Here is a 144,179-nt window from a genome sequence, read left to right as displayed (position 1 = left end):
CTCCTGAATCAGCTCCCTCAGTACCCTCGGGTGGATCCCATCTGGCCCCAAAGACTTGTGAATGTCCAGGTGGTGCAGCAGGTCGTTAACTTCTTCCTCTTGGATTATGGGGGGTTTATCCTGCTCGTCGTCCCTGTCTTCCAGCTCAGGGGGCTGAGTACACTGAGCATAACTGCTCTGACTACTAAAGACTGAGGCAAAGAAGGCGTTAAGTACCTCAGCCTTATCCTCGTCTTTGGTGGCAACGTTCCCCCCCGCATCCAATAGAGGATGGAGATTCTCCTTGGCTCTTCTTTTGTCATTAATATACTTGAAAGAGTTAAGACATCTTTTGATTCTTTTTAAAAGTTACATTTTCTATGGATTAAAAAAGGTTAAGAACCACTGCTCTAGAAAATCCCCACCAGACTCATGGGTACAATAGAAGGTAATTAATGGCTATATTCGTTAGATAGTTAGTATGCAAAGGAGAAAGCCTAAATCAGGAAGCCAGTTAATTTGCAAGAAAAAAAAACTCTGAGAGTGCAGAATTTCCAGAGGCAAAACAAAGAAACCATGGCACCAGCAGGGACATATAAAATGGGCCTACACAGGAAGTTTCAGCACAGAAGACAGGAAGAGATGGGAACTCAGTCATTCCTGGTGGGAGCCAGGAGGGAGCTTGAGCTCATTGAGGAACCAGCCAAATTCAAGACAAGCTGTCCTGGTTCAGAGAGAAAAGCCTCTGTGATTCTGGAGAAAACTCATGTAGGGAAAGAATCCTGATCTCCAAAAAGCCTCCAAGAAAACACTAGCATAAACCTGAAGAATGATGCAGACAATTAAACTGTTGGCCTATAGCAGGGAAATGAGGATAGGGATTGCATTTTTTGCTTTAATTTGGGGGGGGGGTTTTACTAAATCAATACAATTTTACCCTTTATTTTTCAATTAAAAACAACAATGTTTAAAAAACAGAACTCAGCTCTGTATGGGTAAGTCTACACTTACAAATTATGCAGTGCCGGGAAATGTTCCCAAGGGCTGGCAACTGATCACTTACACTGTGTGTAACACACTTAACTGTATGTTAAATTGTCAAAATCGTCCCAGTACATTTCTAGCCTAGGCCAACAAGCCCCATCCCAGACAATTCCTGGGCATGGTGCAGGAGCAAGCACTGGCCAAGGATCACTCCAGTAGGCATTTGGGATGGGGCCATCCTGTTTGGAAGGTAGGAGAGTTGAACACTGTGAATACCGATCATTTCATTCCAGTTTGCCTCAGTGCCAGAGAACCACAGGATTAATTTGCTAGCATAGATATAGACTCTGTATGTGCATGTGCTGCATTTATCATGGAGTCCTAAAAAGGCAAATTATAAACTGGCAGTATCAGGCCATTCAGTAGGACTATGGAAACAATATAAGAATGGCAAGAGGTATGGTATTTTGTTTCAGGGCTAAAACATCAGTATCACAAGGAGGAAGAGATCCCATCCTTGACTGTTGGGATTCTCACTTAAATCAGTTTTACAGAATCAGAGTAGTTGAGGCTGGAAGGCACCTTTGGAGATTTTCTAGTCCAACGCCCATGCTCAAAGCAGAATCAAGTAAAGCAGGCTGCCCAGGACTGTGTCCAGTCAGTTTTGAATAACTCCAAGGATGGAGACTCCACAACTTCTTTGGGCAACCTGTTCCACTGCTCAGCCATCCTTATAGAAAAAAACTTTTTCTTACGTTCAAATTGATTTTCCTTTATTCCGGTTTGTGCCCATTGCTTCTCATCCTTTGACTGGACACCACTGAGAAGCGTCTGGCTCCAGGCTGATCAATTCCAGCTCCCTCAGCCTTTCTTCATATATCAGATGCTCCAATCCCTTCATCCTGTTCATGGCCCTTTACTGCACTGACTCCAGTATGTCCATACCTCCTTTGTACAGGGGAGCCCAGCAATGGACCCGACACTCCAGAACCCTCCAAATCTGGAGGATTCATTCACATACATAAGCACTGTAAAAACACAGATTATTTCCTGCCCCATAAGTTTACAGTTAGCAGTGAATAACTGATGTGAATTACTTAACATTCAAAATCACAGTTAGAACATCAAAAGAGGAAAAAATTTTTTCAGAAGAATTATCTAGTGATTTCTAGATCCTTCCACAGAATTATATCAAAGTGAAAAAATTCATTAACTCAGTTCACAATATGCTTCTAAATCAACTTTATGGCCCCTTGTGATTTTTTTTTAGTGGGAGTATTTCTGGTTTTGCACCTAAGATGCCTCCTTAGATATCCTACATTCTCATAATAAGAAAATAAAAAAATACTGAGAAAATTATACATAACAAGGAATACCTTTGCAGTATTGATTAAATTATGCTTAGTAAAGTTGGAGGATGGAAACTGATTAATATTAAGAGTAGTTCCAAGGGAGAACTCAAGTCGCTTGAAACCACAGTCCCACTTTTCTGTAGCAATAGTCTATACAATCACGGAAACCAATTACTAATGTTTACAACACTGTCTGTAATTGTCTGGAGCTATGTTAAGCTTGATTAGGGCTTCCATATTTAAAACTTGGTTGAATCAAGTGGTATATAGGCACATTTTTGGTTCATCTTTTCAGTTACTGTTGTCAAAGGCACTGCAGGATGTTCAGTATTTTTAAAGTATAAATATTTTTAATCAAGTACATAGATTGACTGTAGCAAAGTTCAGAATCATTTAGAAATAATCTGAAGGCTGAAAATTTGGTTCACGGACAACATCCGCTTCCTCTCAACTTTTAATTCTATTAATAATGTCAGGCTAATAGGTTATCACTGGCACAGGGTAACGGGAGGGTAATTATCTCTGGATGCCATGCTTGTAAGGCTCTGTCTTTACTATAGGGATCCCACAGTGTGCCCTGCAGCCCTCATATCCTGATAGGCCAGATCATAAAATCTGCTTAGAGGTTAATATGACTCCTTTCCATCAGATTTCATCTTTCCTAGAGCCCCAAGTGTGGATAGCAGGGGAATATGGTGTGCACAGAGGTCTTGCTTGGTAGGAAATCACAATGCAGAGGGAACATGACTCCAGCCCTGGCAGCTGGGAACTACTCTTGGCAAACACAATATAAATATAATTCTACATGTGTGACATACAAGAAATATCAGGTCGTTGAACCCTTGTGCCTCTTTGTGTAATATTCTTCTTTGGCAGTGCTGGAATATCCAAGGTTTCACTGGCAGAGATACAACTCCTTCCTGAACCTACCATCAGTACTTTTCCATCACAAGCAGATTTCCTGAAGAGGGGACAGGGACGAAAATAAGATGTCTAGGACTGCAAACACCACAGAGTGTGTCTCATGCTCCCACCCACATGGCGTAGGAGTGCACTCGGAGCAGGGCAATGCCTCAAACACTTTGCTATATCTCCAGCAGTAAGGGAAACAGGGCCAAAGACATCATGCATCATTTTAAAGTGCTGGCACATCCCTGGAATGATTTTCATCTGTGCCTAGCTGGCACCCCCATTAGGCAATCCCCAGCCATGGTTTAGTGCCAGGGATCATTGTCAGGAGGCAGTCCAACCACGGCTACAGAGTTCAGCAACACAAACACCAGCCCTGGTCCTGCTTTGTGCCCCAGTATAGACACAGAAAGTATAGCAACATCCAACCTTGTTCCACAATACCAGACATTTACATAAAGGAAAGCTCACATAAAATGGCTCATCCCAGAAGCTACTCTTTGATAAGATAGAAAATGGTGGGGAAGGATTGTAAGACACTTTCTATTAACCTATTTTTTTCTAAAAGTGCCCTGTTTTTTCTGTGTTTTTGTGCAGCATCTAGCACAACTGGAGCATGGTCCTAATTTGGGGATACTGGAGGCTACAGTAAAAATAATGCACATAGTTCAAGCCAAACTCTTTACTTGGTCCTCTATTTTAATCGCACTGTATTTCACATGGCTAAGAGTTTGCAACATTGACAGTTTTTTCATTGTGTAAACCAAACTGACATATGGGTGACTATAGGCACCATACTATATTATTGTTATTGATTTTTCCCAAGCAACCTTCCCTACTTTTCTTGCAAATTAAGACAAAAATGAAGGTTGTTATTTATTTTGTGTTACTTTTTTATTAACTGACATCTCCTAGGGTAAAATAAGAAACCTTTACAGTTTCCACCTCTAAAGTCCTGCAGAACGTAACAGCTATACTCTTTAGTAATTCTGTTTTAAGTCATACTGATAGATTTGTCTCTTTCAAATGAGCATTTGTTCGCAGGACTGTTCTACAAAACAGCTGAAATCATTTCAGGTAATATCTTTCTTTCTCTCATTTCCCCATTAACTTTTTTATATTGCTCAAAAGTCTTCATGTCATATGTCCTCAGGCACAACTTCATTACATGGCAATTGCAACTCTATATTAGCAGTCATTTTTGTACAAAGAAAAACATAGTTCATTTGCACAGGAAGATCATGGAATTTTGCTTAAAGATTAGCAGAGAACATGACATGGAAATTGCAAGCCCAACCATTTAGTAACTGGTCAGCCTGAACAGGCCTGACACCTAGTAGTTATCTGGCTATAACCTGTGAATAGTCTATGATGTATCACACAATGCTTCTGCTGCCTTTGGTAATCATTGCTGTATTGTGATCAAGAAACTTCAACAGAAACTGGACACGGTTGTTCTAGGCCCCCTGCAAACATCCAGGCTCCTAAACAGCTAAATAGACGCAGAAGAGAGAAGAAAAAAATTAGAGCAGCAAAACTATCCATTCCAAAGGGATGTATTCCAAAGTGTGATCATTTATCAAGCTGAGGAGAGGTCTCCCGATTGCCTTTTTCTACAGCAGTGCTACATCCTGTGTAGAGCCTTCCTTCTGAATGCCATTTGAAAACGCTTTAAACAGATTTCAATGACATGAGGATGGCTCTAGCTCATTGTATTATCACTTCATTATATTATTGCATTTTAATAGTATCTGGAGGATTCATTCACATACATAAGCACTGTAAAAACACAGATTATTTCCTGCTCCACAAGTTTACAGTTAGCAGTGAATAACTGATATGAATTACTTAACATTCAAAATCATAGTTAGAAGAAGTGGAACTTCCTATTTTGGAAAAAAAGAAAACCACCACATGTTCAGGGCTGTTTCAAAAAGAATGGGCTAGTTTCCAGCCAAGCGTGATTAAAAGTCCTAAAATGTTATGTCCATTTTATAAAGTCAGGTTTGTTCAGTCACATAAAAATTTTGGTGATAAAAGTAACTTCTGTTTCAGACTAACAAAAAATTGAATCTGCAAAAGAATTCTCAGTATAAGAAGGACAATTGACCTGTCACTCTTTTCTCATGAAAACATCTGTAATAGAGGTCAGATGATAAACAAAGTGTAGTCTGATGGAGAGCAACACTTTATTCTCTTACTGAAAATAACACATATTTTCAACTGAAGCACTAAAGCATTATCTTCCACATGATGTGCATTCATTGGAATCAGTTTATACAGACTCATCTATTAAAAGCACATGTAAACCCAGGTCACACCCAGTATGCCGTTGCATACAACCCGCCAACAGACTAAACATCTGCTTTTGCAACCTGCATTTTGGTTAAGTTGTATGCATATGTGTCATCAGTGAATCCACAATATCAGCTTCTTGATCTGTGTACTGCTAAACACTCCAGGAGAAGTTTTGGGTTGAAAATTACAATTGCAAAAACTATAATTTCCAGAAGCCCGTAGGCAAAAACTCTGTTCCTCTAAGGCTTTACAGACTGAACATTTCCTGTTACATTCAAGAAACATCGAGTCCAATAGGGTGTGGTACACAATTAGGCACACTGTTTTGTTAAAATAATTGTCTAATATACATCAAATAAAGAAGAAAACGTAAATCATTCCCCAAGACCTGCTGGAAGCAGTGGCTCTTAGGCTCTTATAGTAATAAATATATTTACCAAAAAAACCTCAGAAACTGACTTTGTGGGGGTTTTCTTTTGTTGTTGTTGTTGTTGTTGTTTTGGGTTTTTTGGCAGTTGTTCCTTTTCCATTCTCTTGTAGAGAATGGAAGCATCGATTACTACATAATAGTATCTGCTAACAATCTCAGTTCTCAAAAAACATAAGCAATCTCTAAATCCTTAAGGACTGTCTCAGGGCTTTCTTCAAGGCTTTCCTGCTCTTATTTCATTTAACTGAGGCTTGGAACAGAACTTCTTTGGAGTGGGGAACAAATTAATTCATGTAAGCCTATGTAGGACCTTCTATTTTTCTATGCTGACTACTAGCAGCGAGTAAAATCCATATGTATTACTTTTTCCTCCTGTAAGTAGAGTTATCATAGCCCTGCAGCCACAGTACAGCAACTCAAATTCCTACACTGGCACCATGAGAAACTTGAGTTGCACCACTCAGGGCACCAGTATAACCCCACACACACTTTTCCCATGATGCAAAGTTACAAGTAATTGAGACTGTAAATTTTGAAGTCACAGGGATTAAAGAAAGGCAGGATATCAAAGGCATCTGAACAACAAAAAGTTAGCATAACGGTCTTTAGTCTTGTCTCTAAAAAGGTCAGTAAGACACCAGTTCACACTTTCCCTGAGCTATCAAAGTTGTGTCTGGTACACTGCTTTTCATTATGCAGGTAGTTACTACAGTATAAATAGACACCGAAAGACCATCAAAAACATCATGTTGCCACTGACATGGGAAGATCTAGGATCTACCCATGTAAACAGTCTTCCAGGTTAACTGGTAGGTGAAAGAGCACTGCAAGGCACCCCACTTGTATGACACCATTTTAGCTGTGTTGGGAAGTATTCCTATATGAACACCTGACTTTCTCTTATAGCCAATTAAAAGCTATAATTTCCCTTGAAAGCCACTAAACAGTGGGCACATGGGTGGTTAAGATCTATTTCTCCTCTTATTGACTAAGGAGGATACTTGGGCACTTACTAAGGAAACACTGCCAATGTTTTAGGTATGCAGATTGGTCCAACCTTGAGATAGTTTCCTCCTTATCGCCATTTCATTCACCACTGCATTTTCAGCATTAACTTTAACGACATTTCATTACAGTTCACAGGAGCCTTAATATATTTTCCCTAAGTTTTCACTGTAATCTTCTGCAATAATAATATTTTTGTAATGATATTAAAAGAAAGAGAGCCAAGATGTAACACTGGTGCAAAACAAGAAACTATATTCTACTACACCCTCAAAGGAACTGATAGCTCCTTGTTGATCTAAGGCATGCTTTCAGTGGAATAGGAAGATGGAAAATGGAAGATAAATGGGTTGTCCTGGTTTCAGCTGGGATAGAGTTAAATTTCTTCCTAGTGCTGTGTTTTGGATTTAGTATGAGAAGTATGTTGATAACATACTGATGTTTTCAATTGCTGCTAAGTACCCTGCTAGTCAAAAACATTCAGCTTAAGGGGAAAAAAAAAAAAACACCAAAAAAACCAAAACAACAAGCATTGGGAGGGAGCACAGCCAGGACAGCTGGCCAATGGGGTATTCCATACCATGTGACATCATGCTCAGTATATGAATGGTCGCTACTTGGTTATCGGTCAGCGCAGGTGGTGAGCAATTGCATTGTGCATCACTCATTTTGTATATTCTATCATTATCATTATTATTTTCCCTTTTCTGTTCTATTAAACTGTCTTTATCTCAACCCATGAGTTTTTCTCACTCTTACCCTTCCGATTCTCTCCCTGTCCCACTGGGGAGGAGAGGGGGGAGTGAGCAAGCGGTTGCATGGTATTTGTCTGCCTGCCAGGTTAAACCACGACAGGATAAAGGTAGATTATTGCAGGAATAGAAAATAATGAAAAGAGCTAAAAAGAGAAAAACAAAAGTCACCCTCCTTACAAAGGTGATACAGAAGGATAAAGAATTATAAAATGGATGAAATTTTTTATACAGACAAATTTTTAGTTTTCTGTGTACATCTATGTAAGTGTCTACAGGATGTAGCATAGGTCTAAATACTCTTGTCCCCTTCAGTGAATATGCACTACTCCAAGGAAAGCCATGAAGCTTTTGGAACCCTTTAAAACAAAGTTCGTCATATCCCTATACTTTTACTAACCTTTTCTCCCTCAGCATCTTCATGTGAGGAACTTTAAAAACTATTCTCTGGAGAGATGATGTCCCTGCAAGGCATCTCTGGACCTCTCTGTGCAGTGAAGATGTGATTCTTCACCACCCTCTCAGCAGTCTCCATCTTCCAAATGTGCCTGGAACAGAGGAGGGAGAAAGAGTACTTGATTGAACACTACTGGAAGAGAGAAGGCTAAAGGTCAAAGCAGAAAGACAGAAGTCTTTTTCTTAGGGACACATCCATTTTTTCCTTGAGGAAATCATTCCCATATTAGTATGATTTGCAATGCTAATGGTGCTGCTACAGATCCTATTAAGACAAATCATTATGAAAGGTGTCCAGCCCTAATTTCTTATTTTTTAACATTGGATGTGACAGTCACTGTATGACTAGCTTTTTATTCCAGGTGCACTTCTGTCTGTATCAAGAAAGCTGCAATTCAGCTTGTAATAAATATAACCCATTATAATCAGTGGATTCTGAAATTTTCACTTCAGATGTGATTGATAAAGATTAGATGCTATACATCATGGTTCATAGAAACAATACAGAAAAGGCAATTATTAGAGCTAATTAAAAATTCACACATCTGGGACTATGGAAAAAACACTTCAAGATAACTATTTATCTACCCAAATTGATATCAGACACAGTGAGACTGCAAGAAAGACAGATGGATGCTATGTTTCTGGGAACATATACTCTGCTAGCCGGTAAAATGGTAGATGTGTTTTGCTCATATCTCCATTTCTAGTTGAGAAAAAACAGCCCTCAGGTTCCAATATAGAATGACACAAAATGCAACTTGTGCAAATGTAACATGTTGGTGCAATTGAGAAGACCTCACATATGTTGAATTGAGTACAACATGGCATCAGCCACTCGGGGCATTTAGTTAATGCATTTAATTTAGCACAGTAATTGCTGTATCAGACCAAACAAATTGCCAAGCTATTTCTTATTCTGTGTTTAAGACTAGTTATTTTCCTTTCTTTTACCGTGTACTATTTACTATTTTTATTTCCTTCTTTGCTCTCTATCTCTTCTTTATTTTAAGGAAGTTTTCTGTGACTAGTAAAATATGCTTAAGTAGAACCTGTGCCACATTCAAATATAGAAAAGTGCTCATTTCTAACTGTAGGGTTTCTTAGGCTGATGAGATTGACTGGATTGTGGTTTCAGTAATCCTATGGCTTTCCCACCTAATTTGCTTCTTGACTTAACTTACTTATTTGTTAGAATCAAATCAGCAGATACATTTCCCTAACACATTTGTCAAGCTAAAAGAAACACTCCAAAGTAACAACAATTTGGTTTATTAATATTTATCCCATGAAAACATGTGTCTGACATATTTATGAACAGCTGAAAGTACTGAGTAGTTCTTCAAGTGTTTCCTAGGAAGGATGAATATGTCAAGTCAGCTATATGAGCTCTCTGGTTGTTTGTGAAAACTATGAAAGTAACCCATGGTATATTACAGGTTGAGCAAAGATGGAAAAATAGAAGGTTCCTACTCTAGAGTTGACAATCCAAGGAAAAAATAATACTAATACCTGAATCTAAATACCAAAAAATAATGGGATAAAATGAATTAGCATAGGAAGCTAATCCTATGTATACTTACTGGGTTTCATATATCTATGATGTCTGCACAGGAATTGTCTGCTTGCTTCTCTTTATCATCAATGTAGGAAGATGCATGTGAACTTCAGGATGAGATAAATCCATGACTCCTGTCTGACTTGACTACTGAGGGAATCAGGACTAGCTCAGATGTAGCTTCTACGTGAGAAGCACTAACATTTAAGCAGGTGTATCCCACTCAAGCTGCCAAACTATTCCTATATTTCTTGTAGTTTTCTCAGCAGAGGAAAGTTTTACAGAGAAGTTTTGGAGGAGGATATGAAAATAGTACCGTGGATGATTATGGTTTTTTCGTCCATGTACTGAGAAGTCCTTCGGAGAAGACATGAAAAAATTCAAACAAGGACATGACAGAAATTGACATCAAGTGCTAACTAAGGCCAGAAATCAACATCTCACTAGCAAATAAGAATGGAGTGAGGAGAGGCTGTGAAGGGCTTTGAAGATCAAGACAGTAATTGATTGAAAAGAAAAAGGGAAACCTGAATTGATATATAATTTACTTGACATAGTCAAAGCAAGAATCTATGGAAATTATCTTTACAGCAGAAGAGAGAGGGCAAATAAAAGGGCAAAACTGTATCTCTGAAGTGATGTTAATATTAATTGAGATTAAAGATGTTGGAATTAATTGGGAATTAAGATGTAACAAAACTTGTCTGGACAAAAGTTTTCACAGTGTGGAACAATGAGAAAGAACACACCTTACATACCTTAAAGATGTTCCAGGAAAGTATCCACAAAACCTAGCCATACCGTGGATGGCAGAACATGGAGAGCGGCCCAAGTGAAAAACAACACTGAATTATATCAGTGACAAGCAGGATGATATCATGGTGGTAAAGAAAAAAAGTGAATAGTTAAAGAGTTAGAACTTGGTTTTACTCGGGCTGACCTTTAAAAAGACTTGTAAGCATCCACAAAGACATAGTGTAATAGCTGAGATTTTTCTGTTGGTAGAAGAGGAGAGAAATCTGAAGGAGAGCTCTGTCCATGAGTCATCTCCAAAGAAACAGTAGGTGGTTTTGCATGTGTTACTCAGAGATAAAATATAGAAGGAAAGGAGAATGAGAAAAAAAGAGTGAGTCTTATTAAGGGATAATCAATGAGAAGAAACTATCAAAGGAAAGACTCAAGGAATTATCAGAAATGTCAGAGGGAAAACCAACAGACGTTGACACCTCACAAGCCAGGGAATGATGGGATTTTAAGAAAAGCATAGTTGATTATGTCAAAGACATCTGACAAGATTGAGAGTACAGGGTACTGAGTATGATATTTGGCTAAGAAGAGGGCATATGAAATTTAACAAGAGTGATTTCAACTGAATGAAATTAGTCCATGCTGGGTTTGGAGAAGAAAAATGGAGTGACAGGACATAGCACACACAGAAATAAAATGCAAAGTGGGGCAGTAACTGAGAAAGGAAATGGGGACAAGGGTGAATTGTTTTGAATAAGAGATATTCAGACAAGGGTCACAAGAAGAATAAGAGAGGATCCATCACTACCTTTGTTTCTTCAAGAGAAGACGGAAGGTTCTGTCCCTCTACTCCCACTTGGCCCCTTGCTGCCAAATTTCTTATTATTATAATCCCCATTTTGTTAGTCATGTTACTTTATCTCACTAATAACATAGCAAAGAGATATCCCAGTATTCCACATTCCAGATTTCCAGACCCTTCCTCCCAGAGATCTAGGCAGGATAGTGGGGTACCTTTGCAAAAAGATTGCCAGCTAGCACTCACTGATAGATATGTCTCTCTTTTGGGGGTTATATGAATATAACCTGTCCCCGTCCTCCTTCAAGCCAGCAGTGTCTATCCCGGTCAGCAAGCTTCTGGCTCTCTAGCCACAGATGGTCTCTCTGGTAGCATGGCTACTGACTCTGATTTTTATTGATCAGCAGCAGACAAACCTCGCTGTGCACACAAGCTCAACAGCTGCTATTTCTTGAGCAGTTCATAATTCATGCTTTCTAACTTACTTCACCTATAGCACACTAACAGATCTGCACTTAGCTTTTGTTGAAAGCGGAAGAGAGGGCAACAATACTGATGGCACTGGAAACCATGAAAGGCAGACTTGCATTATGTGAGTGGAAAGGTGGAGGAGTCATGTTGAGTTAAGACCAGGAGATGGTCAAAGACGACGAATTCTGAAAAAGCTTCTTGCATGTAATCAGAGGCCAAAAAGAAACAACACTTGAAGACCGAGTCATGTGAATGGCCCTTTGGCAAGCTGGAGAGTTGTACCGAAGCTGAGGATTGAATGAAGAGCCAAATCAAGCAACACACAGCTAAGGCTGGGTCATGAGTATGAAAGTTAATGTCAATGATAGTGCAAAATAAAAGATTATGAAGGAAGGAAGAACAAGCTGTCAGAGTTAAGCTGAGATGTAGATAGGTAGAATGAGGTAGAGAGCAAAAGACATCAACATGCTACAGGAGTAGAAACAAGAGTCAAACACAGAGAAGGGTATAAGAGAGAGAACTTGGTGGTATGAATCTATTAATAATGTACATCCTTCAGCACTGTGTTTGAGATTTGGGGTTTGTATCCTAACAGGACTAAAGCATAGTACTTTATATGATGGCACTCTATGCTATTTACATGATGTCAGTTGTCCTTCCAGGATATCAAGAATTAACATAGCTTATTGTTTTCTGCCCTTCCACCATACACCAGCAGTGGAACTATAAACCCACTCCCTCTTTTTGTTAGGCTCTTTGTTTGTCAAACTTTTCTCTTTTTTTGCATGAAGGTAATAGGTTTATTAAGTTTATCTGTCCCTGTATTTGTTTCCATGTTACATCTTTGATCATTCTCTGCCCAGGCTTTACCTTCACTACCCTTAGTAGTGTCTGTTCTGACAAATAAAGTCTGAATCTGTCACAATTCAAGAGTGACTGAAAATTATTACCATGCTGGTGGCTGCTCAGTGCCCTCTTTGAAATGATTTGTGGTCCCAGTCCAACTCCTGGTGGATGGTCCACATCTCCCAAACACTGTTACAGCTGGCACTAATTGGCACCCTCATTCTCAGTCTTAGCAGGCAGGTTAAGCACCAGATTGTGCAATGAATTATTTTCCTACTCCTAGGTGTGATCTACCTAGGTCAAAGTTGAAGCAGAATACAGAGGCAGGGAAGGAAAGCCTGAGTAATTGCTGCTTTTGCTGTACCTTCTCTGTGACTCAGGTCGCCAGGGCTTTTCAGATTTCATGATCTCTGAGGTAAATGTAAAACAAAGTCACTTACGAGATGTCCTTGGAAAACTATTTCTAGACCGTTTTTAAAATTCTGCCATGACTGATAGCGATCCGAACACTGACACAATAACAGGTTGGCAGAAATATTTTATTACCTTAATTGTGGATGAGAAGTAATTCTGCAAAAAGAAAGAGGGAACTTGTCATCCCACGCTTCAGTGGGATTCTCAGACATATTCGGATAGAAGCCGAGTGCTATGAATGTCAGATGGTGGGTCCCCCAGGCTCCCTGGCAACCTGCATGCGACTAAGAAAGAGGCAACAGCTTGCTTCAAGTATCCTTCGTAGAGATGACATAGTTAGATAAACCCAACAGGGAGTATAGCACGTGGAGGGAGCAGTCTGGTAAGAGGAAACCATTCCCTGTGGGACTGGCTCCATATTGCCACATGAAATGTTCAAAACACTGCTAGCCAGGAAAGTTGAATTTATTGCTTAATGAGCAGAGGACCCGGAAAAGATCATTGACAACTGCAGTGTAAACACAGCCACTTAATAGGGTGTTACTGAATGCCAAGAGGAAATTTAAAAAATCTGTCCTACAAGCAGCACTTTCTACCATATAGAATATGATTGGAATAAATACAGAACACAGAAAGCAGCTGTAGACAACAGATGAGATATTAGATATGGTGGAAAGAAGAGAAGAACTTAAATCTAGAGGGCATTTTTCTTAAGACTGCCTTGAGTATAAGAGTCATGAAAAAGAAATGATGAAGGAAGACAAGTTAGCATAACAGCAGCAGAGTGACAGAGGTAACGCAAAATGACACTGTGACATTATTAAGAAGCTCAGCAACACACTCAACCTCCATCACAATGTCATCAGGACAGATGGCAACAATTGGCAAAGACAAGGCACAGCATGTCTGGAAAGCAATAAGAGCCTATAGAAGAAAAAAATAATATGAGCAGCTATGGAAAACACAAGAGAGTACTACAGATTTTTCTAGAGGTAAAACAACAATTTACCCTCCACCCTATGCATATTTGTCACAACTGCCTGATGGATATGACATCGTTTCCCACTTTGTCAAAGCTTTGCAAAGAGTAAGGACTTTCATGGAATTCATTACTATCATTTATTACTCTTGTTAGTACCTGTGAGACCTATTGTGAAGGACTGCATCGTGCTAGGCACTTACCTAAATCAGAATTAAAAAATGGTCCCTGCAAAGTGAGCTTACAATCAAAACATAACATGAAACAAAACACTTGGGTGCAGATAAAAGGGGGTGTAATGAAAGAGGTTTACCTTCTAGGAGTGTCAGCAAAGGTCAGAGAGAAATGACAAAAAGAGGAAAGTAAAGCTATGGAGAGTATGGAAGTATGGTTATTTGTTCATAAAGATCTCACTTTTAAATTGAATGGACAAAAAGACAGGACAGCCACAGCATGGGTGAATGACATGAATGTAAGAAATAATGAACCTCAGATAGGAAGTAGAAACTCTAGGAAAAATTTGTCAAATGTACAATTATACCTGTGGCAACAGAAAAGAGAAACATCTGAGGCAGGGAAAGCACTGAGTAAACAAATTGGTGAGTAACAGACGAAACACTAGTTCAGCCGAGCAGGACACGTGAATCGTGTTCTTCCTGCACCAGCAGTGTCTGCCATGAAGTCCACTCAGTATCACTGAGCTATACCACCAAAAATCGAGTCTCCACATGTTGAGCTCCCACTGGAGGAGAAAGTTAATCTCCTCTGGCTAACTGAGCTCCTGGAAAAATCTTAATAAAAATCTTCAGCCAGTAGGGCAGTGAGTGCAATAGGGTTGAAGAAGGAAATCTTTCACTAGCCAATAATCAGAATTACATGGACTACAAGCCACCTTGTGGTTGGGAAGGGCTATCCACTTTTTTTTTTTCTTAGTACAAATTCATATTGTTTATTTCAGCCTCCGAGTTTTTGTACAAAGACACATTTTAAACATGAGTTAAGGGAAATTTACAGAAAGGTAGAGAGCAGCAATACATTAAGGAATGTGAGAAGCCATATGTGGCACCAGGCCCTGCTGTTCAATTCCATGTGTATTGGGTATTTGCTTGACCCTTCCCAGCTGTTGTGTACTTCCTGATCCCCCAGATGATACGAGCCCCTTGCCTGATCTGCTTCCAGATGCTATACTGTTCCCAATTCCTCTTGATCATAAGTCTCAACGCCAACTCAGTTCCAGCTGCCATAACTCTCATCCTTCCTCACCGAAGAGCTCGCTACCCAACAGTTCCCCAAATGTCATAACCTGCCTGACCCTCCCCAGCTGTTGCAATCCTCCTGATCCCACACTGTAAAACCTCTTTGATTTGTCCCCTTCCCAGCAGCTGCTCTGCCCATTACCACTGAAGGCTGTGGTCCAGATCCTATCTCCTTGAAGTGTCCTACAAGTGCAAAAATGTACAATTGCAGCTCACAGATTCCTTGGTGAAACAGTTTTCTTTACAGGATAGAACTTTTTAGCCAGATTCCAGACAAACCTTCCTGCTGCAGTAGCTTTACAGTGGTAAAAATCTGACTTGATGTAGATTTATCAGCATCTGGAACATTATATAATTCTATGATGTAATACGTACTGTATTGTATAACACAATATCATATTACAATAATTGTATATTATATAATGAATATATAATGTTAGTATTAGAAGATGATATAGAATAAACACATAAATAAATGAAATATAATAATATTATGCACAATATAACTCACTCAATATCTTTAGGATTTTCTTTTATATATGGCAAATGAAAGGACACTCTGCACAGAAAACTGAGGCTCCTTTTACTTTACTTACAAGTTGACCCCAAAACATAGGCTTAATTTAATTACCTTCAGGCCTCTTCATCCCATTCTAACAGCATATTCCAAATCCTTCTTAACTAGTGTCCACTTCATTTTGTAAAACCTATGCAAAGAAGCACTGGCATAAAAAGAATCCAGAGGTCCACAGACTTTAACTTTGGGGTTCAGAATTTTTTTGCTTACAGATTATTACAAGTCAAGAAAAAAAATCACTGATTTTTCAAGCAAAATTACTAAATATATTAGGGGAACAAATCATTATTTACATGATTTAGGTATCTGCTGAATATACATAAAAATGTTCACAAATCACAGTTTGATACTATTTTGCATGAATCGTTTTCTCCAGAACTGCTAAAGAGCTTGTTATACATCATTTTTTATAGTCTTCTTTTAAAATGCTCAGTTATTTATTTAGAGGGAGAGGGAAAAAAACAAAACAAGACAAAACGTATGACTCAGATCACCACTCCTCTAACTGAAATAATCTATATTGAGTATATGGAGAAAACTTCTCCTCTTCAATCTTAGACTAAGTTGGCTGTACCCAAAGCAAATGAGCAGTCAACATAATAAGGTCTTCAGTTTTTCAGTACTGGGGCTACTACTGGGGCTCTTCGGTGAGGAAGGATGAGAGTTATGGCAGCTGGAACTGAATTGGCGTTGAAACTTATGATCAGGAGGAATTGGGAACAGTATAGCATCTGGAAGCGGATCAGGCAAGGGGCTCATGTCATCTGGGGGATCAGGAAGTACACAACAGCTGGGAAGGGTCAAACCACAATTTCCCTATTGTCCTGCATACACTGTTAAAGGTGCTTTGATAGTTTTATTAGCTGTCCTACCACGTTTCCTCTTATTCCACATCCATCTTTTGACCATTAACCATATGCATTGTCTAAGTAAGCACTAGTACCAGCTATGGCTGGTCCCCAGCTGGGTATGTGACGATTCACTGCAATTCACTGCTACGACCCTCAGTAGCAGCTATAGAGGATAGATAAAGGAATAGTGAATCAGTCTACAGTCTTACAAGCACATCTATGCCATCATCTAGACTTTATATAGATCAGAGATTTAGCTACATGGAGTTAACTGAGAAAATTATGCCTGAAATCATCATCGATAATTTTAACAAGAACTTTAGACAGCTCTAGAAATGAGGAACTTTTAAATTGGAAAAACTGATTTTCTAAGATACGGGGGAAATACAGCGACATATATTTCACTCTTTTGAGGGGATTTTTGTTTGTTTTGTTTTTGAAAAGCACAGATTTGCTAATGACATTGGACATCAGTGTCTATAAGTGGTAAAAGACTATTTATGTCTTCTTTTAAAGAAGACAATGTCATCCAGAAACAATGTAGCTCTTTCTGCCTTCGTGCCCCTCTGTGCATCCTGGGAACAAATAAGAATAAGCTTACCTCAGAAGGCTCCCCTTTTATTTCAAAAATCTCTCCTAATTTCACAAATCTGCAAAACTGGGCTGTTAATCTCATGAAAGACATTTCTGAAGTTCTTCCATTTCTGTTCAGTCATCAGCATGACACAGGTAAGAAAACAAAACAGGAAACTGGGCAATAAAAATGACAGCAAAACATTTTAAGAAGTCAGATACACTTAGGTTTTCTTCAAAATTGACAAATTACTTTGTTGCCCTATACTTCTGAATTTGTAGCAAACTATAAAATAACTTGATCAAGGTTTTTTGTGTTTGGGGCTTTTTTCACTAACATGCTAGGCTAAAACAAATTATATTCATGATATAACAAAGTGAAAGAGCTAATGAAGGCAGCAATGCCTCAGTGTCTATTTAGAGAGGCAAATATGGGGGAATGTGAAAAACAGCTAATATTTCTCTTTCAGTGAAAGAGACTTTCAGACACTTTTCATGTATGTCCAAATTTTAATACAGTGTTTTCTACCTTATTCTCTAATAAGGAAAAGGGCTAGCCATTAAATGGTTTCATTTAATTTGTAGGCAGGATAGCCTTTAACACCTTCATTGTACAAAGATAAAATTTCCAGCAGAAGTTCCTCTCAGAAGAAAAAGGCTGACAAGGACAGTGAAGAGCAGGCAAAAAGATGAGGGTAGAGATACAAAGACATGCTACAGGTATTCCTCATAGCTGGTAGGTTAAATGACTGCCACAGGCCCTATTAGCAGCCTCTATTAGCAGCAGTCCTGTGGATGGCATTTTACAGATACGGGAATCTGAGGAGAAGCACAGTTCAAAAATTTTGAGCACATGTAGGAAAATGAACTTTTGCATAGGAGTCAAAAGTTAAGAAACCTCCCATTCTCCTTTAGAGTTTCTGTGTGTATCTGTGTGTGTGTAGGAGAGAAAAAGAGAGATCTCAAGTAAAACATATCTCTGTGCCTTAGTTTCCCATTCATAACAGAGAAACAATCGGGTAATTTGTCTTCCTTTCACAAGATGTATGATTCATGATGCACAAATATTTGTCATCACCTTTCTTAGTGCATTTGTTCTGCATAAAACTGAAAAGGAATGTTCATTTCATTAATAGAATGTGTTTCTGTGGTATCAAGCACTCCATCAATTTTAATCTCAGTTCCTATATTCAAGTAACTGCTGAATACTTCTTTTCTGGCAAAGTGCAATGCCTTTCATTTCTGTCTTTTCCCATCCCCTATGTGTAGACAAGTTACATTGAGTCCCTTGGGGTCAGAAGAGACAGAAAGCCAGGCTGATTTGTTAGGCCCCAAGGCTTGGCCTCAGGCACAAGTATGTACAGTCTGAGAGCTTCATTCTCATCCTCAGCGCATATGTAATCTCTGTTATTGTTAATGGAAGTGATGCACATACACTGAAAGACCAGATATTTTCTTTTGTTGTTCCTCCATTAAAGAATACCATAAATACAGAGCAAAATTATCCAACCAGACTAGAAAATCTCTGTTCAGTGCATGTTTTGCAGAGGAGCAACCTGGGATCTAACTTTTGAAATGAGAACTATGATGTGTTCTTAAACTGAAATATGCTTGATATACACCAGTAATGAAACCTCCTTCCTAAGCCCTGAGCAGTGACAGTGGACTATTCAATGATAACCACAGGAGCCAGGTCATGGCATGGTAGGTGTAGTTGACGTTGATACAGTGAAGTTTTTCAGCACAAGAGAGAGAAGGAAGTACAGTCGTTTACATCTCAAGAGGAATCACTCCGAACTGGATTCAGCTCCCTTATACAGCTCCCTTATGGGCAAGAATACATTGCCTGCAAAGTAGTCTCCAATTCTGTACGTCCAGATGAGGCTACCTTAAGACAGCTAGTTTGCCACCAAAAGGGGGAATTAAAACAAATTACTACAGGCTACCCAAAGTCCTATTCAAAACCCAATTCACAGTCCTTTAAAATCACTGGGTTCCTTTTAAATCAAATACCTGATGTCTCATGGTACAAATACCCATATTCCGTTTCTGTAAACTTTAAGAAGAGGCCTAAGTTTATGTTTGGAAAATATTCACAACAGGGATATCAGGAGTGTTACTGCCTCAGTTCAAATCATCCTCAACAGTTTGTTCTGCTTCACACTCTCTTCTCCCCATTTTAAGGCATCCAGTTCCATACTCCCTCGTTCAGTTGTGCGGACCAAGACGAGGAAGAGGAAGACGGGCAGACCGGCAGCGCTGAGCGCTGACTCCCCAGTGCACATACTTGGGTGAAGAGAGACTGGGCTGGGCTGGAGGGTGCTCTTCCACAGCGTAACTTAGTTTGTAGTAGTTCATCCTGGACTAAAATGGCCGTTTCCAATTCGCGAGCCTGCCAGGCAGCTGTATCTGTCTGGGCTGCTATATCATAAGATGACTGGGACAGCGCCTGGCTCTGCTGGTCAGTCCCTAAAGATGGGACAAATGAGAGCTGATCAGGATAGCAGCTCCACTGAAGCGAGGACTGCGGGCTTGGATCAACAGCTATCAGCCAGCTGCCGTAGCGCACGCATTTACGGCTAGTGATGAAAGGGAGGGAGGGGGAAGGAAGCCTGTGGTTTGACTGAAAGATGAGATCTTCTAAAGGGTATAATTCCATTAGAAATTGGATTCAGTAGTTTTATAAGTTCTTGGGTATCAAAAAAAATTGTTGTCTCATTATTTCACTGACAGGATTTAAATAATTTAAGAGCACATGCAGAGACAATGAGGCAGACAGAAGTGCTATATTTGTATACAAGAGACCCTAAACTTTGTGGCTCCATGAGAGTTTCATCAGTCTCTAACAAAGTATTGCAGAAGAAAAGTCCAGCATTTTCTGGCAACTAGTCCCTAGAGATAAGCTACACAAGTTATTTCTTTGCCCCTTCAGGGTTCAGGAAGAAAGATGTTTACCAAGGGAGAGGGCAGTTGCATATGGTTTTAGAAAGATTACTATTATTGTTGTTGTTGTTACCACTGTTATTGTTATCTAGATTTTGCCCCCAAAATAAACCCCCTATCACATTTGGATGACTAGGCCATGTTTGGCCTACACTCCACCGGTTAGAAAAGCCTTCCTCCTTTGTATATTCAGAACAAGTTTCATGAGAAGTATCTCAGAAACATCTGCCTTCATTATAATTATATTTCTATTTCAGCTGCACCAAGCTATTTACAGATGAGCCTGTTCATAAAGAGCTTTATAATTAAGCAAACAGAAATATCTTTTTATAGGATGCAGATCTAGGGGTGATAATCACACACAAAATACACAGCAACAGTTGCAAATAGAGTGTTTAATGCTAGTTATATAGTTAGTGATGTGCTCAATAAAGCCTGACATGTCTTTGTTCCTAAATGTAAGAAAATACGGTCTTTGCTACACAACTGTGTAAACTGCCTTTTTCGTATACAAAAGGCCATATATTTCAGGGGGTATTGCTTGAAAGCCATCATGAAAACAAGCCCTCATCTCTCCAGTGCAACATGATTACCACGCTCTTGGGTGGAAAAAGGAGCTGACAGCATATATACGAATTTCAGAAGTGTGACATCTTCCTTATGTATGAGGTGTGACCTGACACTTCTGCTGATGAACACCAAAAGATAGAGAAGTGAAATGAGCAAGTATTAGCAGAAGGAAAAAAAAAAGACAATCTATTATTTAGCGAAATTACTAAGGTCTTTTCACAGTGTGTGTGCTCCAGAAATCCAATCTTATCTCTTCTGAAGAACATCTTTGTCACTTACTTCTCTCAAGATTGCAAACTTGCTCTTTTGCAGCATTTTCTTAGAATTTTTATAACCAATTGTAGCCCAACAAGTAGGTTTGTAAACTGAACTGCTGTGATACACCATATGAAACCCAAGTATGAGCAACATGCCAAAGAAAACCACACAAAGATTAAATTAAACTATACATGACACCTCATTTTTCAAAAACAAGGTTTTGTTTGTAGGACTTTCTATGGTGTTTTTTTTTTTCCCCTGCTTCACATTTAAATCAGCCAAAATACATGTCTGAAAGAAGACAGCAGAGATCAGCCACTATATACAACCCCAAAAAAAGCTACGAACAGAAGTGATGTGAGTAGAATAACATCTTTGCTAAAATCTTTGCTAAAATCATGTGGAATCACTTTAATATATTCCAGGTAAACTAAATAGTCTAATTTGGTTTAGAAGTTGCTATTAATTTATGTTATTTTTATACCTTTGAACAGATTATAAATATTCTGGTGTGATATTCCTAGAAGGATTTGAAAGGGGAGTATGTGGAAGATTTCAGTATTTGTCAACACCCTTTAATATGAATTCTTACAAGGGTTATTCATGCTTTCTACTTCAGGTTGGTTTTACACATTCAACATGGGTGCTTTGGCTCCCTGGAGGACCTTTCCTTTGTCCATTGACTATACAGAGTGCCTATGGAGGCAGAGCTACAAGTGGGCAATGTAAATACTCTCTTTCATTCCACTGTACCACCTCTAAAGCAGTGTTCTTCATTGCTACACCATGGGTTTCAGAAAGTGTTAAGTAGTTCTTATAATCATGTTAGACAAACAGTCTTAAACTTAATAATGGGATTACAAAAGTGTTCTGATGCCTGATTTGTACTGCTGTTTAACTTGAAGGGGTCTCCCAGTAAACATCCAAAAATTACTTCATTACATTCCTTGAAACCAAAGACTCGACGGCAGTTAAGCACTGGGTAAACTGTGATATTCCCTTCTTTTCCCCATCATGCCAATCAGTATTTTATTCTCATTTCTCTGGGCTTCTCCATCTGTACCCACCCATTGCCTCTTGCCTTGTATTTCAATTGCAAGCTCTTGGAGAAAGAGATCTTCCTATTCTCTCTGTGCAGTGAAGCATAATGGAGTCAAGAACTGGCACTCTTAGGTGCCACAACAATACAAATAACAAACAGGGCAATATTTCTTCATCCACAGAACTGCACAGAGCAAGGGACTCAAATAGAGAAATGTCTTATGTAAAACAAGAATATTGTTTCCCTATTATGTTTTCATGCACTAAAAGCAAGCATGTCCTTTCAGTATCAAACGGTTTCTGGTTTAAATTACAGGGGAAAAAGAAATATGTCTCAGTGAGGCTACAAGATGTATGTTGCCTACAATGTGGACAGTAAAATCTTAGAGAAAATAATGCCTTAAGGGATCGGTGCTATTAAAAACGTGATAGAGACCATATCTCAGATAAGGCTGGGCAAGAACTCACACAGTCTCCTGATGACCAACACGATCAGTCCCTGAAGCCTGGCTGACTGTGTGACACTTAGTTAAGATGTGGGAATGCGTGAAATTTGGCAGCCCTGAAATCTCAAGTCTCACACACAGAAAACAAAAAGCATCATTTCTCTCTGTTCCAGGTTCATTCCAGTTGTAGCTTCCTAGCACCATTGTCCCTGCCAGACAGACCCCAAATGAACTGATATTTCTAAAATTAGAGCTGCATTTCATTAACTTTTTAGTCTGCAGCTTGTGAGGCTAAGAACATGGTCCTAGGTTTTGTGTGAAATTCCCAACTGGATAAAGTGTGGAAAAAGAAAAGTTAAAGAAGAAATTAAAATTGAACTTATTGATGGTTTCCATCATCTCCCTCCCTCCCACAGTATGAAGTTGGAAGCAATGTAAATGCAGAACATCTGATTCTCGAAGTCTTTACTCCCAGAGGTGCTGGTTCTGGGTTAAGCACTCACTTTCTGGCTCACTCCCAGCTTGCTATCAACTGACATACTGCACTGTTCCAGACCAAAATCCAACTCCACAGAAGAATGCTAAATACTAGAAATGGGGGAATTGTAATGGAGCAGCTTTCTATCAGTTCCCTTTGATTATGGCTGACAGCTGAATTTACATAACTGAGCATCAATACTGGTGACTACTGGATACCCTTTCCAGCTGAACAAGTAATATAGATAACTGTGTGCACATCAGGTAGGCTAAAGATTTCATCATAACCACAAAGCTGCAAATGAAGACCTGTCACTATTAAGCCTGAAATGCTGGTAGAGTGTGTGGGAGACGCAAGTGTCGATACTGTAAGTTAGCGCTGTCCCAGGGCCAGCAACATGGCAGGAGGTTTTAGGTGTTGTCATATTCTCGCGTGTCATATCATCTGCTCCATGTTGTCCTTATGATGTGGTCAGAGCCTTATTATAGAACTCTCTGATGCAATTCAGTGCGGGCTGGATGAAAGAATAACTTGTAGTAGACAAATATAAAGCCTCTTAACTAGGGTTGTGATGTGTTCTGTGTGGGATATGTTTCATCCGCATATTCATAGCATGCGCCTCTGACAGATCCGAGTTTGATTCTCAAGGTGTGAAAGTGTCAAGCTATCATCAAGTCCCATTTTCCCATGTATCAAGTTTCTCATGTTTATCAGGAGAGGAGAGCCATAAAGCTCCTCAGAACGGGTATCTCCAACTGTGACTGCAAAAAGAAAAAGGATGAGAGTTGTAGTTGCCTCTATCGGCCTTCTCCTCAGCCAAACAAGAGGTTTTCACTTCCTTCTTCATACAAGAACCTGGCAATGCAGCATTGCTCCTGATTTCTTGTTGTCAGTATCAGAAGGAAAGGGATTCAGTCTTCCCATCTCTCTTGAAATGACAGGAAATCCTTATGACAGAAAAAAAGGCATGGAAGGAATTAGCTTGGACAATGCACGTTGTTAACAGTCTATCATCCACATTATTAATGTGCCGCGTGTGGTCTCCAATATCTGAACTGTGGGAATAACAGCAGTATTGCAAAAATAATAATTTTTATCGTATCTAATTCATGGAATGTTGTGAAGACAGTTTTTAAACTATCCTCACCAGAGAAAAATGAGCTAATTAAGGCTTCAGCAGCAGACTTGGAGAAGGTGAGAAGTAGGGAGAGTCAGAATCTGAGAATGAAAGATAGCCAAGTCAAAATAACTCTTAAAACCAAATTTGGCTTATGAGCTGTCAAAACTATGTTGCCATTGGCTAAGAAAAAATGTGAGTTATCAAAATATGTTGCGCTCTATCTAAGGAAACTTAATTTAAAAAGCAAGAAAGAGGGAGGAAGAAAAGGGTAGAAAGACTGTCATCTTGAAAGGGAAGGATGAACTCAGAAGGGAAGCCCTTCAGGCTTCTGTACTGCCTTTAAACCTAAATGCTGAAAAGGTCTGGACGTTTCAGACCATGAGGTGAACAGTGGTCTGTTGAGACATGACTTAAGATGAGGGGGACTAAACAAATAAGAACAGATCGTATTATGCATGTATTCTATGATTGAACTGCTGTTTTATTTACTTTTTGTAAATGTCTTTCCAACTTTTTACTTAAGAGCTTAACCCATAGAATAAACTTGTACTGCTTTCATTCTTAAGTGTGTTTGGTTTAATAGGCAAGTCCATGTAAAACTGAAAAATAGGGTACATAATAATAAATGATCACTGCAGGCAATATTCAGTTAAGCTGAGATGGCCACAGAACAGGTGAGTACAGTAGGAGGCAAGGAGTGATGCCTTGTTGGCTAAAATGTCACTTCCCTTCTGACATTTGGAGCTCCAGGTTTTTGGGAGCGACTATGCAGGGAGGCAACACATCTGCTCCTACACAACTCAGCTCCCTCACACCACTGCCCCAGCTCTCTATTCTGTCAGCACCATAGCATGACAACAGTCAGTCCCCCACAACACTTGCTCTATACCATGGTCAGAAATCTGGAGAGGCGGTTTGTTTTCCCCCATGGCCAGACAGACTCAGCCCCTAGTGAACCGTACACATGAGGAACTCATGAGTCAGGGGCAGCCAGCACCCCAGTGACATCAAGACAGAGCAATCTGTAAGCTTAGAGGACAAGGAAGAAGTTGTGGCAAGCTGGACAAAATAGCTTTCCTGGACTGCATTAGCCAGTATCCTTTGTGAAAGAATTGATTAATAACAGCTGCATCTGTACTGTAGAAAATAAAATCCTATTTTATCTATATATATATTTGTTTTAAAAGAGCAGAAGGCTATTCAAAGCCGAGTCAATAGTGGCATTACTGGAACTCATTTGGAATGGACAATGTTTGGCCTATTGTGTTAAATTCCTGAGGGTTTGCCTATTTTTGTATCAGATTACAGCTTTATTAGGTACAACTGTTTTTACATTGCATTTTTGTGATTAATGATGCTAAAAGGATTTTGGCATTTCAAATGTTGTACACAAACCTAATGGGCAAAATCTTCTGTAAACTTCTTCTAAGCTCTTGGCAAACTTTCCTCGGGAGCAAATATTAACTCCAGATAGTGTTTATTAGCTTTTATAAAATAATCACTGTAATAGTGGCGTGTAATTGCTGGAGGTAAGAGAACATCCAGGCCAAGAATTAATCAAGTTTGAGCTCCTTAACAGAAACAGGTCAGGAACAATTTATTTCTTGCCCAGTTTGTATTTAAAATAATATAATTTTCCTCTGATTTTGTGTCATATTCCAAGAGTGATTTCATACACAACGTTCCCTGAATAAACTGTGTTCTTAACTAGAGATGGGTCTGAACAGCAAAGTTCAGGACCCACTTTATACTCTGACAAAGTATGGAGGCATTTGGACTTTAAGCTTTAATTTGCACATTACAAGGGGTAGAACAAGCAAAACATTCAGATCTGAATCCAACTCCACTGCCTTTTCAACCCACTACGCAAAATTTGAATGTTTCTGTACATAGGGTTTTATTTGTGGATGTCCTGTCACCATCAAACAAGTAGGAACTAAATATTATTCTTCAAAGACATCAGAGTCAGTATGCTAGACTAATTAAGCTTTTACTTGTAATCAGTTATAGGTTACAGTTGATAAGAAAAAAAAAAAAATCACAGCAGGAGGAATACAACCCTGACTTCTTGTATATGGGATCTTTCCTGCAATAGGCATCAAAGTCTCTTGCAATTGCCCTCTAGAAAGCCAGTGAAGCCTTTCTACTGAACCACTGTGTGCCAGGTAATTCCTTGGGCAGAAACAGTGCAGTAACAGTCTTTTGACAAGAGACATGAGGAACAGTTAAAGCATGCCTATGTCATGAGTATAGACATACCTAAGACAACAGAAGGTGAAAAAAATTCAAGAACTGGAAGTGCCACTAAAAAAAGACTTAACCTAAGTTCAGTCCAGTATAAATACCACTATATAGCCATACTATATAGGCATACTAAGTAAGGTAGAGTTATCACTTAGGGTTGATGTTACCTCAGACACCTCTGAATCCCATTCTGTGTGCAGTGAAGCTGTTGATTATGCATTCTGTTTGAAGTTAAAGCCGTAGTGTAGGATGCATATCAGGAGATGTGATCTCTTGGGCATATCAAGCTGCATCAAGGCATCCAAGCACAGTTTCAACACAGGAGGTGAGTTCTACTCATTAGCTCAGCTGACATCTCTGCAAAATCAAACATGCCCAGGACGATGCTGAGGACAACAAACTTGGAATGGTCTGTGTCCATATTCAGCTCTCTTATCCTCCAAAGCAAGGTGGTTGCATCTAAAATGCTCTCTGGGTAAAGACAACTCCCCATTTCTGTCTGGAAATTGTCTGGGAGAGTGCCAGTTAGCTCAGGCAAATACCATGCCTGTGACCAGCCTAACAATTTGACAGCATGGATAACTGAGTTCTGGTACCTGGTTTTGTACTCTGAAGCTGTTTGATTTGCTAGGAAACAGAGACAAAGAGGCTTCATGTATACTAGCTTTATAATATAGGGGATTTTTTGGTCAGTTTGTTCTGGGAAACAAAGACGTCCTTAGTCACAGGCCAGTCCTGGAATCCGCCATTTTTCTGTTTGTAAGAAAAGTGAGAGACGTGCCATGGAAGTTTTAAGGCACCAACAGCACGAAGTGCTCTGCCTGGATAAGCAGGAATCAAAAGCACAATACCCACACTGCGGAAATCCATTCATTCTCTAGTGCTAGAATTCATATTTCTATTCAAAAGAGCTCACAGAAGCTAGTCCACTCTCCTTTTATAATCTGTTGAACATCAGCCATCAATCATATTTAATGTATATAAACACCTCTTAGGGGATTCTAATTAAAATCTTGGGGGATTCTAATTCAAATAAAACCATTAACTATAAGCTTTGAAACTCCTTTTTTTTTTAATCATAAGATTTGCCTTTAGATTTGTCCTGATCAAATCAAAGTTATTTCAATGTTATTATTTTCCTAACCCTAACCTTCTAGCATTACTGTGAAATCACAATACTGTACAGAGGAACACTGTAAATGGATAATGACTCGCAGTTGTTACGCATTACATCACAGAAAGCAGCGTTTCCCACTTCTCGGTACTGGAGCTTCACTTAGAAAACCTGCCATTTCAGTGCCTCACGGGGCTCCCCAGCTCCATGGGTGTCAGAGCCTTGTATTGATCTAAATCACTTCTGCTATCAGCTGTGGAAAGGGTAGTATTAAAACTAAATATGTAAGCCTGTCCAGACCTGGACCTCATCCAGCTCCATGCAGACCCATGCAGGTGTCTCTGAACGCTGATCTCCAGGGCTCCAAGGGAGTATGGAGCAGAAAATCCCACGCTGACCCTGTCCAAAGCCAGCACAGGCTGCAGATTATTTGATTTGCATGGGCTGTATATCTAACAATTGCCCTGCAAGATACACCTCACTGGATAAAATATAGTGATAATTTTAATAATCTTTTATATTGGATGATCATTTTGAAGGACTAAACGTTGGACACCTAAGTGCTATTCAAAAACATATTCAAGAACCTACCACTTACATAGGAAAAGGAAAAGAGTGGAATAATTCCCAGGAGCTATTCTTCAGTCTGATTCATGAAAATATACATCTCTGTCTTTTTACCTTGATTCAAAATCCTAACATAAAACTCAGTGCAGTTTCCACGGGTTGATTCAGAATCTGTTTGTTCACATTTACAACTCAGTTTCCCCCCAGCCAGAAGAACTCTGGAGTTTACAAAACCAAGCTGACTTCTGTGCTGGAAATGAAATCCCAACTGAGATGAGATGAACCTAGTTTTGGTTGGGAGTTCTAGTGCAAGCAATTTTTTATAGAGGCCCTATAGCTAGAATGAGGAAAGACAACAAAACTCTCAAAGCTGTTAAGTGGCATTTACAAAAGTCCACAAGAACTCAATTGTTTTCAGTATTCTGCAGAAAAATCTTTAATAGGCCTGTGAAGAAATAAAAAGAGTTTTCTTAATCCTCTTCACAAATTGGCTAACCACAATTGCAGCTTAAGTAAAGAATTTACCTTCAGGTAAGAATCTCCGCAGGAGAAATGAAAAATGCAAGAGAGAAAAGGGCCCTTCCCTCTGCAGCTGGCCAGCAGAGCGAGCCGACCATTTGGGGCATCAGGGCCACAGCAAATGGCAGCATGTGTCAGAGATCCCGAGTTCTCGCTTTGCCATATATATCAACATTCAAAGTAAAAAGTTCATATTCATACCAAATTATGGCCCTAGTGATAACGACTGTCATAGATTTTTATTGCTATGCAATTTTATATTACGTATATGAAAATACAGTGCTTACTTGAGTAAGGCTAAAATTCCTCCCTAGAAAATCCATGTAATCTTGTGTTTGACAGGACATGACAAATATCATTCATGAATAAAAAAGAGGGGAGAAATGCAGAGAAAGGGCAAAGGAGACAATGGTAACGTGAGGTATTATCTTGAACAGACATTCATCAAAAATTACAGGTTTCATCCATTTCTGGTCACTTATTGTAGGCTTGTGGAAAAAATAGCTTTTAAAATGAAAATACATGTCTCAGAAGTAAACATGGCTTTCTGGGTGGAACAGGCTGCACAGAAGAAGGCACAGAGATGTAACAGAAATACAAGTAGGACAAGACAAAGTTTGTTTCACGTGTAAAGACATGATCCATGGGGAATGAGGAGGCCTCCTTTCAATCTGGGACCATCCCTGAGACCATTTTTGGAGGATCCTAGAAAAGAGCAGTGCCTGCTGGCATAGGTACTTCTGCATTTTCACCACTGGCAGTAAATTATGGGAAGAAAAAAAAACTTAACTTGATTTCCAGGCCCTGAGGAATCTGATCTGGACTTGCTGAGGCACAGTAAGAGTTTCGAGAATGATGTTCAGAGTATCACGATGAGCAGGCTTGCACACTGAGGTGCGCACACACACACACATACACATATCAAAGCCACACTTCTGGGATTGTGACGGTTCACTTTCACCAATCGGGCAGCACTTTCATGTATCACCTTTGCAGCAATGGTGTCCGATATGTATGTTTCAGACATACAGTGAAGCATAGGATGAAAATCTAGCTATAATCTTATAATCACTCATCTGGAAGCATATTGTTATGCCAGTGTGACACTTCCTCCAGCAAGCAAATACTGTTTACAAAATCTTTTTCTAAATGTCTATTATCTACATGGCAATGGCACTGAACATTTTACTGATGATTAAGAATCAAAATCCTTGCCACAAAATGTTCATAATCTAAATGAAAAACACAGACTCGAGATAGACTATGTGATGTAAGAAGTAAGACAGTAGGCAAAAGAATATAGCACACAGCTCTTCGGATTCGGCACTTTTTAGAGAATGATAAAAATCAAGATTTCCTAAAAAAAAGGAAAGAAAAATCCTACCTATTAAAATCACAATAGGAAAGCATTTGGGAATCTTTTATGTTTCTCAGTTATGTTCTTTTTAGGTCTATTTTCGTCCACTTTTTGCAGAGCTTTCAGCCTGTGACTGAACTGAAACCAGGCAATCTCTCTTTCTGGTTCATGTATATTAGCTCAGTGCTGTTAGGTTTGTTTCTCCAAAACAGCAGGGTGCTGGGATTTTTTAAAGGTTTCCACAGAAATTAAGAGGAGAGGGATATAATACCTTCAACTCAAATTTATTTCTTTTAATTCATTTTATATGCACTTGGGGCCTAAATAACTCAAGAGTAATTACTGAAAAGTAGCCTATTGTGTGACTTGCACCCCTTTGTGAGCAACTATTGCCTTAACTCCAGATGCAGAGTATTTTGTAACACGACTACACTCCATATTCCCTTTGTGGAGCATACAGACAAGCAGTGGATCCATTTTTCACTTGCATGCCAGAATAGCTAGCCATATGTGTACAGTTACCCATGTATATAAAGGCCAGCAATCAATTACTACTACTAGAAGTTAGTACAAATCAGGACACAGACGTAACACCTCACAACTGTCTCTCTAAATAGTAGTGCCCCCTAAGCCTACCCCTATAATAGATTAAAGTTACTCCTGACAACACATTGTAGTCCTTAATATTTTGACTAATAAGCGCCAACCTCTGGAAATGTGGTCTCAAATAACAATAGCAATGACAAGCAAGAAATTTTAAGCATTCATTCAAGTTTCTGGTCTCTGTTCAAATTGTTACCACTCGTAGTGTGGCTTGAAAACTTTATTACACACATTCATTTGAACAGAGTTTACTTTGTGCAGGGCAAACAAGACATCTCACACAAAAAAACTCCATCAGCTGCACAATATACAGTCATATCATTATTACAGGTCTCCGGGGCCTGTGTGAAATACAAATGAATGTGCAAGTGTTATCAGAATGAAAGGGCAGAAATGAGGAAAATCTGGAACCAGCTGGCCACATTTCACTGAGCTAGATAACTACATCTTTCCTCTCCTCATTTTTCCTCTCCATTACAAGCATCTGGAAAAAAAATGAATAAGGTGTGTGGGGAGAGGAGTCATGTCTGAAACTTTTTTCTTTGCTTCAATAAGCTGGAAATCTCAGGATCTCTAACAGCTGAGGTTTTTTCCTCCTCAGTCCAAAGAAAGGGGGCTGGGCTTTTTCCTCATTAGCATGAAGATTTTTATTTTTTCATACAGAGACTGACACTTCTTTCACTTAGAAATTTTCTTTAAACAGAAAACATTTGTCATGAAATTAGATTTTAGACAAAAGCCTTAAACCAGTACTATTCCTGGGATGTTTTATGTTTAGATTTTCTGTGTACTCATTAAGAAAATGTAATTCTGAATCTATATTGCATTGTGTAATGTAGATGGACACACATCTGGCTGAACACACACATACACTGTAATAGATTTGGAATTATATTTTCTTAATGAATACGTTCAAATATATACAAAAGAGGTCAATATTACTCAAGAATCAAGAATTACTCAATATCACTCAGAAAACAGCAAACCACAGAATTAGCATTGTCCATGAAACCTTAATTCATCTCCCTTTGAGAATATACATTGTGAGGCAATACAAGATGGTATAGCTGTACCACCTCCTATTTTTGCACAGGACCTTGACTCATTCTTCTCATTCTCCTTCCCTTCTTCACTCGATATGTGATGGCATGAAGTCATGTTCTGAGCATAGGATTATTAATTTCCTTCTGAGCGTTATGTCCAGCCTGTTGCCACAGTAACTTAATTATTCCCAAACATGAGTGAATATATTTGCCTGACATGTCTAGGGCACTAGCTGCTATTATTATTATTAATACTACTAATAATTTACAAAATAGGAACAAATGAGAGATTAAAGCTAAAATTTTCTATTTAAAAGAGTTTCCCAACTGAAGATCCTAGTTTGAGACATCTAGAACCAGATATTTCTGAATAATGGATGTTTTAGAGATCTCCATGTATTCAAACACAGCAACAATTAGTGTAAGTTGTCTCTGTTAGCAGTTGGCATTCCTGTAAATCTGTAACAGCATCCTATGTTAAGCTCCCTATAAATAAGGAAGGCACAGTTAGTGGCCAAGAGTAAAACTGTAGGTTTAAATAATGTTTGCTTAGTCACAAAAGAACTCTGTGGAGAGCTGTAATCACAGAGTAAAATTACATGGCATTGCACCTCTTGAGCCAGAAAGCTGTTCCTCCTTCCTGCAACTCCCTAGCTCTTTGTCCATGCACATTTATAAGACAAGGTCCTTCAGATAATGTTCTTTACCAAACACCTTTCAAGCAAGTGCATACCTTGTCTAATGCACTAAGTAAAACAGTGATTCCGAAGCAAAAATGAAAAAAAAATTTACATACTTGTTTAAATAAAGAGCAGGGGTGACTGTGTTTTTAAAATAACAGATACAAATTCTGTAATTAAACACGGTCCATCATATCATATCAATTTTGGAAAAAAAATCTACTGGTATGGAGTCATGTTTCAATTGTAAACATATTTCCTACAATTGGTGTATTTTTGAACACCAGAACCAAAATTTCTCTTTGAAAATTTGCAGCTTTGTAAGAGACGGGCATTTTGGTTTCTAGTCAGCTCTGTTACACACTTTCTTAATTAATGTATGGAAAGAGATTGAATTAAAGTTAGGTAGATAAGCTTCAGAATGATATTTTCTTCCTTTTCAGTCCTATTTATGATGCTAAAATTCTTCCTCTCTCTCCCATGTCCCACAGATAAAATTACAACCAATAATACTATCATATGGAACTGAATTGGTTACCAATGTGGTCTTTGGCAAATCCACAGTACCAATTTTATCCAAACAGGAAACAGGTGATCAAGCAATAACAGTAAATAATTATTTTGTATGTAAATGTTATACAGATTTTACAAGGCCATTTCAGAGCAAAGGAATATGTAGTTTCAGCAAGACTGAGCTAGGATCAAACTTTTGGAGGAAAATGTCCTGTCTCTCTTGTTCTGTCCACACACTCAATCCTGGGTCGTTCTTGCAATCTTCTTCTACCCACGGTTCCTGCAACAGGGCAAGCCAATGCCTGAACTGGAACCAGGGCTCCGGTTCTCTCCACAGCTACTCTTCTGGGGAAAAGAAAGGTAGCTGCACAGGCCTGCCATTTCCTATGTGCTGAATTTGATATCCATTTAGAGAAAAGACATATATCCCGTGCTGATGTGCATAGTCCAGGTTCACTTGGAGTGAGTATGTCTACATTACATCATTCAGTTTAAGAAGAAAGGCCATCAGTGTCTCACTGTGATACTGATGTTTCCCTTTTCTAAGTACTAGTGTTTTAGAGCTTTATAGGTCAGCTTCCTAGTGAATAAGAACTAAAAAGTCAGGGACAGTTTGGGAATATTCTAGCTTACATATTTATTTCCATATATGCATGAACACTGAAAAAGTAAAGCCTGAATTTAATATAGGTACTGTACATCTCTTCTTTCAGAGTTGTCTGTTCAACACCAAAGCCTGGTTGGCAGCAAGCCAACAAGTTGTCTTAAAACTTTAGGGCATCAGAGCAGCGTAAAGCCAATGCCTCTTTTGCTCCTATAAGTCCCTCTAATAAAGTATCATGCTCTATGTATTTCTTCTCAAGACTGAACGTTTGCTCAAACACAGGAAAATAACTTGGCAGACGATGTATAATAGCACCACCTAGTGATTTCCTGCACGACACGTGCTATTCCAGCATTGGTATTATAACTTTAAAATTATGTGAGACAGAAGCACTTTAAAATACTTAAACAGTGATGCTAATCTATATAATCTATTATGCATCTTAAATTATTTGTAAATAGTTTCAAAAAGAATTCTTCTTAGAATAATGTGTTCTTTCAGTGATTCACTGAAGCAAGCTCACAGGAGATGCAGAAATTTTTGGAACAGAATTGAAAGTACTAGAAAGAAGGTTTTTGCATTACTAAGAAATTCACCAATGCTTTACCTTTTAAAGGGAAGGTGATATTTTTTAATCTCTTACTTGAAAATATACCATTATTGTTTAAATTAATCCCTTGCAGCAAAAGACTCTGATTTCATTGAAAAAACATATATGGTTTAAGAGAAATTTGGTCTGCTTCTGATCAAAGAAGTATTTGCAATGACGTGTATTCCATGAATGTAAAAAACTGGTAGGATTGTACACAACACAAAGTTCCCAGGTTGGCAAATATTGGCAGAAATAAACTTCCCTAAAAAAAAATCCCACACATTTTTTGAATATGTCACAACCCCAAGTATTGAAATATCTTAGCTATTCCTTGAGCACTTTTTTTTTGTCTGTACAGGAGCTTTTACTCAATACATGCCTAAATTTGAATGTGACCTTATGGACATAAATAATTCAGATGCGCCAAAACTTGGGCATATATAGAACACACAGATTTTAAGTTTCAAAAGAAAGGTTAGCATCAATGAACACAAAGATTAGATAGGCTCGAAGTCCTTAACCTCCCCTGCTGAAGCCAATGGAAAACCTTCATTAACCAAACTAAGTTCAATAAATGCACATATATATATGTGTATGTGTGTGTATACATATCTTTACATATGCGTATATATATTTATTTCCATGTGTACTCATATATAAGTGTAGATTGACCTTAGAGAAAATCAGGCCCTCTAAAAATGCTATGATGATGATTGTGCAACGGGCTTTGCTTCTCCAAAGTTACGCTTATTTCACAATGTGCTAAAAAGCAAAAAAATAATTAAGATTACCCTTTTAAAAAATGGAAATTCCTAAGCCCTGCTTACCCTTGACAGCAGTACTAACCCTCATCAGAGATAAATCAATCTGCAGCAGTGGCAGGCAGCTATTTAAGGCCAGCGGATGGGGCCAGAGCCATGGTAAGTGCAGGGCTGTAGCTGTCGCATCCCCAGTCACTGCATTCCCCGGCTCAGGACTGAGTCACCCACTCCTTTTCTTGTGAGCCAGGCTGCCATCAGTTTGACTTTTTGTCTCTTTATCTCTGTTTGGCATCTTCCTATACACAGATCTCAATTATTCCCCCTGTATTTGTGTATTATTTTAAATGCTTGGGTTTTGTTTTGTTTTAACTTAAAGTTTTGAATCCAAAGGTTCACTGGAAATGCCTAAAGGTAACTGGTAAGAGCCAGAATCTAAGCTGGATAAATGGCAATCTAAAGTGCATATGATGGTTTTTCTTCCCTGACTGGATGACCTCTCTTTAGTAAGACCTAAGACATAGTTATATCATGCCATCACGCCAGGACAAAGTTGCCTGAACTAATATTGCTCTAAGCTGAAATTTCCTTCAGTGCAGCACAGCACTGTGAAGGGATCCGTGCTTCATCTGAAAGAAGCAAAACAGAATCAGTACCACACTAATTGGCAGACCTGCTAATCCCAGACCAACACAGCACTGACTTTGCTGCACTACATGCAGTTGTGAATCTTTCCTGGACCCCACCACTTCAACCCTATCTGCACCACGGTCCGGTTGGGAGTGTGAGCTTATAGTACTATACAGTGAAATCTTCTTCACTCAGATATCACCCAGTTGTTTTCTTTTCTTTGAGAAAAGAAAAATCATCACTATTGCAATTTCCATCTCTTTCTGTGACATCTACAGGAGCAGAATCAGCCTGGCTGCTGGCCAGTGGTGGCTGTATGACGCCAGTGTTGCTTTTCATCCTACAGCTGAGCACCACAAGGACAGGATGTGGTCCCAGGACAGTGACTGCTCATGCCGCAGTACCCATAGGGGGCTATAAGAGATATGTGAGCAGTAAAAGAAATAAGAGATCTACAAGACATTCATTTTCCTTTGTGACCATGGGACTCAGCACTTGGACACTGGAGACAAAGTGTGAGCTGTATGGAAAGCTATGGGAGACATGTGGGCTCCTGCCCTGGGTGGACACACAGCTTTTTGATTGTTCTCCTTCGGGTAACTCACCTCCCCTTACTTCCTTTGGGAACATTAATATACCTTAATCTATGGTATAGACTGTACCAACTGCGTTTTAGTACTCTAGAGTATACAGAAATCTTAAATGTGGATCTGCATTTTTCTACTATTTTTCTGTGGCGTCTCTCTCACTCACATTCTGTTGTCATCTACGTTTTCTACGCTCTGTTTTCACAACTCATTTTCACCTTCCCACATGAAGGATATCTCTGGCAGGGGACATTTATATTGTAAGTAACCTAAACATTTCAGTTTGTGCTTACTACACTGAAACTGGCAGTAGTCTTATAGCGACGGGGAAATGCATGCCCCTGCGTGGCCTTGAAAACACAATGTATTGTACACAGGACCTACAGTCCCTTAAACTTCCCACCTACACACTCCTGCCATTCTCTACATTTCCGTTTGCCCATAAAACTTAAACTTCTATTTTGTTCCTCAGAACAAACATGAAATGCAAATGAAGAGCTAGAAGGGGGTTGAGGTCTGTCTGCACATGATTGAATGGTGGCTTCAAGGAAGAGAACTGCCCTATTTTAAGATAGGAGAGAACAAAAAAGTCGCTGAGTCTTGCCACCTGTTTTGATCAGGGAACCAGCTTTAATACTATTGTGGCACTACTTTGCATGTTTCCCTTTGAATTAAAAAAAAAAAAAAAGGCAAGTAGGGAAAGACCTAAAAGAGACTTGGGTTTGGCAGTTAAGAAGCGCGGCTGGGGAAATCCAACAACTTACAGTGCATGCTTAATAAAAAGGTTTCTTCTTAAGAAAAGGAGAAGTTGCTGTACTCTGGTTGGGCACTTCCCCTGAGGACCTTGAAAGAAACCCTGGCAGATGAAGTGCGAACTCAGGTGGGAGACTCAGTAGATGGCACTCCTCCCCCTGAGTCAACACAAGGGCTCGGCTTTGGGTTAGAAGCCGTTCTCCCAGGGGGGATGGGGCAAAACCTCTTCTATAAGATGTAGGATTTTATATATATATATACACACACACACACACAAAAACATATATATTCAAGTTGTAAATATGTATAAAACTTAAACAGCCTAGGACCCAGCTTCCTTGGAGACTACTTTTCTCCATATGTCCCAGTGTGACCCGTTTCCTCCTAACTCCAGCCGTGGCAGTTGGAGTGACAGATGCTGTGGGTCCTGGCATGGACCAGAGGCGCACACAACAGGCTATTGCAATATGAAATTGCCTTGGAGTATGAGGAGAGTCTGTTAAATCTTCCTGTTGTTCTTTAGTTGCCTTGCTTGCATAACTTCTTCTGTTTGAAAATATGAAATCATCATCTTGTTCTACCCAGGAGATGATTGCAATGTTTGGATAGATGATTCCTGTATTTGTACAGAATTTGTAAATTCTTTTATGATCTTTAGAAACAAAAGTCCACTATAGGTGGTTACTATTAAGGTATACAGAGAAAATAATACAATCTAGCTAAGCCAGTTCTCATGTCAATAATATTAATTTGCATTGCAGTTCCTTCATTGTGGATTTTCCATATATTTTACTCTGCTGAGCAACATTTTCTTAATATTTGCTGAAGCACTTACCAATCCAAAAATATAGTTCCCATACCTCTGTGATATCTTCCAAATCAGAGTTGGGAAGAAAATTGTAAAGTGAAAGGACAAATAATCTGAAGAGGGAAAAGTAAGAAGATCTAGAAAATAAAGAAGTGTTGGAACAGATATTAGAATTTTCCATTGCAAATTATCACCACTAACCGGCTGTCTGGGAAACACTCCAACCTGATGTTGGGTTCTCTTTGATAACGTGGTGTTTCTAAGCAACATTTCTAGTCAGCCCATGTGTACGAGTGGTCAGCCACCACTCCGCAACTTCAAAACAAGAATTTCTTTTGTTAGATGCAGATCCAATTTGCTGTTTAGTTTTCATATGAAAAATACAGCAGGCTTTTTAAGATATAGTTTTAAAAAAAAAAGGAAGCGGTGCTAAATATTGTAACACATTTCAACACATATAGCAGCATGGCTAATTTATTCAATACTACATTAATGAACCCCTTTTTTGTTCTTAAGCTAAGCAGATGGGTATTCAGGTAGCATGTGTTAAAGTTGTCAAGAATTTATGTTCTAATTCCATTCACATAAGCAGCCGAAGGCACTTCTTACATAAGAATGACAGTGATAACAATTAGCTGGTCTCTTCACTCAATATGTTTCCACTATAATCCCAGACGAAATATTTTTCAGAACTTGGACCTGCTGAACTAGAATTTCTGAAGTTCATTCCTTCCAAACCTTGTATGTGAAAAAGATGTGAATTCCAATCCCTCAGAGTCCATGGACTGCCCATCCAGCTTGGATCTATGCTTCGCATGTGTTCAAGTGCAACGCGTATATAATGATTAGGTAATTCATAATTTAATTTGGAAACCGTTCCTATCTCACCCAAAAATAATTTTAGTTTGCTATGTAGGGATTCATATCACTGATAAATAAAGAACAAGCATGTTCCTGTGAAGTGAGAGATAATCAGTTCTGCAACAGACAGGATCTCTCACACTGACAGTAGAAGGGAACTGGGCCTGTTCTTGGCTAATGGACGTTGAGCTACACAGGGTCCTGCAGACTGCTGGCGGGGATGGGGATATGGTGGAGCCACGGGAGATCCCTGTGTTCAGTGAAGTTAGGCACCATTTTCTGCGGCCGTGCTTGCATCTCAAAAAGACTGACTTCAGATTGCTGGCAAGAACAGTTGCATTCCACACTCAGGCAGAAAATATTTTAGATTTCTATAAAATCATCCTATCAAAATGAATATATTTTATCAACTCAGATCTGGAATATATGCATCCTACCAGTGCTAATTATAACGAGACATATGGTTAAACAGCATTTCAGATTGAGGCAGTTTGGGGAATTTCTCTACCTATGATTTCTTCTTGACACTGGAATCTTACGGACATCTGTCAGGATGCAAGTTCCAACAGGAATGTGGCATACTCAGCTCCTTCTTCTGATCCTTTGCTTCCATATTGACATAAAACCCACAGTAGGTGACAGAAAAGTTGCTTGCACCTGGCTCATGGCTAAAAATAGTGAGCCATTAAACTTTGATGATCCTCCATTTAAATGGAGCACACTTGGATAAAAGATGGCAACTATCCAGAGCAAACGGTTATTTCAAGTCTGATTCCCAAGAAAGATAGTAATTGAACTACAGATTAGTTACCGAGAAACAGATCATCTGATACACCTTATCTAAAGATCACCTGAGGTATAGGAAAGGGACTTATAGAAGTTGTTTCCTCTGAGATCACTTCAGAGGAAAGAAAGAGGGAGAAGACAGGACTGAGAAAAACTCAGTGGTTCAGACCTGAAACTGGAGAAATGTCATGGACAACCCAGAAAACTCTGACCCAAGGACAGAAACCATCCAAGGTAAAGAGGAAACTGAAGCGGGAAGCTGAATGTGGAAATGTTTTGTCCACAGATGTGTACTTCTAACGCTAGCTGAAGTAAGACGTGATGGTTTTTGCTACCCTTCCGTCCACCTCAGCTATCCCATATCTTTGAAAGGAGAAACTGCAAGTTTATGTTGACCATAATGTGGAGTTCTGGGAGAAGATATGCGTGGAGAAGTAGGGGAGGAGGCGATGGGCTGTAGGAGTCTTGCTTTTCTGAAACAATAGTAGATAAAAACCATATCAAAGAAGTCTGACAGAAAGAGAGACTAAATCTTACTGAGACATAAGAAAGCTTAAAACATTTAGATATCTTGTAATATTACCCAAACACAGCAGCTTGGAGTGTACAAAGAGAATGGAGTTTTATCAAGGCTGTGACACACGGAGTCCTAGAAAAATTAATTCATCTAGCCTGCAGCTATGTGTTCCTTTCTTAGCACACTGGCTCCCTTGTTATAGTCACGAGAGTAATTCTGTCATGCGCTCTCCCTTTTACAACAGGCAGTCCTCACACAGGCCTGAATTTTAGCTGCTTATGTGGATCATGCCAAGGTACAATACATGCAGGGCCCTTTTTGACCTTCTCTAAAGCATCCACCAGGGACCCAAGCAGTCTGTGGGCTCCCTGAGTGCAGAGGGCAAACCATCAAGTGCATCTGGTGGTATTTCATGGCCACATGGAAATATGACCAGACAGATCAGGGGTGCAGACACCATCCCTCCCTCAGTCTGGCTGCATGCGCTGGGGAAACCTCTCACCATAGCACCAGTGGAACAGCATTTTATGGCTTTCTCCACCAGTGCTGGCTGAGGCATTTTTCCTCAATATCCCTGGGGTTCCCTGTGTCTTCGTGGAGACTTATTGAAACCACTGAAGATCTGCATCATGCAGTCAACATGTCTATCTCTCAGCTGCAGCATGAGCAGAACTTAGGTGACATAGATATAACACAGAAACCTCATTTAAATTCCTGAAATAAAAAAAATGGATGTCGGTTTAATTATATCCAGTGGGAAAGACTACAAACACAGCCCCTGGAAAATACAGGTGGAACTTGAGCAATAAAACTCATGAAAGAAATTCATCTGTAGAAAATTCATCACAAAGACACAGAAAGAATTCACAGTTAAACGTAGAGCTCAAGGAAGTATTCCCAGAAAACAATTAATCTATGTAAATTAATCTTTAATTTTTTTTAAGCTGGTGCTGAGTTGTGGGGATTGCCCACAAATATGTTTGTCACCAAATGCTGTGAAGAGATCTGTGTGACAGGGAGTTCCCGTGACTGACCTTGAGAACAACAGTGCAAAGCTCAAACCAAAGGTCGATCTAGCACAGTGTCTTTAAATATTGGTGAAAAGTAGATGGTTAAAGAAAGTGTAAGTGCTAGGAAAACAATATGATATTTTGTCTACTATATCATTCCAGCTTCTAGTGCTGTGTAGATAAGTGACTTCATAAGCCAGATGTTGTAACTTCATGGTTAGTCTGCTTGATTGATTTTCTGCTCGTGATTTTAACTGGTTACTACATCTGTGGTTCAGACCATGGGTTCATTTCATTTCCTTCTCTCATGAGCATTTCCATGCTTTCTACCATGCAGGCCACTACACTTGAAGTAACTTTTACCTATTACTTCATTTGATTCTCCCCATCTTAAAACTCAGCATTGCTCCAGAAAACCTATGGGAAAGTAGTAATGAAAAGATTAATGAAGGTATCTTTCAAATTCTGTGTGTGCTCTAAAGCTTGATTCAAAATCCCATTGCTGACTAAGCAAAAGCCAACATTAATTTGAGTCATATAGACTACTATTAATTTGAGTCATACAGACTACTTCCAATGTGATTTTGTTGTGAGAGATACCAGAAAGTCTCAGGGCACTTGAAAACTCAAAAGTCATATAAATTGGGATTGAACATTAGATACTATATTACTGGGGTTTGTTCCTTGATTTAATTAAAATAATAGTGTTTTCATTGCAAATGCACACAGTTGTGAATTTGACAATAACTTTTGGAATGATTATTACACAATGTCCATCAAAATATTTTTGCCAGTTAACATGCTTGGTGAATATTCACAAAAATCAGAGTTTAGTATTACAGTACCAATAAACATTACAGTCCCTTTTGACAACATTCATCATCCTCACCAGTCCATGATTATGCCACTGAATACTGTGTAAAGAGTAGCAGAATCATCAAAGGTCCAAGAAATCATTCAAACCTCTTTGGGTGTTTGATAAACTTGTTTCGTGTCATTGAGTCTGCAAATATGAAATCAAGAGATCACCTTCCAAATCATGAATGACACCCAAACTTGAAATTCACCAGATGGATCAGAGTCTTAAAAGACTCTCTCTTCCATCTTAGAAAATGGGGTGGAAAGGATAAATAATCCATATTACCACTGATCAGTCTGGCAGGACTGCCATTTGTCATTCCCCTTTTTTATTGTCTCCAAAATTTCTTTATCAGGCACCATAGGATGAAGCCATCCTTACTGGAAGCCTTTTCATTTTCTCTACCAGACAGCTATTGAGGTCTCAACACAAAGCCATTTTCTATGTCTAGGTCTTTTGCGCATATATGCCCCAGCATGTATTTCAACACAGTATCCCAAGTACCAGCTCTTTCTGTTGGTTCCCATATTCCTTTTAAGCTTTCTTATTTTAAGATGGACTGCATACCTTGATTATCTTTCCCTGCTCACCTCAGTCTCCATCATGACATTTTCCCTCCTCTCTCCAGGACCAGTTAAGATGTAAGCCCTTCAGTGGGTCTTCATAGCCTGCTATGGGGAGCTTCTTGAGGAGACCACACCAGCTAGTCTACCTTCTGCTTTTCCATTCTTCCAGCGAGAAGCCTGCAGGCAAACCCTCCTTTTACTCTCCTGCCCCAAGCCTTTTCCTGCACTTAACTGTCTTGTTCTGATGTTCTCCCTAGTTCAGGTTGCAAAGGTTCATTCCTCCTCCCCTCTCTCCTACCCTGCTCTCCCAGCTCTTAGCTTTTGCCAGAATATCTTCTGATGTCCCCATAGGGTCCGCTCACCAGTTAACTGACTTCTCCAGAGAACCTCTGCAAGCCTGTGACCCCTCCTGCCCCTCTTCTTCCAGTTATTAGATTCAAACCTTCCTAATCAGTTCCAGTTGAGGTGCAAATGCTTAACCACAGGAAATTACACTTTGGTTTATTTGGCATCCCTCTGACAAACACTCCCCTACTTCACAGGATTGTACGGGGTGAGTCCTTCCAGGATCAGAACACTTTCCAAAGTCTTGGTTTGATTACTCAAAATATTTCAGGGTGCAGAATCAAATTTTATTCCTAAAATGTTCCTATTCTTTTAGAAGTCAGGACATACTTTATTTGAACCTTCCACCTCAGTGATCAAGAGATGTGTCCTAAACACCTCGTGAGAGATACTTGGAGCTCCTTACTTGCATGGAGTCAATTAGAGCATGAGCAAGTAGGGCTCGGCACCTTGGGGCTCTCTTTGCAGGGATAAGCTGGTACGTGCCCTGACAGTACCTTTGCAAACTGCATTGCTTTTCCTGCATGGCATTTTTTTAAAAAATAATTCCATTGCAGGCTTGGTCCTTCAATGTGCTCAGCGTTAAGCACATAAATAGTTTAACTGATGTGAAAGAAATTGCCTACATGCCTGCACATGTGATTAAATGCTTTGGTGGATCAGGCCAGAATGCCGAACACATTGTTGAACCAAGAAATGAGTGTGTATATAAACAAAATCTTTACAAACTGACACAAACATAACACTTGTGTTTCTTTAAGAATCTCGTAACTGAGTTCAGCCCTGGCCTAAATGCATTGGCTTTAGTAGGAAAAGGCTGGCAATTAATTTAGGCTTACTTCTTTTTTGATGTAAAGACAAACTGTTTAGGCAAAAGTCTGTGGTTCTAATTTTATTAGTTACAGACATATTTTCACCAGTTGCTATACAATCTTATGTGATGATTTACAGTATTGATAATACGCAAAAACTTCAAAAATGTTTGGATTTCTATTTTTACCAAGCCCCGATTGCTTTTCTGAAGGATGGTGTTTGTGTTATTGGCCACTGGAGCCCAGCTAAGAACATCAGAACATTATCCTGCCCTGCCCCGGCAAGTAATGAACTCTTTTCCAGTCTGTAAAATGTCGGAGTTTTGTGGTTTCCTGGAAGGGAGATAGCAACTAGCTGTGCCTGCTCCCACAGAACGTGATGTCAGGGTTGTCAGTTTGTATCAGAGATTGCAGTGCTAGCCCCCCTGCAGGCATCAGCACAGAATTAGGGGAGCAACCATTACTTACTTTATTTTATTTTACCATCATGACTGCACCACTGTAAGTAATCTCCAACTGGTATAGCTCCACTAACAGTCGGCCTGCTAGCCACCACTCCCATGCACCAGGACAAGTAGCCGTGATGCTTTTATAACATCAAAAGTAAACAGGGATTTACACATACTATTTTTATCTTGATCCTGTTCCAGTTTTTTTAGCGGTTTAATTATTTTTAATAGTTGCCATGAATTCTCTTAAAACCTTATAGCACTTCTTTCTTTGCTCCTACTTCTATATTGAAATGTGTCACAAACCATGTTAAATGGGGTTAAACTAGTCCTCCCAAAAAACCTCCCAGTAGAATTGCGAAAGGTTTAATTTTCTACTTTAATCAGTCATTTATGCTGCACTTTGAGAAGACAGAGCTTCCATTGATTGCAATAAATTCATATAACTGGGATTATTTGTGTAGGCTAAGAAAACTGATAAAAAGTAGAAGTGACTATTTTTGTAGATGGCTTCAGAAATATTCCAACTTCTGTAGTGCTCACCTCCTATCAACAAGTGGAGGATCTGTGCACCTCAAACCTGCCAGTGTTAATGAGAACGATCTCTGCAGACGTGCTGCGTGTAGCTGGGAAAGGAAGAGCCTCCAATGCTCTTGCTTGTTAACGTTCTCCTTTGTTTCTGCCCTCTCCAACTCAAACGCTTTCTAGCTGTTTTGCTGGCAGCTTTAGCAGCATTAATGCATTCCAAACTAGAAAAGTTTCTACTTTAATATCTTACAACTAGCTCAATATGTACTGACCTCAAACCCAGGATAGTAGTAATTTGATATTGCAGCTCATTATTGTTACTCCCAGCAAGTTTCCCCTTGAAAGTGCCTGATGCTTCCCCCTCCCTCTCACACGCACCCTCCCACCCTCCATTCAGAATTTGTTTTTAATTGTTCAGGAGAGAAAATTCAGACTGTGAGCCAACAATATATTTCCAGGGGGTACAAGGTATTAATAGAGCTACATCGTGGCCCCATATATTGTAATAAACTGTGCTGTAATTTGTTTACCCACCGTAGACAGTAACTAACATTCAGATAAATGGAGTTGGCGCCTGTAAGATTTATGATATACTTCTGTGCTTAGCAATGTTTAATCAGGGAGTTAAAATATTACAGTGTAAAATCCTTTACAAGCATGCACAAACAGAGAACTACCATTAGAGGCTTGGCAGACAAACTCGGTGTCAAATAGTACCTCCAGACACTCTCAAAACACAAAGAGGAATATTCAAAGCAGCTACTAACTGACTAGCATTATTTGAGAACCACGTCAGAGCTCATTTTTTTAGGGGGACTTGCTTTTGAAGTGACAGAGTGATAGGCAGGGACAAGTGGGCTTGTCTGCAGAGCCCATCAAGCTGAAAGAAGTTGGGGTGGGTGGAAAGCGTGGAGGTGGGGGGGAAGGGAGGTGAATTTTGGTCAAAAAGGTGGTAGATGCCTGTCACAGAGCTTAGTGTGTTTGGATAAGACAGGCTAGCATGTGGGGGGATCAGCATGAAGCATCACACCTGGAGGAAAAGACAACTAGCTCCAGCCTCAGTGCCATAAGCCTGGCTCCACAAAGTCTAGCCAACATCTGGAATGGATATCAAGAGACACAGTGCAGCCCTGACTGGCGCTCTACTCTACCTTTGTACTTTTCACTGCAAATTGAAAAGCAAAACAGACATCAAGGATATATTTATATAACTGTCTTCAAGCTGCATTTTCTACTCCCATCTGCTGCACATGATAAGTTTCAAGTGTTTTCTAATAAAAAAAGGATTTTTTTTTTTTTTTACTCCTTGTTCGGTATACAGACTGACCTTTTTTTTATTCACAGTTTTAAAGGAACAGTAAATATTTTACAGCCAGAGGAAGTGTCAGCACCGTAAGACTTTCTGCTATTGACATTATTTAACCATGCTGGCTATCAAGCCAAATGCGACAGGGCGTGAGTTTGTGCGCGTGCAGAGCCTGCATTTGCCTGAGTGTGTAAATGAGCTTGCTTGTGTGCATTTGTATGTGCACATGTGCTTTGGAGAGGAACATTCCTGGGAGTTTTTCGCTTTATTTTCACATAATGTTGTTGTTATGTCGCTCAAAGGGGGAGGGCAGCCCTGTATGTACAAACAGGAGACCCTGTGGTAAACCACTCTCCGGGAGGGATATGCCGAAGGAATGCAGCCACAATATCAGAAAGACTCTGTTTTCTCTCTCTCTGCTTTCTAGCTACATAGCTGATGAGACCACATCAGCCTTCTAGTCAGGTTGATTAATTATGAGCAAAATAACCAGAATGAGAAATGGTTACATTTGACTGTGAAACTTCACCCTCTGACTATAAGGCACCAAAATGGGCCTGGCCATACGTGGGTTTCAGCAGAGACATAGGGAGCATGGCCTGATGCGCTCCTCAGCAAAAGCCAGCTAGACTCAGATATTTCAAAATATGTTCTAGACCACATGGGCAATGACATGTATGAGTAGCCATGAGAAAGTACAGTTATCTGAGGGAGTAGTCAACTTCAACCCATGAGAGACAATAGGAACCAGAGGCACTCATCCCGCCCTAAGAAATATCTCCTCTTCAGTATAGAGCAGTGAGCCTGATCCCTGTCTACCTCATTTATTGGTATAAATTAGGATAGCTGCATTTGTTGGAGTTATACTGGTATAAAATGTTCAGAAAAATGCTCTTTGAGTCCACCAATACCAATAACAGGAATAACAATTCTGTAGAAACTGGCTGGAATATCAAAATTGTTATTTACTATTACTTGTTGCTCTCATGAAAAAGGAGAATCGTACTGGAAAAAGCTCCAGTTTCTCTCCTTCATATTGTAAAGTACTATTTTCAGCTGGTTTAGTACTGTGAACAGGAGATGGGAATGTAAAACCTACAGTTCTGTTATGACTGCACCAATTCACCTTATAAACCTAAAGAATTAGTAACATCTCTGTCTACTCCTTTGTAAAATGCATATAATTCACCCATTACAAGGAAAACGCAAGGCTTAAATAGTGGTCCTAATTAAGATAATCCAGAATTTTGTGTTGGAAATTTATTGCTATGTTATAGCCATTCAGTGAAGCAGAAATATTTTTCTCCATGGGAAACAGTACCTTTTTTCCATGACAGCCTTCAAGGAAAAAGATGTTGTCTTTTAAAAAAGTTTTATTTTTGTAATAAAAATATTTTTGAAAGTGAAAAACATTGTTTTCACCATCATTTCTTATATGAAAAAACCCATCATTCCTAATTTGCTCTACTTGTAATATGCTTCAGCTGTTTCAATGAAAAAGCCCAGTGTAAGAGCAAATACTATATTTATAGCGTAGGAAGACGTTATACACCCTACATTGTGAGACCCATGAATTTCAAAAGAGCTAAGAGATGTTCTTAGCTGGACTTTTCTGAAGTAATACCAAAATGAGTGCAATCTGAAAAGTGGATCGTTTCATAACATCTATTGAAAATCATTCGGTGTTAGCTAACAAAACATATTTGCTCTCTTCCATAATATGCTGGCAAATGCAAATATCTGTTTTTCATTTGCTGCTGTGTTATTTTGTTAGGTACTTTGGCATTTTTTGTGGGTTGTTTTTTTTTTTTTCAATTAAAAACCTGTAACTTCATTGAACCTCCCAAGTTTTATTTGGAAAAAAGGGTGACACAGGATCTGTGAAGTGAAACTCACAGTGTCGGTAAAGCTGGTGAGAAATCACAAAAAGGAGAAGCCTTTTCTTTGGCTGAAACCAGTCACTCTGCATGAATCAGGCAAATTTCACAGGCAAAAAAAAAAATTGCTTGCTCTCCTAATTCTGAAAATATGGTTTTCCTTTGAAAGCTCATTGGCAAACTTCAGGCATCTTCCCAATGTAATTTTAGATTTCACTACTTCTGAAGCTATGGTCCCAACTGAGGTTATCACAGCAAAAGTAGCATATGACAAAAGATGTGCACATGCTTTTAATACGGAAACTTATGGAAAGAAACTCTAGGCCAGTGTTTGGACATAAAGAAGGAGGTGCTTTCTCCTTTCAATATCTAGACCATTTCACAGTAGTTCTTGAGATGTGTTTTGCCATGCATATCCATTCAAAATAAAACCTCCATGAGTTTGCTTTCTGGAGAGTAAGACATTTCTGGTTGCCTTTTAACAGAAGGGATCAGAGATCAAAGGAAAAGCAGCCAGGTGGGTCAGAGGGAAACACCAGCATTTCCTGACCTCCCTTACTTGTTTACAGATAAACACAAGATAGCTGTGAAAGTGACAATCTAATGTGTTTGCAAGAGTGAGAAGGAAATAGAATTGAACGAATCTGAAGAAATAAGAGTAAATTTCTAAATTTTACAATTCTTGAGTTTATTTAACAATAAATGTTTCTATAGTGACTTAGAACATGTTCAATATTATGTATCAATCATGTACGTGTATTTGTATTTGTATTGACTCGTTTGTTAAATTCAGATGGAAGGAGTTGTTCTCTATGGAAGGTCTAAAGAAACCTATGTTCTCTATGGAAGTTGTTCTCTATGGAAGGTCTAAAGAAACCATCTGTACGTAGTTTGTAGTGAGAGTGACAGTTTGCAGCAGACCATGCTACCAGGTCATCTCGTACTATGTAGAAAGTAATGAAATTAGCACTTTATAGAGTTAGACATCCCATGTTGAAAGGCACTGTCTGCAAATTCACTGTCAAGATTACATTAAACCCCTAAAATATGCTGAATGAGGTTCAGTTTCTGAGCTTGTTCCTCCCTCACATTTCATGTGGTATATTTCTCAAACAGGGAACCTGCTCATTCTCTCTGTTTACCAGTATCTGCCTGATAAAGTAGAACTGAAAACATTGTGTTGTACTGGAACGTGAAGAAGTTCGGAGTTCAAAACAATTGCTTGCTGCAAAAATAAAGGAAGGCCTTTCCTATGAAGTCTATGAACTCGAAACAGGGATACAGAACTAGTCGTTGCCAATAACTTTAACTTCATTTATCTATATTTGGCAAAAATTGTGCTGCAGCTGGAGATGAAATGCTGAGCTAAATAACTGCAGCGACGTGAGCTCCAAAACAGCAATTACTAAGCTGTGCTGTCTTGTGTAAGATTTTACTTTTATTTATTGTATTTAAAGCAACTCTCTAGCTATGTACAGTACAACAAGAATTGCCTGATCAAATAATGCCTGATTGCAAGGCATCTCAGCTCCACTGTCAATATAGTTAAGTGTTTAGAAAGGCAAACATGCCTTTCATGAAGCCAGATTAAAGTGGTGTGCATGGTAGTTTTACCATTCTACAAACCTTTTTATTGTCTCTAATTGCAAGGAATGATTCATTTTAAACCTAAACTTGGCTTATCACAAACACTGAATGTATTAAATTTATTTTTTCTTATTATTAGAAAAGTTATTGATAGTTTTAAAAGGCTGAAGGAAAGGGGCGCACAATCCCTATTCACTGCCATAGTGAAAACCTCCATCTCTAAGGGCTTGGTTGTTTAATCTTTCTTCATATTTACAACAACAAAAAAAAGCATATTAATAAAACTGTTGGAGGAACTGCTTACCAACATGATTTCTATCATCTACCCTTTTAAAAAAGAGGACAAGAAAGTTGGGGTTTTTTCTGCAGTGTCATCTCTTCCTTCCTGGTGGATGTCTCTGTTCTCAAGTGTGAAGCCCAGGTAGCTGTAACTGTGGGTGTTCCCTAATACTAACTCCACACGTGTGTCTACTATTACAGTGGAGCCTCACAAGCACAAAGAAGAGATACAAGAATATTGAACAAGTTTCATCATGCATAAACAACTTCATCTAGGGAAATGTTGACATTTCTGAGAAAGAAAAGGAGAAAACGAAGTGACATATGAATATTCTGCTAGTTGTTCTAGAAAATCGATGCTGACACCATAAATCTAGCTCATTCCCAAAAAGTAATGTGACTGAAATAATATCACAGTGCCAGAAAAGCTGACTAATTGCCTGGATTCCAACGGTGACATAATTTTTCCAAGATGACTTAGTATTATTAGTAGAATTCAGTCCCTCAAACAGTGGATTTTGTCCTCATTTGCCATATTTCTAACTCTTTCGCTTTACTTCCACAATGAGAAATCCTGATACAGAGCCTTCCCTTCTTCCAATTTCTTGGTCACTTCATCACCTTTTCTAGATGCGGACAGCAGCACTTCTTTGGGACATTCTTTTCAGCAGGTGGTTCCCAAAAATTTAGGGCCAATGGATCATTACTGTCATTCAAATTAATCAAAATTACTCTGCATTCTTATAATCTAACTTCTACTTGAAGGTAATACTGAAAAGAATTCTTAATATAGTTCCAGGTTTCATCTGTAGACCACCTCCCATGACTTCATTGATTGACTACTAGTCATTGGTGAATACAAAACTACTGATCTATTGTACACAGAACTGGTAACATTTGTTCTTCATCATCTACATCCTGGAAACAGCTATGTCAGAGGAAGCAGCCACCTAGATAATAGTAGGTCATACTGTTTAATTTCTTACCAACTTCATCGAAGGAGAAGCAATGTTAGATTTTTCTGTGCTTGGGGAGCACCAAGCTGTCCTGGGATGCTTCTCCATTTATTTCAAGACATTGAAACCTCCTGGGAGAGGTAGGAGTGTGAGGCTTGTGTCTTGTCACCTTCTCTCAACTTCTGAGCCTGCCTGGTTTAATGGAATAAATTTTAGCCCAGCACTATGCATACAGATACATCTTTTGCTCAGATTTTGTGATTCTGGTCTAGAGCCTGTGATTCCATCCTCTGCTAAATTGCTTGATTTCTTGGTGGAAAGGAAAGCAAAGCAAGGCGAGGCAAGCCAAGGAAAAGAATACAAGTCCTGTATGAATCTTCAGAATTCTTGATGGAACTTACCCACCTTTCGTTACTGGATATAGCCTGTCAAAGCTTGGCTTCTCTCTTTATTTATTTATCTATACTATGGGTCACTCTTGCAGTTCCATAGCAAAATGTAGAAATATTTCAACATGTTAACCTACAACTGCGTCACCAGCAAAATCATCTACAAGCTATAGTTGTTCTCATAGTACTTGTTAGTATAGGAGACCTTTAAGAATGGAAATTAGGAATTGCTAAGCACATGCATCTAGCAGCCATTTACATTCCTAGACCAGCTCTATTGTACTGACTGAGAAGTTAATGCCAAAGTCCCTCTAATCTTCTGATATTCCAGTCTGAGTAGATTGGTGATCAGCTGCTCTTCACAGCCAGGTCCTTGCACCTTGGAGGACATGAAAACCATATCAGGTTTACTCTTCCTTTGCAGAGTCACTAAGAGATGGCAGAGCTAAACATTTCAACAGCCATCACTTAAACTCAGTAAACCAAATGAGCTGAAGCATTCCAGCATCATTGCTACTGCTTTTAAAGTACAGTCCCTATTTTCTGTTTTAACATCAGAAAGCTCATACTTACATTGACTTCCTGCTACAAGAGAGAGACTGCACACATACTTCCAGGGTAATCTAACTTGTACCAAAGGCTGCTAGAGATTAACTGACTGGGTGTTACTGATGTTGACTCTCTGATATACGGCTCTCCACTTCTACTTTAATATCTTACAGCCATCGCACATGTTGAATGTTGTTTGGGCTGTGGTGCTTCAACATAACATGAAGCAGGAACTACAGCAAGATATAATTTACAATGGAGAGTCTATGTCTTACTTTCACATATAGAACACATATAGAATTATTCCTTTTAAAGTAAAGCTATCATCTTGCCCATTCATCACACACCACTAATCACCACCACTTAGGCATCTTAAAGAAAATGATGTACCATGTATCAGAAAAACTGACAGGGCAAACAACTGAAATTGAACACATCTGTACAAATTGTGAAGAAACTGCAGGACTGTTATGCAAACACTAATAATGGCAGCCACATTTCTTTTCTAAAAATGGAATCATTCCCCTGCCATTTACAACAGTTTAGTATTTACTCACCTCCACAAGTCTTCAAACCACTCTTCCTGAGTGATTCTGAGGCCTAGATTGTGGTTCTGTTGTTTTGGAAAAATCAACAGATAGTCAAGCACATAACAAAATAACTGACTAACTGACTAACAGCCTGACTAACTCCTCGTATTCAGCAGAATAATAGCACTGAGGAATCTTCTCCTTGCTAACAAGGTTATATTCTGTTTGAGGAAGTCTACATGCACACGGATCTCTGATTGCATTTACTTTTGCATTGAGATCTGTTCTCCATTATCCAATTCACTACCCTTTATATCTTATATTCTATTCTTAGCTATTAAATAGGGAAGACTATGGTGTTGAAACTTGTGTTAATGTATATGATTACCATGGTAATGGAAGCATTTGGTATCTTCTTCTTCAAATTCCTGATATGTATTGGCTGCTCTTTCTCTGCTGTACTGTTTTCCTCCTCTTGGCTACGGTGTCACCTCTTCTGTTCCCAGTTCCTCTGCAGTAGACTGGACATAGAAGTCTATGTCATCTCCACAACCGGTCAGATGAAGACACAAGAAAATACTAAGCCTGCTAAATAAGGGGCTTCTTCTGGAGCGGAAAGCATTTCAGCTGAAAGCTGAGGGATAAGATAAAGGCAGCCCATAGTTTGTCCCTATCCTGCCTCAAGTAGGCACCCTGTTTTGCCCTCTTAGAGACATGCAGCTTCCCATGGAGCTCTGACACCCTATTTTCCTAGGGTACCTGCAGTGCAGGTAAATTACTGTCACAGCAGAGAGGTAGTTCCCACTTCCACACTCTTCTAATCTGTCTCTGCCTCGTGTTCACTTCGGCTCTTTATGCTGATTTCAAGACAGTAATTCTTTCCTTTTTATGCCAGCTGAGGGCCAGGCTCCACCAGCCTCTGAGCTTATGGTTTATCATCTCTGTGAAGCCCATGTTCTTGTTTGTTTATACCACAGAATTCACTTTCACCCGTTAAAAGAATGACTTAGCTCCATACACAAGAACATTCTGCATATTTCCACCAAGCACAGTGTATTGCTGCCATTCTAGAATGACTCTATTGTAAATGACTGGTCAGACACAAGACAGTGACGTGCAAAACAGGAAGCTAAAGTGGGTCTGTGCCTTTTACAAGGATGTGCATTATTGATAGCTTGTAACCTGCAATCATTTAAAAGGCTTGGCGAAATCATATTGGACATCATGAATTGTGGTTTCAGACAAGGAAATAACTGAGTAGCTCATATTCTTTGATGGCAAACATTTTCTGAAGGGAAACTATTGTCCTAACCTTTCTAAATAAGAAAAAAACATGAAGAACAATTTATGAGGCTTATACTAGACTCAAGGCCCTCAATTTTTATTTGTTTGGTTGGCCTGTTGGGATTTTTTGTTTGTTATGAAGATATTTTCTTTATAGAGAGTGCAATATTGTTAAAAACAAAGGATATACTGTTGTTAGTAGATCTGGCCTGAATATCATTCAACTAACGTTACTTATTAGGTCAGAAATAAAACTTACCCTGTTATTAAATCCATATTCTACCACAAGTACTTTGCTAGTAAGAGAGCACATTTCTTCATATGGCAGACAGGAGCTGAGGAGAGGCAATGGTGAGGGATAATAACAGTGGAATCTCATTTACCCTAAAACATTGCCTAAAACTTAGGTTGTAATTTTCCTCTATGTTATTGAACTGTTTTCCTTTAAATTCCCAAGAGCAGCCAGGTGAATCAGGAAAGCATGAGAATGAAGATTAAACAGATTTCCTTTCCTACACTTCCACTCAGGTGAGGGGGGAGGATTCTAAAAAAAGAGTTATTTTAACCACATTTGTTGGAGTGAAAGAAGAAAAATTTGGAGATGGTGCCTTTTCATTTACAGATTATTAGCAACTTTTACTGTAGAGAATAATGCAATTATGGGTCTGCCAAAATGGCTGAGATTATTTGATAAAGATTCATTAGAGAAGGAGAAAAATAGAAAGTAAAGGAATGAAGATCTTGAATAATCCAGCATATTCCACTGAAGCCAACAGAGCCAAGGATGCAATTTAGGGTGCATAGTTTTGAATTTTTTGTTTCCTGTATTTTCACACATTGCCTACTAAAGCAGCCATTACTAGCAACTTGATAAGTGCTGTGGGCTGATTACATGACAAACCAAGATCAGGTGAAATAATATACTGCATTTGCCAGAAAGTATAATTTCAGTAATCCCAGCATTATTTCTGGATTTGCACTGTACAAGTGGAATAAGGGTTTGAGAGCTACATGCTGATAATGCTACTATCTGTCACTCTGGTTTCATACTCTCTTCTAATTTTTACTGCTCTGCCCAGACATGTGAGACGGGTTCAGTTCTGTCCTTCACTAAACACAATTTGAACCCAAACCACTTTTCTCCAAAAAGAATGCCCCAGATGTTGAACTAGGCATTCAGAGTATTCAGCCTCTCTTTACTGTTATTTTAACATTCCTTGAGTTGACAAGAAAATAGCCCAGTAGCCTAATGGCTACTAAGCCTGTAGACTACCTTGGCTTCAGGCACTGTTCTGAACCAGTCATAAAATGACCTGAATGTGATTCTTGCATTTTTGAAGCAAACAACTAACAGCTTGTCAATCAACTAAGCACTAGCTTCCTCAACCTGTTTCTGGTGGTGTTTCTCAATAATTAGTTATTTGTCAATCCAGTGAGTAAATCATGGTTTAGCCCAGTGGTTAGGGCATTGCTCTAAGAAACACGACAAGTGGCTTCTCATCCTCCTCCACTGATTAAGTCACTTATGCAATTGAAACAGCAATGACTTAAGAGCATTTTTACCAGGATATCTTAGCCAGATGGCTCACATTTTCTACGAGTAAGACACTGGGATTCAGTCTTCATTAGGAGAAAAGGGGGACTGTCTCCCACACTGAATAAATGTTCAATGCTCAAGACAGGCAAAGCGTGGAAGGAGGAACAGAAGTAAAAAGGAGGAAATGATGGAAAGTGACCCTGTCTCAGGTCAAATAGACAATAGTGTTAAAAGTGAGATTAAAATTCAACCTCCTGGCAGCCAGAACACAGCCTCAGTTACTAAACGGCCTTGCCTGCCCTCACTTCATTTGCTGCTGTTTTTCCTAACTTGTCAGGACACATTCATCAAGCCACTCCATGTCACCTGGCTTTAGAGACCAAATGTGGGTTGACGAAATGTCCCTGAGCTCCATTTCTGGGCAGTGGAAACCTCTCTTCCTCTCATCCTGGAACAGGTTCTGAGATGGTTGATGTGAAATATCCCCCTAGATTGCATAATATTTGACTACAAGAGGGGCCTAAGGTGATAAAACTAGATCCAGATGACTACATTTCAGATGCCTGAACGAGACAAGAGCTGCCCAGTCCAGGCACTACACCTATTTGCCTTACAGAGACACCATGATAGTTACTGCACATTCTAAAATCCTCAGAAAAAGGTATTAAGTACACACTATTTTCACCAGCTTTGCAGACACATTCAAATTCACTTATCAGCTGCTATTACTCTTCAGCTATTCACAAACCCATCGTATACTTTTACCAAAGTTTGAGTGAACAATGGAGCTAAGCTCCCACAGCACAGTAACCATCCCTAACAGCTGGCTTTTTTAATGGCATCCAAGACAAAGAATAGGAAATGTTTCAGTGATGCTGACCAAAAAGATGTGCCATCTCTTCATGAATAAGAGAAAGGGAAAAGCACTCCACAACTGAGCATACTCACCAGCTGGGAGAGAAGGAGAGACAGCAGGCAGGTGCAAAACAGCCATTTTGGGGCTCTAGCTGGTTTTCTCTGTGTTCCAAAGGACCGACACCAGAACAGCTTTCTGTGAAAAAGAGACAAATCTAGACTTAGTCCAGAAGTGACTAGTCAATGAAAAGGGACAGTATCCAAACTCCCGCATTTTTAAGGATTAGGCCCCTCACACACACACACTGTTTTTCAATATTGTTCTCTGCAATAAAAACTGAGATTGTTTTCTGAACAGGACGCCAGCTGCTTCCTGTTCATGCGAGTAATACATAACACTGCCATTGTATCAAATCAAGGGATCCTCACTCTGATCATCAGCCAGCAGAACAAATGCACTATATTAAGTAAATCCTCATAAAAGGCTACAGCTTCGATTGGTGTAATTCAGCCCAGTCACACTGACTTCAGCAACATTTTACTCCTGCTTAGGACCTAATCTGCATTGAAATTTATCTTTCACATGATTAACTAACATGTTGTATACTTATACGTAGAAAACACAGTTCTATAGGTCATGCACATAGTATGGGCCCCGTAGTCACACTTACTAATTATGACCTTTCAGGCACACTTGCAATGAAAACATACACAAACAGCACAAAGCTCCCTGTAGCATGAGCTGAGTTTTGCTCTCCTTTGCCAGAAAGAAACATTCTCCGACCTTCTGCAACTCTTGCTGTGAGCATCTCCTTCCCTCCCAAGAGGCGATTTTCCCGAAGAAGCCACTGCCTCATTCCACGCAACTCAAATCTGCTGTTACCATGGTTAATATTTCTGACTTGATTGGCACCACTAGTAATTGAACTGCAGTCTCTTGAGTGCAGCAAGCTCTATTCATTAGCCCCTATTGTGTTAGGACACTGCATCAACCCACATTATTTTTCTGTGTTAAGAGGAAAAAAAATCAGCCATGAATACAAAGTTATGTTGCCATACAAGATCATGCAGTTTTGCTCTTGGATTAATTTTATGACATTAAATAAAATATTGCACATAAATTTTATTTATATCAAGAGCAGTGCAATATGGGATGAGGCACCTTCATTTTGACTGCATAATGTTATGTATATCTAAAACCTGAAATAGCTTAGTACCAGCTTTATAAAAAGAGTTTCATTTTCATCACCATATTAGCAAAATATTTGCAGTCTTCTTTCTCCTTTTTTCCACTTTATACAGTTATACTTTATACAAAGTTGCTGATTTGAGTCTATATGTGACAGAATGCAATATAGGTAATGAAAAGAATCATATACCAGGAGATTTCCTGTATAAGGAACAGGACAGATAAGCTTCCAACTGCCCATTTAGATCAAAATTTTATCTATATTATATATCTTTTAGTAGATATTATAGATGACTCTATGGTATATGTAAGTGAATTCGAAATTACTTCATAAATCTTGGTAATTTTGAGCTGACAGGTTTATTAGAAGTAGCCAAAATATAAGAAATATTTGGTATCCTGATCCCACAAAGTCTTCCACAAATGAGTAACCTCTGACATCAAGGAGGTGGCCATACCAGCAAGGTGTTCCAGACTGATCCTTTTGTTCATCCTACCGCATTTGTAGTGTAACAAATACCCTCCTGGTTTCATCTTTGCAAAAGTTTTCATGCTTTGTCCGTTTTATTCCTTTTTCCTTTCCCCTTTAGACAGGCCCATTAGAAAGGTCTGAGAAATATTTGCCACAAAGATTCTTTCCCATGGGGAAAAGAAAAAAAAAAAAAAGAAGAAAGGAAAATAAGAGAAACACAGGTGCCAAAGGATGAAGTTCTGCTTTACTCCATCAGCCTGCCTTGGCATTGTGAGATGGATCTTGGAAGACGAGGAGTTTGCAGGGCTTCAGGAATGCGAGTTTGAGAAAGGTGGATGGGAGGGAGAGCAAGAGACACTGTGAGACACTGACCGCGGACAAATTGTTTCTCATTGTAGCTTGCTACTAAGTGCAGTAAGCTGTTCTTCACACTCTCAGTGCCAAGATTCTTACCTTTCCACAATTTCCACTCTGTGTTGAAAATGCAGTAATATATTCCCTATTCCTTCAGTTTCCAGCCTCAGCTGAGTCTACTGCATTATGTAGAGTCAAATGGGTTTACAAAGAGTGAGGCGAGTCACACAAAACATCACATGCTCTAGCAGAGACACACTCATACAACACAGCAGTGCAAAAGAGCAGTACTGTGAGACGTGCGTCCCTGAGTCCACGGGATGGATAGTCCTGCCAGTGGTTCTGACTTGTCTTAGCTCTGCCCAAGAACTGCCAGTGCTTGGCACATCAGAAAAACCTAGTTGTGTCCCATTTTATACAAATGACTATTGAAGCACCCAAAATTGGTGGCACTGTGTGTTTAGATCTTCTTCCATAGCATGCAGATAACAACACTTATCTTTTCCTTCATCATTGTAAGGCTTACTTTGTATTTGCAAGGTACTCAGTTGATAGAGTAGCAGTTCCCAGAAGAAAGTCCATGGCACTATGAAAATTCCTTATCTGGTGTATGCCTGCTGCTGGGATAGCATATAAGGAACACTATGAGTGACAAACCCAAACAGACTGTGAAATGCAGAATTAACTGAACCTGCTTCACTCTGAGCGAGCCCATGTTGATTCTCTGATGTCTAATATGCTGGTTGAGCCGACTTAGGTTCTGAGGACACAGACTACTCCCCCTTCCCTGCGTCAAGTTTAGATTAGATTGTCCAATAGATTTAAAGTCATTAGAGAGAGGACTGGTCAGCAGAAAATAACAAAAGGCTTATTTCTTAAGAAAACAAGGTTAAAACCAATTATTGATCATCTGTCTCATCCAGCAATCTCTGTCCATGCCATTCAATAAACGAGGTAGGCACCCTGTGGAAAACCATTATATGTGATCATGTAATAGTTCTCACAGTGCATGTGCCAATGGGTATGCCTGTAGGCATCAGATTAAGGCATGTGGCTGTCGTGATAGTGATGCATTCACACTTCTGATTGATTACCTCATTTCACAACTGTAATTTGTTTTAAGTTTAATCTTCCCTTAATTTGTCTTTGGGTATGGATGATCCAAACAGCTACGTGTCATCTTATACTCATTCTGCATTTTTAGATTAAACTGGTAACTTGGTGCACCAGCCCACACTCAGTGCCAACAGTCACATATTCCCAGAGCATGGACACACACGCTCCTGTAGCTTCTTGAGTTCCTTCTGCCCTTTCACAGCCTCACCACCATGTGGGACTTGTAGCATTAAGTAGCCCCACAAATGGTCATCTCTGGTGTGCGTTAACTATGCACCCTTTGTTTCACAATTTACACAGTCCTCTTCAAGCTCCTGCTGGGACCACTGCAAGCAAGACTCATGTACAAGCAGACTGGTTATTTTCATGCCCGTCAGCTTTCATTCTTTTTGTTGGCCAACATGCCTGCTACATAAATAATCATGGTTTAAGAATAGAGCTAAATTCTATTCCTCTGTTTGACATACTGAACTAACTGCAAATATTCTCAGCTCGGCTTTTTAGAGAAGTTTGTAAACAGCACAAAAACCAGATGTGACTCAGAAAGGACATTCTCATGTAAATGTAAAAAGACATAATTCAAAGTACAATGTTAAGTCTCAGTAATTCACACCCATTTGAACTTTACGCTTTGATGGCAACAACCCTGACATGACAAATACTACTGTGTAAATTTGTATAAAATTGAGTACATTACAAGATCTTAAAATCATAGTCACATTACAATAATAGCAGTGGACTTTTCCCTTGAGCCCAGTACATACACACAGATTTTCTAAAGCGCCTAAGGAATGTAGGTGCATAAGCAGTACTGAAGGTCAGTGGGATTTCCATGGCTAAATCCCTAAGGCATGTTAGAATCAGTCCCTCACAATTACTTATTTGGGTACAAAATACAGTTATTTACATCTATATTTTAACGTTCATCTTGGATAGAACAACAGGCTGCATTTGGACTGATCCTGAGTCACACCTGCCTGCATACCTTTCCAGTGAGGCAACGCGTGTTGGTTAAGTCATCTCTAATGGGAGAGAGCGCATCTGAGTCTGCCTGTGGCTGTTTACTTTTATTATCTTTGGTTCTATTCTCTTGCTTTCTTCTCTTTATGTTCAGCATCTCCCATTCTCAAGCTAATTTTCTTCGTGTGTGTTTTGATATACACAGTGGTTTTCGTCTTGGCCACACACTCTTTTCTCTCTGCATCACCAGGCTGAATTCAAAACGGATTAGTGACTTAGCTGCCTCCCTCTCCAAGCTGTATTTATGATGGTGACAGCACTTGGGTTAACTCCTTCTTGTTTTCTTATAGAACAGAAGCAGAATTAAATGTATTTGTATATTTGTTAGCCAGACAGCTACACGAGGAGAGTTTTTGGAGTTAGAGGTATGTCTATGGTAGCAGACCACTGTCAGGGGCAAAAGAGACATAGCCACACAAGCCTACACCCCCTATAACCCTCCCCCATACCCACCCAGACTTACTCTCCCTCCCATTCTCAAACACAGAAGTGGGGTACTACCCTGGATGGTCTTGCTGAACCCACCGATCAGCAGGGTCCATTACATTTGAACAGCTCTATACATTACAGCACAATATCCATCAGTGAAGGAGCAAATCGTTCATATGTCACACGAGGCAATATTGTGCCTGCATTACCACAAGGGAATGCTCCTGGGGCAAACATCAAGTGCTGGGGGAGAAACCCCAGCAGGAAACTGCACATGAGGTCTTCTCCATGTGAGCCCCCGAGAGACGGCAGACATGGGTACAGCACAGTGCTGCAGATGGGCTCCACAAAGAGGTGTTCACCAGTCAGCAGCTGCTTGGACACACTGCTTGGTGTTAAGCTTCAGATTCCAGAGGAAGAAAATTGTCACTGTTTCACTTCACAAATGTGAGGAACAAATGTAGCGGAGTCCAGGTGTACGAGTGTTGTTCACTGCACTGACACTGAACAGGCTTTGAAATTATTTTGTTTGAGTATTCAAACAAAAAATAAAAATCAGAAGCCATTTTGGTAAAATATGATCTTAATATTTGGGCCCAGACCGCCAAAGATATTAGCCATGTGAGGATCGAAACCTCAGTGTGTGTTCAAGCTCCTTCACCACTGGAAGGCAGTGAGATTTAATTATTTTATGGCTGGAAGATACGTACCAGTCCCTATAGGAAACTGCAAGTAGTATTGCAAAAGATTAGCCTTATTTGGTTTTGTTTTCTTTTACACAGAGTAACATAGCTGCTGAATCATTATTAATAATTGTTTATGTTACAGCAATGCCTTAAGCAACCCTCCAGGACAAATACTAAAAAGGATAAACCCTGAGCAATAGCTCTAGCAGAGCAATGGGGATTTTGTTTTCCCTGGACCCTGAGCCTCTTGCACCTGCAGTTGGGCTGCTCCCCAAGTTATACAACCACACCCGTTTTGCAGGTCCTGAACGGTGTGTGCTGTGGGGTGCTGCTAAGCAAGTGGTGCTACCATCCTCTAGCCTGCTCCTGAAACCCAGTCACCCTTCAGCTCCATAACTCTCCAAGAGATCTGACAAGGAAAATAAAACAAGCCTGGCATGCACTCAGCTATGTTAGTCAATCTGAATAATTCCCTAGCTTTGGTATCAGGCACCATGCAGCTCCCACTCACCTCAGCAGGAGGGAACTGGCCCTGTGCATTGCCCAATTTATCAACATGATACATGAAGTCTGTCTAGAAGATAAACAAGGGGACATATTGCAGTGACATACGAACTCTTTTCAAGTTGTGCATCCTAGGAGATAGATTACATGATGAACATGTGCAGTATGCCTTTTCCAGCTCGTGCTTCTGAGCTGAACTGTGATGTCCTTCCTGAGGACAAGCTGCATTTTATCCCACGGATAAAGCTGGCTTCCCTTTCTGAGGCGCCTCTCAGAATTCAGTTGCTCAGGGCACTTGACAAGTGCCTAATGAGAAGAAATTTATAACCCTTTGCCTTATGAGTTTTTATGTTGTCTTTCTGTTTGGGGAGAGGTGAAGAAGTACAATTCTATTCAGAGAAATGCAAAGGAAAAGGAGCAAGCCCTATGGTGTAAAACTGTCCCTGTCCCTGCCCGCTTCCTACGAATGCTGATTGCAATGGCTGTTTGAATCCACCTCCTTCCATGCTTCCCCTCTAATTCACCATCACTTGAGAGGGAAGCAAGAGCAGCTAACACACAGTAATTTTTAAAAGGCATTAGGAGTAATATTGTGACAAACAAGTCAGCAGCAATTCAACACCTCCAAACACAATGGCAGAAGTGTGCCCGTCAAAGCACAACTACAGAACGATTCCTGGACCTGCCATCCCAAATGTAAAGTGTGAAGGTGGGAAATCTCCAGGAGCCTAAAAGACGCATAAAGACAGCCTCTCCTCTCCCAGTTGAATTGATCTGGGGACCTTTGGACTTCCGCCTTTGAAAAAAATGTAGCTGATGTTGGAGTTGTTATTACATCTGCATATACCTGGACTGCAATATTGCTGAAAACAGTTTATCTGAAGATAGTAATCTTTTAATAATGTGTTCTCAAATGATCTGTTCTCATGTTGTGACTGATATGTTGTCATATGTTCAAAATTCATTACAAACATTGATGTTAAGCTTGAGTCACCTGGCTGGAAAAAACAGGTCGGCATGGGAGTTTTTAAGAGATACATTCACAAAAAATGGCCCTTTTAATAAATAAATTAATATATGGGGAATATATATATAAACCAGATAGCTGTACTAACAAAGAGGCTGGCACTGGCTATACACTTTGACTATGTTGAAGTATGAATCAAGTAGAATTAAAATGCGAGGTGCCGTAATCCAGCCACTTTCCTTCACATCACTTACTCCAAGGCTACACTGAGCTTGTACCTGGCCTGATCAGTCCCAGGGACTGGCAGAAGCCCATGCCCTGAGACCCTCAACTCAGCCTACAGCTCCCCACTCTGGTGCTCCCCGAGGCTGGGGCCTCTCTAGGAAGGACGTTTGGGCTGGTGGCTCAGAATCGCTCAGGCAGTGGATCAGCTGGATGCTACCACCAGGCAGAGAGCATCCAGGCCTGTCCATGTGGAATATTCTTGTGTCCTAAAGCCTTGTTCAGCTCCTTGACAGTTTAACTCCTCAACAGTAGCCACTGGGTTACCCCAGGGCTACCAGGTTCGCACCTGAGTTTGGCTCTACAGGGCTTCAAGGAAAAAGTAAGATGGATTGGTGGTGACTTATCTCTGCTCCGGCCTCATGGCTATGCAACTGTATCTATACTACGCTACAACTACACAAACATGAGCAGACTACAGCTCTTTTTTAGACTAGAGAGCTTCTTTAGGCTCTGAAGCCAAGCAGGCCCAGCCTGCATTCATAACACTCAAGACCCCCCAAAACAGGATGGCCATATCCCAACTGCTTTTGGGGATAGTTCTTGTTATATGTTCTGTTCCCATCCATCCCTAGCTGAGATAAGGTGCTGGTTAAATCCATTACAGGGACCTTGCTAGCAGTTTAAGTGTGAACAATCATATATCAATGCTTGAGCATAAACTCCCAACCCAGGTTAGCTTACCAGCATGGACGTAGCTCCTGTGTCCACACCTCCCCAGGGAGAGACAAACTTGAGATACCCAAGATATCAAGATATGTGTTGTCCTGGGCTGCCAATACAAGGTCTCACCAGGGCCTGCTCCACCCAACATCCCAGGAGCAAGAACTCGGATCCACTTTATGGCCCTAAACACACCCCCACATGGTGGTTGGGAAAGCCTGGCTGGCATGTAGCAGTGCGACTGGTAGGCTAGATTTGGAAAGTGGTTTTGACTAGGACTGACTGAGTTGTCATACTTCAAAGTCTGTATCAAAATGCTCCGAAAGCAGCAAAAGTAATGGGTTCTCCACAAAATGGCAATAGACATCAGAGCAGCCTAAAGGATTAATGAAACAGAAGGCACAGTTTTGTTACTTTGATGCTCGACTTCCCATGCAGACTTTTAAATTAGCCTCCTCAAAATCTGAACACACTCCCTTTTGCACAGAACCACAATACACACAAAAAGGAATATGCGATGCAATTTGGAGAGACAATATTTGGTTGGAGAATTTTGGACTATTTCTCTTACAGACACAATCAATGCCAGTTTTGTGTATCTTTCTACCTGCACGAACAAAATAATTACCAGACTACAGCATTCTGCAGTAATGATCATTAACTGCAGTAGCAATATTGCAGGCTCTAGGGCCTTATTGTAATCTTCCTCATTTCAGTGTTAAACTACTCTAACTTCATTAGCTTCACTGGAGATACTCCGCTTTACACCTACATAATTGAGAGCAGAATCAAGCCTCCACTGCTGTGGAAAATACTGTGTAGTGCAGCACTTTTCAAATAAAATGTAATTAACATGAAATTCTAGATCCATATTGCAATTTGCAGAATGATCACTGTGGGTGCAACATGACTTCCAACTCCCTCTCTCATCTTAATTTAGTTAGAGATAGGACTGTCTGTGTAATATTTTCTCCATAGCAGCAAACAGAGGCATATTTCTTTTTCTTTTCCTATTGTTATTTTTTTCTCTTTATAAATCTTTGTCAACAAAGGATTACTGGCTCACCTGAGAGAGGCAGTTAAAGTCAGATACTTGCCCGTAATTAGGGAAACTTGGAATCCTTGACAGTGAACACCTGGCTTCTCATTACTACCTGAATTTTATACTTCCAAGTGTTAATCTCTCCTTAGGGTTTGCCTTGGAGTTTCATTCTGGTATTCAATGAAACCATCAGGTTTTCCAGGCACTGACACCTTTGAAATGTTTTCCACATGGGAACCAATATGAAACATGTGTGATTATTACCGATTTCTCTGTGTTGATTTCTATTATGGTAGCGCCCTGGAAAAATAGTACAGACAGCAGTAATAAAATCTTTCATTGAATGACTTTATACAGCAGGAAGAGTTGTGTTTAAAGGGGCTGGTTTGGCGGGGGGGCTGCTATGATGAATGATGTTATCATGATTATAGCTTGGTTTAAAGGATTCGAAGAACTTCTTGCACATTTTTTAGCCTTGAGAGCAAGTCCTACCAGCACTTCTTTCCTTTTAAAAGCTAGCACTGCTGCCATTGCTCATAGCTCTAGATGAAATACGTGGGCTAGCTGGAAGTGGGGAGCAGACTAAGCATGAACTACAGGGCTACAGTGCAGGCAGATTACTAGAATTTCCTTTACTTTACTGAGTGCAGAGTTTTCTTGACTTCCCAACCTTTACCAGCATTATGGGCAGGAAAGTTTTCTCATTCTTACGAGATCAAATGTGTTGAGAACTTTGTACTTTTACTCCAGACACCAGAAAACCCAGGCAAAAGGATATCCTTGGGGTTTCATCTTCTGTTAACCAGAAGGATTTACTATCCTGTGCCTGAATAAGAGTTGTTTAAAGCACTCTAGGCCCAAAGCTCTTACTGGCTACTGCAAGGCAAGAGGGGTAATAAGAAATCAAAATAATCTGAAAGAACAGCAAAGCTAAGAGTTCCCATGGACTGAAACTCACTCAGAAACATGAAAACAAGTGGCTTTTAAACAATAGTTTATTTGGTTTCTGAAAGCACCAGGTGCCATTGAGAAGGAAAACAACTAGGTTATCTTACCTCTGTCAAGTCCAAGCCCTGATGCACTCGACAATCTTTAAAGTTTTCAGTGAATTCAGGAAGAGCAGACTATGAAATTTACTTAAGGAGTAAGTAGCACACTCAGTAAAAGAAAATATTTAAGGCTTGTTGGGGATCTGAAGGGGGAAAAAAGGAAGCAAAACAGTGGGAGATCTTGTGACTGATCTAAGCCTGAGTATCTGAATTAGCCGTATTTTGCTGATAAAAGAGCAGTTGTGATTGAATCCCAGAAGAAAAATACAGAAGACGACAACTAAGAAACTTGACCTATGGTGAGCTTTATATGTGAAAAGATTAAATGAATGAAGAATGCAAAATTTAATTAAAATATCAGAAAATCAAAGGTGTTGATCAAAGTGGTCTTTGTCTTGCAGTTCAGTGATAAAAAGTGGAAAACTCATTTGCCTACTGCATTTCCCTTACATGGTTCAACTCAGACTCTGATGTCTAATGCGTCATAGATGCTAAAAAACTGAGCATCAATAGGTTCCAGCAGAATAAGAGAGTTTGTTCTTCCTAGATGGATACAGGAAGTTTCATGTCCCTATTTGCCAGAACTCAGTTTCATTTAAAACCAACCGTAGTCCAGTTCTCACCACTGCCAGAGGACACCTGACAAGTTTTCCCTGGAGAATAAGATTTTCTTTCTTTGGTTGCACAATTATGATTTGAGTTCTGGGCACAGCCCTGGGAGAGACTGATGCATATACTTTGAAGGAGGCTACATAATCTTGCTATCAGAACTGGAATGCAAGCACATTTCTCCAGACCTTTAGTGAGGTCCTAGATGCATGGCATTTCCCAAATTCCTTGGGGATATCCAATAATCCTTACCAGTCTCCTGGTCACTTGGGGAGCAGCTGCAGAGCACTGCCTCCTACTCAGCAGAGCTCGGGGAAAAAAATACTGTATCTTCATAAATATACACTTCAGATTATTCATAAAATTAAAAATTAAAAAAAAAACCCCACCATGTGCCATAGCGATGGTGCACATTATGTACATATATATGTAAGTAATGCAAGGGAAAGTTTGACCTAGATGCTTCTTCCCTCAGCAGATTTTCAGTCTCCATTAACTGTTTCAATTCCTGCATTAACCCCCTTCCCCTCAATTCCCAAGAGTCTGTTTTCTCTCTCCGTTGTAATACCCTTCCTGTCTCTGCCTCTGATTTTATGCAAATGTGGGTTATCTGGGGTGAAGATTATAGAACTGAAAATAGAGTAATACAATAGTCCAGCTCTAGAGCATTAGACTCAAAGCACAGTGGATCACTACCTACTCTGCTGGGAGCATTTCTGGGTGCTTAGCTGCACATTCTGCAATTCTTGTCTTCCTTCCTTCAGATCCTACTATTTCTCTTCCATTTATGTGTGTCAGGAATGAATTGCCTCACAAGGCTATAGGGCAGACTCCTGCAACAGTCCAGCTCTCTGGAACTGGTGACTCACATCACAGATGTGTGCCCTGTCACAGGAATGACATGATGCCATCTTCCCAGCACTCAATCTTCATATATTTAGTTGTATCTGCATCTAGTTAGTTGTACCTGTCATTTGACAATTCTGCAAGTCCCCATTTCTTCTGACATCAGCTTCTTTCATTATAAGTACTGTAGTTCTCAGTTTTCTGTTATCCGCAGAGGAGATGATGAACAATGTTGCAGTGGTGCCTCCTGAGATGAGTTGGTGAATCTGACCCAGTACAACTGACAAATCCTGGTCACCGATGAAGTTACAAGGAAAATTGTTGGGCTGTGAAATGTTTCTATGAATTCACCTGAGCTGTTCTCACAAGATGAGGAACCCTGAGGAACTGCTAATCTTAACAACTATGATTTGACCAACTTTGGCTCAAGTGATTGACTGATGAACCAGTTTTAACTGCCTTGTCTGCCAAGAGGAATGAGGAATAGAAAAATCCCAAGAAGGATTTTAGAGACACACAAAAAAGCAGTGAGGGAGAAGGGTCGCAAAACTCACAGGACAAAGAAACATGTACGTTCATGTGATGGGGAGGACCTGACTTAGCTAATGGATCAGCTCAAGATGTGGAAACACTGCCTTACTCAGAAAACAGCAAGAGAAATATCTGAAAGGATGCCAGAGGACCTGCTTCCAGCCTAAATGATGTACCAGAGGAATAAGGAAAAGGCAAAGAAATGTATATAGGATTTATCATGTTTATCTTGTGCTAGTAAGTAAGGAGCAAAAGAGTTCAGAAAACCTGAACAGAGCCCTCTGAGAAGGTATTAATAAATATATCCATGGCCTCCTCAATTCTTACAATGTAAAACAGTGTGCTCACACACTTGCCAATAGTGATTTCTAGGAAAACATGTTTAAATTTGGGAAGTGTAAAGAGTTGGTGTTTTGTTTAGTGGAAAGAACAAAAACAAATGTTGTTTTGGATGAGCACAAATGTTTCATTTTGTGGGTTTTTTTCAATTCAGTCAACAACAAAAAATACTTCATTGCTAGCATCACTTGCAAGTCAGGCGTATACACAGGAAAACAAAAAACTTAGATTTATGTTGTCCTCTGTTGCACTGGAGAAACCCAAGGGGAAACTATGTTTGACAGGCAAAAAAAGAAAACAGAGAGGAAAGAATTCTTATTTAAAATCTCTACCAGGATTAAAGTGACAGGGAACAAATGACTACAAACCTCAGAAGCTGAGGACTTCTATCTTTAGGTGTGCTGGCGCTTCTATTATGAGCCCCCACTTCAAATATAACTACAGAGAAGAAATTGATTTTCTGTTTTTATGACTTTTTAAAGGCACATTAATGTTCTACATAACTGAGTATTTGCACAGTACTTTATTATGTGAAATACCATTAATTTCAATGGGAGTTTGTGTAGTATGGTAACGATGTCATTAAGCAGGGCTGTTAAACTCATGGGCTATATACCATCCTGAATTACACCTGTATGCCCCCCTCCCCCCGATCAGCATGCCCTCTCCCACACCTCTGTACCTGAGCCATACAGCGTGCCCCTGCTTCCCCTGGCTAGCAGGGGCCAAAGACCAAAGCCCTGCAGCTGCAGCTAATGACTAACAGGTAGGAAGTTTTGAGACATAGCCCATGTTATATCCATCTGCACAAGAACAAGATTTGTCCAGAAGACACTTACAGACCTTTACTGTACTGTGTGGCTGTGCCATGGGTTGGAATGGCTTCATTTATCACTTTATCCTAAAATGTCACAGGTTTATTCTCACAACATCTTTGTGAAGAAGAAAAGGAGCAACTTAATTCCCTGGAGTGGAACTGAGGCACAGACAGCAGATATGATCTGCACACAGCAAATTCCTCCAGTGGCCTGAGCCCTGAGCAGCATCCTGGCTAGAGGTTGCTTTCCAGACCCATTACTGCTGCAACCAGTATATGACATGTTTTATAGGTGACTATTTCCATTTTAGTCCATGGATAATAACTTGCATGCTCAAGGATTTGCAAGACTTTGTCCCTTTAATGTTTAGGGATTAAATTGCATCTTCAGGAAAAGCTTGAAATAATGGGTGGTGAGTAAGCTGCACCATCTTTGAAGTAGCTCCAGCAAGTATTGTGCTCAGCATCGCTCCTCTGAAGTATTGTCAAGCCTCTTTCCTGTGTGTGCTGAGCCGAGGGAAGAAGGCACGTTTTCCTTCCTACCCTATCCATGCTGGTTGCCTTGAAAAGAAGAGAGAAATTGATGTACATATAGATTGGGGAAAAGAGGCTGGGGTGCAGCCCTGCAGAAGGGGATCTGGGGGTTTGGGTGATGATAAACTCAATCTGAGTCAACAACGTGCAGCCAAAAGGGCCAACTGTATACTTGGGGTGCATTAAGCTAACTGGTTGAAAGAAGTGATTGTCCCACTATACTCAGCATTGGTGTAGCCTCACCTCGAGTACTTTGTGTAGTTCTGGGCTCTACAATATAAGAAGGATATAAAAATTTTAGAATGTGCTCAAAGGAGGGCAACAAAGATGGTGAAAGGACAATAGACCATGACTTACAAGGAGCGGCTGAGGATACTAAGTTTGTTCAGCTTAGAGAAGAGGAGACTGATGGGTGACCTAAATGCTGTCTACAACCTCCTCAAGAGGGGGAGCGGAGAGGGAGGCACTGATGTCTTCTGCCTGGTGTCCGGTGTAGGACACGAGGGAGTGGCTTAAAGCGGCATCAAGGGAAGTTCAGACTGGATATTAGGAAAAAGTTCTTCCCTGAGAGGGTGGTCAAGCACTGGAACAAGCTCCTCAGGGATGTGCTCATTGCCCCAAGCCTGTTGGATGTTCAAGCAGCATTTGGACAACGCTCTTAGATGCCTGATTTAACCTTTAGGTTGCCCTGTGTGGAGTCAAAAGTTGGACTCAATGATCCTTGTGGGTCCCTTCCAACTCAGGATATTTTATAATTCTGTGAAAATACAGCCCCATCCTCAGCTTTCCACTTGACCTAGAGACAGCGGGGCAGAATGCAACAGGAACCAGCAAGGGCCTGGTATGAAGGAAGCTCTCACTTTCCATCTTCACATCATGGCTTGCAGCCCAAATCATCTCTTTGACTTTAACCTCTGTCCTTGCTCTCTTTCCCAATAATGGGCTTTTCTTTAGGATGGTTTCTTCCTGTCCCATTGAAGTCAATGAGAGTTTTGTTAATAACTTCAGCAGAAGCAAGATCAAGCTCTTTATTTTTCTTCTTTTTTTTTTTTTTGTTGGTATCTAATTTGGATTGCAGTTGTACTGATTGACAACTCCACTACAACTGCATTGAATTGCTGCCCAAATCAGTAATCTACTTTGGTGTCTTAATTAACTAGAGTCAAATTTGAATTGAATTGCTTTTCTTGGAGATCTTTTAAGGTGGCTGTCAATCCAAAGGTAAAGACTTTTATAAAATTGCTGCTGCTTTTTATTTCGTAAAATTGCTTTAGATAAAGATATTTTTCTTCATCTCTTACCTCTCAGTTCTTACATTTTCTTATTTCATATTCCCTTCTATTTCCTTTTTTCATTTTTAATATATTCTTTTCTCCCTCTTATTTTTTAATTAGCCTTCTATTTGGATTTAATTATTTTCTTCTCGTTCAGCTAACTCCTGTCTTACACAGCACACTATCTCACCACCCCCTTCAATAAAGCTCTGTCTCTCAGCTTCACCTGCCTCTTTTAAGACTCGAACCTCTAATTTATTTTTTGCATTTCTAATCCCCCCCAATAATTCTTTTTTAACTCATGAGTTTCCTTTCCAGCCACAGGGCCTAGGTTTCTCCCCTTTTGCTTCCTTTACATCAATGCAATGCTGTAGGTCCCAAATGAGCAGCACCAGGTCTGTACCCTTCCAGTGTAGAGAAGAATCAAGGCCACAAAGCAAACCCAGTAAAGAAAACTGGCATGTTTTCCTCAGCAAAACTGGGATGTTTCCTTTTGAACAGACTGGGAAACAACTGTTCAAAGTATGACAAATAATGGGAAAATTTTTCACATTCCTGATCCCAGGAAGGTGGAAGAGCATTGCAATAAGCAGTTAATAAATATTCCTGGTCTTTATCCATTCTCTTTCCACTCCCCTTCTTCCTACAAAATTCACATATGCTGTCTCTCTTGGGCACAGATTCTGATCTTGTTTTTACTGCTTTTACACTGGCTTCACTGCGCTAATTTCTGTTTCATTTCTCTTGAGTTATCCAAGCTTAAGCAAGAGCAGACTCAGGCTCTCTGTTGGGCTGGGATTTTCTTTTTTTTTTCCTTTTACTTTTTAAATTACATGTCCCAGCTGATCTTAAACAGCTGGCTTTTTTCATTTCAGGAGTAGCTTAAGTCTGCACTCTCCAACAGCATACAGCAGTTATCAGTTAATGAGATGACTTGTACCCTTGTCCACACTTGCATCACCACGGCTGCTTAAATGAGCTGATGTGCTGCAACTGAGGATTAAACAGTCTCTTTCAATCCTGCATGCACTGCAGCACAAGCTACTCACTCTAGCAACCACAGAAGCGATTGCAGTCCTGGGAAAGTCAAGATGAGCAGAAACCCTTGTGTGTTAAAGGTAAAGCAAATTCAGCAGTGGAAAAATGAAGGGAGGAACACATCTTGCTGCCTGCTGTTCAGATGCTGCTGAAATCCCCTACCTGTTTTTTCCAAATGTACCTTGTTTTGTGTGTTTTCACATCCTTTTTTAATCCACCCACCCACGCTTCAGTTTTGAAAGGTGCGCTGTGAACATGCCAGGATCAAAAAGGACACCCCAACATTCACGTCTGTAGACTTCACCACTCTAAAGCCATGTACATATGGTATAGGAAACATATTCTAGAAAAATAAGAAAATTCCTAGTGTTAGAATATGATCTTTGGGGCTTCATACTTCCAGGGTGAGGTAACAACTGGTTACCTGGTTCGATACCCTGAAGCTTGAGGAAGAGCTATTTTTATAATAATGCTACATTTGCTGACTCCACAAGGAAATCACAAACGTTGCGATATGGTTCCAGAAGATTTAATCCAAGTGTTGGTCCCATGCTGAAGGATATTCAGCTATAAATGACTACCTGGTCATTTAAACTGGGGAGTTGAAGACAATTACATATATCTTTTAGTTGCTACTGATTACAGAAACACCACAACCTAACTATTTCAGCGCTAGGGCTAACGAGGTTCAGATGTACCCTCTTCTTTCGACGCAGACCGCATAAACGAAGATGCCTTAAGGAAGGATTGGAAATTGGGATCCATTTATCAGTGCAAACGTATACTTTGTTCAGAGAACCTGAATTAGTTGTTCCATTTCCATGTTACAGAGACAAAATTAATAACATTTCTTCATATGTGGACTTCTTCATTTGCACTGAGGTGATTATACTTGCCAAAACAAGCAAAAGCCTCAGTTGCTCAATATTTTTGCTGTTATCTGCTATTACTCCCTTCTCTGCAAAAATTCCATTTTAGGCTTCTTTGACTGAGAAGAGAGCTAAGACACCACTCTTATGAGTAGCCTTATGTAGTACCAAGACTCTGCAAGATCCCAACACAGCTCTAGGCACTGTGCAGACACCTACCAATAGACAAATCCATATATCCACTCAACCCTGAAAGATATTTATACCAATGCAAAATGAATGTATTATATTACCACTCTGGTTTGATTGCAACTGAGGTCCATCAATTAATCAATTGTGTGCAGCACCAAAATAGTACTGAAGGGACACAACAGTCCCTGCCCTGGCAACCTCATGAACTACTTTCCCATCCCTTCCATGTTACACTTGTGTGAGCTCTACACATAGGCAGCAAGTCTTCAGGCTTAGAAAGGATTCAAAATAAAACCCACACCAAAACAAAAACCCCATTGTGTACTTTCTGATTAATTTTTGAGTGCACCTGAAGCAATTACAAGAGTAGTAATGATATTCTTCATAGAGCCTGTCCCTTAATGTGCACCATAATTAGAGGAAACTTGGATCCCAACAGACATGGTCTCTAAAGACTCGAGGGGGTGGAGGGGTGTAGTGTGAAAGGGAAGGGGGTAAGGCCGTTAAACATAGCCAAGACACCTCTGCTTATCCCTCTCAGCACAGACCAATGCAAATATGTGGTCTGAAAATTAACACAGCTAGGAAGGAAACATCCCACAGGGAGAATCAATACACAACAAAGGATAATGGGAACCCTGTGCAAGCAGCTGTGATCTGCCCTCTGAACATCAGCACCTGTCGACGACAGCAATCAATGCTGGTCAATGGGCAGCTCTCCTTACAGCTCAATTCACACAATGATCGTTAGCTGGAACCAACACCGTGGCACCCCATGCTGCCAAATGGTATCCCTTTCTTCCTAAATGCGGACAAACAATGACTTCCCCAAATAACTGGCACTGCTCTTTTTAATCTTTCCTCCCTCCCTTCTGCTTTAGCCTTTTTGCAGTATACAAGGAGGATCCATAGAACCCACAGCTAGAAATTAAGTTATTCAGGTTAATTTCAGAATGTGTTCTGCCACGGAGTCAAGGCGTGACAGGCACTTCAATTCAGCCATAGCAAGGAATTTGGGCTTAACCATTTCTGTTGATACCATGTTTGTCTTGTACTTTATGACTACTATTAAAGAACCTCATTTATTACCCTTTCAAGGACAATGGAAGAGCAAAAGTGGAGATGCTCAAAGCAGGTTGAAATTTGAATTATTCTCCACAGGACAGAGAAATTTTGCAGGCAGTGACCTTTATGCCTGTCTATAGCTGTCTAAGTTGCATCACTGAAGACCATTCTTGTCACAGCCTTTTTGCGTGTCTCCATACAGTCATACTGTAATATGGTAAAAAGAGAAAAAACGGATATAAGCAAAGAGTCATGATGCTTTCAGGGAGTCTACTGGGCAGAATGAGGAATTAGTCTGATGTAGTCAGCAGCAGGTCCTGAGAACGTTTCTTTCACTCAGAAGGACCTTCTTGTTTCTGGTGCAAGTAATAGCAAACAATACCAAAGTCTGCAGATTTGTTTTAGAAATTTGAAGCATGCCATTTTGACCCATGACTATATGTCGTCTCCAAACTCTGTTGTGCTTCAGTATCCCAAGATACTGTGAAATACATGCAGGAAGCTGAACTCTAAAGAGATCAAAGCCTCATTCCTCTAAATGCCATGTGACTACTCACATGCTCAAAATTAAAAGTGTGCTTCATTAGACTGGGGTCTGTGAATCTGCTTTACATACAAAAAGCCAGAAGAATGTCTCTGGAAGTTTGCAGCAAATCATAGTAGCCACCAAAAATTACTCCGGATCTTGCGGTTCCCCGTCCCGTGCTCTCAACATAATAATATCTAGTTTCCCACTAGAGAACCCGGTAGCATTAGCAAACACAGAAATGCAGATTGAGCTCACTGAGATATCAGCTAGGGCTCTGAAAGGTAGACAGCTGAGCAGCGTACTGGAAAATGACCAGATATATTTAAACTGGCACGATCCAGTTCACTACGTTCTGAACTGATGCCAAAAGTTCAGGGGCATTGCAAGCACATCTTACGTAAGGGACACACGTTTCTGCCATCTACTGCTGGTACACACAGCTGAGTGGAGAGCAGAGAGCAGAGGGCAGAGGATATCCTAGAGTATTCTTTCAAACTTGACACAGATTTCCATTTTGTCACGTTCTTAGCATGTGTGTTTATTTTCCTTGAATATTCAAGCAATTGGAGCTTTACAGTTGCCAGAGCTTATGAAAAGTGCATATTTAGCTCAAAGAGTTCCCAGATGTGAATTTCAAAATGACACTGTGTTGATTAGCTATAGAAGGCAGCCAGTCAAAAAGCAGAAACAACAACATGTGATTTGGCATTCCCCAGCCAGCCAGAAAATAGTCACCCATTGAATTTTTCATGAATTTTCCAAAATCTGGGAATACAGCAAAAGTTAAAGGCATGAACAAATGTTTCTGTTTTCTAGTCCGCACCTAATGTCTTACCCTATCATCACTGCTGTTTCACCTCCTCCTTTTGGGAAAGGTTTTGAGAAGACCTGTGGGGTCATTGGAAAGCAGTGGCCAGGACTTCAAGGTTCCTCCATCAAGTTATCCTGCCATGGAGACACCTGGGGCTCTGCCCCACCTCTGGAGGAAAAAAATGAAATTAGAGTGAAATGTGTTTATTTTCTCTTAATGTTATGCATTGTTTGCAGCTGATCATTCATCATCACAGCTCACCTCTATGAATGATTCATGAGGGGACAGCTGTTCCCAGGGCCTCAGCTCCTGAGCTGCACATACCACAGGAGGCATCCCCAGGCTGGTTATGCAAGAAGTTGAGCACCTGAGAAGTACTGAGGCCTCTTCAGCTCAAACAGCTTTATTTTTTCAAATGAAGGCAAGGCTACAGTGCGCCCTAACAGTGCAAAAGGGAAAGGAGTGGGTAAGTAGGTTACACACAGGAATAAAAGGTGCTTCAAGGTGTACAATAAGAGAGGCTTTAAGGAGAGGTAGTATTAATCTGATCAGCTGGAAACACTGGGATGCAATATCCTGCACGGGATTCTTCTAGCTTCCGCAAAATGCGTGCATAAAACACACAAAACTTCATTCAAATGCTGACAAGTTTTGCAGATATTATTTGGTTTGTGTCCTATTTTTCAAGAAAAGGTCTATACTTAAACTGCAGGCACTACAAAGGACACAGTAAAGCCAGTTTTCATATCCATTTCTGATTTGCTTCTGAGTCTTGTCTTTGTATAATAAGCTGTATGTCTCACACTTTCGTGCACAGCATGTATTGTACTTTCTACTGCAGACAGAACTAAACTTCTCCTCATGAGGCTTCCCAGTTTTAAATTAACGGTAATATAAAAATAATATCCTCCTTCTTTCTTTACTATTGCCTCAAGTGAAGGAGAAAGACATAAGAGAGAATTTCAAAATCTACTCAAAAAGCACAGTTGGTAATATTACAGTAATTATTATTACTGTATCAGCTATTTTTTCAAATACAGTGACAATTTTGCCTTAAGAAAATAGGAAACTGGCAGTAGAACTGAAGTGGCAAACAACTTCTGCCCTGTGTGTGGATGTTGCACAAACCAGGAACATATCTTATGCCTTTTTCCTCTCTCTTGTGTCCTTGCCCCTTTAAAAAAAAGATAAATTACTTCCAGGATGATATTCTATTAGCAATTTTAGGAAATCCCGGGATCCGAATTGTGCTGAAGAAAGAGTGGTGCTACTATTTCAAGCTCCACACACAAAATAAGATTGAATTGCCAAAATCTGATGCCCTTCCTAATAAACAGCACAGATGTTTAGAATACAAGAGAAAATGCTACTTAGAATTTGGGTTTCAAACTCTTTAAAAACACTTTGATTGAAAAAAACATCACAGACTGACATTTCAAAAAATAGTTCCTAACTGGAAAGCCTCTAAATCTACAGCCCAGGTTTGGAATTCATATATCACTCCCTTCTTTAAGGAAGAGTAGTTTACACCAATGCAGAATTAGATTTTTTTTTTTTTAACCATACAGCTTTTGTGTTAGATGTTCTTTATCCTATTTGGATAGTGCTTTCTCTCAGCCTCGTTCTGACCTTTCACTCATCCCACCACAGACTCAGTCTACAAAGTATTCAAGGTTATTTATACCACAATCATTGTTTATACAGAAGTGGACAAGGGAAACTCAGTTGTTTGTAAATGCAGAAGGGCAATTTAAAATAGAATGAATTTCAGCTGCAGTGCTGGAATTCTTTACTGTGTCTCCATAAGAGATGTACAAACCACTTACTCTGCAGAGAACAAGGTTACAAGTTGCACATCATACATACACTGGAATTACATGGTTTGTGGTAGACCTCTCTGGTGCCAGAGCCAAACTCTGTTCTCAATCTCCGGAGACAATGGGCTTGTGTTGATATAAGGTTGCAGAATTTGACTTTAAATCAGTAAGCAGGCACACCAGACAAAAAACAACAGGCCTCTGCAGACATATGTCCTTGATCAGATATTACTTGCACATGGAAATCATTTTTAGTTACAGAAGAAAGTCTTTCGTTGTCTCCAGAAAGACCAATACTATGTCTAGGCAGCCAAACTTTAAGTAGCTCCCTGGAAGCAGCAGTGGTCACCTTTGCTGTAACGGAAAAGAACCATGGGCAGATTTCCCAGAGGGAGAGGCAACATGTCTAGCCACCATTTTTCCCATTAACAACAGTTAGTGCAGTTCAACGTCCTCATCACATAGGCATGTGGCACCAATGCCATGATACCTGCATGCAGCCCAGAGAATTAATTAAGCAGATCTCTGCTTCAGGGAGTTGTACTTGATGATCCTTGTGGGTCCCTTCCAACTTGAGATATTCTATGATTCTATGATTCTATACATTTCAGCTTGCTTCAGATAACATTTTCCAATGAGAAAAGTCCAAAAGAACGAACCACCAAAGCATTATTCATTTAATAAACAAGCTGCTATAGGATTCTTTCCTTCAATATAAAAACCTCTATTAATTGTCTCAGACTCATATTTCTTTAATGAAGATTACTTTCAATGTTACAGTGAGAGAAGACCAAATTTCTACAGAATAGTAGGATCCTTGAAAGTAGGATGCCTTGAAAGGGCAATTCCTTCAAGTACAGTGTGGCTATAATATAATGCCTCTCGTCTTCTCAGTACCCTTCAGATTCCAACTGTGTGCAGAACATGATACTATTATCTGTAGGAAGAAAAACAAAGAGAGAAAGAGTGGTTGGTTGTCTGGAACAAATTACAACTGTTAAAGGTGAGGCATAACAGAGCTCAGAAACCATTAACATTACATATGTTGTGTATGTCCATGCTGGTCACTCTCCGGGAAACTTATATTCTTCTCCAGTAGTTGTTTAAGTCCTGTATCCTGTATCGTCAGTACTGAAGATCTGTTTCAAGCTGAACACTACCAGATTTAAACATACTAAATGTTAAGTGCTTTGACTCATAATTAAAACCTTGCATTACTTATTATTTAATGTTGCAAGGATTTTTAATGATGAAGATAAAATTTCACTCTTGGATAACATTTATCTGCAGATTTGCATGCACTCTATCCAAAAGAGATAGAACTGAGCATCAAAAAAATGAAGACCATAGATGAGCTCCTCAGCAGAGTTGAGGTTAAATCCCTCAATTTACTACCTTGTCCCTGGATCACTCTGCCAGTAGAAGTCAAAATTATAGAATTCATAGAATCGTAGAATCATAGAATCATTTAGGTTGGAAAAGACCCTTAAGATCATCAAGTCCAACTGTTAACCTAACACTGCCAAGTCCACCACTAAACCACATTCCTCAGTACCACGTCTACACAGGTTGTGAACATTTCCCCTTGGATTATGGGGGCTTCATTCTGCTCCCCATCCCTGTCTTTTAAATACCTCCAGAGATGGTAACTCAACCACTTCCCTGGGCAGCCTGTTCCAATGATTGACAACCCTTTTGGTGAAGAAATTTTTCATAATATCCAATCTAAACCTCTCCTGGCACAACTTGAGGCCATTTCCTCTTCTCCTATCACTTGTTACTTGGGAGAAGAGACCAACCCCCACCTCGCTACAACCTTCTTTCAAGTAGTTGTAGAGAGCGATAAGGTCTCCTCGAGCCCCTTTTTCTCCAGGCTAAACAACCCCAGTTCCCTCAGCCGCTCCTCATAAGACACATGCTCTAGACCCTTCACCAGCTTCATTGCTCTTCTTTGGACACGCTCCAGCAGCTCAATGTCCTTCTTATAGTGATGGGCCCAAAACTGAACACAGGATTTGAGGTGCAGCCTCATCAGTGCCCAGTACAGGGACACAATCCCTTCCCTAGTCCTGCTGGCTACACTAGTTCTGATACAAACCAGGATGCTAGTGGCCTTCTTGGCCACCTGGACACACTGCCGGCTCATATTTAGCTGGCTGTCAACCCCCAGGTCCTTTTCCACCAGGCAGCCACTCTTCCCCAAGCGTGTAGCGTTGCATGGGGTTATTGTGACCCAAGTGCAAGACCCAGCACTTGGCCTTCTTGAACCTCATACAATTGGCCTCAGCCCATCAATCCAGTCTGTCCAGGTCTCTCTGCAGAGCCTTCCTACCCTCCAGCAGATCAACACTCCCAGTCAACTTGGTGTCATCTGCAAACTTACTGAGGGTGCACTCGATCCCCTTGTCCAGATCATTAATAAACATATTGAACAACATCAGCCCCAATACTGAGCCCTGGGGAACACCGCTTGTGACCAGCCACCAGCTGGATTTAACTCCATTCACCACAACTCTTTGGGCACAGCCATCCAGCCAGTTTTTTACCCAGCGAAAGTCATGAGCAGCCAGTTTCTCCAGGAGAATGCTGTGGGAAATGGTGTCAAAGGCTTTGCTAAAGTCCAGGTAGACAACATCCACAACCTTTCCCTCATCCATTAGGTGGGTCACCTGGTCATAGAAGGAGATCAGGTTGGTCAAGCAGGACCTGCCTCTCATAAACCCATGCTGACTGGGCCTGGACCCGGTTGTCCTGTACATGCAGTGTGATGGCACTCAGGATGATCTGCTCCATAACCTCCCCAGCACCGAGGTCAGGCTGACAGGCCTGTAGTTCCCTGGATCCTCCTTCCGGCCCTTCCTGTAGATGGGCGTCACATTTGCCAACCTCCAGTCAACTGGGACCTCCCCGGTTAGCCAGGACTGCTGATAAATGATTGATAGTGGCTCGGTGAGCACTTCCACCAGCTCCCTCAATACCTTTGGGTGGATCCCATCCAGCTCCATATACTTGTGTGTGTCTAAGTGGTGTAGCAGGTCGCTAACATTTCCCCTTGGGTTATGGGGGCTTCATTCTGCTCCCCATCCCTGTCTTCCAGCTCAGGGGGCTGGGTACCCAGAGAACAACTGGTCTTACTATTAAAGGCTGAGGCAAAGGCGGCATTAAGTACCTCAGCCTTTTCCTCATCCTTCATCACTGTGTTTCCCCCCGCACCCAATAAAGGATGGAGATTGTCCTTAGCCCTCCTTTTGTTACTAACATATTTATAGAAACATTTTTAATTGTCTTTTAGGGCAGTAGCCAGATTAAGTTCTAGCTGGGCTTTGGCCTTTCTAATTTTCTCCCTGCATAACCTCATGACGTCCTTGTAGTCCTCCTGAGTTGCCTGCCCCTTCTTCCAAAGGTCATAAACTCTCCTTTTTCCAGCCAAAGCTCTCTGTTCAGCCAGGCCAGTTGTCTTCTCTGCCAGCTCATCTTTCGGCACATGGGGACGGCCTGCTCCTGCACCTTTAAGATTTCCTTCTTGAAGAATGTCCAACCTTCCTGGACCCCTTTGCCCTTCAGGACTGCCTCCCAAGGGACTCTGTCAACCAGGCTCCTAAAGAGGCCAGAGTCTGCCCTCTGGAAGTCCAAGGTAGCCGTTCTGCTGATACCCCTCCTTACTTCTCCAAGAATCAAAAACTCTATCATTTTGTGGTCGCTATGCCCAAGACGGCCTCCAACTGTCACATCACCCACAAGTCCTTCTCTGTTCACAAACAACAGGTCCAGCAGAGTGCCTTCCCTATTTGCTCCCTCACCAACTGTGTCAGGAAATTAAAGCAACCAGCCTGGTTGTAGTCCTCTGTGCCCAGGATTGACCTGTTTTCCAGTGTTCTTGGCTGATCTAAGAGGGATCCTACAGGTGTTGCCTCAATTGAAAACTGATGAAGAAGAAGAAAGAAAAAAAATGTTGTGCATGTAATAGACATGAATGGAAATTCTGTGAACCTATTAACACAGCGATGTGTTCATACTGATATATGAAATATCTGTGGGCTTAAAGCATTTTTTCTGCGATGCTTAATAAACCTTATAACTATGACAAACTAAAAAATTGAAAGGTCAGGCTTTTTTACAGCAACATTCACTACAATTTTTCTTTGCAATGCTTACATTTCTGTTCCCACAGTGAAGGGTACTTTCTCACCCTTATTGAACACGGTAAATATTTGAGACAGAACTGAAATAATTCATTCAGACAGATGCATATCTCGAAAGAAAATCCAGATGCATGAAGGCAGGTTAGAAAGGGAATGATTTTGTAGGCGCTGTTGTTCACTTCCTAAAAGACCACTTATCTTTGTGAAGAACTTGTCCCAGAATAATTCCGAACTCTTTTTCCATATTACTGGTAGGCTTCTGTGCATATGTTTATATCCAGACTGTCCTCTGGATGTTCAGTCATTTGCAGAGATGTGTGTGCTGTGGCTCTTTTAAAGACCACTAATTCCTGCAGGATAACTAACCCACTGCCCACTAACTTACTGCCAAGCATCACTATGGGAGACAAAACCTCACCACTGCAGACAGATGCTGAAACTACTTCAGATCCACTCTGCCGTTGCGAATGTGTTTTCCATATAGTAAGTGGCAAAGAAAACTGCAAAGCAGAGGTTGGGCTAAATGACTTCCTAAGGTCACTTCTAACCTGAATTTTCCTATGATCCTATGACAGGTGGCAATGTGGTACATGAGACAGGAACTGCCCCTACTGCATAAACCTGAGGATTTACTGTCTATTATTACCAAGCTGTTGTTACAGTTCTGCCATCTGATGTGAGGTGCTGCATGAACTAACATCCTGATCATGTGAATTGCCTTCCCCTAATATGCTTTTCCACATAAAATACTAATATATTTTTCATTTATATACTTCTAAATTATACTTATATACTTATAAATTATAAATAATATAATACATTATATAGTCCCGCATGACAAAATCTAGTGAAGACAGTGTGAGCTAAAATAAAACCCAAGCAACTCTTTGACAATTTAGCAACGTCTGCGCACTGTGCTACATCCTTTAAGCAGAAGCCCACACATGCAGATAGAGTGTGAAGTGCCTTTCCTGGGGCTTTACGGCAACCAGGGCTGTACTGCCAGGAACAGCACAGCTCCCAGCCATGTTCAACAGTTGTGCAACACTGATTTGGAGCAATATCAGAATGGGACCCCCCTCTATGACAAAAATAGGGCTGACAAAGTTGTGCAAGGAGCCAACGCTTAACAACAGATACAGCGCGTGGCGAAAGGGAATGCTGCTTGCAGCGTAACGTAAGATAAGATTACACTCATACAGCATTGCTGTTTGCAGGAAGAGAGATGTTACCCCTCCAACACAGGCACACTCACACATTGTAATGAATCGCAGATTAACCATTATGTTACCCCTGCAGATTCAAAGGGCTGTTACAGAGTAGAAGGCTGTGGGGGTGGTTGTCCTACTGCTAACAGCGCCAAAGAGTTGCCTCATTTCGCTTGAGAGGGGGAATTCCAACATCACACTAACAGAAGCACTTGAAAAACCCCTTTTTCCACCTATGCTGTGCTTGCCATCATGAATGCAGTCCTCAGATATTTCAAATTATTTCAATAAACAGTCCACTACCTGGTATCAGTGGCCGGGCACTCAAAATCCACAGTGATTCAAAGCACGCACACTTCAATGGAAAGACATGCTCTGACTCCCATCCTGACTCACATGGGCTAAGGGTCTGGCTCTTAAAGTCCACACATGACTGGTAATTTTTAAATGATTACAATGAAAGGAAAGACTGCCTTTTTAATGCCCAAGCACAACAGCTGCAATGTCATTGGGGTTGTGTTCCGAGATGCTCCTAGACTGCAGCCCAAATAAGCGTCTTAATGATACTTTGAAAATATGTAAAGCACTTCTTTTATATGCAATGACAATTCTGTCTGGACGCATCGTCTGTTGGTCCAGCCAGAACAGAATTAGAATTAATGAACCAGATTCTACTCCGATTTGCACAACGTGCAGCTACATTAAATGCAATGAAGCTACACTATGTGTAAATAAGGAGAGACTTGGACTAAGTTACTTTATTTATGACAGTGAGCTTACAATTACATAGCACCTTTCAACTCCAGGGGATCTCCAGGTTCACTGAAAAGCGATGCACTACACAAGGCTCTGCTTTATTTACAAGCATCTACTGTTTAACAGTTCTTAACCAACAGCTTCAGAAAGCTCATACAACAATAAAAGTTGTTATTAAAGCTACAGAAAGAGTTTGGGGAAGAAGACTACAATTATTTGCACAGGAATTTGGACAGTATGCAGGCACTTCACCTCAACGCCTGTAAGAAATGCCTTTGGAGCCTTTAATGATCATACTTGATGATGGCCTTGTCTTGTTACCATATAGACAAAACAGCTTCTCTGGCATAGTGTCCCAAAGGTGACAGTTTGAGTCACTCAGAAGTGACACCAAGTGATGGTCCAAAGGTATATTACTGATTCAAAGAACTATCATCTCTTAGTTGCAGTAATTGTTATGTATGGTAATTATGTTACTAATTATGTTATATACGGTAATTGTTATATATGGTAATTTATATGGTATAAAAAATATATCTGGTGCTAAACAAGTAACAAAATATAGACTACGTTCTTGTCTTAAAAAAAAGGAGCGTGAAATGAGTTCATTAAGCACACAGCATAGTCTACAGAAGGGAACGGCTGAGGTCCTGCAACTTACTACTATTGACATCTCAAAGGAAGCAAGTGATGACCTAAGTGCAACATGAATGAAAATAGTGATGGTTGACAAAAAAGTAATAGCTGACTGTATCGGTGGGAGGTGAATTAGAAACAGACAAATGAACCAATATTAATTCCAGCAATTCTCTCATATTCCTACTGTCCTTGTATTAGACCAGTGTAAGGACAGCAGCATCCCAGACAATATCTGATGTATCTTGAGATTATAATTGCTGTCCCTGGTAGACATTTGGCTTTTGTAAGTTCTTCTAAAGTGAGTGAGGTGTTATGCAGAAAGATACAAGCCTGTCCAAAGCTCTTCCAGTCTGAAAGACATCCACCACTAATTTATAGACCCATGAGGGGAAAAAAGGAACTGCTTTACTCCAAAACTCTTTGCTTTTTTAGGCAATGTCTTGCTATATAAAGCAAGACAACCTAATGAACGATACCTGCTTGTCAGCACTCTGCGTGCTGAGAGGCAGGCATTTCCACATACTAATAGGCTCATTAAAATCTGGAGGCCAGAGAATTTTGTAGCTCTTCCCCATTCTGGCCTTTCACTTGGTCTTAACTAGAAAAGGCAATTGTCCATTTTCTTCTTTCTTTCAGTGACAGTTCCTGTAATTAAAATAAGATTTGGGGAACAGGGTGCAGGATAGAAGGGAAGGAGGTTAATGTAAAAGTCCTGAGAAATTTTAAGAGGCCTTAGCTGCTCATTAGGCAACATCTACACAGCCACCAGAATGCAGGTGAATAAGGGAGCTATACCTTAGGGACAAACAACAAATCAGGTGTGACACTCCAGCTTATCGGTTGGAGAAGAGACCCCTGGGAACTGGCAGCATAGTCCTTGATAGTAAAGTGACTTCAGTGAAAACGTATGGAAGCCAGCATATGGTTATGCCATCTGACTCCTTATTATACTTTAAAGGACAGAGGTCTGGTAATAGCATGGGGTTATAACGCTACAGCAGCCCATAACATATGTGCTTGTCTCCCAGTAAAAACTTCTGTCTCCTTCATACACCTATCAGGCTGTGTCTGTCTGATTGACTACAGCAAGTGACTTTGACAGGGCAACATAGAGCCCTGAGGAGGAAGGGCTATAACATATTAATATAAGAATGTAGTTGATCACAATATAAGCCACTGAAAGTGAGCTGACTATAGCACAAGACTGGAAGAATGCGGCTGTCTACAGGGTCCCGCCGGGAGAATGCATCTATCTATACCTACAAGCGTGCGGCTGACTGCAGGCAGCTGTCATGCAATTGGAGTGGTCTGGTGGGGTTGTCACCTATCAAACCATTGCACCCGCAGTTATTGGGGGTTTAAATACACCTCCCGTCTGCCTCCCGGCAGCTAACTAGTGTTTGTCTCCAGCGAGGGAGAAGGAGGAAGGGGTCTCACTAGATTTGATTACAAGTTTCTGAATCTCCACTTTGACAGAAAGTTTTGTCTTTCAACTAGCAAATGCCATTCGGCTCTTGTACTCAAGGGAATGATTCCATTATTAAGAATCTGATTTATTTTTAATAACCCTTCTGCTGTATATATAGGAACACCCTGGATATTATAATCTAAAAAAATCCCTAAGGGTAATTTGTTTTGGAACAAATATACTGTCTGGGATTTTTTAAATAGTGGACAGTAATCAAATGAGATGCATTTTCTATATCTGATGTGTTGTAAGAACCAAAGTGTATGGTGTTTTTTGTTTTCTTCTTCCGATATACACAAGCAACATTTCAATAATAAAGCATTACAAAAAATAGATCTAAATAAATTCTTAATAAAGGACAACCAATCCTGCAATCAGACCCGTCAGGCCTATCCCGCCTGAAAGCCAAAGAGTCCACCTGCTCTGAGCTGACTGCTATATTTATATACGTATCAGACTGGGATTTGCCAGTTACTCTCTGCCCTTAGCTAATGGAGCTCAGCCCTGTACGGTCTCAGAGAGGATGCTTAGGATAACTCTGCATGGGGCTGCAGCCATCCTCTCCAGCTGGTGCAGCATGCCTTCCCGTGCCCAGCTCCCCTTCGGAGCAATGAGCCCTTCCAGGCACCTGTCTTCTCCTTGTCAGCGGAGCAGCCCACTGCCTTTCAACTCTCACCTTCCCTTTACAGATCTCCTGCCCCGGAGGCTTCACATGCAAGCGTTAGCTGGCCTCACCTCCCTTTCTTCAGTACCAGTACATGGGAGTCCATTTCAACACCCCAGGTTGGAGCTTTTGATATCACTCTCCATTTAGATGGATCAGGCTGAGCTTTTCCTCTTCAGTATGAGCTGTTAGTATGTGAATGTTTTGTCCCTTTCTTCCCCTAAAAAAGAAAGCTTAAAATGTTATTTGCTTTGGATTCTGAGAAGTACAAACTCTACCACATGGCAGACACATGTGAATCCATATGCTAGCATGTCTGTAAAGCGGAGAGAGATTAAAGCCTGAAGCTTCTATTAAATGCTCTCCTTTTTTTCTTGCATGCAACATTTTTGATCGAGCTCTAAATGTTCATCGACTCATGAATATTTTTGAGCCAGCTCTGTTCACTGTAATAAATCATGCTGCTTGTGTGTTGGTTTAGTGACAGATAGTTACCTGAAAACTTCTAATGTAAAATGGTTTATGACCATCTGAGAGGAAAAAAAATCTGTGATCTTTGCCTGACTGCTGGAACAGTATGACAAGAGGAGACATACTGTATTCAAGGCCCACAGCATGCCAACTTTCTTTCTTTCTTCTAGAAATGGACAGAACTGAAAGGAAAATGACTGCTGGCATATTGTGAAAGTACTTCCAAGTTTGTACAAGCTCCAGTGATAGATGCAAACACAGACAAAACGCTTCATAGGAAGCTAAAAGTTTTGCAAAGAATGCTGAAAAATATCCTATGAAAGAAACAGAACTATCATGGTTAGTCCTTCCAACAAAAAGAAACAGACGCTCTCTAGGCTTATGTTCCAGAGTCAGATTTATTGTAGTTGCTAAACCAAATATAGATATTAAAGAATGTTATTCACACTGTAAAAAGCACATATCATATTTAAAGCAATGAAAAGAAACCTTTTCTTCTTTTAAAGATCTCAAATACAAGGATTGCCTTGTCTCCTTGAAAGTTAGCTACCTTGAATCACCTCACATTACCATGATGCATGAGCGTATAAACAGGCAGTTGGCTGACAAGTTACCCTGCGTGAACTGCTCTGTGATAGCAGCTTGTATGTACACTTCCACACAGCTGTAAATGCAGGACAGTCTGATTTAGCGGATCCCTGATGGCCATCAAATTCAACCCTTGGATTAAACATCCCTCTGGGATTGGGAAAAAGTTGTCTTCCATTCAGGTGAAGAATGAGAAGGAAACTACCCATAGACAGTTAGCAGAGAGCCACTGTCCCTCCCCGTGACGTTGCCTGAGCAGTAGCAACCTTTACCGGAGTCAGATCACGCACCACACCAGTCCTGTGCTAATGAAAACAGAGAGATAGGGCTTTTAGTTCTTCCCCTGCCAATTCTTTCCTCTTAAATCAGCCCTAAAAACTGACGAGTTCTGCATAGAATAGGGGTTCTCCCAGTTCTAGAGAAATATGAAATTTCATCCCTTTGGAATAGAATGATAAGAGGTAATAGAAAAAATTTCCTCCCACTGCTGGGTAGAAGTGCATTAGCATAATACAGGATTCTGTAGTTAGGTTAATAAACTGTGTTTCGTTTCTTGATTAGAAGTAAATCACATCATAGTTATACTATCATCATTAATACTACATCACCACTCTGTGAATATGTCAGCTCTGGGCTCTGAGTAAGACCTGATAAAGATTTCTTGCAGGGTGGAAACAAATTCCACTGTCTATTTTAATGATCAAAGTCAGCAAATCTAGACTCTTTTTTTTCCAAAGGAATCCAAGGGAATAAACCACCAAGATCCTACTGATTTTCAGTAAGATCTGGACATTGACTCCCTATAGATGCTTTTGAAAATATTAGCCTGAAGAGCTCAGCCAAGAGTGAAATTCTTCTCAGTAAATCCGGAGAACACCACTAACGTCAGTTGCACTGATTGGGAAGGATGAAGGGTAATTACAGTCCCAGCTGCCAAATTCACCTCAGTTGCAAGTAATCATGATTTGCACTGGAATTAGGAGGTGGGGGAGACACAGACACTCTGAAAATCAAGCCACTTTTATTAAATGGTAAAACATGGACGTAAGTACTTCATCTGTGTTTGAAAATCTTCACCTCGATGATGACGGAAGGTCAGAGAGTAAATCTGTGCAGAGATGTGAATGAGACCAAGACCATCCTGTTCCCCAACAAGGAGACCATGCCTCCTCTTTTATTAGAAATATCATAGAGTACCTTGGTCTCTACCCAGATTAGTACTTTTGCATCTTTTATAATTAGATGATGCTAACAATGAACTCCCCATAACTACCATCATTTTACTGATACAGACTGATTACATAGTTACCTGTATTTGTAGTAGAAGTACTGTTGTTTATTAAACTAATATTACACTATTATACCATTGTTCTTCATTAAACTATCCCACTGCTATTCTTTTACACATATCTGATAAACTAATGTATTAAAACAGCCCCTCCATTAGAAAGTGGTTACGTACAGAGTAAGAGCAGAGTAGCACAGTAATCCACCATCACCTGAAGCTCTCAGGGAACGTCTGCAAGGATAAAAGAAGGCACAGGCCTCTGCAGCTGCAGCACTTCACTCCTGACTTCCAGCCCTCTGTAGTTCCCAGCCCTTTCCATGGAGGCACCCTCCAGAGGCACTCCTGCTTGGTACTCCAAGCAAGTTCTCAGGCCAGCCCCACAGCAGTCACTGCACACACTTGCTGTTCTAATTTGGAGGAAACCCCATCCTGGAGTGTTCAATATAGGAAATAAGGAGACAAGATACTTAAGGCAAAAAATAGAGCTCTGTTAAGTCACCTACCATTCTTAGCATCAGAAGCTTGTTGGGGCCATTTTCATAGTACTAAACACGACAATCAAAACAGAAATGGCAGGTGGAATCAAAGAGATTTCCTAGGGAGAAAAAAACAATCAGATTTAATGTTTTGCAAAGCTTTTGGCTCAGTGGCCCATTGACAACACTCAACATTTCTCCCAGACTATTCTGCATATTTATAAAAAAATTTTCAATAGAAAACACTCTATTGCTTGCAGAGGCCTGGGGCCAGCTATGAAGCAGGCATGTTGGCTTTATAGAGCAACAGCTGTCTTACAGACAATCACTCAGAAAACTTCAGTCCAGAGCATCTTATTGTTCTCATAACTGTGGTATCTGACCACCTCTAAGAGTAGATTATTTGGAAGAAGTAGGTAAACATTAATAAATTAAGGAATTAAGTAAACACACCTGGATTTTCTCTGCAGCAAACACTCTGGTGATCAGTGATCTGGATCTAATCTCTCTCCTTCAGTGAAGCATAAATTCAGCAGTGATTTGGATCTCAATGCAGATTTGAAAGTTAGATATTTAATAGGCCAAACTAAGTCCATGATCTGCAGACTTTTGGAATTCAAGCAAGAATATGACTCGGAACAACGCTATCTCTTCTTTAAATTAGCCTCCTCTTTCCAATTTTCTCAGCTTGCCAGCTTCAGCCTGCCTCAAAACCAGTCACCATAGAGAACACTTACCTGTTACTGACAATCTTTGCGTTGTATTCTTGCTATTCTCTCTTACTAGTCCAGAGTTAACACATCCATTTAAAAAAAAAAAAAGGGAAGGGAAGGGAAGGGAACCTAAATTGCTTTTCCCTGAATCATCTAATTAAGTTACCTCTCTACAGTAGCTGAGCTAATTGCTCTTACCCTACAATTCTACATTCCCATTTCACCTTTGCTGGCTATTTTCTGATCACCTTTCCTATCAGTTTTCCAGAAGAAACACTGCACCACTTAGAGTAATGTTCTCTTTCCCTGAAGGAGAGGCAAAGTACCTTGGAGCTCCTGCAGAGTGAGTTTTAAGGACCTGAAATGCAAAGTTCAATAGCACTTGCTAAGTTCAATAGCACTATTCCTTATTCTCATGTCTCCATACAGCCGATGGACCCCAATGGAAACCATCCTACTCTTGTCCCACCCCAGTGGTCACATGAATAATTCTGAAGAGTAGCTAGAAAACTCCGATTTCGGACTGACTGGGAGAGATCTTCTCATTATGGCCACCTCTCAGGTTTCTCCAGTCACAGGCATTTATCTAATATACCAACTCAGCCACAACTCATAGATTTTAAGCAGGAACTAATTCAGGTAAATTCAGGAGGAAGAGTCAGGAAAGGAGGGAAAATGTGCCAAATGTCAAATTGGATTATCATGCTGGCCCACTGTAGGCTTAAAATACGTAAATACAGATCTGTTCTCCCGCAGTAGTCTTTACACAGTGCTGTCACACATTGCCTAGCCACAGAAACTACCAAGTGCCCCGAAATGATGGTTACCACATGAAAAATATTTGAGAAAAAAAGCCTTTTTCCTTAGCCAATCTCCAAAATTTTCCTCAACACCCTGCAATATCAAGCGTGCTGTGATAGGAAACATCCTTCAGACAGGTTTCCACAATTCCACATGCAGTCTCAGTGAAATCAACACATGTGACATAGGGATAAGTGTGGACCTCACAGAATATCAGCCTTACTGCTCTCCTTTCGGGTACATATTTGAGGTTGGGATTGAAAGCAATCGGCACATCAGTATGAAGAGATCTATACTTCCACTGCAGATTTTCCTTGCTTTTTGTATACAAAGAAAATATACATGTAGTTTATGTGTAAAGTTTTCAGATGGTTATTTTCAGATTAAATCTTGTTGTCCAGATTACGTACAAAAAGGAGGAGACAAACCATTTTCTTTCAATGTTCTGACTCAATATAATTGAGTCAGATGCTGACTGTTTTTTTCTGGCAACTAAATGCTTTTTTTCTTTGCAGATTTATATAGCACCATATTGATTTTAGGATCATAGCGATTTGTCAAGGACCACTTTTATTACCAGAATTTAAACACCAGGCCCGGCAACTGGATCTCACAAGCAATCTTGGGCACACAGATAAGTTTAACAATGAATAGACTAATAGATACATAAATCTAAGGTTAAGAAGATGGAAATTACATTCAATCATTTCAGAAAAAAAAAAAAAGAAATATTTGTCATGCTTATTTGGAAACAAACATCTAGTAAAATCTCCTAAAATCTTCAATTAAATGAAAGGATATATTTTTCAGCTTGCATCTCCCCCTATTACGAATATCCCAGGAAACTATCAAAAAGAGCACGAACGTAAAATTCCCGTTTTGCAGCTGTGGTAAATTTTGAGTGCCATTTTGCAGGACAAGAAAAGTGGGGAGGGTGTTTCCATAAAGTTACTGCAATTGTGTAAGCCTTCAGTCACCTGCATGGGTGAAATCAGTCAATTTAAATCAGATATGTCTGGCTAATAATTATTCAGAATAGTTTTCTTTCTACCAATGGAGTGTGCAGGTGTGTGACATCCTGTTCTGATGTGACTCGCCGAGCACAAATGCCTCCTATAGAATTCATGCATGGCTGTAGCCACTGTAAATCTGACTAGCCAAAAATGGCAGTCGCACTTCTGAAACTCAAGCAAACAATGCCAGTGGAATGCTTCATAAAATATTCCCCCCCTTCATCAGGACAAAGTCTTTCATGAAATACAAAGAACAGGTGTGCATGTGAGCTAAGTTGTCTCTATTGTTTTATAACAAGCTCTCTCACTTTTTGTGCTTCAGCCCTGTGTCCATTAAATGCAATTTAGCGGGATCATCAGAGCTTGAAAGGGCAGATCAAACAGCACTGAGAATCCCAGCTGTGCAGGCCCCAATTCAGAGTGAACATTAACCTCGGCATTCAGCAATAATTTATTCTACTTGAGACAGGAAGATGCTCTATTTCTATCTTGCATGTTGGTCCCATTGGTTTTTTCCCCCTGAAACAAAGTCACGCATGTATATATATGCGATAAACTACAGCAATTTATATCTGTGTGTGTATACACATATATATGTGGCACAGAGAATTATATATCTGTTTCACAATTAATTTTAGATGTGCTCAGGGCTGAACTAATATCTCAGAAGCCCTTCCAGAGGAGCAGACTATTTCTATTATTATTATTATTTTACAGTGCCTGAGCTGAAAGAAGAGAAACCTCGGTAAACACAATGACTACAAGCTCATATTCACATCTTTGTGGTACTGCGGCTGAAACTTGATGGCTGAGGCTAAGGATTGTGCTGAAGGCACTTATTTTAGGCAGAAGATGGTGATCAGTGATTGTACTTTAAAGGTAAACAGCAAAACAGTGTTGTGTTGGGGGTTTTCTTTCCTTTTTAGTCCACTGTTAGCTAAAAGCTCTCAAGCAGTGCTTTTCCTAGCACCTAAAGATGAGAGGTGTGCACAGAATGATTTGCGTCCCAGTCACATAGGCTGCACCTCAGCTGATATAGCAGTATGCATGACATATCTCTCCATTTCACAGCATATTTCTTCCTGACATTTTTCTACCTATATGAGATGTATAGTGGTACAAACCTCGAAAGCTGGTCAAGAACAAAATCCTGCAACTGTCCTTATGGTAAAAGAAGGCAACAGTAAAGGGTTAGTGTCCATGATGCTCATTATGTAAATTGTTAAATTATGTACTAGAGAGGTAATTGTTATTTTAACTACTAGTGACATGGCTAGTATTTAAACAGCAGCATTTCTATTGCTACACCCAGCACTGGAGACATCCGGGGAAAGGTCAACTCCAAAAGACGAGTCATAGAGAATTGCAATTAATGGCCAAAGTACAGAAATAACCTGTTGGGTTTTTTTTTCTTTCTCTTTCTATCTTCCTGTTCTTTGCCTCTGTACCAGATTGTGCTACATAAAACATTTTGCTTGTTTTGATTTTTCCTAAGCACTGAAGTTTATTTTGGATCAGTGAGGTGAGAAACCTTTGAAAGGCTCATGAGACTCCCTAAGCCCAAGAGTCCAGCATTTGCACCTGTCAGGATCACGGTTTCCTTCAACAGATTGCTAACTTGGAAATTTAGCAGACACATTTCTGCATTTATTTCCTTCTCTGCCTTAACAGGAAAAAAAGCAGTATTGTGTAGGTAATGTAATCAAATGTTTCACTTGTCAGATTAAGTGGATTGTGATTTTTTCAGAAGTGAAAAAAAGCTGCAGCAAACTTGGTCTGCATTGCACAATCCCCCAGGTACACAGACAGAAGTTAGCTTGTCTTGGAGAACATTAGAAGGCTTAAAACACTATATTAAAAATAAATAAATACATGGGGTTACTCTGATTAAGGAAAGCAATGGTTGCTTGTGTGTTTGTTTAAATCTTCACAGTCATATTAAGGGCTTAATTACTTTTTATTTAAGGGTTCAGGTTCTACTGAGGAAGACAACTATAAAGAGACAAAACTAATTAATACAAAATATTCAGAGTCAGGAAGCACAAAAAATTCTTGTAATATCCATTTCCCTTAGATTCATTTAAGTTAGTGAAAGGTACATCCAATACTATCAGACAGATTTCTTCTGCCGAAGTATTGAAACATTGCTTCTTTCCTCCATTCCTTCTTCCCTTTAGAAATAGATCCAGTATTTAAATTCCTTCTACATATAACTATTCACAAAACAGAAAGTGAACAGATCCTGGGATCTGGACATTTGCAGAGAGCACAGATCACACCTGCAGAAAGATACGAACAGACTTCCGTCTGAAGGTCAACAGTTTCAGAAGCTCCTCGTTAGCAGTCTAAGTCCCACAGATAAGCCCCACTTTGAAAAGCAAGAAAAAAGGGAGAATTAGGCTCCTATGTCACTTCCAGAGATCAGGTATAGTTGAATAAATTGCTTAAACTTTGCCATTTTTCAGAAATGTATGCCTGCAGTCACAAACCCTATTTGAAAGTAATATTGGGTGCTTATACAAGCCTTCAGATACCTACGTGCTTTTTAGAATACAGACTTATGGCCTCAAAGTATCTGACCTGCTTGGCTGGCTATATCTGAGTCCCATTGAACTTGGTGCTGCTTTGTGAAAGGGCCATTTGCTTTCCATTATATCAGAAATACTCAAAAGCTGCTCCAGTTAATGCTTAACTGTAACACACTGTGAGCCAAAATCACAACCAACAGTCAACGCGCATGAGTGTGATTGAGACACTACATTGCCTCCCCATTCATTGCCTTCTCCCTTCGGCCATGCACCCTTTTGATGTTATCCCAACACTAAGAAAGAGAAATGTAGGTGCCCCACAGCAGCTCATCATCTCAGAATTACATTTATGCTGAGCCAGATCCTCCAGCTTTCGCATTAGTTTATGCTGACAGTGCAGAGAAAAGCAGCTGCACAGTAATGGAGACTCCTGCCCTACATTTCTATTTCTATCTAGCCCAAAGGAATCATAAGAGGATGACCACATCAATCATAAACAATCCAAATGTATTTTGATGCATACTATGAAGTTGGATGAATGTTGCATTAAAGAAGGTTGAGCCTATTTGTTAAAATGGAAATCATGAATGAAATTACTTTGTGCTTTGTGAATATTCAGTAGTTAGGTTGTGCTGTTAAAATGTTCAAAGAAAGCACATGTGCATTAAAACATTTACAAGAGCATTTGTGCTAATGTTGATGGAGGTAACATTCTCACTGCCATCTTGACATGTCTTCATCAAAATTTCATTTACCCAAATCAGGGGACAGAGACATAGTATGTGCCCTACTTAATCACTCTAATACAACACGTAACACCTGAGGTAAAAAGATTACGAAAGCTAAAGAGATTCCATAGACTGTTAAACAAAGGAAAGTAATAAGGGAATTACCAAATATCCAATACAATACATAGGAAATTCATAGGTGAAACATGAAGAAATATTCCCTGGAGCTAGTTGATACTTCCCCAACTCATCACAGTGGTATGGACGACACAACAGCCTCGGCAAATTATCTTTACTTTTTATATTTACACTGGATACCAAAAGCAGTAACACACAGTGAGGGACAGTCTCAATCTCAAGGAGCCTTTTGTCCAAAATGGGCAAATGAGGTGAATAACAGGATGGAGCCAATGTGGATACAGCCTGTAGATGCTCACACTAAATCATGTCTCAGAGGCATGTCCCCAACACTGTGGACATGCATTGTAGAGGACGGCTCTCCCCAGCTCTGCTTGGCATGGTAAATGGTCCCAGGCTGGGATATGGGCCAGGAAGCAGAAATGAGCCCGCACATGGCACAGTGTGCCATGGGTAATTGGCAATCAGGGGCAAACAGAGAGAGGATAGAAAGCTCCTCCAACCTCTCTTCCCCTGCTGAATCCATGCCTAGGTAAGTCACAAAGAAGTGAAACTATTTGTTATGGTAGTCCAGGTACAAAATTAGGAAACTCCAGGCTTCCCAGCTCTCAACACAATGTGCTTTCCATTAAAGAATATTTCTTCCAAGTGCTCTTTTAAGTTAACGTCACACTTAAAACCTAGCTCACAGCTTGTCATCTATTAACAGGCCACCCAGTTCTAGTACCATCTTTCCATCCCATCCGTTTTTCCACCTAGAAAAAAAATATCTTTTTTTGGAAATTATATTCCTCTGTACCTCATGCCTTTGAATACATCATCTCTAACAACTGTGATAGGAAAGCTCAGTGTGAAGGCTACAGAACTAAGCAATAGGCTTGCATGAAGTGCGAGCCACACGTTCATCGCTGCTGGCCTGTGTTTCATCACTAATTTATGCAGAGGTGTATGTAAACTACACTCACTCCTGAGGAACTTGTCCAACTGTAATTGGAATCAGCAAGAAGCCTTAGAGGACTGGGCATGGGCAAGTCTTCTGAGAAGGTGTTTTTGCTAAAGAAAGAAAATGAACATGGCAAACTGGCATCCAAGTAAAATATGAACCATGTAGCATTTTATTTCCTAAGTAGCACATTTCATGCTGCCTACCAGCTTCTAAAGGTCAAACATGTAAACTTAAGAAGTGTGTGTGAGTGTATACTAGTTGCAAAGCTCTTTTTTTGTCAATTCTATGAAGCAATAACCCATGAAATATAGTTGATATCTCATGGGCACAGTTCTCCATGCCTGCAAACATTTAAAATTGCACTTGTGGTACATAAAAGATTTATAATGATCTCACCCACAAATATAAATTTTATCCTACATAGGAGAAAAAGACCTAGAAGCAGAAGCAGTGAACAGCTGAATATGAGCACAGTGTCATAAATTCATAACACTTACAGCTTTTTAACAACCAGTCATAAATGTGACCGATTTCAATTTAATTTATGAGACTTTGTGATAGAACCAGGATTACCTCCTCAAAACTGAGTTTTAAAACACAGTGGGTACAATTATGGCCTTGCTAGGATGTCAGTTGAGGCAAATGGGATTGGGGTGGCCATCTGGAAGGTCCCTGAGCCATACTGCATGTACAGGGTCAGCTGACTGGAGCTGAATGGGCTCCACCAAACTGTAGCGGAGATCCTACTACTGCTCCAAGCCAAGCAGCTCATCCCTTCACAGCACAAGCTACCACTAAGAGACACATTAATAGAGGCTATGCAACTTGCCTTCACCAAACCTAGCATTCTTTGTATGGCTACAGCTGGGCAATAGATGGCCAAGACATACATCATGTTCGTGCTGTGACTATTTCTCATGCAGGTAAGTATCAGATTGACCTCATCTCCATCACTCCATCACCTCCCCCATACATTCACATGACTCAATCATTGTAATATTTTATACATATTTGGACAGTTTTGTCTGGACTGGAATTTTTAGTGGCAGTTATTTGAAAGGAAAGGATAGTTGGGAAGGGACTGGAAGATAGGAAACAGCACCAACCAAGAGGACAGAGGATGAAATAAGAAGTGAGACATGTTTGCTCAAGCATACTTCCTCAGGCATCACTGGAACAGCTCATGTCAATCAGCTGCCATAAGTTAAAAACCTTTGCTTTCCAAAACACAGTGTTACCTTTCTCCCACAATTGTATCATTTCAGTCTGGTATCTATGGTAAAAAAAAAAATCTGAATTTCAGTTACAGGAATCTCATAAAAACTCCAAGGCAAGCCCTGATATCTGGCAAGTCAACAGAACTGTTTATTTTCTTGGACATAGAGATTGAATTTTATTTTGGGTCTGGCAAGAGGAAAATTTTTTAAATACCCTGCGGAGTCAGAGTTTGCCTCAGAGCTTTCTCTTTCTGCACCTGTCAGAAGTTTGATTTATTCATTTTTTCTCTACTGTACATATTGGCAGCTTGGAAACCTAACAAACAAACAACTTTTATATTTTTCCTGTAACCTCATCAGGAAAAACCAGGAGGAAGAAAACATGTTTTACTACCTAAGCTTTTTGCTTCCATTTTTATCTTACATTGCACTTGTTCTTACACGTGGAAGATAACAAACAGTCCCTTGTATTGCCTATGTGTATGTATTTGAAGGCAAAATATTATGTCACAGTGTGAAGTTGTAATATTGTGCCTCTTAAAACATCAAAACTAGCTCAATATAGAAAAAGGCATGGTAAGGTCAAGCTGCAGATGTATCCCCAAAGGTACTAACTAAGGAGGACATTTTAGTCCCAATTATTTTTAAATGTGTGTCGATAATTAAAATATAGTTCTTCTGGTTTTGAGGGATAATGTGTTTGCTAATAGTTCATGACTACGTCATCTGAAGAGGCAAAAAGTTTTTTATTTTATTTATGTTTCTTTAAAACTTCAAAGCACTTAGGATTTCGTAACATCAAGATCATTGACCAATTATAAATTATTAATTATTTCAGCACAATAACTGCATAGCCGCTAGAGCATATTGAGTCACACACTCTTTCATGTATCACTTGAACAGCTATCAAATTCACAAAGCAGCTATCCCCTGGAGAAATAGCTTTAGTCATCCCATTGCTCCTGGACACCATGGGGTTTTCTAAAAGACAGCCGGTACAGGGTAGGTCACCAGCGTCCTCACAGTCTGACCAAAGAGCACACGAGACTCTGAAGTGACGCCGGGGCATACGTACATAACACTGCTCTTGACCACGCTACCATTTTTTCTGCTTCTGCTGATCTTTTTCATTCTCCAGAAACTTCAGTCCTTCCTTTGTTCCTCCTCAACCTGTCACAGTATGAAGAGGATTCAAAACCACAAGGAGAACATCATCGAGGTGGGAATAAACCATGGCTGAAAAAGTAAGTGCTTCCATTTTCCTTGTTTAACCATACAATCACAAGTAGGAAAAAAGGGGTTTTAGACATACCTGAGAATTTGCTGTTTCACAAATTCTTTTCTTCACCTTCCCACATGCACAGTAGGCATCCAACTACATTTTACTTATCTACTCCTCAGCTTGTGAGGAACAGTAGTCCAGTAGACCCACTAGCATTAGTCAGACCTTGGCTAATGTAGACCAGGAGACAATAGAAGTCCATGCAATTAACTGCTGGTTTAATGAAACATATTCATGCTGAAGAAGTGCTACTTCTTTTCTTTTACCAGCTCCACTCACTTTATTAGACAATCCTCTGTGCCCGTGCCATTAAATCCACCAACTTTCTGGACCATAGCCTCTACAGACATCTTCCACTCAGCTAATGAATATCTTCCAGACAACACTCCTTTTATTGGCATCCATAAAAGTCCTAGCTTATTTGCCTTGCAAAAGTTAGACCTTTATTGGCTGTGTATGCTTTCATTTAGTTAATTAAGAATTAACCAGCAACAGCCTTGGCTTATCCTGATTTTGAGAACTTAGTCTGGGTCCATTTCCAGTCATTTAACATGTCAGTTTAGCATGATTTTTTTCCTGTACATTTTCCCATAGCCTAAAACAATGACTAATAATCATTTACTATTATTTGTTTCTATTCTAGTCATGCCTGAAGATTCATACTAGACTGTGCATCTGGTATGTCTTCCAAAATCATATTGATGGTCAGACAAGCCTAGTAACAAAGCTCAGCCTTACTGAGCCTTCATGGTGTTCATTCAGTAATCAAGAGAAAGATGATTGAACTAAACAGTCATTCTTGATATCACTCATGATTAGTATGCGATGTCATTACAGGATCAAGCCTCCATGAAGTTTACTCCTCTCTTTCAGGTGCAGTACTAGGTGACTGGCAGGACTGTGGTTTGTTCATCACCCGGGGCCAGTGCAGCGACTGAAGGCAGAATACCTGTTTGGAGCAGGGACGCTTGCTAACAAACCTATTGTGAGACATAGCAGAGACCCATGCAGGATGAGGGTTGATCTACCTCTTCATCAGGTGTTTCCACAGGGCACTGGTGAACAGGAAACTATTCGTGATTGAAAAATGTTTCGTAAGAGTGTAGAAGAAAATACTTTGTGGACACCTCTGACTGTATATTTTTTAGCGGCTTTTCCATTTTGTAACTCATGCATGTGAAATGAAGGGCCATTTTCTATCCCTATCAAGTGTATATTAGGACATTTGCCTGTTAGGCAGATGACTGTTTTGCAAATACTTCTTGAACAAGGGTAATATATGCTTTATAAAAACCTTTATACTTTGCACTGGCTGATCATTTTATGGGCACAGAAGTTGTGCAAGGCCCATATGGTAGAATCAGAGGACATGGGGTACATTCAAAGCTCTCCTCTAAAACACACAGCCCATGGTCTGCTGTGCTGTCCCTGCAGCACCGTCCTTCCCAGCCTGTTTTAGCCTGATGAGTTTTGTAATGTAGAAAGAATCCACAGACCTCCAGTACATTGATCTTTTTCTTATTATTACCTCCTTATAAAAAAAATACATTCATTGACTACAGTCAAGGATCTCCATGCCTTAGTTTGTCCTTGACCTGCTTTTGGAAAGAAAGAACAAAACCCAGCAATGGCTTTTCTTGCCTGTTTTACATTACTCTAATTTAGAATATATTGAAATACTGCACTGAACAGGAAGCCTCTCCCTGTCCCCCGAGGGTATTTCTAATGCATTGATATACATGCTAAAGAAAGATTTGTGTTCTGCATGGACCACGGCTTCAAAACTAGTAGCAGCTCCGCAGTACAAAAGGTGCATTGCCCTGAGGGAATGTTCTGCAGTCAATCTGATGACTTTTGTGACCTTTTCCAACAAGATGAGGAAGATCATAAGACCTACACATTGCCCCCTCAGTCCCCAGCCTCAGAGCTGCCGATGTCTTGGTGAAAGCTGTAGCTGTACACACTTCCCTTGCAGCAGTTGCTGTCTGACACAAAAGATGACTTTGAAGGCAGAGCCAGGCTAGCCACACAGTGCCAAATCAGCACAGTGTTGGATAAAAGTTTTAGACTGATAGCTGTGTTCTGATAATTGCACACTATTAAAATATTTCCTGAATTTATCATTAGAAAAATTAGGTCTAAAAATAGAGATTCCTGCTGCAGTGGTCCATAATTTTAAAGGGTAACGTAGAAATCCCAGCAATCAATGATTGCGCATTGGGAGTGAAAGCTGTTTAATGCCTAAGACTGAGGAAGAACAGCTAAGACATCTGGATTGTTTTCTAAGCTCTGCCACAGATTTCTTGTATCTCCTGGGGCTAGCCACTTTAACTGTAGGAAATTGTTCAGCAGCTGCAGCCTGCTGCACCCTGGACCTTCAGTCACCCAGAAAGGGGATCCGTCTGGGACACACCAGGGCTCTCTTCTGGCCTTTAGGGAAAGAGGGCATTTCATCCATCAGTAGAGCTTGGAGTGAAAGCAAAGAAATCATCCAGGACCTGGGAAAAGTGTGCCTTAGCTTTTCCAGTACTGACCTCCTTTAAGAATAAAAGGATAGAGGGGAGGAAAGATGGGGAAGGCAATATAAGAAAAAAGATAGAAAGTAGGAAAGATGGGGAAACCTCCAGGCCCAGTAGGTCCTAAAGTATTGAAAGTCTTTAGGTTAAAAAGACTGTAAAAGTGCAAAGAATTATTGTGTCCATATACACAAGGTGCTGCTGCGCCTTTGTGAGTTATGCCAAAGGAAGACTGCATTAGCTGAAACAGGTCAGGAACCAACGCTAAACAGCAGCTTGCATACTTTGGGGAGCTGGAAATACAATAACCAATAAGAATGCTCCCTCAGAAATTCCCTTTCATTCATTTACTTGCTTGAACTGTGCCACCAAAATCTGTACAGAGGTCTGGGTAACATGTCTTACATTCTGACATTTCCAAACTTTAACTGACAGAGAGCAGAAATGTCATTGAAAATAAAAGCATCAACAGTAGAGAGAGGAATACGGGCAATTAGGCCTTCAGCCTGACACATTTCCCCAGGCAAGCAGGTTCGACGAAGTCAGAAATGTTGCTCAAGCAGGGTCTAAGACCCCAGTGCAGAAAACATTTAAACACATGCTTTTGATTTGCAAGACTTGACCAGATACATAAAGCTTAGTGCAGTTTGATGAACTGAGGCTTGTTGAATGGTTGCAGGATCAGACCTTTACACCATTCAACTTGAAGCTGCTTTTAAAGACTCTTCACTTCCAGGTCCCTTCTAGAAACATCACTATTCGATATAAACCTTGCTTATTTTACTTTATAGTGGCATTAAATCCTGAAATTAAATTAATTAGTTGCTAATTTTCACTCTGTAAAAATGTGTTGACACAAGGAGTATAATAAACAGTGGTTGGGTCAGATAAATAGTGAAGCGTTCACCTGACCCCGAGCCATTATTATAATTAGCTCCCTCTGACACATTACAGTTTGTTCTTCAATCTACCGCTCACCGAACATCCAAAAGGACATTCACACAACAGCGCCAATTCACAGTCCCAGGCATAGTGGGGAGAAGTGCTTTCTGTCCTATAAACAGCATAGCAGAATGCAGTGTTAAGTCTTTCTAAGGCTTTAAGCACTGTGGGAATGGGTGTTATTTCAAGTTGTTCTTGTTTTGTGGGGTTTTTAAGGCATTGTTTTACAGGATAGTTGGACATTTCAGTGTTCTCTCAGAGCAAACAACAAACTTCAGCACCTCAGGAGCAACAACAGCAACAAATACCAGGACTCGTACAGAATTGCACCCACAGTGGAATCCTACAAGCCAACTGTGTATTGTGCTTATTGCCCCTTGTCATGAATTTCCGCCTATTTGAATATCTGGCAATATTTCAGATGAAAAAAAAAGATTTAATTCAAAGAAGATTATCAGCTGTTCTGAGTTTTTGAGTCAAATGCCAGATCTTTCCAGTTTTCACTATAAAATACAAACAGGTTATTTTTATAATATGAAGAATTCTGGGTTGCTTTTTTCTTCTTTTTTTAAAACAAAGGAACACATGATGTCATGGACAAACAAATATTGTGTTAGTTTGTTTCTAATAACCGACACAATTTTTAAAGTTAGGATAACAGGAAAAAAAACAAGATAAAAGGAAAAAAGATGAAGTTAGTGTTGAATGAATTAATAGCAGGCAGGTGGCTGGGTGGGTGTCATGGCAGATAAACAGTGAGATGAAGCCAAGGTAATTATAATTATAATCTGGCTAGTAATGCTTTCAGCAGAGGGTGTATAAAAACCTCCGTAAGTTAATACTGAGATGTTCAGATCAACCTCCTTCTTGCCTGCTCCCCCAAAACACGATCTCATATATTCAAACTCACATTTTATGCATTTTTATCTTCTGAGCATTTCAATTAGTATTTTTTAAGAGGGCTATTCTGTTGTAACTAGAGTTCAACCAACTTTCCACTCTCCTCGTGCAATCCTGGAAAACATGAGTATGTAATCAGCCGAGTCTCTCCTGACCTCCGTGTTTTGCTGGACAGAATTCACCTCTTTCTATCACTCTCTTTCACAGGCTTTCTCTCTCCACTGTGCCATTCATGGGGGTATAAAATGCTCAGGCAAACAGAAGTCAATGGCAGATGTGTCGGCAGCACTTCTTTCTGTAATTTTACTAAATGGATGTAGCCCATAAAAGCAGCCTTAATTAATGGAAACATTTTAAAGGCACTTAGAATAAGCGGGGGAAACAACAGTTGCCAAAAGCAAACTTTATTAACAAAGTATGTTTAAAAATTATTTTCCTGAAGGTGACAAAAGATTTTGTGTATGCAGTACTTAAAAGAGGTATTTCTTTACTCAAATACCCTGAAAATCTTAAAGGACTCAGGTCTGGGACATGTTTTGTTTTCTGGAGGATGAAAGTGAGACAGGGCAGTTTTCTTGCTCCTGTGCAACAGTGGGGAAATGCTTTTACTGTGCCTTCAGGGTCTTTTATTATTTAGAGGTCTGAACCTGGAAAGTGCTGAGTGCTCTCAGCTCTCATTGGCTTCAATGTCACCCAGTCCTTCAGCCAGCTTCAATGGGATCTGAGGGAACACCCCATCCCGCAGCAGATGTTTCCCCCATAAAGCATCTTCTCTAGTGCACCCCATCTTCAGAAACACCAGGGCCTCGATTCAGAGTCAGCAGAGCTCTTAGGTGCATGCTTAAGCATATCCTTAACCAAACACCACTTCAGTAGGATTTAGCTACATGTCTAAAAATTAGTATGTATTTAAATATTTTACCTTCCTGAAAGGAAACAGCATGCTTTTTTATTTTCTGTGGAAGATGTGACAATGTTTATATATTAAGTTATCATTTTGAAAAAAAAAAAAAAATATAACATAGGTTAATATATTCCCAGCAGGTAAATAACCTGGACAAATCCCCTTGTCATTTTCTAAAGCCATCACAATTCATTTTTGCCTACATACACTTTGCATTGTTTTGTTGTTTCAGGGATGCACATGGAGAAACTGAATAAACCCCATGTTCTTGTTTCATCCAAGGAAATGGCTTTCTTTAGGAAAATGCCCCCTCACACACCATCTGACACTGGCTTTCCAATCAAATATGAAAAGTAAAGGCAAACTGTCCCCACCAGCTGTGACAAAGTCCCTTTTCTTCAAACACTTCTCTGTAAAATGCGGCTATTAGTAATAGCCATACATTCTGCTACACTTGTACATTAGAGTTGTTTTCTTTCATTCCTGATCGAGACAGAATCGTTGTATTATTAACCCAGAGAAGTTCTCTGTCCTTTTTAATTCCAGAATAATGAAACTCATTGGAACTTGGCGGCATTCAGTCCTGCTGACTAATCATTGGCATTGGCTAATGGCAATTTTTAATCAAATCTTATTATTAAATCAGAATATAAAAGATTTAGAAAATGCAAGGTTGCAGCTAGAGGTCATTAGTCATGAGCACAAGAAGTAATCAATACAATTATGGTTGTTCAAATTGGGTTGGATGGGCCAGGTGGCACAGTGTGATAATGCGTTACCCTTTCACCTCTGGTGTCCTGCTTGTATCGCAGATAACAGCAAGTCTGCTGGTTTCCATCTAATCTCTGGTGGATGCTTGAACATGCAGAAACCATTAAAAGGAACTCAGCCAAATGGGCTAAATTAAATTCTGAGTCACACTGGTGTAAATTTTCAGTGGAGTTATTCCAGATTTACATTTGCCCCGTTGCAAATTGCTTAGCCATCTCTTTTTTAAAACTAAGATACTGTATTGGATAATAGGGATGAGCTGGAAATGCTCACTTTACAAAACCGTCAACAGCCTAACCTACTGTTATTCACTGTAGTGCAAGTATGAAGTAATTAAAATGAAGTCATTGCAGATTTATACTGATGCTAACGAGTGCAGAGCTGGATTGTTGAGCAGTTCCTTTTCATTATTAGAAGGTGATACTGAGGTTGCCTTATTTTGTCTTAGGAACATATGTAAGAAAGGATCCTCAAGAAGGAAAAAAGGGACTAGGAAAGGCTAAAAAAAATTGAGAGTGTGGGTATCAGTTGGAGCTACAAACAATCTGTGAAAAAGCTGCACTTCATCCTAATAAATGAATTTTCCATCTTAAACTGGTGTTAACTCAATGGCAGAAAGAAAAGTTTACACCAGCTGTGAATCTGGCCCTACTGGCAAGTGTTCAAGCAAAAATATTACCACCCGCAGCTTTACTTTCCAAAAGACATGCTTTTATTTATCTCCTTTTAACAAAATGATTGGCTCAACTCCAATGTTAGGCAACTTTTTAAGGATTTCACACATGCATGTACCTGGACAAGGGGAGCTGGTCTCCCACCCTTCTCAGTGGGGAACATTGAAAAATGCTTAATTACCAGCAGACGTTTATGCCTGTGGCATATACGCATCATAAGGAGTATTACCTTCACTGAGAATTTCAAAATTTCCTTAAATTCTTATTTTGGAGATAATTTTCACTTACAAAAATGTCATCAGTTTCACTTTGTGTCACTGTATTCCTTAGACAAATCTACACATCCACCCTCTAATGCAAACAAAGGAATTTCCAACACTGCAAAAATACTGTATTCACATGAAGGTGAGATTTCCTTATGAAAGCCTGACAGGCCAAAAAAAGTACACCATTTTGAATTTTTTTTTCTTTTTTGCAAACAGCAAAAATATCTCCTTTCTCATACATAATGTTTCATCCTGTGTACCTTCATGTACGTATGAATAAGAAATAAAAATTCACACAGCAAGCTAACTACCAACCATATACATAATTGCTTTTGGAAATATTGTACTTGAAGACATTTTCATGTCAGCTGTATGTGTTCGGGTATCATCATAACATGGTGTTTACACCAGATTAATACCATATGCTGTGTGGGAATTATGTCAGGTTATAAATGGAAATACAGTATAATATCTGAAATTCAGGAGTGCGTTAGAGTCTGATTTCTTTTAAAGTGCTGCTAAACAAGAAGAACATAAGTTTGAATAACATTACTTTTGGTTTACACCGGTATAGGGCGGATAGAACCCAATTCCAGCTGCCTTTAAGTTTCGTTAAACAAGTGTTAAAATTACCACCAATTAAAACTGTTTCTACACACTATTAGTGGACTCGTGACCTCATTAAGGCAGCCAGGAGCGCTGCCACAAAACCATGGTGAGTCCTCAGATCTGATGAGAATAATTTTTCTAGCTTTTTTTCTCCCAAAATAATGCCACTTTTCCGTGTCTCCTCTAGGCCTCTTGTGAGTCCTGTCAACACATTTTAGCTCAAAGCTGAAAGCACTTCTTTAATCTGCATTTTACTTACTGCCTAAGTAATTTAACAGTTGTCGAGCAGGTCAGGAATAGGAATAAAAGTATACAAAAGTGGGGGAAGATGAGGGATGCGAAGAACACAGCAAAAGAGAATCTAAACAGAAAGCAGAGTTAAAAACAGACAAGAGAGGCAAATTAAGGAGCAGAACCTGAGTTCCAAAGCCAATAAAATCCAAGGGAGCTTTCCACTGATTTTAATCAGACCCCCTGGGAATGACAGTGGAGAGAATAATGAAGGATGTTGAGAGAGATGGCATCATTACGGTAACGGGGCTTAGCAAACGGAGAGCGGGTGCTGACAGAAAGCAAAGGTTTACCGAGGGAGCGGTAAGAGCCAAAGAGGAGGCCGTGGGATCCTTCATAGGCTAAGGCAACCGGCTCCAGGAGCCAGACGGCCACATTACGTCGGCATTGCACTCCAGGTCTCGATCCCACTCTCCATGGGGCTTATTAGCCACGATGCCTGGGCAGCGCTCGGGCTCCCGCGCAGAGCTGCTTCCCGCCGAGCCGAGGCAGAGCGGGAGCAGAGCAGAGCCGGGTCTCCCCGCGTCTCTGCAGACCTGGCCCACCTTTCTTTCACATTCAGGCTGCCGAAAATTAGGCAAACACTGACCCCTTGGCCAGCTCCTTAAATTTACACTCAAGTTCTTCTGAACAGACCGCATTACTCAGGTTAGCAGATTGGAAAAAAGAAAAATACCAGAAAATGCTCGTGCATAAAGTTAAAGGTCTGAGTTTAAATAACAACATTATATTACTACATGTACAACATTATATGAGAAGCTTTCAGTAAATTATAGTATGTGAGAAGATCTCAAAAGTAAAGGATGCATTAATCCCTCAAAAACAGAATTCAGGTCTAAAGAAGATTTTTGTTTTAGAGTGGATACGCATACTGTAGGATCACAGTTTCTCATGTAATAAGTATCTGCAAGGTATTCTATGGAGTGTTTTCCTGTGCTGCAGTAAGTTCTCCCCTGTATTTTCCATTAAAACATGGTATGTATTCATGTTATTCACTTAAATATTACCTAACTCTCTTAGGCATGACAGATTGCCATTTTGATTAAAAATTTAAGGGCATGCTGTTGATTTGACCCTGATTCATATACTGAGTAGGACGTGATATCTTTTGTGCTAATCTAGTTCCAAGAGATTAATATATATATACATGTATATTTATACATACACACATATATAAATATATGTATATATGAAAAACTCTGTTGGAGGATTGAATGTAGAAGGAGAGCATTAACTCTCTCTTTGCACAGGACCTATTAATATGAAAATTACTGTAATATGATTAACTGCTTTTCTTAACACCAAAGAGAGTGAGTCTTGAGAGATTATTTTCAAGATGATAACGTTTCCCTATCCAGTTTCTAACCCTAGGGAAAACTGAAAAAATATGGATTTTGATTTGAACAATAATGAAATGGTAAGTGATATAGCTTTGCTGTCTTATAATGACTGTATTAATTTGCAAGCTGTAGTGCTAAACCAGAATAGAGGTGCTCGAGGAGATATGCCTGTTATCTAGGCAACAGTTAATACGATGAAAATGCTATTTAGAAGCAGTTCCATGTTTTTGTCATAAATATAACTTTAATTCCTTGAGAATCTCCATAAACTCCTGGTAGAATGTAGTAAATGCAACATAATCTAAAAGAGAAGACTGTCATTTATAACCATTCCCAATATGAGTTATGGATCTTTTAAAGTTTAAAAGCACTTTCTGTAAGAGAATCTATCCTATATATTCCATCCTATATTACTTGTTCAGTTTAGAAAAATGACTTAACTGTGATAAAGAGATTCAATTTTTACCTTTTGCTGGCTTTTGAGTTAGCGTGGCAGACCTTATCTATTAATTTGCCAGGGAGAATTTCTCTTCAATAGTGCTCTTTTCCCCAAAAGTGAAAAAGTCTTTTCAATTTTAATTTTAGTGTAGGAAAGAAGTACTCCACAAGCAAATGACAAAATGGAACTATATACAGACTGATGTTTTATCACCAGACCGAAAGTGCAAAGCTTCTGTGAATGCAATGCTCCTACAATTGTCAGAATGTTATATTACTGGTATTTATATATGACTCGGCTGAAGGAGCCTTTTTATTCACTGGTGAGGCTATACTATACAGATTTCATGTCACGTTCACTGAAGCTAAATTCAATTTGGCAAGACCATAAACCACAGCCAATTTTTCTATAACAATAGCCTAATTTCAGCCTTTGGAAAACAATATTTTTGAAGTTTCTTGGAGGTCAGCCTAGTGGCCTGAGAAATGTAGGACTGAACCAAGCAATAAACACAGGATTATACTGAGTTACCCACAATATACAGTTCAGACCTCAGTCAGAGCCTCTCTTGTCTGGCTTCTCCATGGCACTCATGTTTTGTCTTGTCTTACCTTGTATCATAGTGCAAATATGCTGGCACACTCTACACACATCTTCATTTGGGCAGAAGTTACCATAATGAGGCAGGATTAGAATGAGCAGTGGCCTCTACATGCTGCAATACATCATCAGACTTGGTAGAGTGCTGCAAAGGGTTGTCCTCGTTCACAAGCCACTGTTCCCAATGTTTCATTCCTGAGGATCCATTTCACAGTAGCATCTAACATCAGCTAACAGGCTGATGTCCATGAAGGGACAATATTTAACATGGCATTGTTAGCTGGTTGGTCTTGGCTGGCTGCATAAAACAGGTACAGAGGTATTTTTTCTCAATTTTCCTACAGAGTGCTAAATGAACTTTAGGTCTAGGCATTGTGGGAAGAACAGTTCAGGAGCTGGGTGTACCTCATGAGGCAGATGTTGTCTGCAGCAGGCTGAAGCATGTGGTGTTGCTACAAGCTTTATAGCCAAGTGTGGTGTTACCAAATACTTAGTGGTATGAGAGAGGTAAACGAGGATTTCCTAAAGCATGGGGAACACTTAAATCCTTCTGGGTGAGGACAAATGGCAACCTTGTTTCTCAAGGAGGGGTCTCCTAGTCCTGCTTAAAATAAACAGAGAGAGAGAGAAGTGGGCTTTACTTGTAAGCTTCAGAGCATGTCTTCTGATGTTTATCTGTGCAGTAAATTATTATAATTTTTTCTCCATGTGACAGTGGCACCAAAATGTGCTGTGACATGTTGAAACAGAGTTCCAGCTCTGAAGAAGAAAAGCATTAGGGGAAAAATGTATGGGGAATGTATTAAAATGTATGTATTCTGTTTACTTTTTTTATAGCAAATATAAAGCACCTCCAACTGTTCATCAGCCAAACCAGCAGTTGACTTATAATTACTGAGAATGTGAGTATTATGAGAGGAGATTCTCTCTGCTTACTACCCATATAAGCAGTGACTCTAATAAGGAGGTGTCTTCCTTTTTTTGTATTCCAAATGTTGACGTGATAGTCACAGATTTCTGTATCGCTCAACAGAAAAGCCTTCGCCACCTTCTACTGAGACAGAACTGACAGAAAATGATTAGGAATCTGAGGCAATCTGAAGGATATTCTCCCCACACTGGTATTTTCCTTTAAGCACTCTCTGCTGGGTTAGGGGAGCAGGAAGGAAGTTTTTTTGTTCAGCTTTGGTGTGCAGAAAGTCTTAGTTTCTGTGCAGATTGCAGGATGTTATGGCGTTGGCTATGTCAATATTGTCTGAGTGCATTCTTAAACCCTGTAGCTCTGAGCAAGTAGAAGTCTGTCTGTAGCTAAATGATAAGGCTGTATCTGCTATAAATATAATAACATCATCCACACACACGTACAGATGGCTACAAAAGAGTGATGAGACATCTTGTTTTGCCAAATATAGAACCTAAGGAAAGAAATCACAGACTCTACATTTTAGCTCTTGAGAATTTTAATCTTTGAACTTTTGAGTTCAAGTTCTTCTTGGCTCTGAGAAAATTCAGGATTTTATTACATTATTTAGTTCTTCCTTCCCCCACTAAAATCCTAGGGCATGAATTAATTACAAATAAGGATCTTGGCACAGGTTTCAATTTAAAGAGAAACATTTTTCTTCTGCTAACTTTATGCCTTTTCTTCAGGAGATCCAGTGAAGGGACAAGTTTAAATTACAACAGGGAACACAATCATCCCAGAAAGGTTTGGAAAAATACTAATTTTCTTCTAAAGTTTAAAATACTTTGCAAAAACTCACTCCCAGCAAGGCATTTTCAGCACTGCTTTTAAAATATAAGTGACCATTTTCATTTAGGTTTATGCAGAAAGAATCCATTGTCACTTAAGTCTACTGCCAATTTCTCAGCTGTTATAAATCACCATTATTCCAGCGTGGTGGAGTAACACTGTTGTACATCCAGCTCAGGATTTGGCTCCTGTTTTCTATTAATTCTGATACAGGGTAGCTGGATGAAATTCTGTGGCCTGTGTTTTACAGGTGGTTAGACTAGATGCTCTAATGGTCCCTCTTCTGCCTTTAAAATCTATGAATCTAATGAAAATTATGTGTGTATCAAGGGGAAAATATGCCTCTTTACTGCACAAAATTCTTGTACCTCATTTCACAAAAAACATAGAAACCTGACTATTTCTTAAGCCGGGATTTCTTTTCACAGTATTGATAATTATATTACAAACAGTATTTAGCACATGAAATTAATAAATCTTTTGCTTCCTCGTTTACACCAGTTTCTCATATTGTATTAGTAACCACACATTAGCTAATCAGCAGGTTGAGGGGAAAGCTGCCAAAAGCAGATCTGATAATTGGCAGCAGTCAAACAATCATAGCAGGAAACTTTACACTTCCTGCAGACAAGGCTACTGATGAAGACAATCCTGAGATACAACTTTAGGGAAAAAAATTAGGATGTTTAGTTCTTTCATGTTTAATGATCTCGTGGAAAACTGGATTCACTTCTCACTGGAAGATACAGACATTTTGCACAGAAACAATATAGATAGCCACCCAACATTGGTTAAGGGAAACTTGGTAATCTAGTGATCATCTAGAAACATTCATGAGATTTGTTGTCTGCCAAATTTTACAAGCCACTTAAAACACCTTTTCTACCTGTCTAAGTCCATATATGGTACAGTTATTGCTGTAATAAGTGAGCGCTTGACACATTTCTCTGCCCAACATTCTTCTGAGATAAATCATAGAATCATAGAATAGTTTGGGTTGGAAAGTACCTTTAAAGGTCATCTAGTCCAAACCTGCAATGAGCAGGGACGTCTTCAACCACATCAAGTTGATCAGAGCCCCGTCCAACCTGACCTTGAATGTTTCCAGGGAGGGGGCATCTACCACCTCTCTGGGCAACCTGTGCCAGTGTTTCACCACCCTCATTGTAAAACATTTCTTCCTTCTATCTAGTCTGAATCTACCCTCTTTTAGTTTAAAACCATTCCCCCTTGTCCTGTCACAACAGGCCCTGCTAAAAAGTCTGTCCCCATCTTTCTTATAAGCCCCCTTTAAGTTCTGAAAGACTGCAATAAGGTCTCCCCGAAGCCTTCTCTTCTCCAGGCTGAACAACCCCCCTGATCATTTTTGTGGCCCTCCTCTGGACCCACTCCAACAGGTCCATGTCTTTCTCATGCTGAGGGCCCCAGAGCTGGACGCAGGACTCCAGGCGGGGTCTCACCAGCGCAGAGTAGAGGGGCAGAATCACCTCCCGCGACCTGCTGGCCACGCTTCTTTTGATGCAGCCCAGGACACGGTTGGCCTTCCGGGCTGCGAGTGCACATTGCTGGCTCATGTCCAGCTTTTCATCCACCAGTACCCCCAAGTCCTTCTCGGCAGGGCTGCTCTCAATCCCTTCATTCCCCAGCCTGTATTGATACCAGGGGTTGCCCCCACCCAGATGTGGGACCTTGCACTTGGCCTTGTTGAACCTCATGAGGTTCACACGGGCCCAATTCTCGAGCTTGTCCAGGTCCCTCTGGATGGCATCCCGTCCCTCAGGTGTGTCAACTGCACCACTCAGCTTGGTGTCATCTGCAAACTTGCTGAGGATGCACTCGATCCCACTGTCCATGTCATTGATGAAGATATTAAACAGTACCTGTCCTAGTACAGACCCCTGCGGGACACCACTCGTCACCGACCTCCATCTGGACATTGAGCCGTTGACCACTACCCTCTGGATGCGTCCATCCAACCAATTCCTCACCCACCAGACAGTCCTCAAATAAATATCAACAAATCTATCCTACAGAAAGGAATTTTAAACACACATCAGCTGAGTTTTAGACCCACCCAACACTTCAGGTGCTGCAGATAGGATTTAAACTAAAATTCAATATTTTAAACTTCCGCTCACCTATTGCTTAGCTTTGGCACCATCTGAAGTCCTTCGAGTGTTTAAACTAATGTTTCCCAAGTCCCCTCAGGGATTCTCCTTCCAGGCATAGATAGAAACACTTCAATTTTTACAGTATAAAGAAGCTGGGAATCCAAAGTAGCTTTGACCTCGAGCATTATACACAGCTTGGCATCCTTCATTTATCTTATTCTTGGAGGCATTCTTGCTAATGTTTTACATCAAATATCCCTCAGATTAAATACAGTAACAGTGGCTCAGAAAAGCAGAGATTAAGATCTTCCACTTCTGCTCACACCTAGGTCTCACTCAGTCTCTCTGGACCACCACATCTGTAAGTCTCTTTCACAGGGAGGAACAATTTCAACAGGAAAACATGAGATGTCCTTACTGCAAAATATCCTACATCTGGACAAGCAGGACAATTCCAAAGAGGTGGCGGAGGAATAAACATGTCCTAAGAATTGCACTACAGGGCTTTGAGAGAAAGAACTGCTGCTCTGTTCACTATATAAAGCAAACAGGTAGGAGAAGGCACAAGATTATGAATCCTGAGAAGAATTACCTTCCTATATCTTAATATAAAGCGCCTACGTTCCTACAAGGCGGGTATTAAAGAAACACCCTTGGCACTGGCAGTTTTCACCACTTCTCCCCACTACAGATGGCTGATCAGTGCCTTTCCTTGAACTCTACCCCCTCACACCAAGTTGTCAAATTAGAGAACAAATCCTAACAAATTTCTGATTATGCAGGAAACCACTCTCTTTAGGCAGCTTTTCTCTTCCCAAAGAAACACACACCTACTTTCATGAGACAAACGGGGAATGTGCAGGCCAAAAATTACGTACAAGTCCTGAACTTGAAATTGTAGCAAAACACAGAATGAAAGAATTTCAATCGGCAAAGGGAGAAAAGTACTATGTCACGTATCTTGTTGGCCTCAACCCACCTGTCCTATTCACGGCTTCTACTGTCTTTTACACTGTCTTTGGACTGTGTTTCCATTCCATGCGTATGCAGGGTGCAAAATACACTGTCCCGATCCGCACCATGGTCTTCAGGCAGGGAAAACATAAATAAACACAAACCAAATATAAAAATAATGACAGAAAACTAACAGCTGAAGAACGGTCAGTGCACTGCACTCATTTCCAAGCACCTTATGATAGTAAAGCTTCAAATACAGTATGAGGAGTTCAGTAAAACGTAAAAAAGTGACATGGGGAGTAAGAGGCAGAGGAGTAAGGCCCAGTCTAATATTTGAAACCAGGCTGCCTTTGAAGCCTCCTTAGGAGGCGTGTGTTTTGGGGAGAGATTTGTAGTACCTACGATGTCTTAGAATAGGATCACCATCTGCTCGTGTCTATTGAATTTTGCCTCTATGATCTCTTTTACGGATCTGAGATGAAGTTCTTTGGCCAGCACAGGAATCACAAATTCTGGGACCGCACATCATGCCTTCATCTGGGATACCTCCAAATATATGGAAAATGAGGCCACAAATTTGCACATTTTCCTTCTACTAAGTGCTGAAACCTTTAAGCTATCAAGCATAGCAGTACCTCAAAGGATATTCTCATTACTACTGAGTATCAAAAGCAGAAGGAAAATGCAGGGTAAAATGCCATCCTAGAGGTAATCCTTAATCTCACAAAAAATCTCTGGGAGTTTTGCTTTTACTGTCAATGCAAGCAGATCAGGACCCTCTGGTAAGCCATGTGTTTTGTGGATTAAATGTTCACTTTTCCAAGGTCGCACAGCAAAATGGAACGATAGTCTTCCCCTACAAACTTCAGATTTACCATTTAATTAATTGACTTTGGCAGTTGGCACACAACCTTTTAAAAAAACATTCTGAAATGTCAGCCTTGAAGGGGGAAAAAAAAATCATTTGATGAATTTAATCTAAGTGCCAACCAAAGCACAAATGTTCCCTGTGGACCCGTTACAACACTGGAGTTCACAACTGATTGCTTGGGAATGAGCAAACTAATGTGGCAAAATATTTACTAGCTAAGTAGATGTAGTTTAATATATACACTCTACTCGCCAGATATTTACACCTGTATCCTGTAAAATCCTGAAATCTTCAGACTTGTTAAATTAATTAATTTAATTAAGGTAAATAAATAGAAATACAGGTTGCTGTTTTCCCAAATAAGAAGTTTCACAGACTGAGAGTGTTCATTTATGATTTCTTTTTTTGTTGTTTTGTTTTTTTACAAATGTGAGAAACCACAAAAAAGTTGTTCTCCTGCTTCCTGTACATACATGTCATGCAAATTATAGATAGTTTACTGGATAGTCTTCAGCAGTGAACTTCAGGTACCATCTGTACAGATTTCTGGCACTATTTATTTGCAATTAACCAGGGCCTTATGTTTTATCCCCTGCAAGTTAAAGTCTTAAATTCTGGAGGAGGTAAGTTTAGCAGAAGGGAATATTGAATTCAGCATCAGGCTTTCTAATGAGCAAAACCTATCCCACTACTCCGTATTTAAACCATTGTGACTGAGAAAGATTGCTCTTCCTAGGTAAAAAAAAAAATATCTCGGTAAAAAAAAATGTTTTAATAGCACTTGCAAGTGCAGATTAAATTATTTGTAACGATTCATTAAACTTGATGGCTCAGATACTACACCAGTGAAAACAAGCTCCACTGATTTCACCAGAACACAAGGACTTAACTAATAACTGAGAGACTGTAGTAATTTACCCCAGGTGACTCAAGGTGTTCAGTCACATAATAACCCTTTCATCCTGCAGAGCTTCTCTTGAGGTCAGTGTTTAAAAAGCAGAACCTGTAAGACAACAGATATTGATGTGGGGCACCAGAAACTTTATTGATGCTGGAGACCGTTTCTTCTTCTCTTCCTTCACCCACCACACACATCCTACCCCACCCACAGAAACTGCACATCCTGAAACTTGCAGATGCACTCATCTATCCGTGGGGACAGGGAGAACGCTTGAGCAAAATGCAGCAGGTTCAGAAAAATCCCTCTATTCATAAAATCACTCGAATTATCTATGTGCAGATTTCCATATGAGAAGTAGTAGTCAAAGACACAGCAATGAGGCAGAGCTATGAGCCATATCGACATTTTCAACAAAGGAATAGGCAGAAGAACACAGACAACTGCATCACCTATTAGCTAAATCACTTCTCCGCTTCTGAAAATGGGGCTAAACCAGACAGGCAGCAAATAGTTTGTGACAACATGGTGCACCCCAACTCTTCATAGCACTACTTTCACTAATGCTATTTCAGTGTCCTGAGTGATAGGTGCTTTAGCACCCTTCCCAGAAACACCCACCTGTGATGGTAAGATTGGTGGAAATGACTTGTGATGCTGAAAATATAAACACTTCATCCCAGACATTGGTCACATTCTCCTAAGCTGAGTGAAATTCTCTGAAACCTGCCAGTGTACAAGTACATCTTTGTGTGAGCATGTATAAAGTGAGTGAGGGAGTGGGTGGGGAAAATATGTGTGGTACAGAACAAATAAAACAGAAACCCCAACCTTATCTCTTCCCATGCACAAGGAAAGTCTAGTTGTGTCAGTGCAAGTACTTCTGAAGCAAACAAACATGACCAGAGGCAGTAAATGACCGTGTTTTCCTCCAGTTTTTTTATACCATCCCTGAATGTTGGTATCAACACATTAAGGAGAGGGAACTAGTAAGTTGTACAATCAGGAGAAGATGAATAAACATCAACATAAAACAGTGAGTCAAGAAGTGATGAGGATTATTGGAATTTGACTGCCTGGTTAAATCAAATCAGGACAGAATGAAAAAAAAGAAAAAGAAAAAAATGTAACCAAACCACAAAAAACTGCCCTCACCATTTCATAGACATAAGTTTTACCATTTCTTGGCACAAATTTACTGGAATTGAGTAAGAGAGACAGAAACTCTGAATTCCCCTCCCTCTTCTCAGGTCCATTAGCACCAAAGGGCACAATGAGGAAGCTGTGACTGGGAAGCAGTGGCCCTGCTCTGAACATCTCCTCACTGTGGTCACAGCAACCGCCACCAGCTACCACACACATTCACACATACGCTTCACATATCATACAGATTACAAAACAGAATATCTGAAAGTACCCTTCAACATAGGAACAGTTTTGCTGCGTGAGACCAAGAGTCCTTACAGCCTTTTGACACTTTTCCAGCAATGGAGCTAAGGAAGAGTAAAAGAACAAAGCAAATATATAGTCATAGTTTCTCAGTTGGCTCACGCATCCCTTCATGATGTGTTGTCAGGGTCTCTCCGATAAGAAGATATTTTAATAGCTCTCAGTGGATTTTTATTCTACGAACCTGTTTAATAACTTTCTGTGCATAGCTAAACTTTGATTGCACTCATGAAGTAATGAATTGCACAGTCTAATTACACTGGGTATTTGTTCCAAACCTGCCATTCAGTAGTTTACATTTGATGCCTTCTAGTTCCAGTGTTATGAGAAGGGTTGAATAACCATTCTTTATTCATCTTCCCTCCACCTGTCACGATCTCAGGGATTTCCATCACTTCCTTCCTTCAGGCAGAAGACCCCTAGCCTATTTCATCACTCCTATGTGTGGAAGATGTTCCACACATTTGACCACCTTTCTTGCCCTCAACTGTGTTGAGCCCTGTGCTGATTTTTTGGAGAACTCAAAGATTTCTTCTAAGTGGTGAGAGCCAGTCCAAAAGCCATTACTGTGTACCTAAAGTTAGCATCACTTTACAGTATTATCACTGAATTGTATCTGACATTTTATCACACAGTCGGTATCATCATATTCCTCCGCAACTCTTTCCAGCATTTATTTTTCCTAATAGCTTTGTATTATTTGTAAGCTATGTTACTTCAGTATTTCTTTTGCCAGATCTTCTACTAACAGGCCCTCGCATATATATTTGGGGGACTTCACCGATGAACTTTTACTGGAAAAGCTGGCCATTTATTTCTATGCTTTTAATTAGCTCTTACAGAGGAGCAGAGAACCAGGAGAATGGGATGAAATAAATATTAGAAATCAGTCTGTGACAATGTGCTGGCAGTTCTGCACAGTTTTATTATTGGTACTTCTTGTGGTACCTGTGTCACATGGTTCACAAAATACAGGTTCTTCCTAAAATATCCTGCACTGCGAAACTAAGGATCTATGATCCAGCAGCTAGGGTTGGAAGTTAAAAAAAAAAAAAAACTTTCATTTGAAAACACTTCATTAAACTTTACTTCTCATTAATAGTTCTGGAAAGTTTTTGTATTGTCAGCTTTCCACAAAAGCATCTGCTTCCTCTGAAAATAAGATATTCTTAATAAAATACCCCCAAACCCAAAGTGCTTAAACTTGGAAATGATGCCATGGTGCTGACTAATAGCAGTTGTATGTTATTTGCCTTATTTCCTTCCCTATGAGCAGGGCTCTCTGGCTACATACCATTCCTCAGTATGCACCATGGCCTCAGACTTCAGTGACGGAGCTTACAAATTCATACCCTACCATCCTCTTCAAAAATAGCTGCAAAACATGTGCAGAAAACCTCCATTCTCCCACTACTTTCAATTCTTGTGATCTCTTTTTTTCAAGCTGAGTATTTTGGAGTTCAGAAGAAAGCTAATATCGGGGGTCCAAATGCTACTGAGAGTAGTTTAACCGATAATTTAGATGTACATTTTTAGAAATACTGAAGTTCCTCCTTCATTTCCTATTTCCCTTCTATAGGAAGTGCTACTATACCCATTTGAAGGGAATGGACATTCTCCAGCCCATTTCAATTGCTGACTACTGATCATTATTGATTTTTGCAAATGTTCAGATTCCTTTTGGGGCATTATATGATCAGTAAGCTGCACTGGCAAGCCATAAAATGATACCATAATATAGATTAACTTTAAATAAGCATTTGAAAATGTGGATGATGCACAGATCTTACCAGATTAATTGTTTTGTGTTTTCCAGTATCATGATTCTGATTCTCTTCTCACAAGAATAACCTACCTCATTCACGAGGCTAATGATCTGCTTTTGCTATGTAGATCATTGCCTGCCAAAGGTTCTTGATCCCTCCACCTGCCAGGATCATATTCTGCAAAACTGGTGGTGTTTCTTCTCTTCATGTCTTAAGTCTTTGAGATGAGCCGAGGTGGCATGGAAGTTGCTGACCAGAAGTTATCTGGAATGAGGTGAGTTGAAAACATGAAAGAAACAGATCTGTGACTGCTGCCTTCTCTGCACCTTTCTTTTCATTTTGTAGTGAAACACTGAGTTTGCGTTGGTGGGGGGTTTTTTCAAGAAACTTTTTTTTTATATTGCTGACTTCCCAAGACTCTCTTCTTTTGAGCAGGATATTTTCTCTCTCCCACATTTGCATGTCTTCTGCCAGAAACCAAAAAGAGGAAAGGAAACTTGGTCTTTTTGGGGGGAAGATTTTTCCTTTTCTAAATCAAAACACACATACTGGCAGCCCAGTAGAATTTGTATTTTCTTAGTTTTTTGGATTGCTCTCCATCAGAAGTGGTCAAAATGCAAACTCAGAAGGCCTGGTATGAGCTTATTCATCCAGACACCCATCTCTGAAATATTTTATTTTATGTTTGTGATAGTTTTTGAGGTGACAGTATGGCAATCCTCCCATTTCCCCCTTTGTCCATCACTCAGTAGTTTTCTACCTAATCATCAAGGTACAGTGACAATCCCTAGGAGAAAAAGTCCATGCCTGATGGTGCCCAAAACTCAGTGCAAAATAAATCCACACAGGAAGTCATGTTTTGAACATACGGGTTTTTTCCACCATGTTTCTACCATAACTAGCTCCTTCACATTTGCCTTGCCAATCACTTTCGCAAATTCATGAGAAAACATAATAAGAAAGCATAACATGGCACTGGAAAGTTTCTGGATGAGATAGGTGACTATCAGTTCCTCCTTCAGGTCTGGCATGCATGGGATTTATTTATTAATAAGGCTTGGTTGGACTTTGCATTGCCATCAGAGCACCTACACGTGACTTCAAGATGCTTCTGCCAAACATGTAGGGTCAAGGAATGGGGAGAAAGCCTGTGGGTAGATGTTGGACCCCATGGTCAAAGAAATCCCTTGTGAAAGGATATTCCTCTATGGCAGACACATATACTTCCTTTCTGCACACAAAAAGGACAGAATGGACTCTAAATAGTTTGGAGGATCTTTCATAGATTTCATTTATGCTGGCCTGGTATTGGTTACCTAAGTAGTCGCTTTTACAAAGCACTCTTTTAACAGCAAGACCTGTGCTTGGCATAGCAAGCACTTAGCCCCTGCTGCTCTGTGGACATTACTGCCATATCATAATCCCATTGATCTGTAAAATAAAGGCAAACTTTGAAAATAAGTAGTACCACTTCTTCTTCACAGTTCTTTTTAATGAAACATACTTTTCATGCAGTGATTTAATTTCAGTAGGACCAGCCCAATAAGTAAGGTCAAGCCCTTGTAAGAACTATAGAGGCTAATGTTGCTGATCTTGACAAATTAGGTAGAGTCCCACAACATTACCCCTTGCTGATAAAACCATTGCAAGAGATGGAGTTTTAGGACATAATACTAAAAACAGTGTTCCTATAGTTATACAGCTAATACAGTGTTTTGGTTTGGAGATTTGAACATGCAATTTGGAAATTTGGAAATTTGGAAGGTACCAAGCTCTGTTCCTTTCTCTGCTAGCAATGCTTTGTGTGGTCTTGAGAACCATCTGCCTTTATAATACTATCTTACCTGTTCCATGGAGGTACTGTGAGCATTAGTTAATGACTGCTCAGTGCTTTGAACACATAAAGCCCCATGCCTCACAAATACATGTATTATGAAATGTAATTATGTAGTTATTGGAAAAGTCCCTGATTGTCTCTTAGAAACAACTGTCACGCAGCACTTACTATACATAGGGAGTGACACATAATGATGAAGCAGTTAAAACTGAAAATGATACTCTTGCTTCTAGACAGAGCATTTGCATTTTTGGAGAAAATTCTTGTTTCTTTTTAGGGTTTGGCATAAGCTTTCAGAAAGGCTAAAAATACCTTTTTATATTAACTAGCTTTCCTTTTCTTTGGGCTAAGCACACAGAGGTTTTGATGAGCTTCTGAATATTGACATTAAGGTTAGAAAACTGGAAATACTAGTATGTTATATGGGCTTATTTTATGTAGCAGTAGGGAATATTCATTACTAAAGAATTAATATACTCTGAAATTACTCTGTCAAATGATTGTATAGGTTGCCCTTGGGCACAACACATACTGTAGCATTTCACCCAGGGACTTCTGCATAAACCCTATAATTTCTGGTCAAGAACAGCTTTTAGCAAAGATATGGTTTAAAATCTTAAAATGACTGAGACTCCACCAGTACCTTAAAAAAAACTGTCTTAGCTGCTACAGTCTCATGCTTGTTACATCTTGTGTGAACTTGTCTAGATTAAGCATTCAATCACCGGATCTTGCTATGGCTTTGTCTACTAAATTAGAGATTCCCTGTGTATTGGAAAACTGTTTCTCAACTTGGGACTTTGAGACCGTGATCAAGTCACCTCTTAACCTTCTCTCAGATAATCTAAGTACACTGAGCCTCTTTAATCTTTCAATGTCAGGCAGGATTTTCAGATTTTCAATTGTTCTTGCTGTTCTTTTCTGCAACCTTTTGAGTTTGCCTTACTCCTTCAGAAGTAAGGATATTCAGCAAAAGGATTACAGGATTCTGGGATAGAAATCCATGGGAAACACCCCTAGTTCTGGAGCACCAACCATGGGAATGGTATTGAGATGAGTGGCCATCAGCTTTTTGCATGGCCCCAGCTAAGCCAGGCTGGGAGGCTGTTCTTAGGAATTTTCTCTATCCGGTGACTGGACATGAGAACAAGGCAAAGACCTTCAGAGCCAGAGCCTCCAGAACTTAGTCTTTGACAGGAGAATTTATATTTTAGTATGTTTTGGGTTTTTTCCAACCTGAACTAGAATTAAACAATTTTGTTTTAAAGCTCAGAATTCTCTAGGAAATTAAATCAGCTTTCCTCACACAATTTTATTAATGATATTAGCATTTTTTCATTCTTTATTGACTGCATCCCATAACAGCATTTACAAGATCTGTGATTTGGAAAATAGCTCTTTAAACTTTGAAGATTGTTTTGCTAAATCAAGTAGAAAACAATGTTTCTATTACAATCAAATGCTAGCAGACCAGACTACAGTGATAGGGCAATTAATGATTGAGAACACCTATAGACATTCATAATTATACAGAATGGTTATGAAGCATTCTGAGTATTTGAAATTCACCAATTAACCTAAAACCACCTTGGAGAGGTAGACAATATAGTAGTATCACACTTATTTTATAGATTTGTGAGTCTAGCCAAGATTGTACAGTTGCATCAAATTAAGATTACTACTGTGTAGTAGAAAAATAAAACAGAATGAAGTTTTGTTGGGACAAGTTTGTGTGCCAGTGCTCTTGGATCCCCTTCTTGATAATTCTGACTTCCCAATAGATAAAATAAAAAAATGGTCATTAATAGGTAGAAAGTGGAATGAATAACTGAAATGATTAATAATGTTATTATCCTCATTCTCTCCTGCTGTAACCTGTAAACTGTTGTCTAAACTAATTCATCACTGCACTAACACTTGTTTACTTGTTACTGGAATGTGCATATAAAATGCTCCTAAAAGAGAATAATGCATTGGTGTAAGTCAGGTCACACGATGCTCAACAGCAGCGAACTGGGGCTTGAGCTTCTATTCTTTCTCTCTTCTTCTTACTTCTCTTGTCAGAGCGCACCTGCATATGTCAAACCCACCCGCAAAGGGATTTGGCAGCAACTGTGTCTGAACATGCTAATGCTATGCCCTCCACTGTGAGTGAAGAGTCAGGCGAGGCACTGAAGAGACCCATTAGGTACCAGTCTTTCTGCCCACATCCTCCTCACCTTAACCACCTATGCTGCTCTCATCCCTGAGAACCAACGCAGAAAACCTGGGCTCCCAGCCCAAATCTCATACAGCAGTACATGGTCTGCCCAGTTTAACAATGATCTCTGTAAACCCAAAAAGTCCAGTGAGCAAGAATGTAATCTATCAGTGCTTGCAGCCATTTCTCTAAGGGAATGTAAACAATAATAATAACAATGCAGATGTACAGCTCTCCTGTAAAAAAGTAAGAGGTCTTGTTATGCCCATTGCACTGGTGGGTGTACTGGGCAGTATGGAACAGGCTACGCCTGGGGCAACAAATGCTGGCTTCAAAATACAGCTGTGCACTGTGTGTCTGAAAAACTCATTATTAAAACTACACGCCTAAACACGACTCTAGGATAGCACCCTCAAGGTCCCACCTCAGGAAAAGCTGGCTTAGGGTCTCAGCCAAGGTCAGCCTGCACTCAGAGAGCAAAGCCCAAGAGGCTCCTTTGCCTGGGGGGGCGAAACCCAACTTTAAAAAAGCAACTCTAATTTCAGACCATTCTGCTTCTTATATGTCAGAGACCAAGATAAAGGACAGGAAAAGAAAACTTCTGTTCCCTTTGTTTTTAATGTATTTCTGTTTATCGCTTCATTGTATCATTTTGTGAGGCAGCTTCAAAGCTTTGTAGGCAGGCTGAATATTAACCATCCACTGCAATCCACTCAGTCACTCCTGGCACAGGTTAATCCCTGTATCATAGGCTGCCACCAGTTTGCTAAGCAGCTTAAAAGGACATGTTATAACTTTGACAATGACCTGCTAATGGTTTTACATTTCTCAGAAGTATTATGAGCTATCTTTGTCATTTTTATCTTCTAATGAGATCAATAAATTTAGGAAGCAGACATAGATGGTTCAAACTGCAATGCCACAGCCAAGGACGTGGCATGTATAACTGCTAAACTATAAATAATAATGCAGGAACTATAATCAAACCTTGACTTTTACAGAGGAAAATTGAGTTGCAAGTGCCTCAGCATTAAAAAAATCTCCTCATTTGTTAGGAAAACAGTGTAACCCCTGATTTCTTCTTTCATATCGCACCACGCCAATCTCTTAATGAAAAGCTTCACACTGAGAAACATGTTTCACTTACTGATTTTTTTCTTTTCCAGTGGGAAATAACAGTTTTTGATGTTTTAACCCACCCTTGTAGTCCTTGGTGTCTCTACAGGAAACAAGCATGTCAGGTTAAAGTTTTTGCATAGCTGCACAGCACATCTTACTGTTTCTTGAACACATACCATTAGCTCTGCCTTCACTCTTCCAAAAAACTATGAAAAGTCCTAGACTTTAAAAAGGCAAACAGAGATCTTGGGTTGCTTCCAGTGCAGAGAGGACCACAGCTTTGGGGTGACATGGCAGGGGATGTGTCCCACATGTACCTATTATGCCACACCATGGCCAGTTTGGGGCTGGGATCCTGGGCCATCTCTAAGCAACATGAATGCTAGAGAAGCTCCTTTGCCTGTCGATCCCCCAGGGAAGATTACAATCCAAATGGTCTCAAGAGATAACAAACCATTCTCGATGTGTTTGCAAATGGGGTAGATGCACAGGGTGCCTGAATGGCCTGGGAGTAAGGTGCATTTATCCTTTCTGAGTTTTACACCTGTGGTTATCCCCCCCAGCACATACCTGGCCCAAACAAGCCTGAAAACAAATGAACATTCAGTGGACCTAAGACCCACATTTTATTTTACTGTGCCTTGAGTTTCTGTTCTATATAATGAATCAAAAGCTTAAAGTCAAGCAGCTGTACCAATCGTTATTTCTCCAGCCCAATACCTGTGTGCACAGGAAGACACTAACTGCGTGGTGAAAAAGAAGACATGTCTCTTCAGGTATAGGCGTCCCAGGCAGAGAAACACTAAAGAAAGTATAAGGTAGTTAAATATTTAAATGGTCCTCATTTCTGCAGTGTGCAAGCATTTGCCATGCAGTGGTTGTATAAAAGACAGAAAAAGGAAAGCACCATTTTACAATACACCAGCTAGCTACACCTTCACATGTGAAGAATTTTGCACTTCTCAGAGCACGGGTCTGCTTAGCGTACTATAGTTTTCAATCTTACCAAACTCAACCTGAAAAATGCATTGTGGCAAATCGTTCCACATCCTGCCTGCCTATTGTGTACAGAAGAATTGTTCTTTTTAATAGGGTTTGGATCTGCATGCTAGTCAGATTCAAAATTCTTTGACTATAAAACTTGATGGATTTTTGCCTTGTACAATAAAGATATCTTTAAAGAGATTATCCTTAACAATATTTAGGAGATATTCTAGTAGAGCACAGGTACTCTTCCCCATTCTTAAACACAAAACAAACTGTACTGCCAGATTACAGAGCCTTCCTTTGGAACACTATTTAAGCAGCAATAGTGTTAAATGTAGAAAGAGATTCATACCAGCTGTATATGTGTCTATAAACAAAGAAAGGGCTACTTACTAATCCAAGTACCCCAGGAACGTATGGCTTGACTTGGCAAAGATTTTCCTACTGCAAAATAGAATGGTTTGGATTTTTTTTCTTTTTTTTTTTTAGCAAATGATCACAGGCGATGAAAATTAAGGCAATTGAGCACCTTTGAAACGCCAGCAGCTCCCGCCTCAGTGCATTGCATTGTTGCGATGTCAGGAATGAGCCCCAGGAAGGCTTTCAGTGGCACTGCAGCCATGCTGCTCTAAGTGCTTACTGCTGACACTGGTGCAGATGAGCCCAAGCTACATGTGAGCAGAAAATCAATTACCGAAACTAGAGAATGGGAAAGGGAGAAAAACAAATCTTCAGTTATCAAATACCTCTCAAACTATTGTACGCTCACAAACCAAGAACATATTTTTCTGCCAGCTTTAAAAAATATTGCTTCTGATTTGAACAACAAAACTGGATTATCTTTTCTAATAGGTGTACATGGTATCCAAAGAGGACATGAAAGTCACATTGCTGGTTTGTGCCCAAGAAAAAGCATAGACACACACATTATCCCTCAGGCATATGTGAGCAGGACTAATGCAAAGGTACATGTGCACTATTTAATCTAGGCTTTATTTCTCCAGCAACATCTGCATTCTGCTCTTCACCTGCTCCAAAATGAGGTTAATAAGGGCTCCAAAATGGAAATGCTGGGCCCAGCTCTGTCCCCTCCCGCACCAGATGCAGTAGCAAAATCTCTTTGATATCAGTAGAAACAGAATAAACTGCACTATTTGTCGGGAAGTTCATGTTGCTGTATTCCAGATACCATGAAAACCCACCTGGCCTTTTGTGGAGGGTTTCCCTCTTTTTTTATTTACCAGCATAAAACAGCTCTTTCAGACCCTCCATTCACAGTCGGATATTGTGCAAGGGATGAAAATCATGCAGTATGTCTCCAGCATTATCAGGACACAAATCACCTCACCTATTTCTGATTATTTATAAAGTAGGTGTCTGTGCCTGACTTAGCAGGGTAGACTACCCTCTTCTAGTCAAAAGAGAGGAATGGAGCCTTCACTAATCTGAACTGAGATGCCAAACTTAGGGTGACACAGATCATGCCCTAGCAGTGCCTATTTCTATTTCATGGCTGCTAAGTGAGTCTAGAAAATGAGCTCAGACTTTGAGCCATTACAGTGCATTCATCTATGTTCTACCATGTCCTCCACCTACTTGTTTATCTTCCATTTCCATGGATGTGGCTGCAGAGGGCCCTGTTCTTCCTGTATCCTTACTATTTTTAGCCACACTTTTAATCTATACATCTAGCTTCCATTTTCCCAGGAACTACCCACTTTTTGAGACATGTCCCTCTACATACATAGTTAGAATCATAGAATCATAGAGTCATAGAATCAGTTAGGTTGGAAAAGACCCTTAAGATCATTGAGTCCATGTTAACTTGACACTGCCAAGTCCACCACTAAACCAAGTCCCTAAGCACCACGTCTACACATCTTTTAAATACTTCCAGGGATGGTGACTCAACTACTTCCCTGGGCAGCCTGTTCCAATGATTGACAATCCTTTTGGTGAAGAAATTTTTCATAATATCCAATCTAAACCTCCCCTGGCACAACTTGAGGCCGTTTCCTCTCGTCCTATCACTTGTTACTTGGGAGAAGAGACCAACACCCACCTCACTACAACCTCCTTCCAGGTAGTTGAGGAGAGCAATAAGGTCTCCTCAAGCCCCTTTTTCTCCAGGCTAAACAATCCCAGATCCCTCAGCCACTCCTCATAAGACTTGTGCTCCAGACCCTTCACCAGCTTCATTGGTCTTCTCTGGACACGCTCCAGCACCTCAATGTCCTTCTTATAGTGAGGGGCCCAAAACTGAACACAGTATTCGAGGTGCGGCCTCACCAGCGCCGAGTACAGGGGCATGATCACCTCCTTACTCCTGCTGGCCACACTATTTCTGATGCAGGCCAGGATGCCATTGGCCTTCTTGGTCACCTGGGCACACTGCCCGCTCATGTTCAGCCGGCTGTCAACCAGCACCCCCAGGTCCTTTTCCTCTGGGCAGCTTTCCAGCCACTCTTCCCCAAGCCTGTAGCGTTGCCTGGGGTTGTTGGGGCCGAAGTGCAGGACCCAGCACTTGGCCTTGTTGAACCTCATACAGTTGGCCTCAGACCATCGATCCAGCCTGTCCAGGTCCCTCTGCAGAGCCTTCCTACACTCAAGCAGATCAACACTTCCACCCAGCCTGGTGTCATCTGTAAACTTACTGAGGGTGCACTCTATCCCCTTGTCCAGATCGTCGATAAAGATATTGAACAGAGCTGGCCCCAATACTGAGCCCTGGGGAACACCATTTGTAACCGGCCGCCAACTGGATTTAACTCCATTCACCACCACTCTTTGGGCCTGGCCATCTAGCCAGCTGCTAGTGATTAATCTCACATGACTTAGGATTTAACATAATTTGACCCGTGCACTATGTCTCAAGATCTTGAAAAAAACAATGAAAACCCATTACTTTCTACATGCAGATGAGTAGGCCAATGGAAGAAAACCATTAAAACCTGTTTTAATCTACTCGTCTCTCCATATCGCATCCAGTTTGGCTCTAGCATTTGCAGAGGATTTTAAACCCTGAGATGAGAAACACCAAGATGATGCTATGGGACTTCCCAAGAGCTGAGCGTAACTACACCTACTTTTGATACAATAGTCTGGAGGAGTAGGAGGAGCTGGGAGAGACAGAGCTTCTGGATGTTTCTATACTAAAACAGACCCAGGAAAATGATAGCAAGGAGACAGAAAGGATCAAAAAATTTACAGCTATTGCCTTCAGCTGCATTTCACCTTCTTTCCAATATTTCATCTCAAAATATTAATCTCATTTCTAATAAGAATGCTGTCCTTGTTAAATATATGCATTTTAATCAATTATTTGCTGATAAGGTTATGGTATGATATAAACCGGAAAGCACAGTAGACAAGCAGTGAATTCATACTGTTGGACCATCCTTGGTATGTGGAGCTTCCTGACATTTGAATATTTAATATTTCAACACAAAGATAAGGATTTATGTTTTACAGTTGCTTAAAGCCTTACACATGTGTTTCATGGCTTTACTAATAACACGCTAAATACAAAGGCCCAATATTATTATTATGGATGAAAACTTAATATCTACTGAAGCCATTGACCTAAATACATATGTAGAGCTACTTAAATGTATTAAGGAAGGTCTACCTTTGAAAATGATACTGCCAGACCACCTATTTGAGAATATAAAACATGCCCCCCCTCCACACACACACGGAGTATCAGTGACACTGATGAATGAGTATTAGCATTTCAATGATGAAATGAGGAGACATGAACACCACCTGATACTGTAAATAAGCATGCTTCAGAGAGAGGAGGCATAATTTCCTATCTACAGTCTAACCATGACCTCAGTCCTGACCTGAAAAGACCACTTTCCCTAGTGATTAGATCAGAGATAATCCCGCTGTGGCATGCACCCAGATGTGTTGAACTGAGCTGAAGTGTTTTTGTGACAAACACTGGATTTTTAATATTCAAAAGAAGGACCAGGAATATCTTGCAAACTGAACTCAATTTGTGCACAGTGAGAATCCGTTATTTTTCACTCTGTTAACCAACCACACCCGAATTTCAGACAGCATATTTTAATACCTTATCAAGTGTTCCAATTTATGGCTTTTGTATAAATTTTACTCATTACTAGAATGGCTTTGTTGTCTTTAAAACACTGGTCTATCAATAAGATTTACATGATGCTTTATGCGTCGAGAGAATCAGAACACTATCGGGCTGGCAGGTACACAACATTTTACTGATACAGGTACTCCACTAGTAATTCAAAGTCCCAAGTTTAGCACTCAGAAGACCAAATACCGTGCTCACGGTGCAACTATTGCTGTTGCCTAAACTTGCTGCATATAAAAGTACATTTCTCATCTACACAAATTTCAACTCCCTGCCTTCAGACTTTCTTTTCATTTAACTTTGTACTCATCAATAACCTCAATCCCCAGCAGTAATACACTTCAGCACCTGAAATATTTATCCTTAAAGCATTGAGTAGAAAAGAACTATGACCCACATGTTGCAAGTGAGTGGACAGAGTGACCTCCTGCAGTCACTCAGGAGGACTCTGTTCTCAGCTGAAGAGAGAAATGCATCTTTTAAGTCTCAGATCTCAGACAGACAAGATATGACCATGAATCTGTTGATCTGTGTTAATACATACAAGGTCTAAGAGTCAAGCAATTAGTGTGCCTATGCACTAAAATCAAGTGCAAGCACAACAACCATAACAACTTGTCGCAATACCTTGATCATACAGCTGACCCCATAGACTAGCAAGCGGATCAGTAGGTGTTGCTTCCCTCCCTTCCCTGCATTGATCCGTGGATCCGAGGCCGTGGACCTCCCTTCTGCCACATGCAGAGCCTGTGAGCCTGGTGCTGGCTGCAGGCCTGACATTCATATCCCCTGATCTTTGGTATTTATTAGCATTTATTTGTTGAGCTGTTTCCACATGTAAATACCTGCTTATTGCAATGGGAATTTGTACACCCCTATTCTACCAAAAGTAGCGAGTGCTCTTGCGAGAGTTTCACCTATGCAGCAGCAGGTGGTTTCAGACTGCTGAGCAGTTTTCACCTGATGCAGCTCCCTGAATATTCAGGTCTGATGAGAACAGTTTCCAATAAGCAGTCACCTAAGTGGTTTTATTTTAAATGTCACTGTCTCAGTTGCATGAGACAAATCAATTGTGACAAAGCATCTCCCATCTATCTGTTCTTATAGTCAGTCTTCAGAGACACAGCTTTATCTGAAATGAACTAATACAAATCTTTTTTAAGCAAAGCAATTTCCCCTTATTTTGCACTAACCATCAATTTGGTTCCAGTATTACACTTTGTCACTGGATTCAGTAATGGGTCCACTCTCAGGAAAGTACTGAAACAAGTGAACTGACTTGTGGTGCACTTCTGCATACCAATAAAAACACTGAGCAACTACAAGCGGAAATTTTAGGTACCTGAAAGAGTATATTAAAGTACTATCATAGTCATGCATTCTCCTCACTGTAGTTCAGGCTTGCCAGACACAGTATTTCTTACCATAAATACCGGCTGTCTCATATCAATGTGGAAAGGGAGCTAGGTCCAGAAATACATTGACAACGTCGGGGAAGGAAGCACTCCTCACTCCATACCCCAGTACTGCTACTGACCTTCCCTCTGGTTCTGCATCCTTTGAACCACTCTGAATTGTTTATCAAAATCACAAACAAGGTACAAGTCAATTACCCTCTTAGAGCATAAAGCTCTGAGTGTTGATTACATGTGCAAGAGGAATATTTACTTTTTAATCAGCGTTGACTGTGGGGTGTGGAGGTAAGGCTATTTTGAAGATTAATTAGTTAGTATTTGTACATTGCTTTGAAGATGTTAGATACTAAGTATTTTTATGGCACGCAGCTAATGGCCTTAACTCTTTCAGCTATATTGATGTCAAGGCCTTGAAAAGTGATCCTTCTGAGCCATTTTGATGTAAACCTTTGATAGGCTGTATTGACAAAATGCAAAGATGGAATTTGCAGTTTTGGTCCCAAACACTCTTCCATCTTTGCCAAACCCTGCAAGGAAATGGTACATTTTTAAGACATCAATAGAAGAGGCAAGTAGTTGCGTAGCATGCATTTTTACCTCCTGTTGATTCAGCGTTTGGGCTTGGCAAAGATGAGTAGTTTACATGTTACAAACATGGTGCATCTGTTCTCATGATACCCTGCTGAAGAAAACCATGAGCTTCCATGTTCATTTTGCAGATGAGGTGCTCTGAAAGATTTAGGATCTTTTAAAATTTGGACCTTTCTCCTATCCAGGTGGCTAAATCCCACAGTGGGATTTAGGTGCACAAGTATTTTCTGGATCTCAGCCTGTGTGACTTGCTCAAGGTCAAGCACAGAGCATATCTATACAGTAAAGGGAGAAAAAAGTTCCAGTTAATGCTCTAACCACTGCCTTATTCCTCTCCTAAAACAGACAGCTGAGCTTCCATGTTCTGCATTAGAACAACCATTTTTAAATAAGAGTTCAGGAGTTTAGCTTTATTTAGTCTCATGAACAGTCAAATCCATGCAGAGGATCTGAGGTCATGAGGAGACATAAACATAATCCCTTTCTTAGGCAAGCACAGACTATAAAATCACAGGGGATGTTCAACTTTGGGATGTACCAACTGCAACCCTTTTGTATACCCCACAGCAGCTGGCCAGAGCACAGTATCAAACCCCAGGAGGAAAATGGCTATTTTGTCAGCCACAATGCTGGTGTGCATCTGCCACTGTGAGAAGGGGAGATTATGAAAACAGGAAAAACAATAAAGGTGGCACACTGACGCCAGTCTGATATTCCAAGATCCATCCTCAGGAAAGTTAAGAGGCCTCTTGGCATATGGCTTCAGCTGAGATGATGGGCAAGATAAAACCCTCAGGTCTCCAGCTGAAAATACAAATGACAAATAAAGAGAAATTTCTGGAGGAGAGAGAATGGAGTGAGCCACTATGCATGTAACTGGCATTTAAAATCAGATAACAAATGGGAATCTTGTTATCATCAATTATGACAAAGCATAATGTCACATAAAAGCTCAAAAATGTAAGAGACAAGGTCCTTTGACAGAATATGCTCTAGCTGCATCCAGCACAAATTACACAGGCTGGAAAACTAAGCAGATTCTTACAGGATCAGGTATTATGTGAAGTGTTCAGGATTTGGGTTAATGAATACAGCGTTCTCCCAGATGTTCCATCATTGTTCCAGAGTGGGAGGAAAGCTGGCTGCAGACCAAATCAAATTTTTATATTCCTCTTAGATAGTGCCAGACACTAAGATTTCATCAATATAACATCTGAGGCACAGAGACAACGCATCATGGTTGGATAACCCTATATTCAATCCATTTTGCTGAAGACAGGACAAATAAACTAAGAATCAGAACATTCAATGAGTCATATCAAAGGTATAAATTGAAAGTCAACACTTGTACTGCATATAATCTAGCTGAAAAAGAATTTATAGTCTGGAATTTCCCATTTAAACACTGCTGCTGCTTCTCGCAGATATACTCCAAATGCTAACTTTAAACACTGCCGGTCCTTTCAAGTTGGGTTTTCTGCTTACTTTATAATATCTTTAGGATGCATATCCTTCTCCAGGGTAATGGAGTGCTTGAGAAAAGAAATTAATTGCTAAAAATGCCTAGTTTGCTTAGAAAAAGCACACCATTTAGTTTTTACTAAGCAGCTAAAAATCAGTTAAATTTTTTTTTTAAACATATCACCCTTTTTTGTTAGCAGAATTAAACAAGGAAGTTTCTGGGATGTGCAGAAACAGAGATCACTAGAGACAAAAAAGGGCAGTCAGCATAACACTCTAGAAATGGCTAAGAGGTGATGACATGTTTGAGGGACATGTCCTAGCGAGGTCCTTCGATCTGTCGTCTCAGTAGAGGTAGGGGATGCAGATCCATGCGGCAGCAAAGACGCAAAGGTTATGGATATGTTAGAAACCACAGATGCGCCTGAGAATGGTCACATAGGAATTAGGGCTTCTCCCCCAGAAAGGTGGCGGAATCAATAGCCCAACTGAAGTGCATCTACACCAATGCACACAGCATGGGCAAAAAACAGGAGGAGCTGGAAGCCATTGTGCAGCAGAAAAACTATGATATAGTTGCCATCACGGAACCATGGTGGGATGACTCACACAACTGGAGTGCTGCAATGAATGGCTATAAACTCTTCAGAAGGGATAGGCAAGGAAGGAGAGGCGGTGCAGTAGCCCTGTATGTTAGGGAGTGTTTTGTCTTAATGATGGTGACGATAGGGTTGAGTGTTTATGGATAAAAATCATGGGAAAGGTCAACAAGGCAGATATCATGGTGGGAGTCTGTTATAGACCACCCAACCAGGATGAAGAGGCAGATGAAATATTCTATAAGCAGCTGGGAGAAGTCCCACAATCGCTAGCCCTTGTTCTCGTGGGGGACTTTAACTTTCCAGATGTCTGCTGGAAATACAATACAGCAGAAAGGAAACACTCTAGGAGGTTCCTGGAGTGTGCGGGAGATAACCTCCTGCCAGAGTTGGTGAGGGAGCAAATAGGGAAGGCACTCCACTGGACCTGTTGCTTGTGAACAGGGAAGGACTTGTGGGTGATGTGACAGTTGGAGACCGTCTTGGGCATAGCGACCACAAAATGATAGAGTTTTTGATTCTTGGAGAAGAAAGGAGGGGTGTCAGCAGAACGGCTACCTTGGACTTCCGGAGGGCAGACTCTGGCCTCTTTAGGAGCCTGGTTGACAGAGTCCCTTGGGAGGCAGTCCTGAAGGGCAAAGGGGTCCAGGAAGGCTGGACATTCTTCAAGAAGGAAATCTTAAAGGTGCAGGAGCAGGCCATCCCCATGTGCCGAAAGATGAGCTGGCAGAGAAGACAACCGGCCTGGCTGAACAGAGAGCTTTGGCTGGAAAAAGGAGAGTTTATGACCTTTGGAAGAAGGGGCAGGCAACTCAGGAGGACTACAAGGACGTCATGAGGTTATGCAGGGAGAAAATTAGAAAGGCCAAAGCCCAGCTAGAACTTAATCTGGCTACTGCCCTAAAAGACAATTAAAAATGTTTCTATAAATACATTAACAACAAAAGGAGGGCTAAGGACAATCTCCATCCTTTATTGGGTGCGGGGGGGAAACACAGTGACAAAGGATGAGCAAAAGGCTGAGGTACTTAATGCCTTCTTTGCTTCAGCCTTTAATAGTAAGACCAGTTGTTCTCTGGGTACCCAGCCCCCTGAGCTGGAAGACAGGGACGGGGAGCAGAATGAAGCCCCCATAACCCAAGGGGAAATGTTAGCGACCTGCTACACCACTTAGACACACACAACTCTATGGGGCCAGATGGGATCCACCCAAAGGTATTGAGGGAGCTGGTGGAAGTGCTCACCGAGCCACTATCAATCATTTATCAGCAGTCCTGGCTAACCGGGGAGGTCCCAGTTGACTGGAGGTTGGCAAATGTGATGCCCATCTACAGGAAGGGCCGGAAGGAGGATCCAGGGAACTACAGGCCTGTCAGCCTGACCTCGGTGCTGGGAAGGTTATGGAGCAGATCATCCTGAGTGCCATCACACTGCATGTACAGGACAACTGGGTGATCAGGCCCAGTCAGCATGGGTTTATGAGAGGCAGGTCCTGCTTGACTAACCTGATCTCCTTCTATGACCAGGTGACCCACCTAATGGATGAGGGAAAGGCTGTGGATATTGTCTACCTGGACTTCAGTAAAGCCTTTGAGACCATTTCCCATAGCATTCTCCTGGAGAAACTGGCTGCTCTTGGTTTGGACGGGTGTACTCTTCGCTGGGTGAAAAACTGGCTGGATGGCTGTGCCAAAGAGTGGTGGTGAATGGAGTTAAATCCAGTTGGTGGCCGGTCACGAGTGGTGTTCCCCAGGGCTCAGTTTTGGGGCCAGCTCTGCTTAATATCTTTATCAATGATCTGGACAAGGGGATCGAGTGCACCCTCAGTAAGTTTGCAGATGACACCAAGTTGGGTGGGAGTGTTGATCTGCTTGAGTGTAGGAAGGCTCTGCAGAGGGACCTGGACAGACTGGATCGATGGGCCGAGGCCAATTGTATGAGGTTGAAGATGGCCAAGTGCCGGGTCCTGCACTTGGGTCACAACAACCCCATGCAACGCTACAGGCTTGGGGAAGAGTTCCTGTCTGGCAGAAGAGGACCTGGGGGTGTTGGTCCACAATTGGCTGGATATGAGCTGGCAGTGTGCCCAGGTGGCCAAGAAGGCCAAAACCATCCTGGTTTGTATCAGAAATAGTGTGGCCAGCAGGAGTAGGGAAGGGATTGTGCCCCTGTACTCAGCACTGTGAGGCCGCACCTCAAATACTGTGTTCAGTTTTGGGCCCCTCGCTACAAGAAGGACATTGAGGTGCTGGAGCGTGTCCAAAGAAGAGCAACGAAGCTGGTGAAGGGTCTGGAGCAGAAGTCTTATGAGGAGCGGCTAAGGGACCTGGGATTGTTTAGCCTGGAGAAGAGGAGGCTCAGGGGAGACCTTAACACTCTCTACAACTACCTGAAAGGAGGTTGTAGCGAGGTGGGTGTTGGTCTCTTTCTCTCAAGTAACAAGTGATAGGACAAGAGGAAATGGCCTTAAGTTGCGCCAGGGAGGTTTAGATTGGATATTAGGAAAAATTTCTTCGCCGAAAGGGTTCTTAAGCATTGGAACAGGCTGCCCAGGGAAGTGGTTGAGTCTCCATCCCTGGAGGTATTTAAAAGATGTGTAGACGTGGTGCTTAGAGACATGGTTTAGTGGTGAACTTGGCAGTGCTAGATTTAAGTTTGGACTTGATGATCTTAAGGGTCTTTTCCAACCTAAACAATTCTATGATTCCATGATCATACACCGGCCAACAGAAACCCACCACAAGAAATAAACCAAACTTTTCAAAAAATACACAGAATTTAATAATCGTTTGCAAAAAACATAAAGGCCCAAGTTCATCTTGAGTGCATAGCTGATCCTCATGCCAAGCAAGAGGCAAGCTGAAGTCAAAGAAGAGGGTGTATTTGGGGCATGAGTTTCAAGTTCAAGGCTTAAAAGCAGACTGGATGAGGTCGGCAATTAAAAAGCTCAGATCCAGTTCCGTTACAGTAATCTGATGTGGTCCACACTCCTGCTTAAACTGGTCACTTAGCCTAAAGAATTGTGCGTGCCTGTGTGTGAGTGTGTGCTTACTTGTGCGTACACATCCATGAGACCTAAACACCTGCACAGATTTTTTCATACCCTCTGAAAGCAGGTCAGCAGTGAGCATTCACTGGGCATGAAACAACATTAAACTATAAAATGCTCCCCGCCTGGTGCTGGCGAGGATTTCATTTTTGGGGGTCAAGGAAGTATCTGGAGGGTCTCCACTGGGAGAACTGTAGATACGATATATTCACCACAAGTATTTGATGCATTGCTTCATAGGTGCCCTTTCTCAACAGACACATATCTGGGGTCATATAATAGGAAAGAAAACAAGAGAGGGAGAAGGAGATGCCATGAGGCTGCTGCCCATGGCAGCCTGTGGTCCTCTTTAAACCCAAGGGTCGTACCAGGAGTGCAGTAAAATGCCTCTGCAGCTTCGGGGACTCAGCAGAGCCTGGAGCTGGGGAGCTGCTGCATCGTGATGAACTCATGGTACATGAGGTGGGGACAGCTGACTGACTGACTGAACACCATGCTTGGAGTACAAGCCCAACGTTTAGCTTGTGCTAAACTTAGGGCTGCACCTTCTCCAGATTCAGCAATGCCGTGAATCAGAACAGTAAAAAATAAAATATAGTCACGCCATTGAGAATGCAGGGAAATGCATCTTGTTTGAGTATATCAAATCTGAAATTCAGTCAGAACACAGCACTTACAGGATCTTCTCTTACGTGGGAGGGGAAAAAAACAAACAAACCCTTTAAACTTTAAGGGGCACCAAGAAAATCTCACCTTCATTTATGTCCCATTTAAAACCTTTCACTTCACCAGTTGCAGAAACATGGCATGTAAGTGAAAAAGTATTCAATTGTTCTTAAAGGAAAAAATAATTTGCATAATATAAAATAATAGTTTCATGAAGCCTATTTCTGTGGGTGTAACAAGGTGACAAGTTGATAAAGAGGGAGATGTATCCTTGGAAATTCAGACTTCAGATCTGGTTGATATTAGGTGAAAAACTTAAACTGTATGTATTCATCTGGGGAATATCCTGTCTTTTTAGCATAAAACGTGTTCTTTTCAGCCTGCATTTGCCTAAATATATCTTGAATTTCCACTCAGCTTTGGCTTGTTGGGTTTTTTTTCTTTTTAAGTAATTATTTACAAATTAGATTTCTTGAGAGTGAACTATCAGAGGAGGCACACTCCACCTCTCTTCAAATATATGCAATAGATCTAATTATTTTTCTGTAAAACTACAAACAACCTTCTAAATAATGACAATCATTAGAAAACATTAGGGTCTGTCACTTATAATCTCTGCCAACTGCTGATAACATTTTATTACTGCTTAGAAAGGTTGATTAAAGCTTGTAATAGATTTAGTGAGGGTGAAAGATTAACAAAAAGGTATTTATGATAGAGACACTAAAACATAATATGTTCTCAGTAAACACTCGAAAAACCCCAGCCCTGTGACATTTATAGATGTTGCTCAAGACGTAGTTTTTCATCTGCACAATGAAACCGATAACAAGTTTCTACATGCTGGGGAAAAAAAAAAAAAAGAGAGAAAGGGAGAGGAGCACATTACCTTTGCATGTCTCATGTCAGAGCAAGTGAGAAAGTGCACTTCAAAAATAAATCAGCTGAAACCCCTGAATGAATTCCTGGGACTGCTCTTGTTTGACCACTTGGACAATCTCTTCCTTTGAAGTTACAGCAATGGAAAATTAAAAACCAGGTTGGATCAGAAGGTAGTGACTAAGGGGCACCTACTTATGCCTGGCGTTCGAGGAGGATGTTACTCACATCCCTCAGTCCACATCCCTGCGTGGGGGGACAGACACCGTGTGGGGCTGGGCACTGTAGAGAGCAGCAACCAAACGCATCATAGCTGGCACTCCGTGGTGGGCTGGCAGGATGGGTATCAGAGCTTTTCTCCTGCTCATCTCTCACTGTGGGAAGGTGCAGCCAGCAACAGGCTAGCAGCTCTGAAGAGCATGTTCCAGTATGGAGCTGTTACGAAGGATGGAGAGAACTGCAAGAGCATGTGGAAGCACCCACATCCCTCACCAGTAGTGAGGTCCGTCGTCCTCTGGAGATACCAACCTTGGAGCACATGGCAAAGATGCCAGAGTGGCTTCATGAGCTGCACTAAGCCCTGGTGCCTCAGCTGAGAACATGCTTTATTGTGGCACAGTACAGTCTCCCCCAAACATTTGATCGTTTATCCAGTCATAGGGTCCACTTGCAGGTACTAATTTAATGGACTGCAGGATCAGCTTGCTTCTTACTTCAGAACAGCCTCTGCTGAGGTCAGCTATGAAAGACCTGGTGCAGCTGAGAAGCAGGTGCCTAAACTCTACAGTTACAAGTTCAAGCTGAGGATGTGAATGCACGTGACATGGCAGAGAGCTTCAGCTGTCCTAGCTCAGTCCTGACCTTCAGTTGTCTGCTCTGCCCCTCTCTACCCTCCTAGTCAAGGAGATGAAGCAGGAGAGTTCGCCTGGCTTCCACTGCCTGCGGCTTGCCTTAGTAAAATAAACTGAGGTCTATTTCAATAAACTGTGGTGAGTCAGAGGCTGCTGAGCATCCCCACCCAGACATCAGGGAGCAAGACAAGTCTCCAGGAGTGGGCTGGAGCAGAGAGCAGGGGGGCTAACTGGTTCAAACTGCCTACCTTAAGCCAACACGGCAGGACTAGATGACCTCTCAAGGTCTTTTCCAACCGGATTCTGTTACATCCCCCATCAATTTTCTTCTCTGTTTTTTTGAAAAGGACAGGCCAATATTTAACAGCACTGCTCAACACTGACCAACTGATACCATGAAAGTCATTTACCAAGAATAAGTGACCAGCCAGATCACAGCCAAAACCAAAAACATTTGAAAATAAAAGCGATTTCTGCGCTGTGCATGCCTTGACAAGTCTATAGCCAGATATACATACACAGTCTGTAAACACATTAATGTGTGGCTCATCAGAGAGGTCAAACTGTGGTGAAGCAGAATGAGTTTGTGGTTAATCCGAGCAGAGAGCCACCGTCTGCAGCCTGTGAAAATGTTTGTAAGTTAAAGTACGGCAAAGTGGATGACAGATTACAGAACCTGTGAACGCAAGTCAGCCTGCCCCAAACCGTTCCTCAAATGCACTACACAGGCGACACTCACTTTGAGGATGACTCACAGCTTTCATGTTGAAAAGTGGAAATTTTTTTTAATGTCAAGTGATGGTCAAAACTAAGGTTGTTAGTTATCCCACTAGATGTAAACCCAAATCTGTCCCAGGTTTAACCATACTCCACTGTGTCATAGTCAACACATAAGCCCAAACACATCTTCTGAGATTAAGTTATACAGTGATTTTTTTCTCCCTCATTCTTTCATACCTGGGAAATGAATAAAGCCTTGAAAAAAATATTTCCAGGCTATATAAAGATACACAAAAAGCAATAAACATAAATAAAAATCTCATATTTATGCGTTAATGTAGTGAGTCAGAATAAACATGACAGCTTTACCTGAGAAGTTAGAGTCTGAAAACAAACCTCGCATGTTTGGCAACAGGCACAGAAGATTTTTAAAAGAAATACCAAAAATAAGCTTAGCAACATACTTTACAACTCCCACAGGTAAGCCTCATTCACCCAGGCAGACTCACCAAAGTCAAGAAAAAAGAAGAATCCTATAACGCTGGGTGCTGAACATCCCTCATGCCCTGTATTCCACATGCTGCCTGCATCCCACGGAGCTGCCAGCCAAAACCTGCTCCTCCAGGGCTAACCTGCTCAGACAGCAATATTTCTCCTGGAAACAATAACAAATTAAAAGTCCAGCAAAGGTTGGCATAGTGAGCTAAAGCCACAGAGCACACAGAGGAAGGAAAGAGACTGGGACAGGCACAGTTCTTTATTTCCAGCATTTATACACTGGAATACCAGCGCAGCCGGGATGTGACATACTATACTATGACAAGGACTTGCACCTCGTCAGGGAGTGCTGGTGTGAAGCTGACAGCCTCTTCTATCTCCCTGGTAATGCTGTTCCTGATCCCTCTGGCACTTGAATACCTTGAATATGATCCAGAAATATTATTTTCTACTGGGGCAACAAGGATGACAAGTGGATTGCAAAAGACACTGCTAACACTTGATTGCAGTTATGGAAAGTTAATTCTACGTAGTCTGAACCATTTTGGAGTAGACAATGGATAGAGTACTTCCACCTGGCTGAACTTCTGGTTTCACTATGACAAATCTAGTCATGGAAGAAATTGAGGGAAATTTTGAAAACTGGATGGTATGTCCAACATAGGATAGAGAGAAGATCAGAAGGACCATGAAAGCCATAAAAACTTCCATACTGTCAGTGTCTGAACAAAGATAAACATCCTGAGTGCTAGTTCATCAGCTGTGAAAGTGGAAGATTACCAGAGAAATATGGATAGGTTGGACTTAGTAGGATTTTTGCCCCCCGACCTCAGATAGAGGAAGTATTTCAATTTTTGCTTCCCAATTAGAAGGCATCACAGCACAAATTCACATCAAAAACATTGTTATTTTGTCTGTATCTCCTTGACTCAATAAAACTATTTTGGTGACAGGTATTCCCCCTTTTTTTACATTTAAAAACGAAGGTTAGCAAGTCAGAGGTTAGACCATGATTTTTTATGAAGACTTTTCACGCTTGAGCGCCAAAGCATTCCTTTTTCTTCTAGCTTGGGAAATAACTGTGTAGGCAGAGCTATAGCTTGTACTAAACGCATTCAGAGAAATGGCATCCCTTCGCTTCTTTTTGCATAGTATAGACATTTTAGGAGAAGATGCTGAATTTCACAGATGAAACAAATACATTCAAGAAGCAACAGAATAATCACCCTTCCCAGGACTGTGAACTCTATTTTTTGCCTCTTCTGCTTCTACTGTAGCACCATTTCCCACATGTCAGGTATCACACCTAATGATGTGTCTCAAGGTGGGGAAAGGATAGGTATAACATGATTCTCTGTATGTCATACCTGGTGGTTTTTATAAGAAAATAAATGAAACCTTCATTCTTCAAATTCTACTGGCTAAATGACCAGGGTTTTATTTCATCTTTCCCTGAGCTCAGTTTGGTGTCTCTTGAAGTCAGTGAGAATTTTTTCACTGGATGTTGAAATAAATCATAATGAATCAATAATTATCCACACTTGCTTGATAGCTGGGACTTCTATTATGTTCCACAAATATTAGGAGAGCTTTCTGTTATGTTACTCAGTTTCATTTTTTCCTACTGCCCTGCATCCACTCTGTACTTGTAGCCAAATTTCCAGCATAATTTTTTCTGCTAAAGACAAGGGATCATTCTTCTAGAGAGGTTTCCTTTCTCTTGGTGGCATCTTAGCTGTTGACAAAGTCAATGTTCTTTGAGGAGTTAGGGCTCCACACCTACTACCCTCAGGGCGGGAATAAAATTCCTAGAAGAAATCACTCCTGGGGGTGGTGGGACAGGCCCTGGATGGTGAAGCTCCTTTGTTCCCAGCCCAGGGAGGCCCCCGCCCCTATGGTGCCCTGGCAGCATCTTCTCTCGAAATAACTTACCATTAATCTTCTTCTATTTCTGCTTGAAATGGTAAAAAGCTCCAAAAATTTGATGGTCTTATTATCTTTCTTGAGGAAAAATCATTTAATTTGAAATATTTCCTCATGATTACTTTCTTTCTCCAAGTTACTCTAATTTCATGAGTTAACAGTACTTAACTTTAGTTCCTGACCTTGAAGTAAATCTGATTCATCAGCAGCAATCTTACCAATCTCCCTCCTGCAAACACAGAGTCCAGAAACAAATCGGTCAGAAAAGAATAGAATAATTCATATGCGTATCAAATATGCTTAGTCCTGCAGAAACTACCAAACACCTTTCAATATACAAGAGGCAGAGCTCTCAAAGGAAAGCTAAAGCATGTTACCTGCTTTTTATGTGCTCCCCAAGAGCCCTGGGGAGAACCTGAACCTGGAGGATCGATATGCTTTTTACCCCCTGTGTGTGCATAAGACATTTTCTGCCTTGTGCTGGTCAACCAAAAATTCTACATTAGTATAGTCTTCCTACTTTACCAGCTCCCGTACTGTCCCACACACAGGTGGCAATTTCTGTTGATCATGGGATATCATGGACCAATGTGTTGGGGACTTACATGTTACTATGCCTATATACCAGTTTTCAGGGTAGGTTTTTTATGCTAGATGTCATTAGAAATCATCCTCAGTGCAAGCCATGTTAAGTCAAAAGCAAGGAAAAATACTTATTTATCCAATTCAAAATAAGCAACACAGTTGCAGAGATTTATAACATATGGCTGGCAAAAATGAAAGAAAACTTCTCTAAAATCAAGTCCAAAAGCCCCACCACTCTCTCTTTCCTTGTCCCTGTCTCACTTTGTATCTAGCTGCCAAACAAGACTAAACCACATCTGATCCACATGGCCAGGGTCTCAGAGATGTTGTACGCTTTCGTCCCAAATATATATTCACAGGAGGGAACCTGCAACTGAGGAAGGCGGCTAACTTATAACCCCATACTCCTTGTTGGAGTTTTGAAGGTTCATTCAAATTCATTTCCCCTCCTCCATTCAGGAAGCGGCTTCAGTGTCCTCTCCCTAGACTATTAACTGGCCTAACTCCTTCAAATGCAAATGTCCCTTCAAGAGGCCAGGTGCAGACATCCCTTACCCTTTACTGAGCTATCAGTAAATCATTAATCCAAGAGAAGCAAAACACTCCCACTTAACAAGACAAATCTCAGTGTGAAACTTTTCCAGGCTCCAAATTTCCTATTTCAAATCAATGTATACATTGACAACCACAGCTGATGCAAACATTTAAGTGTGATCTGTGCTTTTGGGGTAGAGGTCCATGAGGTGATTGATGGACTCCCAGCTTCTCCCAGGGGGTTACCATGAGCCTGATGTGACATGGCCACCGGGACTGGAGCAAGAGCAGAAGGAGTCCCTTGTTGTCAAGTGTGAGAGGGACAAGGATTTGATCACTCTGAAGAGTTTTTGACCACTGGAATCTGTGGCATCCACAACAAAGGGTCTGAATAGATGTATTCTTCCACCAGATTCTGCCGTGTATTTATTAATACAACATAACAAAAGGGGAAAAAGCCACAAGAGAATCTAAGGCTAAGAACGTCTTAAACCTCGATGTGTCCAAGTCACCTAATAAAAAACACCAGAGACAGCCAGACAGGCTGCTGACTTGCAGGCAACATCTGGGACAGCCTGAGAATACAGCTCCTGCATGAATCTGAATGAGGGGCAGGTGTGACGAGTATCAGAAAAGAAAACTCCGCTCTGTCGTACCCGCAAGCAGCGCCTCAGCCTCCACAACACCCGGCCCCGCTCCCGCAATCAGTCATCTGAAGCCAGATCCTGCACAGAAGTGTGCTGAATGCGGAACTGCCGGCGCTGAGTCACTCTGTTTGGGGCTGCCCCCGCATATAAAAACATTTTGGTTATTGATCTAAAGATTCATGACTCACAGGCTCAATATAGCACTGGGTTTAAAAGACTGCTTTGTTCTTGGAAGTGACACATACAGTCTCCTCGGGGCAGCAGCCCTCCTCTGTGACACCTGCTCCCTCAGAAGAAACTCCACAAGGAGTTGAAGAGATGCCCAAAAATTAAGTAAGAGGGGAAGTGGGCTGTGCAGTGCTCACTCCAACCATCCACCCTTTTCCAGCTCACAAGGCTCGGATGAGGCAACATCATCCGTGCTGTGGTGTGTCACATAGGATTATCATAATGTCTCTTCCCACTTCCCAGCAGATGAATCTGATATCCCCGGGACCGTAAGGGATCGTTCACTATGTAAAGCTCTATCTAATCAAACAGATTTAGACCAAAAGATCTCAAGTCAGACTCTTTACACCTAAAAATGTGACCTTGACCTAAAGAAGTACTTTCTAGAGCCACAGAAATATTTAGGGGCCAAACTTCAAGGATCTCATCAAATTCATACATGGAAGCAGTAGCAGCTGCAAGTGACCTTTTATGGTGCTCAATCATTTACAGAAAACACAAGAGTGTACTCTTCCAGTATAGTCTAGCATACTTTCCTTGCCTGGGGAAATTCATTTTCGATATGTAGTGTCTCTTTGAATTAACTGGCACCAGTTTTGTAATCAAGCACTGTTGAGCCAACAGGAAGACAATGACTTATGGTATTTTAGTGTGGAATACACACAAAACCCAAAAAATTGGCCCAATATGCTATAGAAGACCACAATAAACGCATTCATTCGTACAAAAATTAAGTATATAATCACATGATGAGCAAAGGATTTCATATGATGGTATACAAATTTAAAACACATACAACCCTATTTAAATAAACTGCACACTGTGCTAGATTCCAAAAAAGATGAAGTTACAATAATTGTCACTTTCAGTTTTATATAATTTTCCAAATAAAAATGTGAGAGTTGCCATTAACTAGTACTGACAATGCGCGTACAGTACACACATTTGTCAATTTCATTAACCTTCCAAATTAGGTATTCACAGGGAGCTAATGGCAGCATAACACATCATTACAATATTCAATGCAATTTCATGGATATTATGTATAGGGAGAAATTTTAGGCTCTCTTGTCCTTACAGCTGTTAGAAAATATTATACTTTGCAAATATCCCATTAGGGATCGGCAAATGCTAAATAGCAGAATCTGAATAGCATGAATTATGTCCCCCTCTCCCGCCTCTCCTCGTCAGGAACAGGGTGCCTCTATTTGTGTCATATTTGGCCATAAGTAAGGAATACAAATCATCTGCCTGGACTTTCCACCCTCCTCACCATTGCTATTACAGCCTCCACAGCTAGGATTAGGATCCATGAGGTTTGGGCTTAATTTACCCATTAACTTTCTGTATGACCTTGGGCAAATCACTTAATTTCTTGCATCTACAACAATTCCTTGCTTCACAGGGCACAGTGCAGATAATATCTATTATGGATCATGAGGGACTGAAATACCAGTAGAAGGGTTACCGTCCTCCTCATAATTCATAAGGGGAAAAAAAAAATGGTTCTATTACAGTGAGAAGAGGAGGTCTTCCAGCTGGGAATGAGAGTGGGAAGGCACTGGGTCGGAGCAGAAAAGTCGAATGTGGGCAGGTGTGGGAAGGAGAAGAAAACAACAGATACTTTGAATTATCTAAAGTAAGATTCATTTGGTGATGAGATGGGAGAGGACACTCATAAGAGAAGTAAAATGAAAGGATCTTAAGTAAAAGGAAGATTCTTAGGAAGTCAGAATGTGGGAGAAAGTAACTTCGTGGCACACAAA

Source organism: Calonectris borealis, chromosome 3 (assembly GCF_964195595.1).
Source record: "Calonectris borealis chromosome 3, bCalBor7.hap1.2, whole genome shotgun sequence".
NCBI lineage: Eukaryota > Metazoa > Chordata > Aves > Procellariiformes > Procellariidae > Calonectris > Calonectris borealis.
This window is presented reverse-complemented; position numbering follows the sequence as displayed.